Source organism: Anopheles coluzzii, chromosome 3 (assembly GCF_943734685.1).
Source record: "Anopheles coluzzii chromosome 3, AcolN3, whole genome shotgun sequence".
In the NCBI taxonomy this organism is placed as follows: Eukaryota; Metazoa; Arthropoda; class Insecta; order Diptera; family Culicidae; genus Anopheles; species Anopheles coluzzii.
In genome coordinates, this window is record NC_064671.1 from 28885614 (window position 1) to 29024938 (window position 139325).

The following is a 139325-nucleotide window of genomic DNA, read 5'->3' on the forward strand; positions in this document are numbered from 1 at the left end:
AAAGCTCATCAATGGCTCGCTGATTGCATTTATCGTACAATTTAATGCTCGAAATACTTTTTCCCTAATTATTGACACACTTTATGCGGGGGAGCTAGCATTTAGCTAGCGTTTTTGTTCCTCGCTCCCGGACCGTTTGCCCCCCTGCCTAATTGTCGTTAATTGCAAAGTTGAGCTTGAACAGATCGGTGCTATAGGGCAAAAACAAAGTTGTTCCTTGTTTTTAGCTAGATTATTCCACCATCCTCAAGCTTCAACAATAATTTAAAGTAGAATAAAAGTTTCAAAAAGTGGTTGCGCATGGTTAAGCGTAATTTTAATACCGCTGGTAGCTTCACTCCTGTCCAATGCCCGAGAAAGCGTAGGGAAATGTTTAAGCATGCAGCATTTATTAAGCAAAAACTTTGCACCTCATCATTCCACCCAGCGCTGCTACGGCGTACCGCTACAGCATACCTCCACCGTGCTGTAAAGATCGATGTTACACATGAGCGTAATAAATGTTTGCTACCGTTTCCCAGCCGTCGGCAGGATAGGATAGGGAATCATCTGCCCGCACACAGCCCAGTGCCGATGCATGTTTAATAACGTGAGATGATTGATTTCCTGCCGGTTCACCCCGAAGCCCAGGGAGTTGGTCGCCTCTGCCTTTAATCAATCCTGTGGTCATGCTTTTATCTCGCCCACCGGACGGAACTGGTGTGCAGACTACACCGGGAAGTGGCGCGCAAATATGGTTACAGTTTGTAGAAGAAATAAAGCAATTCGTTATTTGCCGGATATGGGTGAGGAAGTGCACTAACTGGTACGATTTTACGAAAGATGTTGTGTGATCAAATTTGCCATAAGTTATTTTGTTTATCAAAACGCCTAAATATATGCAAAATGTTATACAATATTGTTATACCATAAAAATACGTCATAAAAACGCCTAAATTTATGCAAGACCTATTACATGATTGCATTCTTATGTAATTTGCACGGTTTGCTTACAATTGTAAAAAAACCAATAAGGCATAGAAACTTTAAAAATTTGTGAATTTAAATGAAATAATTTTCACTTTATCATCTTTAACTAATTGACCTTACCATGAGCGTCAATATCTTATTATTTGCGATTATTTAACCGAAAACCATCTTCACCTTATCGCCAACATTTTGTCACCCACTGTACACTTGCAAGGCCGGCAAACCGTGCATTACCTATGCTCTTTCACCGGACTAAAATCTACTCAAAAACTGACTATCAATATTTTAATGCTATTAAATATGCAATGCCGGCTTCGTTCGTACCGCTCGACACCACGCACCGATCATGATCCTGCCATTGCTTCGCGTCTTACTTTTTTGAGCTTAACGCATTCCGCATCCCACCGTACCGGGCATTGCCTACCGAAACAAAACCGGGGCCGTGCGCCGGGTGAGTAATTTCATGGTTGCACGATTCGTACCATTTCGCCGCCCCGGCTTGCTAGGGCTTGCCGGCCAAGCTAATAACTCATTCAAAAACTCAATCAACCGTTCACGAGCGAACCAAGCCCAAAACCACGAATCGTTCCACAGTAGAGCGGGTTGTTATGGAAGTGTGTGTGTGTATGAGAGAGAGAAAGAGAGAAAGCAAGTGATGCTGTGGGGCAAGAAACATTCTTTTATGCAATTCAACAGCAACAACAGCAACCACCGAACATTCGTCCCTTGACCGTGGTGGTCAGGTTTGGTGAGCGCGAGTTGGTTGCAAATAAAAGTCTACCCCGAAGGAACTAACCGTGCCAGTTCGGGTGGAATGGCCAGCTTCGGTTGAGTTGGTTGAGCAACAACAACAAAAAAACCCAAAATACCCAACCGTTGCATTTTCATACATCACATTCATAGCATACCGTGAGCTTGGGTTACCGCCAACCTTGCCACTTCCAAACGCCCTTGACGCCGCCACCAACGCTCACCGATGGATGGCCCCTTTTCGGCAAACAATTCAGCATTTTTCGATCGCTTTTTTTTTACTATAGCTGTGTCACCCTGTGCCGTAACTTTGAATTGGCCATTCCATTCCCGTACAACCGAGCAGTGCTGCTAGTACGACCTACCACCTACAATAATTTTCATTCAGATATTGATCTGCAGCTCCCCAGCCCCACCAGTGGAACAGGGAAGTGGTAGGAAAGGATGAAAGCCTCAAACCCTGCACAGCATCCCTCGCACACATCCACCAACACATAGACACGTGCTCCCACACACAAACACTCATATACGCACGTACGGTCAGCACACGCACACTGGCAGCTTGATTCTGCACAATCTCAATGTGTATGCAATCCGCACTACACACTGCTACGGGTGTGCTCCGGGCAGCGGGACCAAAACCAGACCGTTTTATCGCTACCGTCCCATTCACTCCTGTCGGCGGGGGAGCCCCATTTTCCTGCTCGAGGTTTCCATTGTTCCCTCCTCGCCTCGAGTTCCATCGCGTCCCGTGTACTATGCAAAAGTGGGAAAGCAACGCCACATTGCAGAAAGAGACCACCAGTGGCGGAAAAGTTGCATCCTTGCCGTTCCTGCAGCCACTTTGCCAATGGTTCGTTCTCTATTGCTCGCTGTTTTGCTCTCTTTCTATTGCTTTTTTTCCATTTGCACTACCATCACTCACACTAACACAGCCAGCAACAGTTCGTGCAGCGCTCAACGCAACCATAACCCCCACCCCCCTCCCCCACCCTTGCAAGTCGCCCCATACGATAGGGAAATTTTCGACTTTCCTAAATTGTTCGCCCAGGAAGAATGCCCCCAGAATTTATGTGTCGTTTGTTTTCCATCTTTATTTGCAATGTTTTGCTTCCTTCAGCAGTGCAAGAGAGATGAGATGGAGCAAGTGAACGAGGGAGAGAGAGAGAGAGAGTGAGAGAGAAAGAGAGAGAGAGAGAGAGTGAGCGAGAGAGGTCTTTATCCGGTTATGAAAGCGGTAAACTTTCACACTACAATGGGGCTACTTAGGGGCCATTTGACTTTCTATTATTCTTTTCAAATTGTTCGCTTCACGCCTGGCTTGAATTGTGCTCGTGTAAGATGGAAATGGAACATGTCCCCAAACGGCAAGGAAATGACGTTGCCTGAGGTTTATCGTTCGTGCAGGCATTTTGGAGAAATTTTGTATCTGTGTTTGGTACTAAGGAGCAGAGTAAACATGATAAAACTAAATCAGAATCTTTGCCAAACCTGGATGAATTAAACATGAAAGAATATTTTTACATTCGTTCAACGATTAATGAATTGTGTTCCACAAATGTTTGAATCATTCGCCCAGCACATTTGGTGTTTCCTTTTTTTTTTTAAATAATTTGTACCTAACAAAAGGCAAACTGAAATGGAAACCCTGTATATAGTAGAAAGAAATATTGAAACATAATATTGCATACCTTTGGGCTACTTAATTATTAACTTAATTCTTGCATATCTTTAGGCGCTTAGTACAGCGTTTCAAGCCAGCAGATGAATATACAAAATATATTTAAAAAACTCAAGTATTTCCCAGTATTTGCTCCACTGCTCTTAGTGATAATGAATCAATAGAATGTAAACCTAATAATGCCATATTTGCGTACCTCTTCGATTCATTCAATCTTATCCCACCGCAATGAAACGCGTACGCCTCTGTATGCATCAATCAACAAACAACTAGCCAACCCCTATGCAGCATTTAAATGTGACTAATTTAATATCGATTATTCCATTCCGTTTGAGCAGCACCCTGAGCGCACACGTAGATTGACGTTTCCACAGCAGGCAGCGCACGATGCTGCCATCGTACCGATCAAAGCCAATATAAATCATTGCCAGCGGCAAATGCATGCAGCTCTTCACCGAGTGCAATGATATGAAATAATTTTGCACCTCATTCACTCCGGGTTTTAAATGCCGTCTCCTCGCTCCACATGCCTAGCGTACGTGATCTTTCGACACATTCCATTAGCCGGCTACCCGGAGGTGGCTGGTGAGCAGGAAGAATCGATACAATCTGGTATTTCCGGCATCCGGTGGGCATTATGATGGAATATGGTCCACGCGCGTGTTGCCTGCCTGTGCACTGTAGCACTGTCGATACGATGCTACTCCTTGATGACTGCTGCTGCTGCTGCTGCTACGGTTCTGATAAACGGGACGATCCTCATTCCGCACACATATCGTGCAAACACACACACACACAGGAGAGCTGTTCTTATGATTATTTATATAACTTCCCGCCTTCTCGCTCACTCGAACGCTGCGGCCGCTGGCCGAATGGTGTATCTTTTATTGATTTATAATCATGAGGTCTCGAAACGTGGCTGGCATGCCCATGCTGTGTGCATATAAATGAGTAATGTGATCTCCCGTATCACTGCAACCGTGTGCTGAGTAGGGGATCCAATTCCGTGTTTAGGGGGGGGGGGGGGGGGTGGTTTGCGCTTCGGTTTTATTTTCATATTGCTCTTTCAATACTATCACCACAGTGGTACGGGGTGAAATTTTCCAAAGCACTCGCCGGAACACGGATACCACACGATCCGCTTGCATTGAACTGTGGCTTTCTGGCGAAATATCATCTCATCGCTTGGCAGGAGCAAGCAAAACATTTCCCAAGAAAATGTCCACATCAAGCTCGTTCGGTCTGGTGCTGCACACTGGATATTATTTGCATGAATGTATGGTTCCCTTTTCTTGGGAAAATGGATCGAAAATCATCTAGCCAACTCCGTGCGATGCTTATTGCCACATACATCCTGCAAGCAGGCAGCAGAAACGGACACATACAGTCTCTGAAAACCGACTCGACATTCTGCTTTACCTTATTTGTGTGTGTTTGCTTCGTTCCGTTTTAACCATTAGCATAATATAAGCAACCTAGACGAGCAAGAAACATTTCTTCGAAGCATTTCAATTGTGTTTTGGCCTGTGGATGGTTGAAGCTGGGGCAAAATATGATATACCACGATCCTGATCAAAAGGATACTGCTTCAAAGGGATGACTCCGAGGGTTGGTACTCAATTCGCAAATCATTGCACCGTTGCTCGTTGCACTGGACCGAACAAACTGGACCACATTGGTTCTTTGAAAATGTAATATTGCTGCGCTTAATGAATGATACTGTTTCATTCCCTTATTCCACGAACCTTGGGTAAGAATGTCATAATGTTCCATTGTCGGGCTCAAAATGATGAATGAGGATTAATTAAACACACCTCAACAGTCATCTGTTAACACGTTTAATAGTGAATGCAACTTTAATTGCTTCCTGAGTGTGATTTTTGTGAGTGCCGCTCAAACATTTGAATCGCTTTACAGCTAAAAAGTTCATATCACAATAATGATCACCCATCGCAAACCCTTTCCCCCGCGATTGGAAAGCGTTTTTCAGCTGAATTGATAAATTATTTAATCACCAACCACAACACCATGGTGCAATAAATGTGTTGCGGCATCGCAAAACATATGATCAGGAGAAACCAAACAAAAAAAAACAAACACCAAGCTAACCAACGAACGGTGCATAAAATGCATTCAACGAAACAATCACCACAACACCTAAACCAACCGCCTACGCTGCCGGCATCCATTCATCAGGAGTCACCAGTTTTTGTGATCACCACACACACACACCGTCCTCGAACCAACAATAACATCAAACGTGGAAGGGTAGGGCCTTCCACGCGCACAAAACCATCAATTTGAAGGGAAAATGAACTTCAACTAGCGTCTATGCAACAGCATCCAATGAGTGCGAAAAAGTGAACGAGAGAGAGAGAGAGAGAGAGAGAGAGATAGAGAGAGGGAAAGAGAGAGAGACAAAAGAATAAAAAAATAATAGAATTGCGGGAACGGGAGCAGGGAACAAACAGACAAAAAAGTGAACGAAAGCATCGTAAATATTTTCACTGCCATCACCATAACTTTGCTCATCGAGTGTAATGAGATGGGGTGTGAGCTTATTTTTTATAAAGCCGTGCATAACTGGCCACAGCAAATGTGTAGCGCTAAAACCAAAACAACACCATCATCATCATCATCACCGTCAGCCGCTGCCGCGTTCAGCAACAACGGCGAGCAGCATTCTGGTGGTGATCGACATCCTTAGGGAGCGGGGTCCTGTGAGGGGTGAGGATGGGAGACGATGGGAACACCATCCCAAAAACTATATTTGTGCATCTCGCCGGCCACAGTCCCCGGGAATGGAAAGCCATTTTTGCCACGATGGAGCAGCCCAGTCCCTCACACGGGTGGCATTTTTACCATGGAGCAGCCCAGTAGCTCACAGCCCCCCCCCCCCTCCCACTGGCTGCGTACGTGAAATGGTTCAAAGTCGGTTTGCTATTTTTGCTTTCATGAGAACCAGAAACGCACACACACACACACACACACACACAGAGGCGGTCGGTACGCTTTCATCCCAAAACCGAACGTCCCGCTATTTCGGCGTACACCGGCGTGGAAAGTTATTCTTGCTGCATCAGCTTGATGAAACGAAATTTATGAATGTTTTTCTTTACCTTTACCCCCTTCGCTTACCCTGACTCCAGTTTTTTCCCTCCTTTGCCCCCTCCCCCCTCCTCCTCACCAGCTCAAACCACTCGTGCGGGATGGTTGGGAATTCCCCCTCGAAAGCGAACGTTGTGCAGTGCAAGTTGGCTAAATGTCCTTTCCTGTGTTCCACCCTCAACACCCGTTTTCTCCAAGCCCCACAGCCCAACTATCCACACACACACACACACACACACACTCACACACACACACACACACACAAAAGCCACCCGGTCGTTAGCGCATTGTCTAAATTCAGTGGCAAACTTTGCCGCCCGAGAATGTGCGCTGTATGTTTTATGTATTCGACAAATAAGCGCACCGTTGGAATGAACCGACAGGAGCGGGATTCGATCCCCGGGCAGGTCAACGGTTTTAACGTACCGAGAGGTTCGACGAGTTCGGTTGATTGTGGCGGCTGGTGTGCAACTGCACCATACCTGGCTGGTGGAAGGAGTGGCAAAATGAGTGCTTATGATGACAAATTTGCAAAATCGTTCTCGTGCAACAAAAAAAGCAGAATGAACTCGATGAAGAGTTTGTGCATTGCTGGGGGAACGGTATTTGGGTCAAACATTTTGTGCAGTTGTGGTTGTTTTGTTTTAGGCGAACAAAAGGGGCATCGTTGATCACTGTCGATGATGGCGATGATGAAGTGCCGAAATACTTTTGCCCAGTGTCTCCGGTGTGTGTTTGAACTGCAAAGTTTGGGTTTGCAGTTTTTTTTTGTAGATGTGGAAAATTGTTTGCGTTTACAGGGTTTTCCAGCAGTTTTCATAGCTGTGGGACACTTTATTGACTCTTTATTAGGTGAAATGAACTTAATGTTATAGGAATTACACTCTATAGCATCCTTGTAAGACAAATCCAATATGAATTTCTAGAAAGGGTGCCATAGAGTCCAATTTCCATCATATGAAGTTCACTTCACATAGGAAAGAGTCAAGGAAGTGTTCCGCAACTAAGGGATCCCCTGGAAAACACTGTAATTGACATATTTTAAAGTGCGTAAAAACATAGACCGTATCTTATTTATTGATTTTTTTTAGCTACAAGAACATTCAAAAAGTTTTGAAAACTTGCGAGAAAGATTAGATTCAATCTCTTATTTGAAAGCATTAAATGGAATAAATGTGCATTTATTTTATAAAAAACCTGTATTGTTTTCAGATCACACCAACCACCATTTCTCATCACACTCCAACCAAGAGGTCTGTTTTATGCGACACAAGCAACCAATCAAGCAGAAAAGGAAACACACGTTTCCGTGATTCTAGGCATTCGGCATCCATTCAATCATTAGTTCTCCGAAAAAAGGCCTCCAAATCAATGGTCGCTCGCTAGCACCGATTCTGTTACGCTCCGTCAGGCGTTACTCGTGCGCGTTCACCATTGCGTTGCTACACGAGGCGGCGCGTTTGATACAGCGCAATCCACAATTGCCACTCCCCGGGCCCCGACAACACTGAGCGGCCCCGTGTGCAGCGAGCCGGTAATGTACACACACCCGAAAGCTTCCACCCAGCCGCCTGGTCAGCTGTGGCAAACAGCGTATGCCAACCGGTTCGTCACAAGCGAACGCGCTTTGCATTGTTTTGCACTTTCCGGTACTCTGACGAGGGAGAGTTGGAAGGAGCATAATAAAGAGAAAAAAACGGAATTGCGAAAAAAGGAACCACTTCCCAGTCAGCTCGCACAGTTTTCGTGGGCTTTTTCGTGGGGAATGGAGATGCAGAACGTGCGCAAACCCGGCCAGGACGGCACGACGACGACAGGTGGCGAGAAAAAGTTGAAAGATAAAATACATCCGGACGGATTTGCATTTCATTTTTCGAAGCTCAGCGCGAAATGCTTGCACACTTGGATTATTCATGATTCGCGGAATTTCGCACCACCAGCAGCAGAGGCTGAAGGATTTCGGTCCCGGGCTTCAGTCGAATAATATATACGGCACGTACCGCTGAGCAGCACACACACACACACACACACACACACAACCACTCTTGGTGGTAACGGCGGCAAATAAAGAGAAGGGAAAACAGAGAAGAAAAAAAACAACTTGCACAAAAAAAAAAATATATTCAACCGAGCTGATTTCGTACCCTCGCGTTCGTTAGTTTAACAACAATTGCTGTTTTTGTTCCAAGAATTGTACCCAAACTGTTTCATTAAAGCTTTTGCAAACATTCAAATGCATGAAACAAGGGAAGTGAAGGGATACGGTATGAAAGGAAACACCAAGCCTGAAACAAGTGCAAAACCAGCGCTGCCCGATGAGCGATGAACGGTTCTGTCAGGTTTGCGCACTTTTTATTGGTTTGAGAGTGGCACAAAATAAAAAAACGCACGAACGAACGGGGCTCTCCCGTGACGTGACGTGGTTACGCAAACGTACGACACATTGTAAATTTTCCTGTTTTTCAAGCCCACGTCATAAACAAAAGGGCTGCCCGTAGCTGTAAATGTTGGAACAAATTTCTTCGAAAAATGGTTCAATGGGGAGCAAATGCTGTCAAAAGCTGAGTGAGATGGTGGTAAATTTATGATCGGCTCATTGGAAAAGAAAAGAAAAGATATTAAAGAAAAATATTAGTGTAAAAAGTGGATCAAATAACGATGGAGTTGGTTTCATGCTTTTATTCATTTTAATTATTTCTGTATATAGGGAAAAGCAATTTAAATTAAACATCATTGAACTTAATATTTAGACTCTCCACAACAGAAAATCTAAACCGATTAGTGGAGAATCATATTCAAGTAGAATAGCATAAAATCTCACATTAACGTCATTACTCCTGAGCTTTTATGTAGATCGTAAAACATAGCGCCTAAATGTATGCTTCAAAGACTATATTTTGCATAACTTTAGGCGCTCAGCTAAAACAAAAGTTGAATGTTTAATTTTGCTTCAATTTTTCGTTGGCAACTGATTCTTAATTCATAATGTTTTTCTTTGTAAAGTTAACATGAATCCTTACAATTTTTACGCCATCAATAAGAAGATCGCGTTAAATTTGATTACTTTTCCCTCCGCCATCCCAGCAGCTTTACAATTGTCCCCTGAACACGACAACATACTGTACTTTCGAATTGATTTTTCTTCATTATATTTTTAATGATTCTCCGCGCCCGCCATACATTTCCAGCCAAGAAAATATGCCCCCAGTCCGTGTCAATTTGAGGTGAAAAAAAGAGGAAAAGAGAAGGGGCATTGTGAAACCTTTCTAGCATAAAAGTATCCGTCCGTTATTTTCAATTGTCCATTCCATTCCATTCTTCTGCTTTAAATTACATTCTACTCATCGCTTTGAGTTGGAAAATTAATAAATTTCCCCCTCTTTCTCACTCTCTATTTGCCCTTTTCCTTCCCAGCCAACCAACCTGAAGCACCCAAGCACCCGTTCGCTTGGTTTCTGCTTTAGCTCAACTCTATCAAAAATAAATTCTTCAATTCAGCGCCAAGCATAAAACATACCGTTTAACATCTGTTTCCTATTTCCGAGCTGCCAGCAGCCCCCGGAGCGAGGACACAAAAAATGGAGTTCCAAAAACGAAAAATACCGATCCTTAAAAATATCTTTTCTACCTCACACCCACACACAAAAAAAAAAAAACTTGTGCAAAAGGGATTCGCTCCATTCGGGACTGCAGATTAAATCCGTAAGCTGGTAGTGTTGCTTGCTGCTGCAACTGGACGTGGGGAACAGGGAACGCCCGGTGGCGTGCAAACTGAAACTGAAATACAAATGGAACGAAAGCACCAACGCCTTTTCCCAATGGTGTGCGGGTGCGATGAGCAAAACTCGATGGCCACCCTTCCAAAACGACTAGGGCAAGGGAAAAAGCGCACCGGGAAAGCAGCAACGACACACACACACACACAAAACTGCGCCCAAACATAATGGGAAAAAATGAAAGCTTTCTTCTTGTTCATCCACCCATCCAGCACCACACACACACACTTTGCGCCACCTGGTTTTCCATTATTCTTTTGCTTTTTTCTTATCATCTCAGCCTCTCATTGCCCTTGCCACGAGGGAGAGGGATGAGTTGAAAATGGTTTTATATTGTGCACAAGATTCGTTTTTCCGTCTCAAGAAGAAAAAAAAACTCCTTCCATCACCCTCACGCTCACTGAACCACGGGCAGTTGGAGAAGAAGAAAAGTTAAATTGCTTTTCTTTTGGCGTTTCTGTGTGTTGGCCCGGGCCGGCTCGCTCGCCCCAAAAGCCCGGGCATCTTCACGGGCAATGGGTTGCTCTGAAGTTCATTGCGAAACGTGCGCCGAACTTTGCACCGAGCAGCGAAAACCGGGCACTGGGGGGATGTGGAAAGAGAAAACTGTAGAATGAGCAAGGGAAGCGGAAGAAGAAGAAAGAGAGAAAAACGCCCTCGCAAAGCAAGCTGCTGGGAAATAAAGGATCTAAGAAATGTTTGAAACGAAACAGTAAAACGACCCACCCGTGCCATATTTCTCACAATTCGTAGCGAATTGAGCATTCGCAACATACGCACACAGCGGGCATAGTGGCGAATGCTCCTCCTCGGCTCGGCTAGCCGCACCCGCACGTTCGTATCTTTGGGCCACTTTAAGGGCGACCATATATTCCACTCTTTTCTATCTGCTGTCAGCTTGCAGCTGGAAGATGTGAATAGTGTTCAACACCCTCAAGCTTGTCCCGCATGGCAAATGGTTAAAAAGATACGTCCCCGACCAAAAAAAAAGTGCACCCGATTAACCGATACCTACGAACGATGCCCGTATCTAGCGTCAGGGCCTTTAAACGAGCGGCAGAAGGATTCCACAATGTACGAAGATTGAATTTATTTCTTCGTATCAAATGGATTTTTCTTCGTTCTTTTTTCATTTTTTCGGAGCAATAAAACACACCATACAAGCCAATGTGATGGAAACCTTAAACGCATACTCCTGTTGAAATTCAAAAATAGCTACAGAAATGGAATAGGCCGCCTAAAACTAGGCTATGTATTACTTTTTTTTAAAGAAAACTTTATTTAAATATGAATATCAAATGCTAACAATCAAAAGCAGAACACATGTTCCCAAAACATTCAATAATGTTTAAAAAAATCCAGACATCAATTTCGCCGCATTACATTTAAGCTTTGTAAGCTCTTATTTTTTATTGCTAAATGAAGGAGGTTTATTCAATGATAATAATAGTATGAATACTTTCATAATTCCTGGTAACTATGCGTATATACAAAAAAAATAACAAAAAAATAAATAAATAGATTCATAAACAATTTAAAGTAAGCACTAACGCTGTTCTTGCTCGATATGCTTTGAGAGGCGCCTAAAGCTATGCAATTTGATGATTTATTATTACATTTAAGTAATTTTTGGTATGCAGGTATTTGCATTGCGTGAATGGTCTGAATATTTTAAAAACAAGCCTTAAACTTTATTCCTTTGACTAATCTGGTCAAATTTAAGATAAATTGTAATTATAAACGAAGATCACAATTAAGCACAACCTGAAGTAAGCCGTTCTCTTACGAGAACATTAAAAAAAGAACAACCTTAAGTTAAGTCATTTACGTTATTATTTATTTTTAGATGAATTTGGAATAGTTCAAAGTTTCCAATGTATTTCAAAGAAAACAGTTACATGTTCTTCATGTTTTACAATTATATTGTTTACGTAATTAGAGCTGTTTCAGTAGGTATCTTGTTAAAAAATCTATACAACTAAAAATTCTTTGTCCCTTTAAACAAAACGTTGCTAGTGAAAGAAAAGAACTGAAGCTCACATCTCCAAAACAAAACGAATGTATTTTTAAGCTAAACATATTGCCCTCCTTCCACCCGCTCAATGAACGATGCAGGTACTAAACTGAAGCCGTTGCTAACCCCCAACCAAAAAGCTCCATTCATCAACCGGCGTTAAAAACAGTGCCATCTGTACCGTGTGCAATCCATTAGTGTGCAAGCAAAACCAGCACAGCTCCCAACACGAATGCATCTAGCAGGACGAGGAAAAGTGCAACCAACACGCACAGTGCACGCATCGTGTTAAAGAACGGCTTCCGGGACGGGGAAGCTTCTTGAAGAATGTGGCACTGTTGCAGTGTAGCATTTGGGGAGTGGAACATTTATCTACCAACGGGAGCATTCGTACCTCGTACAGTCCATCGTACAGATGTTTGTACATAATCATAGTGAAAAGGGCTGCGTACCCACGACCGGCTAAAAGCCATCCTCCGACTGCGAGACTAATGGGTTGACCATTTGTTTTAAAGCCATCGGCAATTAATTTGCTGTAAATGATGCCGTTTCGAAGCACCGAGTTCACTTTCTTATTTGTGCTTGTAAACGTGGTCTGCATACGTTTTTTAATGTAGTGTTGCTTGAAAAACACTGACAAATAAAATGAAGTTCATTATTTTCGCACGCTGTAAACAAGCGGCTCTTAATGTAATTATAATACAATTTTCAATTTCCAAATGGCGCACACAAAAACCTGTGGAAAAAATGGAAACATTTTAAACTCTGTGTCCATTTCTGTCGAACCCTCCAGAAATATGCATCTACTTATGGATGCGCCATGGGCCAAAAAACAATCGAGAACCAAAAAATGCTGATTAAAACGGAATGCCTTGTAACGAATAAATCAACACCCGCAAGCACGCACCAGCCAACCATGCACAGCGTCCGAAAAAGTGCATTCATTCACGCTCGGTGAGCGCTATGCCGGTGCTGGTGCCACGCGTGCACAAAAATGAAAAATGGGAACACGTCCAGCATTTATCATTCAAACGGCGCAAACACGAGCCGTCTGCAAGGGGGAGAACTAGCGGCCTGAGTATTGTCCAGGTTTCGGGGACAAAAATACACGTACGCGTGAGCAGTTTACAAAATTCCCCTTTCCATTTTTTTTGCGACAACCGTAAGCCGACTTGCGTACACGCACACAAAAGAGGAATAAATTTTCCGCCCCGTTGACATGTCCGCTTTGGATGATGGAAGCTGGTGTGGGTTTTTTTTCTCATTTTGGGAAAATCGAATGTGAATAATTTCGCCACAGAAAATGCCACCAGCCAGCACACAAAAACATACATTTGGCCAATAAAATATGCTCCACCGACGACGCACCGCAAATCCTGCCCGGGGAACGTTCCGGGTTGCACTGGGCTATGATTTTAAGGGGCTTGATTTCCCGGGCTGGTCGTGGGAAGGCGTGAGCAGTTTAGATAGTGAAGCAGTGAGCAACCCTGTTTCCCGGAAGGGACTGCAAGTGTGGATGGAAAAGATGGAAAAGGCAACCCAAGTCCCAAATCTAATTTCGTCCCTTAAGCCATCACTGGGAGATAGTGACCACCAGGGTGCAGATAGAGTGAAGGAGAGAAAGAGAGAGAGAAAGAGAGAGATAGAGAGAGAGAGGCAAAGATAAAAGAAAGCAAACATCCGCCCAACAGTCCGACGCTGACGCACGATTTTCTCCATTGTGAAGGGCGACGACACTTCCCGACGGGAATGAGTGGGGAATGGTTGTCCTTGGCTTTCTGGTTTCGTCCCATGGACGATGCCTATTTTCGCTGACTTTGCGCTCCCGTGAGGGGAACGGACACCCAAAGGGACGGTATTTACGCCATTACGCTGTGCACGCGCATGAATAAAATGGTTCAAATCCAAACCCGAATGCAAATTTTTAAATAAATTTACCAAAAGTATAAACTGTGTGAGGGGAGGGCTCCGGCAGCATCCATGCTCGGTTTGTTCGGCCGGCAAAGCAAATCATGCCAAATTTTGATACCCAACTATGCCGATTTGTTTTGTCCTCTAACCCGTTGTGCGTTGTTTAGCATCCCTTTTCGGTAACGCACTGGATTGCGCAGAAGAACGAATGCAAATTAATGGATAAATGGGATGGTTTTGGGTTTTGAATGTGCTTCCGGCAGCAAAACGAAAGTATTTATTCAGCAAATAACCAATTCACAAAGAGCTAACAATCACAATCACTAAAACCTGTTAAAAATGAATTCGAGTTGGATCAACAGTTTAGAAGCAGGTATATTGAAAAACAGACATTAAAACCTTCTTGCAAAGCATGTTAATTGTTATAAAGCAGTTAATAAGTTTATTTAACATTATTAATGCTAGTAGCACAATTACACATAATTCTATGCACTAATAGTATACTACCAGGCGCATAAATTTTATAGCACATACGCAAATGTGCAGCAAGCGCCTAAATATAGGCAATAAAAAAATAGCAAAATTCATGCTATTGATACTAAGCAACCGGGTTTTGTCAAAGTTTTATATCCACACTCGAGTACTTTAGGGGTGTCTTGGTTACAAACAGAAAGTAAATCATCTATACATGCGTTACGCCAGGACTCCACAGAGCATAACACGGAGCGCAACATAAAAACTGACAGCTGCCAAACGCTTCAGAAAACGCTTCTATGCTGGTAACATATTTTGAATATCCTTAGTAGGCGGCTCATTGCTCGTAGAAAAGCTACCAACCTACTGCGATGACCGACAGTTAATGAAACGCTTTACTTCCTTTCCCAAGCGTTTTGTGAAGCGTTTGGCAGCTGTCAGTTGTTATGTTGCGCTCCTTGTTATGCTCTGTGGAGTCCTGGCGTTAAAGTAAATAAGCTACAGTTTTCTCAATTTGAACAGCGGCAAAAGATATGCAAAATTTAAGGTTTTTTTTATTGTTTTTATATGATATAAATTTATAGCAAATGTGTTCATGATCCGTTTTTGATATTCCCAATTGACATTTTCGAGTTCTAAAATCGGGATTTCGATCTATTTCCCTTAAACTGGCACTTTAAACTTCCCTTAAACTGCACCAGTTTAAGGGACTTTTAGAACAAGCCCTTTAAAATTGACTGTGAAGCGTATTTTTCGATGCTTTCATCTCTATAATTTGGTAAATTACGTTTTCAATTCTTATTACTGGTCGTATAGTTATTTTACACAAAAAAAACCATCGAATTTTCACTAAATAACGCCGTACAAAAAGTACCTTCTTTTTTGCCAAATATTAAAGCAAATTAATCTTAAACGAATTGGACGCCATCTTCATCCAGTTAAAGAAGGTCATTCGCACGCACAAACGAAATTTTAATACTTTTTACACGGTTTATCTCTCACACATCCACATATTTTGGTATCTCGAGCAACATTCGAGAAGATTATGGTAAAAAATTTAGAACAAATGTCACTTGAGTTTCTATCCTTATGTGTTATAAAAAAAACAACCTAAAATACCTTAAAAAACAGTGTCTTGCCCTTTCATTGCATTTTGTATCTTGACTACTTTAAAATATATATTAAATATTTTGAGATTTCAAGCAAACTATTAGATTAATACCGAAAGGGTCAAAATACATTTCAATAAAATTCTTTATTGCATATATTTAGGCGCAAAATAGATTCATTTCAGAACAGGAAACACAGTAAAAGTTGAAGATCTCACTTTATATCGCACTTTAATAGCTCACTCTGGTGGTATTGCTGGTGGTGATGGTGGCAGTCTTTCTTCACACCACTTTCCAACAGCCATCGGTCATTCATTTCGGAATACCAAGCAGCGTCCAGTGCACCGTCAGCATCATGTTTCAACCGATGTGCTGCATTCCCTCGGTGTGTTGCGCCGACCGGAGCGCCGAAACGAAACTCCCGTTTGGTTTCCTACACGGAACACCGTTACCACCAGTCAACCGTAGCATTTGTAGTTGCCAAGCGTCCAGCAGTGGGATTCTTCCGGCGCTATGGCGATTCTCTTGTTGTGCTTTGGTTTCCATTCTCTTCCACCTACCACCCCTGTCACTTGCCGTGTCAGGGATGTACCGCGACATCGGTTATTCTGATTGTCGACAGATAGGCCGACAGCGGTAGCACTAGCAACAGCAACATTTGCACGGAATGGTGATGCTTGTTCCATGCCCCTGGTTCCAAGCCTTGTGTCGTCTTGGACAACCAATTGCGACCGTCATTCAAACGGCATCAGGAAGAAATTTATGATCTACTCGAGAAATGCAGTGCCCGATGCAGTGGGTGAAAGCAAGCAACAAGAGCTAAAACACACACACACACAAAAAGGAAAGAACAACACAACAAGAGAAAACATACGAACCGGCAGCGAAGAAGAGATGCCACTGGGAAGCGGCTGCTGAGCTGGCACCATCCATTGGGACATTTCGGGATTCGACTTTATCGTCGACTGGTTTCCATTTCCGCCGTTATGGTCAGAAAGGGGCAAGGTGACGGTAGGAAATATGGGTGGCTGGAAAAAAACGAAGGAAAAACTATTTCTGAATCTGATTGTATGTAAATTTTTGCTGCTTTCACAGCAAGACTGAACGAAACTTCCTGTGCACTGCTGCTGGTACTGACACCGACACACACCGAACCCAAGCAGCGCAGGGATATGGTTCAAACCTCATCAAATGCACTTCCATGATCCTGAATCGTTCGTTCATCTCTCGAATTTGCTTCTTTTTGCTGATGCCAATCCTTTTGCGCCTCTCGAGCGGTGGACGAACTTTATCTTCCGCTTTTGCACCGAAGAACGCAAGAAAGGTGAGTGATTTTGTGTCTGATTGCAGCGCCAAGCTCAAGTTTGATATTTCCATTCGGATGAGCTTGTGAGTGATTGTGCAAGCTGTCACAGCTGCGAGCTGGGATTGGGCACTAGGAAATGGTGGAAGTGGCATAACATCATGCTCAATAGGTTGGTAGACAAGAGAGAAGGAGTTGAGTTGAGTCCATTCTTCACGCTTGCAGGAGATGTGCTGAAAGTTGTGAGTGAGTATGGAGTTTATGGCTTTTTCTGTCGTTGATGGTGCCTGTTTATGGCAGGGAGGAGTCGATCAGTTTTATAAGGCCATTATTACGGGTTTAAGAGCATTGGGATTGATTCATTGTAGTTATAGCTTAACTAAGGCCATTGCATCAAGCTCTTGAAGCTACCGCATATACTCTCGGACACGTCGATACGTTCTTTCAAAGCCCGTTGCACTACTTCACTTTCCATTTTGCCATCATTAATCGCTTATAGCATTCCCCACAATCTACCGGACGCTTTTTACCGAAATAAACGTTGACGATGTGCAATTAGAATCCAACCACCGTCAGCAAGCGCGCATTTTATCTCTAAATCGGGTGCCAGAACGATTACGATTACTCCCTACGCCAGGCTTCACATTCCCTGCCCTTTTGCTACACCTAATGACACATCTTTCTCTTTGGCAGCGTTGGCGCTGGGCTGTTGCTTAATTCGATAATCAAACTTCCCCATTCATTTCACACGTCGAACGCGATGGCATTCCACGCGATGGGCGATGCTGGGAGGGCCGAACGTGCACAAAGCACGCGCGCAACACGGTGCCTAATCGTATAAGCCTTTACGCCTGCCGTGCGCGTACCCACAAAAACCGATCGATAATCCTTTACCGGAGCAAGAAATCAGAGGAGAACCACCGAAACCCATCCCATTCCGACGGGGCAGGATGTGCATAATTTGGTAGCAAATGAGATGTAACGCGGGTAACGCGCGCTCCACCCGAGCTCGGCGCTACTGGTTTATGGTAATGGATGCATAATTGGGCTCGCAGGCGCTAAGCCAACTCGTACGAAACTGGCGGCGGCGGCGGCGGAGGTGAAGGCAATGTGAATAGGTTTGGGGGGATGATTTAGTAACGATGGGAGTTTTCTGTCAGATGCCGTTTTTATTGAGCAGGTTTAAAGGTAACATTTACAGGTATTAAATGTACACATATCTTTCTGCACTGACTAGACGCGTTGGCTCCAAAATGACTAAACGCGTTTAACTCTCACTGGCCTAAATTATCACGAGGCTTTTGTTTTTTTGAAATCTTTAGTACATCTGATCCTGTCTGATCGTGTTGGTAGTTACACCAAAGAAGAAGAAAAAGAGGAAGAAAAAGAGGAAGAAGAGGAAAAAGAGGAAGAAGAAGAAAGAGAGGAAGAAGAAGAAAAAGAAGAGAAAAAGTAGTTGTTTTTCATAGAAATGATCGATTATTATTAAAAAAAGTTTCAGCCAAGGGGTTTTCAATTCCAATTGTATTTTTCCCCTTAACTAAATTGTTCCTTAATTTAGCAATTGTTAGAAATCTATTAAGTCCATCCGGCCAAGATTGCCATTGAGATTTTTTTTTTTTTTTTTTTTTTTTATTAAGAATAGAATTCAATGAGGAGAGAACATAGTTTCGTACCCATTATCGCGTAAGATTTCAAACTGTTGTACTGTTGTGTTAATTTCATTAGTATAAATTTAAAAATGGAAATAAAAGAACTAACTAACTAACTATTAACACTAGAACCGCCGGACTTTTCAACCTTACTAAAACCGCCATATGGGACAATTTTGTCCCATTCGTTATGTGTACATATTTAGACATGTTTATTATTTCCTAAGGGTTTCATGTGGTAAAATAATTAATAAACTCCATAATTAGGTATAATAAATCTTTATAAGACGACGAACCAGTGCTACTAATAAAATTGCGCTAGAGTGTACGGTAGAATGCTTTTATGGACTAGCCGATTGAATATAGCGAAAACATAAGCACGTAGTAAGCAAGAGTAAAAGCACGTATGTAGTTAAATACTTTCGCGCACTTTTATTGTTCTATTCGTGTTGACATGCCTTGTCACAAAATGCGTACACGCCAGTGCTGCCAGACTTGCAGAAGCACACCCCTCACTTGTTGACAGCAGGCATCACAATTAAATTTGCTTATGGGACAAAAATGTCCCATATGGCGGTTCTAGGATAAAAATGATTTTTTTAAAGAACCATATGGAATACAATTATTTTTATTAGCGCATTCGAAAGATCGTTCAAAATAAATAAAAGTCAGAAAATTTCAATGGTTTGTTACGACGGCAAGCGGAATAACACACCTTTTTCGAGTGCGATGGGACAAAAAAGTCCCATCGGCGGTTCTAGTGTTAAACAAAGCATTTTCATGACTGCTAATAAAGTTTTTAAAGATTCTTGCCATTTTTTTAATTTTTCCATACTGCTTTGCAAAACTATAAAAAAAATCCATGGGAAAAAATCAAATGTACTAACTTTCGATTGAAGTAAAGTATTTAATGTTCGACAATAAAAATAGCTTCGATTCAAGCATAAAATCTAACATTTTTTATTTTATTTCACAATACCACTAATCAAACATCACATCAAACACTAATGTTACGAACTTATGATGATGACTTTTGTTAATAATTTACTAAAATTTAAATTCGTATTCCTCGCACCTTAACAGCACAGCTTTTTATCTGAAGTATGAAGCAAAGTATAAAGCAATCAGGTTTTTGTCGCCTGGGAACTGTGTAACTCAATTTACTCTAGCGCCATCTATTGGAAAATCAAGTCAAACTGCTCATCACGGTGGGAAATCTTATTCAAATTCAAATGGAAGCAAATTCATTGTGCTCAATTCGTTTTCTTTCTGTAATTATTCAATAAAAAAATCCTTTATTTTACGATAATTACGATAATTACTGTATGTATCATTTATTAATTGGTAATTTTTCGGCTTTTTTTTATTTTTAAATCTTTTACTCTTTTATAAGCCATATTCAATGCTGACCCACCAATTTTATACCAATTGGTATTTGAGTTAATTATTTCAATAAGAAAGTGAATAAAAGTGTGAACTTCTACAACCAATTTTGCAATATTCTCAGTACCATTGCATTAAACCATGACCCAAACTCACTCTTCCCCGTTACCCTGTTCCGAAAAGTCCATCACGCGGCTCAGAATGTCCTCGATCAGCTCGTTCGCCATCCGGGAAATCTCCTCCTCTTCCACCCCTTCCTCCATCACACCTTCCTCTCCCACCTCCTGCCCTTCGTAATCGAGGGCCGAAAAATCACTGCCCCCGATCTCCTCCTCCTCGTCCTCGGGCAACTCTTCCACCTCGTTCTCGGAGTAGGCCGCATCCACGACCGGCGGCTGCAGCACGGCCCGATCGATAATACCATCCAGCAACCCACTGACTACTCGGCGCTCCTCGGGCTGACGCTCCAAATCTTCCTTCAGCTGACCAGCATCCATATCCTCACGATCAGCCTTTTCTTTCTTCTCATCTTCCTCCTGCTCCTCCTCCTCCTTTCGGTTGTAAATCAGCTCATGCACATTGGCCAACATTGACCGTTGTTTGAACTTTACATTCTCCCGTGCCGCTCGCCGGAACAGCTCGGGCAGCAGCATCTCGTCCGCCAGTGCTCCCGCCACACCGCCGACAGCTTCCCGATGCCCTGCGGCCCCATCCCCGGCCATCATCAACAGCGAGCTGCCGTCACTGCGCCGATCCGCCTCCTCGTCGAACTTGCGCGCCATCTGCTGGATCCGCTCCCGCATCTCGTCCACATTGTCCGCCTGCTCGAGCAGTGCCGCCTCTAGGTAGAGGGCCATCTCATCGCCGCTCAGCTGCTGCTTCCGGTCCAGCATCGAGCCCGGCTCACTGTCCGCCTCCCGCCGATGACGCTCCCGTTCCGCGAGCAAGTAGAACGCCTGCGTGTTGCGCTCGTTCTGCAGCCGCGTCAGCTCCCGCTCGAGCGTACTCATCAGCGAGCTCATCTGTGCGTGCGTACTGCTCTCGATGAACGCGTCCAGCAGCTGCTCGTTCTTGAGAATTTGCAGATAACGCTCACGAACACTCCCGCCGGACGGCTCTCCACCGAACGATTGTAGGCCATCCGAGGGGAAAAACTCCTCCACAACGGGCAGCCGATGGGACGCGAGCAAATCATCCATCAGGTCGTGCTCGGTGGCGTAGTCACGGTGAATCATCTCCTGAGTCGCCCGGCCTTTGATAAGCTTCTGGAGCAGAACGGCCTGCTGGTAGAGGTTGTCGCTTTCTTTCTCGGGCGAAACGGCGACTGGAGACATGATGACACTTTCCGTGGGTGATGAAACGACGATCAGACATTGCGGGATTGCTCGCTCGCTGTCTTTGCGGTTGCGGAATTGCTGAAGGAAGGAATTGCTGGGTGAGTTCCGAGGACTTTACTCCGAGCGAAAAGTCTTACCTTTAGTGACTCGTACAGCTTGCGAAGGAAGTTGTCCGACCAGAAGCCTTTTTGGAGCTCGCGACAGACTTCCTTCGGCTTCCAGAGCTCCGGACGCTGATCCCGAGGGTTTACGAACTTCTGAGGAACAGTCGTCTTCTTGTCCAACTTTGCCAACCTAAGGACAAGATCAGATATTGAATAAATGAAGATCGCTCTCCCTAGAACTTCCAACTTCTTACCCCACTTCGATAAGATTCGGATCGTAATCGTACGACTGCTTCGTGTACTTCTTCCTCGCTCCGGCCAGCGCCTCCAGCGCAAGTGTCTCCATCGTGTCCTTCCCCCGGCTCTTCCCCCCGTACCGCACGCTCAGCTGATGCCGCTTGCGGTCCAACTTCCTCAGATTGCGCTCAAAGTTTGCCTCCAGCTTTTCCATCGCCCGGTTCCGGGCCTGATTGATGCGCCGCTTCGTGTTCTCCATCTTGCCCTCCGTCGCCTGATGGTTGTCCCGTTCGCGCTTCTCCATTATCTTGGCCACCAGCTGCAACCGCAGCATCTGGTACCGATCGATCTGCCGCTCCCGGGCGACCCACTCCTCCCACTCGAAGATCTGCAGCACCAGCTTCTGCTGGCGCCACTCGTCCAGCGAGTCGCAGCTGCCGAGCGCATACTCCCAGGTCCGCTTGCGCCTCGCCCGTTCCACTATCTCCACCTCGTTCACGCCCGGGAAGCGTGTGTGCTGCAGCATCTCCGCCACGTACACAATCTCCGCCCCCGGCATGGCACCGTCCTTCAGTACGGCCGTCGGCATCCAGGGTTGCGTTTGGGCGGACGATTCACGGTACTCCGTTTGGGAGGCTACCTCCCGAAAGCGAGCTGGTTGGGCCGCCCCCTCGTCATAGTCGTCTTCACACCCACAGTACTCCGGCTCCGCACCGGGCACGTAATCCGGGGCGTATCGAACATTGCAGCCCGACTCGCCCGCATTCGGATGGCAGAAAAACTTGGGCCGCTCCGAACCGAGCACTTTCGACGTGTCCGGATGGTGACCGTACCCACGAATCGGATCCACGCCCGGTTCCGGATAGTACGGCAGCGGATTGCGATGCATCACGTAGTGGTTGCGGGTAAGCCGGGGCAGCTCGCTGAACATCGACTGATACACGGGAAAGATACCGATCGGGGCCGACTTCGTGAGCGCCGCATGGTTCGCCCGGCAGACGTCCTTCCGGTCGGAGGCCACGTACAGCGGGTCGTAGATGTGATCGAAGGCACGGGACGGTCCCACGTTGTGGCTGCGGTACGTCATGCTAGTGCCACCACCTTTACCTGCACTTTATCAAGAATTGCAGAATGTAATTAACAAATTCCTACACCACAGCGCGTTGCTGTACGGGACGAATTCCGATGCACTACTACCGGATGCAAATGCGTACGGCTGATGGGTTGTTGTACTGTATTTCCACGACTAAATTTGATCGATAAATAAACAAAAATGCCTTTGGCCTTTGCCTTCGCCATAGCAACAGGATACTGGCACACCTTGATTAGCTTTGACGCGGACGGGAACAAGCAACACGTGCTTTGTTTGAAAATCAGCAACAGGTGGTTACTATGGTTATTTCTTTCAAATTTTATGGTTATGAGTAGTCGAGAGAAGTGAAAAAAATTAATCGACCAATCAGAACATTTGAACAAATAATTAAACAAAAATAAGTAATGAATTTATAAAACTGATAAAAACTGATATTAGAATGATCCGTGATGCTCAAAAAACAAATACAGTCTGAACTCACTGCTTGAACTTCGATTCCCTGCCAACTATTGAATATGTGCTTTTTAGTTGGCACATTTTACCATACAATTTATGAAAATTTTCCCGGCAGGCCATGAGATTTTTGTGAAATTTTCAAAAACCTGGTTTCCCATACAAACGCATGTTTTGTAATTGAACTGCCAGTCAACTATCGAACGAAAAAGCATGCCAATCAAAAAGCGTTCAACTATTGAATTCTGACTATATAACAAATATCGAAAATAGACATTTCATAAAACGGTAAAAATTCGCCTTGTTAACTGGAAACGTGTGTCATCATATCATATGCTAAGAATTTTAAAATAGTCTGTTGTTTTATGCATTTCAACAATATTTTATTTTACTATTTTTACTTATATAACAGTATTAGAGTTTTTTTTTAATTATTTGATTTTTTCCTTCCTCTGAGTGTTCAAAATAATGCAACTTAAAGTAAACATCCCAAATTTCATCCCATCATTTCTTACGTAAGATATTTCTTTTCAAATTAATCTTCCATTAGGTTTTTTTGGTACTTTTTTTCTTTTTAGTTAACTATGATAGAGCAGTCTTTTAAGAACCATTCTCTATTTACTCTTTAAAAAGATCAGCTCATAGCCTTGCTAACGAAGCTCTATCTTCGAGATTTTGATTCTTCATACAATGTACAATTGCACATACATACACTGCACGTGCGTTTCATCTGCCATCGATCGATGACGTAAGATCGCGAATGAAACCGCCCTCGCCACCCTTACGCGCAAAAAAATACCAGACAATCGGTCTTCCCTGACGAGAATAAAGCTCAACATTCGCTCTGATTATCTCACATGGAACGAGACGCCACATTATTCCCCCCAACGGAGTGCATTTTTCCATTGCTAACTGTACAGTCGCGGATGCCCGTCGATTTGAAGCGTTCCGTACACTATCAGACCCGGCCTGGCCCACTGTTGCTTCACTTTCTGTTCTGCAGCGAAAAATCCCTCGTTCTCATCTTGCAACCCCCGAGAGCGCTCTCAGTCGCCTTTCGCTATTGTGCGTGCAAAGAACCTTAGCCGCGTGTGTCCTCTTACTACTACCACCACTGTAGCAGCAGCAACAGCAGCAACAGCAGCATCAGCTATCAGCTCAGAACAGTTCGTTTGGATGCTCTGAAACTCATATCACAATCTGCTTTACAATCAAATCGGCAGTGATGAAAATAACAAAAGCCAACGCTCTACCACAACCGCAAACCAACGATGATAATCGTTACGAGCCTCGGTGAAGAAAGCGTGTGCACGAATGCTAACAGTTGGCAATTTTTGTGTTAACCTCTACTACGATGGTAGTACTGTGCGACAGTTTTGCTTTCCCCGGGTCTGGTCACAGTCGCGAACAGGCCGTGTTGCGAATCGGAAGTGCGTAAAGTATCAGTCCGCTGACAGTGCTGAGTGCAGTTGATAGTTGGTGTGTAAGGAATGTTGTGATTGTGCTGCTTCCCACGGGTGTCTTATTGTCCACGATCGTTGAGTAATGCACGCGCCAATTACCAGGCGCCAACGTTTGAAAGTGAACCATACGTGCGAGTGCCTCGGTAGAAAGTGACGATCAGAACATACTCTTTTAATCGGTCGCGTAGGTTTGATCGTTTACCCCACAAACTAGACCGTTTGTGCTCGTGATCGTGAGTATGGCAGAACCGTCCCACGGGTCCGCCCAAAACACCAACGACAGCTTGATCGCGATGAACGCTCAGGCGGAACCGGGCGTTACCGATCTGGTCGAGATGCGTCGGCTGGAACCGCTCGAGCTGGGCTACGCAGAGGACGGTACGGCCAGCGTATCGGAGGTGGACGGTCGGCGAAAGACACGGGCAAGTCAAACGCAAACGTACGACATCCACAAGGGAATTGCCGAAAGTGCCATGGACATATCGCTGCTGACGGCGAACGCGAACCAGCTGCGGCTGCTGATGACGTACAACGAGAAGTCGCACACGTACGTGGCCTGCATTGCGCTCGTTATAAGCTCGCTGGTGTTGCAGATTTTTGTGGCCAGTGGTGTTATCATTATAAAGGTTGGTGGTCTTTAAATTTAACGTTTTTTTGTGTTCTTTTTCAAAGAAAAAATTCATAAAGTCTTTCTTGTTTTGCTTCCAGAGCTATCCACGATCGAAGCCAAATCGTAGAATTCACAAGCTAAAAGTGTGCACCTCCATACTGGTGTCGATCATCACGGTCATAAACATTCTGGTGGCTTCGCTCGTCATCACGGATAAGTAGTTGACCCGCAGTCACTAAGAACATCCCCTTCCAACGCGTGGTTTAGCCGTTATAAACTGCTTATAAAACCAACACACCTGTAGCTGTAAGCGTATTTAGATGGCGTAACGCTTGACAAGCGTTACTCGCTTAATGTGATTCCAATCTCCAAACAGCTAGCTTTAAAGGAGCTGCTTGACTTCCAGTTTTTTGCGGATACGATTATCGTGCTCGACACGCAAACGTAGCAATCCATTGTATCTATGTACAAAGCCCCAGTTCAGTCTTGCACTACCTGCACTACTGCCCCGTGTGATCGATGTTCATTCCACCACCAGAACCGGCAGCGTAAAGATGACCAGCAACAGCACCACAATTTACCGAACCAAACCTACCGACGCTGCTGCCAATCAGCATCGTGTTGAAGTGGGCACCCCCATCGAGCACGGATCGTCCCGTTCGGCATCGGAGGAGCTAACGTACGATAGTGCCGGATCCGAGTACTATCTGGCCCTCAGCTACACCGGGTACGACTTCTTCCGATGTGTCGTCGAGATCGCGCTCAGTGTGTCCTTTCTGGCGGCAAACAGTAATCTGCTCCGGCTGCTGGTTAGCTTCAAGGAGACGGAATCGTTCATCGCCACCGAGGTGCTGGTGACGGTTTCGATCGTGCTGCAGATACTGGTGGCGATCTCCGTCATAACGATCACGGTAGGAGGGTGTATTACTTGGAAGTTTTAATACCATAACCATGATTGGCGTTATATCTTACAGCAGGTGAACGATCCGAGTCGATACGCAAAGATGAAAGCATTTGCCGTGACGGGTGCGATCATCATTTCGCTCGTCAATCTGCTGATACCGTTCATGATCAATGTGGAGCATTCGCGGATTGATTTCGAGGAGATCTATCGGAGCCTTGGTGAACGTGCAGGACAACAGTAGTTTTTAAGGCTTTAGAACATTAGTACTGGACATTATTTTAATAAAGCTATAAGCATTATTTTTGTTACTTTTTAAAACTTCTTTGTAAATTGATTATTAGCTTTACTTTATGCATCGTTCTTGTACCTTGTCCGAAAAGGGTTTGCACGCACTTCCATCCGGAAACGATGTACGGTTGGTAACGCATGGTTAAGCACCGACGAGGGTTAAAGAACATCACTAAGGGCTGTTCGGTGTGCATACAACCTTCACATTGCTTCTTGCAGCCGCTGCACTGCCCTTGACTTACAAGCTTATAATAGCGCTCGGATGGTAGGGTACGATTTTCAGACGCTCCTCGGCCACCGGCACGTTATCACCGGTTGCGCAGTACGCAACCAAGCTTTGCGCGAAACGGTAAACGCGATCGCTTCCTCCCGGGCTCATCATCATGACCAGACCCGAACCATCCCGCCGAAGTCCCGGGCGCTACAATAGACCGTCACCACCGGCCCACCAGCACGTCGAGCACGCTGACAATCGGGGCGTACGCATCTTTACCGGCAGCGAGAAACAGTCGAAAGTGTTCTGCAATCCGGTAATCTTCCACCAGGACGCTATCCGCGTCCAGCCGTACCAGGAGAACGATTGGGACAACAACGAAACGACACCGAACTACGAGGCGGATCGTGCCGTGAATGGGTCGGATCGGCGGGACCGGGACAACGGTGGTTACGATGTGCGACGCTCGGTGCTGGAGAATGCGCTCAACATCGCCTTCCTGGCGGCCAACTCCAATCAGCTGCGGCTGCTGGGCAGCTCCAACAGCGAGCGCCAGGAAACGGTCAGCTATCAAACTATCTTCGCGCTGCTGATAGTGTCGCTCATACTGCAACTACTGAACTGTGTCGCCATGCTGATGATGTCGGTTAGTATATCGCGATGGAAGGGAGGGCGAGGTTTCTTTTGAGTTACCAATGCTAAATTCCAACGTATCGTTGTTGTTTCGTTACAGACGTACACCAGTCAGCGTTGGCCGCTGCTACGAACCCTGGCCTGCTTGGTGGCGACGGTAATTGCGCTGCTGAATCTGGGCGTCGTAACGCTGCTGAATGTTTTGCTCGAAACTTAGCCAACTTTCCCACCACGGAGTGAGGCATGTGTAATTGCTGTGGTGCTTTGTTATCGTTTTTTGTTGATTTTTTTGTCATAAAATATACAATTTTCTTCAAAAAAGCATTGTAAAGCTGAAACATATTCCAATAAATATCATCGCAAATCTCAGAAATCGTGTTGTATGTGCTCAATATGTTTTTAATGAATAATATTCAATTAGGAAAAGTAAGATAAGATGATTCTTTCTCTACAAATCGTTATGAACCGTTCGGCATACGCCTGAACTGTAGTTACTAATTGCTTATTTCTTATTACGTTTTACTCAGCCGATCACTCCGGTGGTCTAATGATAATTCCCCCCGAAAGTTATTAAAACCGGATGTGGTTCGATTGTGGACTTATAATTCTTCTACTAAACTAAGATTGGCGTTTATCTCATCTCACATGATGCAAAAATAAATCTAATGAGCCTTGACCTTATTATAGACTATAGACCCACATGACCTCACGTGGTAGTTCGTTAGGTAAAGAGGAAACTCATCAAATAATTAAAAAAACAGTTAAAGGGTGTTTGCTCTTTTATTACATCGAAGTACCTGAAGATAATATTTGTTATTTGAATTGTCCTTCAGAACATATAATTTTGCACCTCTCAATAGCAGCCTTCAATGAACAATTATTTTACTGTCCAGACACAATTATCTTTTTATGTTCCGATTTAAATTACATCCCATGTAAGTCCTCCTTAAGGCTAAACTGACCTTCTCGCGATTAATATAGCATATCAAAAAAGCGTTTCACCTGACCAATCTCAGTTGCCCGCGACTTCCGAGTTCGATCGATACATACATTAATTCGATAGATCCCTGCTCGATACCCGTCCGGCAAGCGTTACCTTCCGAATCAGGTTATCATCGCACACCGACCACAGTGATCGTGCAGTTCGTTCCGAGGCAGCGTTCAGAAAGGATCGGAACGGATCAGCTTTGTAACGGTGAGGATCAGTAGTTATCTTTTTGTTTATATGGATGTAAAGTACAGTGCCCTTTTCCGGTTGATCAACGGTATTTGAAGCAAGTTATCTGACCGGACAGTGTTGGTTAAGAAAGTGTCTTGTTTACTTTACTGTCCCATATGTAGGCCACAGTCTCGGTACGATCCCATTTCTACTCAGTGCAATGAACGATCGTGAGCAAGAGAAGCGCCCTGCCGATCTACCCGTAGTGTACCGTCCAAACGCTGCGACACCCAATGGACACTACAGGAACAACATTACCCGCACGAACCCCCTGTTCGGTAGGAGCAAAAGTGAACTCGATATAGCGAGCGGACAATTCGAGCTAAATCCGGAAGGAGCTGACACTAACACGGATCCGTTGTCAGCGTTAATTGCACGCTCGTCCCGCAGCTCAACGGCAGCAGTTCCACCGACACCGCCACCCTTGCCCCCGAAACCAATTACCGTGACCGGTATCTATCAGACGGATAGTGGGCGCAGGGAGTCTACCATAACGCCTTCGTACGACATCTCCAAAAGCATCGCCGAAAGTGCTATGGACATTTCTTTGCTGACGGCCAATGCAAACCAGCTGCGGCTGCTCATTACCTACAACCAGGGCTCCAAGACGTACGTTGCGTGCATCACGTTCGTGATCATGTCGCTGGTACTGCAAATGATGGTCGCCATTACGATGATCGTAGTTTCGGTAGGTAGAATGAGGTTCTTTGTGTTGTATCTCGATAAACCATATTACTCTACTTTTCAATTTCAATCCTTCTTCAAAAGCTCACCAAACCCCAACGTGATGATCCGAAAAGGCAGCGCGTCAAGATCGTAACGTCGATCGGTGTAGCCATCATTACGATGATCAACATCCTTGTAGCATCGCTGGTTGTTGCGGAACAACCACCCAATGCTATCGTGGCCTCTTCCGGCAGCGTGGTCGGTCTGCTTACCAACGTGAACATAACGGATAGCGCTCTTGGTGGAACGTAGAACACCTGCACGGAAGAACAGTTATGACCTTGACATAGCTCTCCGATTTATAGTAATGCAGCTACTGCTTTTGTCTTTATTTTTCCATTTTTTTCGAACAAATATTTCTTTTACTATTCATAGAATAGTTTAAGTCATCAAGTCAAACTCGAATAATTGATAAATAAAAGAAAATAAAACTCTGCGTAAATCGTTAAAAAAATTGTTACATAAACGGTCGTTTCAAATCATCACACTGCGAACCTTACAAATGTCACTTTGCGCAACGGCTCCGCTGCTCCAGCTGTCAAACAGACGTTGTGCAAAAGAATCGCACGAAAAGAACAAACACAAGAACGAGCATTTCGTAAACATTCGACACACTTTCTGCGATTTCTCCAAATTAAGTGCAAGGTAGGTAAAGCACTGCTAAACATTCCTTATCAGTGGTGAATCGGGTTCGTTCTGTGATACAAAGTCGCTTCGCGTTCGGTTGTTTTTGTTGCGTCGCCCCGGCAAGAGCACCAACCACCCACCACCACCACCATTCGGCATGATGTAACACACAAACACATCAAGCTCGCTTCTTCCGGCAAACGCGGCGCAAGTGTCCCAAAGGCCGCATTCCTTTGCTCAACCTCATGCAATCTCCCTTGCAAAGGGAAGAAGAAACCCCCGCCGAGTAAGAGATCACTAATTCCGGTCCGGTCTGTTTCAGATTGCGACCCCCCTGGGCACGGTGTGTGTTTGTGTTGCCAGCGCGGGGAACTGAATGCAAACCAGGCGCTACCGGTACCGGTCCCTCCCACCCATCACGCTTTATTGAAACGATGGGTGAACCGATAGTACTCATCCTGTCGGCGGACGCCACCGTCCAGCCGGAAAGCATTGTCGAGCGGATCCGCAAGCACACAAACGGCCAGGACCGTATCACGCTCGGCGATGCGCCAGAATCGATCGGCTTCCCCTACCAGATACACACCAAGTATTACGATACGCAGGTGGTGCTGTGTGCGCACGGTTCCGCCGACCTGTCCACAGTGCCCAGTGCAATACTTAATCGCACGGAGGGCATGCTGATCTACTTCGATGCGAAGGATCGCACGTTTCTCGACCGGCTGCCGGCGTACGGGGCGTTCGTGCAGCAGCACGAGATCGAGTTTGGCATACTGCTCTGCTCGACGCTGCAGGAAAGCAGCGCGGACGGTGTGACGTACGCGGAGGCCAAGAGCCAGTGCACCGTGCTGGACGTGATAGAGCTCGAACCGAGCGCCGAGGACGAGGCGGAAGGAAGCGAGGAGGTGGCGGGGGCGGTGGAAGCGACCGGGGTGGACGAGCTGATACAGGCGATGCATAATTACATCTGGTCCAATGTGAACATACACCGGGGGAGCAGGAGCGCAGCGGTGCCGGATGGGGATGGGTCGGCTTTGTTGCCTTCCGCCAACCCGGGGAATGATGATGGCGCTGGTGGTGGTGGTGGTGGTGGTGGTGTTGGTGAAGAGGAAGACGATGATGGTCCGATAACGGAGGAGGAGGAACGGATAATCGAAGCCGAACTGAACGGGTTCGAGCGACTGCTGACGGAGGTGATGAACTTCCAGCCAAACACCAGCAACTGGACGCGCAACGAGCGGCTAATGTACGCGGAAGAGCTGGCGGAGATGTTTGACGAAATGTTCGAGGAGGACGACGGTGTCGGGCATCCTTAAAGAGGTTCCTTTTTCGCTTGAACCTTAGCTTAAGTGCGCATTCCGCGATACAAACGCGAGAACTCATCTGAAGTATTGTTTAAGGGTGTTTTACTTTTTTACTTCTGTTGGCATTTACTGTCCCTCCAACTATGAACTTTGTATGCTCCCTACATGTATCATTGCGTTGAATTGATCTATTTTTTACCAATCAACAGCTAGCGACTGTGTTACTATTGAAGAATAAATTCTTTTGAATCTGTATAATCAGGATAATCAGGGCAAACCTCACAAACATTCCGATCAAATAACATCCGATGGATTATTTTACATTCCAGTTCGGATCCTCCACACACACACACACACAATGCTGTTCAAGCACCTTTCCCGACTGCTCCCGGCCACTGGCATCCGGCTGTACGCAACGGCCGAGAAGAGTGCGCTCGCGACGCTGCGCAAAAAGACGGGCTACACCTTTGCCAACTGCAAGAAAGCGCTCGAACTGCACAACAACGATCTGGCGAAGGCCGAACAGTGGCTGAAGGAGCAGGCAACGGCCATGGGCTGGTCGAAGGCGACCAAGCTCGAGGGGCGCAATACGGCCCAAGGGCTGATCGGGGTGCTGGTGCAGCGAAATGTCGGCGCAATGGTGGAGGTCAACTGTGAGACAGACTTTGTGGCCCGCAACGCAAGCTTCCAGCGGTTTGTGCAGGTGGCGTCGGCCGCCTGTGTGCGGCACCTGGAGAAGGTCGAGTCCGACGCCAACCTGACCAAGGTGGGCCTGAACAGTGAGGCGCTGAAGCAGATCGTGCTGGACGATGGCAAATCGTTGGGCGACCATCTGGCGCTGATGATCGGTACGGTTGGGGAGAATGCGTCGCTCAACAGGGCGATCTGCTACAAAGTGCCAGACAGCATACAGTTGACGGGTAAGCTATGCGAGCAGAGTAAAACTTTAAATTATTTTCAATAAATAACCGTTTTCTGTACTCCTTTTTTTTGTTTTGCTAGGCTACGTACATCCCGCACCGAGCGAAGAAATCCCGCACGATGTCCCGCTGCTCGGCAAGTACGGCAGCCTGGTCGCATTTAAGTCGGAACATTCCACAGTGCAGGAGGGGGCGGACGGTGCCGAGCTAAGCCCGGCCCAGGTCGCACGCAAAGTGTGCCAACACATCGTGGGCATGAAGCCGGAACGTATCGGTGTGCCGGGCAAGGATGAACCGGCCGCCGATAAGGACGACGAAACGTGCCTGATCCATCAGGAGTATCTGGTCGATCCGGCCTACACGGTGGGCGAGGTGCTCGAGGCGAACCGGTTGCAGATTGTCGACTTTCAGCGGTTCGCTTGCGGTGAGAAGAGCCAGTCCGAGGAGCAAAACGTTCGTGCCGCGACGAACTAGGGAGCTGGGAAAGGGTTGGACCACGTGTGTAGCATAGTCACAAAAGAATAAAATCTCTCAAGGAAGAGATTCTGCACCGTTTCCATCTTAGAACTGAACGTCGGCTGTCTCGTGTTGCGTGTATCGATGACATAATTTCAGTTCCTCACCTTTTTGCGTTGTACCAACCACTGGGGTTAGGGACCGACCTTTCCAAATGTGCGCCGAGGTTGGCGCTACGTTTTGTAGAAACATGTGTTCTGTGTTGGTGCATTGTTAGACAGAGGGCAACTTAATTAACGTCCGTCGTTGTTAATTTGCAAACTTTTGAAACGGTAGCTTTAAATATTTGTCGAAACGGCAAAAAATCGCAAAAACACACCAGCTCTTTTACATGATAAAATACCCATTTTTTACCGACTAAGGCTCTTAGCGCTGTTAGTGTTTTTTTTCCTTCCCCCCAGATCTGTATAGAGTTTGAAGTGAAACAGAAAAATCAACCCGCTCTTTCCGCCCGTACGGTATGATGAATGGCCACCCGGGGGCCTTGCAAAATCCGCCCTTTTCCGCGGATAAACGTACGCAAATAACACACACACACACACACACACACACACACACACACACACACACACACACACACACACACACACACACACACACAGACCGGAGCCATGGTCCGGTAGGCACGCTGACGGGGTGGCTCTTAATAAACCCTCTTCGAGTGCCGCCGGGCATTTCTGCATATGGAATGTGATCAATGCATTTGCACACAGTGCGCGCCATGTTCGCCGAAGGGAAATGTTCCGGTGATACGGAAAGAAATGGAGGAGCGAGAGATGGAACAAAAAATGCGTTACACCGGCTAAAACCACTAAACGCGCTGCGGAACATACATAAATGGCCATCCAGCGAGGCGCGTAAATGTTTTAGGAGAAAAAGAAGCCGATTGATCGGGGGGAGCTGGTGAAAAGCCAGAACTAGATGGTCGGTTTTTTTTTTTCCCCTGCCGCGCATTTACTGATCGCAGCAAAACGGGAGAGGGTGGGTTGCGTATGTTGCGAATGATCTTTTTTTTATGTTGTTGAAGCATTTCTTTGAAACCCATCAACGGTTTCGCGAACTTCGATACACACCACGCTAATCATATTATCATGCAGTTAGTGTCCAGTCGGGCGTCGATCGTATCACGCGGGCTATTCGCGGGTGTGTGTGGTTCTGAATATAGTGGCAAAATCTTCATTTTCTTCGTTAGTGTTGTGAGTTTGAGACACACTAAACATTACAAAACAAAACAAATATACCGTTTGATCGATTTTTTGGTATGATCGATTCGATACGGTCTCGGATCTTGTTGATCAGTGTGTGGGTGATCTGCAAAAAAAAAAACGGGCGTTTTAGTTGACGGTTTGCCTTTGACCGAGTAAACACTGTTTTGCAACCTTTGCCGTGGGTACTTCATGGCAGAGAATAAAGATACTAACCAACACAAAAAGCTGTGTCCAATTAGTGATCGATGATCGTGTGACAGTTAGTAGATGCAGATCCAGTTATTGTGGTGAAGTAGTGGTGCAAACGATTTTGGGGGTTTTCGCGGGCGTTGTGTTCTATCCATTCTTTTCAGGTTGTTGTAGTACAGTAAACAAAACAAAAAAGTCAACATTTTGTCCCACGGCTAAGCTGCGAAGGGAAACGATGCGCTTTTCCGAATCAGGCACGGTCACCGTTCCTTCTACTGCTTTATTGTTCCACTGAGTGTCGTTTAGTGCACTCTCGCTCTGCCTCTCCGTGCCCTCTCTGGAAGGGGGAGAAGCCAAGCCCAGCGCTTTTAGGATGGGTAACACTAAAGAACGGCTTTCCACCACCACCCAGGGTACAATTACACCCCCCCCCCTCGCCCTTCCTTCGGTGGTGATGGACTGGAGAATTCATCCAACAATAACCCACGCCCTTCCAACCTACCCTCCAGCACAGTTGCCTTGAAGTTTGTGGGAGCGCGCTAGAACGGCGTTCCTCCCCTGGAGGCCCCGCGCGGTGTTGTGCGAGCACGTTGTGACGGGTCGGTTCGTGCGTGACAGTTTGCAGCCGATTAGTTGAAAGTGAAATTCGCTCCCCGACGGTCGACGATCGCGCGACGCTCGCAAGACTCGTGTGGGACAAGCTAAAACGAAAATTAGCTGCAGACTAGGGCGAGACCGTGTGTTTCCTGTGATTTCTCCCATCGATTAACGATCGTCTAATGATCGTTAGTGCTGATTGGTAATAAGGGGAGACAATTTTAATGTTTTGGCTGTTTGATTTTTCTGTTTGATTTGAAGTGTGTGTGATTTAGCTTCTCGGTGGCAGTTAAAGCGAAACTCCGGAAGTGTGGTTTTTGGGGGAAAAACTGCAACCCGCAGCGCGTGCGTGGATTATGTGACTGCAAGATCGTGAAGGTGAAAAATTGAAAAGTGAAACAAGAAGAAGAATTGATTGTGTCATTCGAGCCGGAAAATGATCAACACTAACCCGTTTTTGGTAAGTAGCGTAGTGGTGAGGTAAACGTTGATTTTTAAGTATATTTAAAATTACTTTCATATTTTAAGTTAAATTGAAGAATCCAGTTTACTTTCGAATCAGCTGTGTTTTGAGGCAACTTGTTAATATATTAATTTTCAACCTGTTTGAGAAAACGAGCTTAAAGCAAAGAGCACGTCAGCAGAGCCCCATTCGGTGCTTGCTGAACCATAAATTACCATTATTTAGACGACCATTCATCACCTCCCCACACTCCAGGCATTCCCAACCTCAGCGACTATACGCGTACTTTACAGCACCCAACTTCCGGTGACATCGTTATTCTACTTCCCCACTCACACACCCCGTTACTTTCATTTCATCCGCCATTCGGTTTCGAGCGGTAGAACAAACAAAAAATGGAAAAGCTCCAGCGAAGAGAATTTGCTTTTTGAAATAAACAAAAAACAGCCATGGAACCTCGAGAATTATCCCAAAACCATTGTGGTAACGTTGGGTGGGTTTTTGGACGGGGCTGTGAAAAATGCGTAATGGTAAATGTTACGTTCACTCGTATCGGATGGTTGGATGGATGGGAACCGAAAACTGTTGCCTCGGCCAGAACGATGGGTACAGAGCAACAGAACAGAGCAAAAAACGGCACCGCTAAGCTGGTGGTATAATAATAATCGGATCGACGGAGAATCGTTTGTGGTCTGTGACAAACAAAAAGTTGAATTAAAAGAAGGTTTGAATGGCCCGAACCGAGTCGGAATGAATGATTCATGTCGAATTGATTGTGGAATTGCGATGGCAAAATTGCAGCGTGTGTGTGCAGGCAAAGTGACTAAAAATATTTGCTTTTTAAATGAATATTTTGAAATGAGTGCAAAGTCTTGAAAAAAGGGACAATCCAAAAAGAGTTTATGCTAGACTGTGTAAATTTGTTTATTTTCATAATTAAATTGAGTTGTAGCTCATAACACCTGTACACTAATTATTGACCGAGAATAGCGACGATCCCATGATGCTGTGCCAGAGCTAGCGGCCTAACGCAACGAAGGTTGTCGATCGTAATCTAATCTGGACCCTGAACCTTCTTTCTTCTTTCATTCATGGCATTAAAATCGGATAAAATCGGAATCGAAATCGGAATCATCTTAAAATAAATAATTTGTAATTACTATGCATGAAAGGTTATTATTCAAAAGTAGTAGAAGTACAGAAAACAAAATACAATAATAACAAGAAATAATGTTCACGTACATTTTACAGGACTTAAACACATATATCTCTATCTATCGACTGCGCGCGCACACACCTATTTCACGAGAATCACAATGCTTGCACGTTGATCAATTTTACCCTCTGCCTTCGAATCATCTCTCTCTTCCTTTTATTTCCACTGCAAGCCTCGTTTTTCCATACATAATTGGAAAAAGTGGCATGGTGCTCTATTGCCACGCCGCGATACCTTTCAATCTTCTTTGACTCTCCTCCATTCACGTTGAATGCCAAATGTGTAATGCCAAACCCCTGGCGGGAAAATTCAGGCACGATCTTGTTCACGGCCCTTTACCGTGTGTACCCGCTTCCCGAAGCGATCTTCTTCTACGCGATCGACGCGGCATCGTTGCGCAAAAATTGTCGATCGAAGCTCATCCGCGCCTATTGCCTTTCCCTTAACAGCTAACGTTCTCGTTAGACGACGTGTTTGGCAAAGGCAAATTGTGAGGGCTGCTCTGCTATTTGGTGCTGCACGGCAAAGGAGGAAAAGCCATTCCGTGCCCTACCAGCGTGTCTGATGCTTTCGTGTACGAACTGCCCGCTTCCCAAGCGTTTGAAGGGTGTGTGGGGCGCATGTTTATCGTTGCAGTCACATCCAACAACGAGCGCTCCGTTGTGGCAGCAGCTAGACGGTTCTGTTGTACTGTTTGTGAGGCGTGCTATCTTCCCCTCCCAATTCAGTTGTGTATATACGAACCGGTGCCACGCTGGGAAAGGTCAAAGCCGCCAGTGCCCATGCCGTAACCATAATAAAAGTTTGGCGGGTGAAGGAATGTGTGCTATATTTACCCCTCGGCACGGTAAGAAACAACCAAACGCCTGGCTCCAAATCGCTCGCGATTATACGCGTCACTTCTTGCCCACATAAAGCGTGATGAAGCGTGAACCATCACCGGTGAATGAAGGTGTTGACAGGGCGCTCCAATCTCGAATCGAATCACCGACGTGTGTCGAACTTGTTTTTCTGTAATTTTTGGGACAGAAATAATGGCACGGAACATAACGAAGATGCCAGACGATGGGAAACTTCGTGAGCCAAGAAGTTCTTGTTCAAAAAATGATCTTCTCTGCAAAGGTAGAAAGAACATTCGGATTCTCTCAAAATCCAAACGATGCTTTCCGCACTGTAGCGGACACAGCGAAAAAAGGAAAAGCGCAGGAATAGGCGAGATGGAAAAGATTACAAATTTCTAACATAATGACCGTAGCGGGGGAAGGGTCATCGTCATCTTCTCGGAACTGCCATTAGACTGGGGAACTGCCGTTTCCTGCACTCCGTCTGCCAGCGTCGGGAACGATTCACACGATTCGTCATACTGGATAATTGGTGGAGAGTGAAGACGCGTCTCCATTCGTGTTGACCGGTGCTGAGTGCTACTGCTCCGGCTGCGGGATGGTTTGGCCTCTTGAAAGGTAAAACTTTACACCCAAATCGTTCGGGTTTTAATTTGGAAGCGTTGAGCAGTGTGGCTAATGGTAGTGATTACATTTCGAGCTGTACAATTTTTGGATATTAATTTTGGGAACTGCATTCTGGTTAGTCTGGTGGAGGCTTGTAGTTATGAAAAAGAGGGTTTAAAATAGTCTGAACGTTGTAAGGCTTTTTTATTCCAGGCAAAGGGGAAACTATTAAAAAAAAACAAATAATTCTTTGCTACAAAAAAACTAAAGACAAAGGTTGCAAACAAGAACATTTGATTAAAAATTTCATTTTAATTGATCAATATACTTGTCTGGAGAAATTGGAAATATTTTCTTTTACATGAATGAGATATCGTAATTATTAAGCAAAATCTGATAAAATAACGAGTATGGAAGTAATAAAAAATCTTGTCTTCTGGTGGTTTAAGTACCCTGAGATCAATGCGAAAAAGACGGACACTTTGTTGTAGGGAAAGGTGGATACCGAATTCACTTCCTGTTGAGGCACTTCACGAAATCCAATATCTTGCCACGACTTGGGCAACTTTAATCAATGTACAGAAGAGACATCGTATATGACATCCTTCAGGAATAGACGAGAGAATTTGTGGGATTACAAGTATCAAAGAGATGAATTTTGACAAGGTAGAAACAATGGCTTGGCCTGTTTTAAAAAGTCCCTTAAAAATGCTGGGGTCGCTTACTTTCCGCGGCGTAATTTTCTAAAGAGAAGTTCTAGACTGTTGTTTTGTAAGCTGTAGCAACGACCAATGGTAGTTTCCGATCCTTAGATTCTATAATCGAAATGCAATAGATTCTGAATTCTTCGATATGTTACAAGCGGCACTTACACGTCCTAAATTCACGGCTAAATGAACCGCCCTTGAAATTGGCCTACAATTGGTTTTTGTTCGTGAAAAGCGATGGAATTTGTTAAAATATTGTAAATATTGTCTTCAATTTTCAACATTTCTACAGGTGTCCATTTTACCCTTCATGGTCTCTATCTTTCTAATATTAAGTGTCCGTCTTACCCGCACATTTCAAAACTGCCCGAAAAACTAAAATTTTTATTTAAAGAAACAAAACATAAAAATCGATAAAAACTTAAAAGTTTCAACACATTTTCTGATAAAACATGAAAGTAAGATAAGGCGTGCACGGTTTCTTGGTCGTTGTATTAATATATCCCTAGATTTTTAACGTTTTCCTAAACGTGTTCGTCTTTACGTACCTTCCCCAATTTCTTTTTATGAATTATAATAATTAGTAATTTGATTAGAATAAATTCATTTTGTAGATATTAATTCTGTATAAATAGAAAGCTTTTTTCCTATGTTTGAAATCCGCTTTTGTCTATCCATTATGTCCATGCTATTATCTACAACTCGATAATGATAGAGAGCTAATAGCAATTCACTTTGATCATGCTTCCAACTTCTCCAAGCATCAATTGACACACCTAGCCCATTTTGCAACAATGTGTTCCTTTAGTTTTTCTTCAATCGTTACAATTACCTACTTTTATGCTCTCTACAATCACAGACACTCACACACACGATCCCCTGTCCAAGGGGTTGGTCCCTTTTATTTGTGTGCAATTCGCTCGATCATCACAGGAAAGCTTGCCAGAGCAAACGCACCATTCGATATGTACCTATTGTAAAAATGAATGGGGGGGGGAACAAACTAAATTTACCTCCCCTTGTGTCACATTCGCTACACTTTGCCAATGAAAAGGGGCAGGAAGGGGCCAAATGCTTTGAACTTTTCTTGCTTGCTAAACAAACACAAAGAATATCGCCCCTTTCCCTCCAGGGTTGCCCTTTATTCTTCTACTCCCCCTTTTATGAGGATGAATTATCTTATGCGGGCATGGGGCTGTTCTGTTTTTATTGTCCAATACATTTCCCTCCTTTGCTGAGCGAGAGCATGCGCTGGTAGGAAGTTGCGAAAGAAAGGCCCAACTTACAGGCGCGTGCAATCGACGATCACAAGACAAACATGCCGCAAAACGCTTGCTCTGTCTGTCCGTCTGTGTCTGTGTGTTGTATCCCCCCCCCGTACAATCTCCCTAACAAACGGCACCGTTGACACGGATCGTGCCCCTTTAACACCTCAAAGAAGGGCCCCCCATTTTACTCGGCCAAAAGGGCCGGAAAGTGCATCCGCACGCGCGCGCGCTCCGTATGTTTTCCGTTTTCATTTTCCAACCGCGCTCGCCAATGCGCTCGCGTGTGTCGCGTATAATTTATCGGTTCAATGAACTCTCAAGCACAAGAATGATCGACTGTGTAGCGCTCGCGCGTTGCTTTCTTTGCTGTTTCGCTTTGCTTCGTGTGGCGCTACTTCTGAGTCAACCCTTTCTTTCTTCGCCGTCACGAAGAATACGATCTTTCTTTCCGGCTGGAAAGGGATTTTCTTCCCTTAGCCACCCCGTATTCGTGTTACGGGCATTGTGTTTTCTGGTGCGTGAGTAGAGCATCAAACGCTCCCCTCCCCACTTCAAGCCCTTTGCGCGATCATGTCCTCCCCTTGCGCGTTCAGGGAACCGTAGCGGCAAGAACGTAATGACGCCGGTAATGGCGGGCCAGAACGGCGTTCGAAAAGCGATCAAATCGAATTATTTACGGTTCATTACTCAATCAATTTCGAAAACAGCTTCAATGGTAGATTAGCCCTCCGCATCCGCCACATACATCCGCAGCACGAGCAAGAACCTCCCCGTGTCTGGGTGATGGATGGGCAAAGAAAGGCTTTTCAATTCAACTTTCTGGCTTTCTGTCCCATGCGTAAGTCTTCATTCGAGATCGTGCTCGGAAACGAAACGGAATCGAAATCCGCCTGCAGATCGTGTCGTTTGGTTCAGGAATATGTATATCATGTTGTACATGTCGTTTGAGGGATCAATCAATAGATTAGTTGTAGGAGCTTTTACACGTACATGCTAAAGAAACAAGGAAACACAATTAGGAATTAGACCACGCTGTTGCGTGACACATCGTTTAGCACATGCTCGTGATTTGAGCTTAACAATGAAAAGAAGTTATGAAACAAATGGAAATATTCAAAAACAAGCGCCATGTTGGCTATTTTATAATACTTCTTCAATCGAATTGCTTAGTATTTAGTAGTCATTGTTAGTTTTTGTACTAATTAGCATGCTTATCAATTTTAAAAGCAATTATAATGCCTTTTTAATTAAATTTCCGTGTTTTGATTAATTTTGTTCTTTAAAATTATAAGTTGGTTTGAGAAAGAGCATCGTTCAATTTGAAAAACAGATGATTAATACCATTGCTTAACTTATAATAACTGCAACTCTGACAATATCAATAAATCTGAGCTCGTTTTGCCCAAAAGCCATTTACCTAAAGGGCCTTCACTTGGCCTTGGACTTGGCCAAACTGGATCGGAAAGCGTTCATTATATCGGAATGAAACCCTTATCAATGCTTTTCACTCGCCTCTGGCCTCATCTCGGCCTCGGTTACATCAAACGGATCATCTCATCAAGGCGCTATGACACAGCCCTGACCGTGACAAAGCGTGCACTAATACTGGCCAAAACTACCTCCGGCTGCGAACTCCTATGGGCCAGAACTGTCGGCCCCACAAACGGATGTGGCCGGAGGGGTTTATTTTTGCCACGCCGGAAATCTGCAGCACCCGAATGCAGCCCGTGGGAGCACCAAACAGCGAGCAGCGTAAACAAGGGAGGGAAACAAAACTGAAAGCCCCGACCTCGCATGCGGCATTTTTTTTTTCATTTCTCTTCATGGACCGTCGATTTCTTCCATCGGGGTCCGGCTCCGAGTACGGTGGGCCCGCACCGTACGGTTCATTCCAGCATCGTCGCTCGATGCGCAACGTTCGTCGCTTGCAGCAGCGCGCAAGTCGTTTGTTCGCGTTTTGTGCTCGCTGTTGTTGGGTTTTGTTTTTTGTTTTTTGTTTTTCCTGTTGTTTTTTTGCGGTTCGTTTTTCGCTCACTGTCTCCCGCGGGTTCTTTTCATTTCCTGCTTTGCAAAGCGCAAAACTGCAATTGGGACTAATTGGTTTGTGTCGTGCAGTGTCGTGTGGTGTAAGTGAAGAAAGAAAATCATCTTTCGCACAGTTGTGGAAGCATAGTTGTATTTTCTTCCCCCGTTCGGTGGAAACTTGGACGGAAAGTGAACAAGAAGCTTCGAAACGCACACACACACGCGGTGCATACGCGGTAGAAAAGTGGAAATGTTTTCTTGGAGCGATTAGTGAGCTAGTTTGTGATTTGTGTGATAGTTTCTTGGAGAAGATATTCTCTTCCCTTCCCTTGCGGTGGCAATTAGCCAGCGTGAACTCTGTGGCAAACTCGTCAACTTTATCGTGATAGTTAAAGCTTTAGGTTGATAAGCAGTGGGTGTGTGTGTGCAAAACGTTTGCGCAGGTTAATTGGGCAGAAAGAGCGCTTTGTTGTCTGCCCGTGAAGAACGTGTGAGAAACGCCAAGATGCAGATACTGGATATAAATCAGAAAGATTATGTACGTATTGTTGGGAGCTGTGTGTTGGGTGTGACTTTATCGCTGCTTTTTTAAGTGGAACGCATTAAAGCTCTTGCTTATCGCTCTTTTTTTAATGTTCGCTTTCGATGCAAGCAAATTGTTTGATAATCTAATCGTTGTAGGAGATTATAAGAATACATTGTCGGAGATTTAGATCCAATTAGTTTTGTTTCTCAAAACATACTTACATATCTAATTACTTCTTCATGTGTGTCCTTCCTTCCCAACTAACTTCCCTATGCTAATGATCAATAACTACCGCTGGTACACGATTCATGCAAGCCATTCCAACATCCATTCTTATTACGCATGTAAAACCAGCTCGTCAAAATTATGTAGCACCGATTGCACTAAGCTCAGGAACGGTGGCGAAACCACATTAATGTTGCTCTCGTTTTACCGCAAAGGGTTTTCCATCCGTCCAACGGCTAATCGACAACAGCAAAGCCCTTCCCTGCCCTGCATGGCGTGCTTTATCCCTGACCGGCAAACCGATTGAGCCGATTGCAATGTTGCACGTTTTACTGTTTCATTCCACTCCTTTCACTCCTTTCACTGCTTCCCTCCCTTTGTGGTCGTTTGTATTTTGACTTCCTTCTTTCTATTTTGTTTTTTGTATTTTTTGCCATCCGGACTCTTCCACCCACAGTAACGGAAAGCGGGTGGGCCAGAGCGCACTTAAGGGGCACTCGGAAAGAAGGAAGTCATAAAAATTTAATCCTAAAAGCAGTATCAGGCAGACAGGCCGCCACAGAACGGCGCTGTTCCATTTAAACGACAGCGGGCCTACATTATTTATGTGTTTGCTACGGAGTGGCTTAGCTAGCTGGGGGAATTTCTGGTGCGCCTGAAGGTCGGCCGTTTTCTTTTACCGGAACGAAATTGTTGCACACACTTTAATGCATATCTATTGTGTGCTGGTAGTTTAATGTTTTTTTTGTTGTTGAAGGGAACACATTTCTTTGGATTATAGCTGGCACAGGGTAATGGTTTTGTGTCTTTGTTTCTATCACAAAGAAATTGGCTAAGCAATTCAATTCATTTTATTTTTATTTTTTAGTTTTTATTTTCTACTTTTACTATTATAATCCGTTCTGTTGACAGAAAATGGATTATAATGGTGGCCTTCAATTTAAACAATATATTGTAGATACCAAAACTCCACAAGGTCATAACTAAGTGGAAGTGTTTGTGATGTACTTAAAGCACTGAAGAGATAAATAAAACAATGATAATGAAACAAAAAATTAATTCGGTAGAAAGCGTATTTTTGCACGTATTTTTATCCTTTTTCCATAAATAATTTACGATAAAACAGCTTTCGGACTGTAACATTTCGTAAGAAAAAATAAACGATCAGCCAGAAACCTTGCAATGATCGCTTAAAAGAACAAAAAAAATTTAAACTGCTTTAGTATTAATTTTAATTTAATTTTAATATATACTTTCCGTCTAATTTCTTCTTTTGTAACTATGAAATGATATTTTATCAATCAAAATCAAGCTGCAAGAGGAAAACGTTCGTTTCCTTTTTCTCATTAAAGTCTCCACGGTTCAGCTCCACGATCAATCTACCCGTCTAATTTGCGTCACTAAGATTTATCACTTCACAGGCGACGAACCCGACAAAAAGAAGCAACTTTATCTCAGAATGATCTATTGCTTTCCGAGCGTACTTTGCATTCAGCAAATTTGCCCTACCCCTTACTTTACGATGCCATAATTTCATCCCTCTCGCCGTATTTCAATCAGCTCCCATCCCATAGCGATCAACCGAGTCCCGCTATTTATCATCTTCTTATGCCTAGCGGGGAAGGTTAGGGATGTTCTTACGTGCTTTACAATATGGCAAAGGTGGACTGCAGAAAAGAAGCAACTCACGAAGGAAATGCAAACCTTTCAATTATCCGTCCGCCCTGGCTGTGCCATTGTGGCGATCAGGCACGAACGAACAGCCCCATTCCCCATGGCCGTGTTTGCTGGGAATGGCCGTTAAAGGTTAGAGCCGTTGTTTTGCTCAAATTGTCTGCATGAAACGATTTTTTGTTGTTTGTGAGCTAGAATAAGTCAATCAGTGATAAGAGCAAGAGCGATCGCAGTGGTGTGGCGAGTGTTGTCTCAAATAGTTGCAATTTTTTATGAAACTTTCCCAATTTTTCTCTACAAAATTGTACTTCAATTTCCCATTAGACTTGAGACATTTGAATATAATTTGCTTTCATTGGCTCTCTCTCGCTCTATCTCTGTGTCATCTTGTCAGGGTGAAACTGCAAATCCCAAAAAACGAGATCATCCAAACCTGCTAAACGATCGGCAAACACAGCGTAATAGGCAACCAAATAAATTTAATTAAAGCTTCCCAGCGCTTCCGGAAGGCGGCCGGGCACGCGTAACTAGACGCATCCATTTCCATTTGGAATGGCCAAAATTAATTAATTAATAATCCTCTCTTTCGCTTTCGCGCCTCTTCCCAGATATCCCTCCCCATAATCTACCGAACGATTTGCTAGAGCCTAACCTCGATTACGATAAGTTGACCATGGCTAAATATTGCTAGCAGAAAGTCTAAGGGGGAGGAAACATAACTACAATTCCGAGAAAAAAAAACTCCGCGCGTACACGGCAAGACTTTCTTTCCTATTAAGATGATCTTACTTCCGGCAAAACTGTATGTATATTTGCTTCATTTCGTTTCGCCTCATCGATGCATTTGGGTTGGTTTGTAAAATCCGACCGACAAATTGACGTTGATTTGGTTTCGCAAAGGGGGTTTTCCTCCCCTTAGGGTCGCTACTATAGCGTCGTTGCGAATTTAATAGTGCCGGTAGTTTTCCGGCTTCTCGCTCGGTGTGGCGAATGTGGCCGTAGCCAAAGGGGCAAGGCAATGGAAGAGGCAAAAAGAAGATGGGGATAAAAAAAACCGGATCATTTTACGATCGATCATAATTTCTGCGCACCATTTCAGCACCTTTCCTTTCGCTCGCTGGGTGATGACGGGCGCGTGCGCCTGGGGTTTTTTTGTTGTTGTTGTGTGTGCATCCAATCGGTGATGTTGCATGGCATAAACGCATTAAACGCAGCGTCAACGTTAGTCAACATGGCTTACTGACGCTTGCGTACACTAATGGGCACGAGAAGCGCTTCGCTGCGGTTGAATGTTATTCGCGCTAATGAGGAAGTGTGATAAGCCTGTGTGACACCTGATCGATTGCAGTTTGACATGCGCAGTGGTTGAGGGTCGTCAATTCGGAGACGACTTTATCAGTTGTTTATAAATTACAAATAGACTTACAAATTGCGCTGTAAAGCGTTGCAATGTATTTTATTTTATTTTTTAATGTGCTTAATGCTATATTTTATGTAAAATAAAATAGCTAACAGGAAATAGAAAAAAAACTGTAAAAAAGTAAAAATCAAGTAAAAACATATACTAATTTTCTTCTTCACTAATGTAAAGCTCTTCTTTGTTGTTACAGAAATTCTTGTAAATATGCGATTCGCTTTCCATTTTTTGTATTTTCATCGTTTGTGTTTGATCGTTTTCGTTGCTTCGAATTATATTAATGTTTTTATAGATTTTGTGTTTTTTTTTATTTTAATTTATTTATTTATTATTAAGTTAAGTTAAATATATTACCGTTTTTGGTATCTGACATTGCTGATTTTTTTATATCTTAAAAATTAATTAATTTAAAAAGTTGTTTTATCTTACTACTGTTTTTATTATTTTTAATTTGTTTATACTAATTTAATTTGTTTATTATAATTTGTTTTATTTTTAATTTGTGTTTATTATACATTAAACTTAATCAAGGGACAAAATATGGTTTAATAATCTACAGGTACTTATTTATAACTTTAAACAAGGGTTTTCTAAGTCAAGCTTCAATTCAACTCATACTTCACCTGTGAAATCCATATTATACCAAGCACGATCGACACTTTTGCATTGATGGCTTACTGCACTGCACCGACCGCTATGCATATCTCAATTCATCACGCCAATTGAAAGTGGAGAGCAGCGATGATCATAAAAAAAAGACAGACTCGTCATGACGATTTCTCGGTGCGGAAAATTGCACTTCTTTTATGGGCTTACCACCACCACTACCACCAGCAGCACACGGCATGAGAAATCGGCTGTAAAACAACGGAATAACCGTCACCGTCTTCCTCTCGCCTCCCCTATTCCCAAATCCTTCGGAAGTGGATACGGAACTCCTCCCCCCGGCAACTTCGATGCAGATCGAGTGCAGCAACCTGCCGCACACGACTGTGCATCGCTGCACTTTGCACCCGCTCATGCATGCAAATGCGAGCGATCGGGCAACCGAGCCAGCGGTCAATGGTCGGCCCTCCCGCCTCACGCCTGCATCACGCTCTTTCTAATGGTGGCAGTGCAGATGCTCTTTTCCTCCTCTGCATTTCTTTCTCCATTTTGCATACCCTACTTTGCATAATCTCGCACCTCCTTCCTCCTGTGTCCCAAGTGGCAAACGGTCTGAGTGATGGAAAAGCAAATGTTCGAAACATCGCAAAACCGTTCCGTTCTGCGTCAACACAGGCGCCCGTACGACTACGAGTGGGATTTAAATCATACCACAAGCGACGAACCTCGTGAATGCGTGTGCAATGATCAACAGCACCGGTCAACCTGCTCTGCTGGGGTGGAAATGACAGCCTCTCGTCAATTTTCCCTTCGGTAAACCACACACTGGTGGTTTTCACAGTTACATTTTCCCATGTTCACGAGAGAACCATAGCGAACGAAGCATAATGAACATGCTACATGTCTGCCTCCCCCTCCCCCCAATGAATATTAGCTTGCAACCGTCAACATCAAATACCGACGCAACGGCAGCAGCAGCAACAGGTGTAAATGCAGCATAATTACCACCAGCGAAGGTCGTTAAAACGCGTTTAAAAGAAAGGGGAAGGGTGGCCAATAGCAAGGCGAATCATTAATGTGTGTGCCACAAAGGGGGAAAAAACATGCCCCATCCATTAGTGGATCGCCTAAATAGTGAAGTTTGCTAAAAGATTAAGTTTCAAGTGGCAGGGTTTGTTTTTTGTTTATGTGCGTTTGAATGTGGTCCCTCTTCGCTTCCCTTTGTTTTCCTCTATCACTCTCAGCACGGTAAAGTACGAAAAAGATGTAATAATAGGCACCCGGCACATCTAATTAAACGCCCCGTAAGTATAAGGCTCTATCAACCGCACTCTCCCGCTCGGTGCACTGATCCATTCACATTAAACAAAGCTTTTAATGGTGGTATTCGAACGAAAGTGACCAATTTACATAAATTTTGGGCAGCTGTGAGCTGGGATGGGTTGGGCTTGGGGCTGGCTAAAACAAAACGGGCGCCAATAAAAGGAAGAAAAAAACCCATCAATCATCTTCGAATGGTACATTTTTGCTGGGAAATGGTGTAAATGGAGTGGAGGTGTAGAAATGGTGCTGCGTTTCGAGTAGAAGGAAAGCAGCAAGTTGCAAGTTTATTGAATTGCAGGGTTGTGGTTAAAGATGAATGCTTGGTGCTTTAATTGTATGGATATGGATTTTGATAGCTGTTTGACGAAGATTTTATAATTTTACTAATTAAATGTTAATATGGATTAGTAGCAGTAGCTTCATAATATTTCAATTGGATATCCAATATGCAAATATGCTCTAATTTCCTCATATGATCACATAAAGTTCTCCATAGTTAATTGATTTCAATTCACAAAAATCAATCAATTTAAATGCTAATCCGGAAATCATTGGAGCTCAGCAGAAGCCAACCAACCAATACGATCAAACCGTCATCATTTCGATAGTAGTATTCAGTTCAACAAAATCAACGAATGTTTTGTATTCAAGGAATTCTTTGGAGCTCAAAAGTCATCATTCTAAGATCCGCCCGCTGTACAATGTTGGTTTCTAGCTTAATTCTAGCGGCCCTTTGTTTGATCAAGACCTTGTAATGTACGACAAAATGATTTATTGACTCTCCGTTGCAACAATGTACATCGATCATGCAATGATGCAACCTCCCCAAAAGGGCTACTCTAAAACAATGCAAATCAGATATAGGCCATCCAATTGACTCCACCCTACAGCCCAATTTAATCATATTGACCAATGAATGGCACACGATCTTGCCTATGATCGACTACTTTACATGGAGTACGGTCATAGATTGAAATTCTACCAGAACACAATGCCTCCGATCGCAACACGCAACATCTCCACAAAGCTGTGGGTTTTCCCACAACAGCACAATTTCAACAAAACCCGCCCAAAGACACACCTTGCTTCATATTGAATGAAGATCACTGTTTTGCTCCCGCACAGTGCATTACCCGTAGAACCAGCGTCATAAACCGCCCGTGTTAAGCGTCTGGTGCCTCGTCAGTCATTAACCTCAAACATTGGTACATTGGGGTTTTGGGAGTCTCTTTTATGCGGGTACGTTGGAAATTGATGGATTGGTTGCTTTCGCAGCGGTGCGGTTCTAAAATGAGGTGGTGGTGGGAGACTGCCCGTTTTGTCGATCCGTTTTTTACCGGTTCGGTGTAGTGGGCCACCACCTCTAATGCCCGCGTAGGGGTAATATTTGGTGGTTGTGTCGTGCTCGCGCGATCTACGAAACAACAAAGTAGGCGTCGATTTTCCACTCCACCGAAGCGTAACATCATCATCATCGTTGTCGTTGTCTGCATGGTTACCACGTTGTGGCTTCTACCTTGATGTGATGAGTGATGTGTTCTTCTAGATAGAATATCCTCCAAACAGTTTCTGGTGTACAAACACCGTATATCTCGGCGTAGCAATTATAGCAATTTACGCTTTTGTCAACTGCAAACATCACTAACATTCCTCACCCTTAATGTCACTCCATGTAGGATCAGAAGCGTCCGGTGTACGAGGACATCAAGATTGATACCGCGTTCCGGAAGATTAGTCCCCGCTCGATCGGCTTCCACGTCTGGCGCATCCAGCAGGATCATGTGGAGACACTGCCAAAGGAACAGTACGGTACGTTCTACGACGAGTGTGCGTACGTCATCTATGCTGCGTCGCTTACGGGGACCACCTGCGATAAGAGCACTATTGTGAGTAGATCTTCGAAAAAGTCGAATGGCTGGTAGTATCTTACACAGTGATTATATCTTCTCAGAGCCGTGAAATCAAAACTCCTGGAGCGGCAATCGAGCGCAACATTCACTTCTGGCTTGGTGCTAACATTCCTGCGGAACGTTCCAAGTCTGCGGCGTACAAGATAATTGAGCTGGATCTACATCTCGACCACAAAACGACGCAGTTCCGGGAGTCGCAGGGTAACGAGGGCATACGCTTTCTGTCCTACTTCAAGGATGACGGTATCCTGTAAGTGGAGAGCACATTGAATATCCCAATGTATCTAATTTCTTACAAGATCTTTTTTGAACTCCCTCTCCTGAAGTGTCCATTCTGGTAGCGATGCATCTTCAACTCCAACCGACCCAAGGCTGTATCAAATTTCCGGGACAGCTCCACAACGCTGCGTCCAGCAGAAAACGATCAGCTGGCAGTGCTTCAACAGCGGTCAGGTAATGATCCTCCAGACGGCATCGATCGTGTTTGTGTGGATTGGTCGTTCGACCGGCTCGGTCGAGCGGATCTTTGGCATACGGATGGGCGAACGGCTGAAGCAACAGCACGCCATTGCCGAGCTGGCGATCGTGGACGATGGTTACGAGCAGTCGATGAGCATTGCCCGGAAGGAGGTCTGGAACGGGTATCTAAATCTGGCCAAACGCTTCGTTAAACCGATGCCCCTCACACCGACCGTTGCCGAGCGGCTGCTGAAGCTCTACCACTGTGACACAGTGAACGGTGTGTTCCGGGTGGAGTTGGTAAAGACGGGTGCGCTCGAGCAAGCGGATCTGTACGGGCGGGACAGTATCTACATCGTGGATTACTTCCCGCAAGCGATCTGGATCTGGATTGGGCGCAGCTCCCACAAACAGAACCGGGCAGAAGCGATGCGCCATGTGCGGGGGTACGTCATCAAGAAGGGTTACCCCGCGGGTACACCTGTGGCGCGCGTTATTGAAGGCCTTGAGCCGGCCGAGTTTGTGAGCCTCTTCCCGGCGTGGACCAGCGCCGACATTAACGGGAACACGGTGAAGGGGCTGTCGGAGAAGTTTGACGCACTGACGCTGATACAGCGCCCCCGGATGGCGGCCAAGATACAGCTGATGGATGATGGGTCGGGTGACATGACCGTGTACCAGATCGGCATCGATGAGGTGAAAGAGATCCCGAACAAGTACGCAAAAACGTTCTACTCGGGCAACTGTTACGCGGTGCACTACGAGGTCGCTTGCAGTACGGAGAACGCAAACGGTTCACTGCCAAACTCGATCCGTAATGTGGTCTATCTGTGGTGTGGATTGAATGCACCGCCCGAGCATCGTACGATTGGCGAAGCGTTCCTGGCCGAGATGTGCGAGCATCTGAAGAAGAACGTGGTACAGGTACGCATTGCGGAGGGCATGGAGCCGCCTCACTTTCTGCAGATCTTCAAGGGATCGCTGATCGTGCTGAATGCGCAAGATCCGAGCCTGGAGCAGGCGGGCGCTGTCGTCAACATACGCCAGTACCCCACGAGCTTCGTGCTGAAGGTGGTGGGGAATGCGACTTACACCTGCAAGGCGGTGCAGGTGTCGAGCAAGACGCTGTACTATCCGGAAGATTGCTACATCCTGAAGGCGCCGGACAATGAGGTGTGGATCTGGTGCGGCCAGTACTCGACGGGAGATTCGCGCGAGATGGCCAAGTCGATCGCGGGCCAGCTCGGGGAGTACAGTCTCGTGATGGAGGGCAATGAGACGGACGAGTTCTTCAACTCGGTGGGCGAGAAGTTCCTGAAGCAGCTGAAGAAGACGACCACGGCCGGTAATATTATAACGCCCGCGGTACAGACGAACGTGGCGCAGACGTGGGACCAGGCGGTGATTGGGCTGTACCGCTGTCAGTTGCTGGAGGATGGGAAGCCAACGTTGAGGCAGATCTTTGGCTTTTCGCAGCAGGATCTACGGCCGGACAGTATCTTCCTGCTGGATGCGGGCAGTATCGTGTATGTGTGGATTGGGGAGCAGACGTTGGTGGAAGAGCGGGCCCAGTGTTGGGAGCTGGCGAGGCAGCTGATCGCGACGCATCCGGTGCAGCGCGATACGGCAATGCCGATCGCTGCCGTGCGGCAGGGTGAGGAACCGATCACGTTCGTGGGCTTTTTTGACAGCTGGGACAGGAAGCGTTTTGAGGTAAGTGAAGCGTTTTGACAGTTACTAAGCGTGTATACTAATGGAAGTGTCATTTTTGCTTGCTCTACTTTGAAGTCGTGTGTGCTGTATGAAAATCTGCGAAGCGAAATCGAATATCCGAACGGTGTTGGAGCTGGTGGACGGCTGCCGGGTGCTCCCATTCCCGTGCCCCGCTCGTCCGTGCGAAGTGATGATGGGAGTGGTGATGATTTCGACCGATACCAAAAGTACCCGCTGGATATGCTCCGGGGCGATGCGGCCAATCTGCCGGCCAGTGTCAATCCGACGCGCAAGGAGATCCATCTGACGCACGACGACTTTGTGACGGTGTTCAGCATGACGTACCACGAGTTCGAGGAGCTGCCGAAGTGGAAGCAGGTGGAGCTGAAGAAGCAGAAGAAACTGTTTTGAGCCAGGTTGGGCTGTTAGGGGGGAAGTTGTTACTAGATGGATGCTATTAGTGTATTGCGTTTTTCGATTGCGATTGTAGTTTACGCACCAAAGCAAAGGTTGTTGCGCGATATGGTGCATTTTATTTATCCGTTATGTGGTTTAATATTTGTAATATTTTTAACCTGAAACCTTTTTTCCTTTTTTTTAATACATGAAAGCAAAATAAACGCTTACACTACACACGTTTTTATTTGAAAATAAACTGAATTAAAATCATCTGTATGCCTTTTTAACCTTACTCATTTCTTCACCTATTTGTGTTGATTGTCCTTTTTTTTTGTTCATTTATACTTTTCTGCTTTCGTTTGTTCTACTTTCTTTTTATCTTTTTTCTATATTTTCCAATTCTATGTATCCAATTTTTCTTTCTTCAATCTCTTAAAATATGGTTGAAATTCATGTTTGTACTTTCGTTTTTAATATTTTTTATTGTATTTTCACATTAATGCTACTTTTTATTGATCCTCTTTCCATCTTTAATTATTTTATTATTTATTCTTACTTACTGCTCCCATCAAATTTACTTTCGAACTAATCTTATTACCCCCTTGTTACCAAATGTAAAGTGTTCAAACGTTTAGTTTACTTATTTTCTGTTTCATTTCGCTTTTGTGTTGTTATATTTCAAACTGTGTTGTCTTTCTTTCTTATTTTCTTTAACTCTTTTCTGTCTTATTTCTTTCTTTAAATTTTTACAACACCGTCAAAGTTTACTTTCATACAAAAAGTGTATATACTTTTATTACCGTATATATATATCCGAGGGTTTTTTGCGCCTCTCATTGCTTACATTTCCGAACATTTTGCAGTAATGTATCTCGGATGGAGAAATAGGCTTACATAATTTTGGCTATTTGCTTACAGAAAATGTTCATTGCCTTGTCTTAAAGCTAGGTCGAGTAAATGCGGAACGGAACGATTTTCCGAAATCGATTCCGTTGGCTCCTTTCGTAAAACTAATAAAATAGCACATGTGCGCGTTGAATACGTTGGATATAGGGTAGCATTAGCATAGTTATAATAGTGGTAGAACTGATTACGATAACATATTGCGTGGAATATTTGGCTTTTACTACAAGATCGTCCCTCGTTTTTTGCCCTAACTACTTCCTTTGCTGCTCTCCATTGAACGTTTTTTCTTCGTCCTCTTTTCATTTCCCTCTGCTGCACGATATGGAAGATATGGAGGGAGAAAGTATCAAAAATTTAAACCTGTATTAAATTTGGATACTCGAAAATAAGTGGCATTAACTTTTTTTTTGGAAATTTGCCATACAAAATAAACCTTTGGTTTAACATTCTCTCTTGTGCCTCCTGCTGCTTAACTGTCGAAGCAAAAGTCGTAATTTTCCGGCTCCGGTGGAATGGCCGGTGGATCCTTGGAAATGTCCACCCCCTCCGTGTCGAGCAGCCGCAGCTTGATCTCCATCGACAGCAGCGTCTCGAAGTCTTCCTCCTGCTGCTTGCTCGTCATCGGCTGCCCGAGCAGCGCATTGATACCATCGGTCCAGTAGTTGAACGTGGCCTCGTCCGGCGCAATAAAGTCAAGCGTCGGCTGTTCGCTGCTCTCCGGCACGAGCGAAAACCCGAGCGGCGTAGACGCTTTCTTCGACCGCATCTCCTTCATGTGCGGGCACTCCTTGCCGACCAGCATCTGGCGGATGTCGATCACCGGCAGCTTGTTCGACAGCTCCTCCAGCGTCGGCACCGTCTTCTCGTCACAGTCGCCGTAGTGAATGACCTTGTGGTTGGGGGACAGCCGCACGTACCAGTACTTGTCCCGCTCGCGCTTGCCGCCCGAGTACTTGCAGAACCGTGTGCCCACGATCAAGTAGCCGAGCCGCTGCTCCTTAATAAGCGCTCTGATCTCGGGGGTAATTTTCTTCTTTAAGCTCACAATGGCCGATGCGGTCGATTCGCACTCCTCGCGCGACGTTCGCTCCTGCTGGCGCAGCGTCGTGATGGTGTTGTAGGTGAACGTGTGTATCTTCGCCTTGAAGTCCTCCAGGCTTGCCGGCCGCCCAACGATGCTGCGCACGATCTGTTCCCGCACCACCGAGAACACCTTCACAAAGTCCTCCGTCGTGGCGCGCATATCCTTCCACGTTTTGTTCAGCACCACGATGCAGATGCAGAAAAACTCCTCGAACGGGTGGTCGTGGGTGAAGAACATCGGGTAAAACTCCTGCCCCTGCTCGGAGGGCGACTCGCCGATCCGGAAGATGTCGCACAGCACCTTCACCAGCTCGATGCTGGTGCGCCCGAACGGGCACTCGTGCTCGTCCGCCCGGCAGCTGTTCTCGTGCACCACCTTCGTGTAGCTTTGCGTGTAGTTGCGCGCGAAGTAGATCATACAGTCGAGGGCGAGCGTGCCGGGCGGCGTCTCGAAAAAGTCCTGCGCCGGATTGATGTCACACTTGAAGCCGAGCTTTTTGTAGTGGCTCGAGTAGGAAGAACCGTGCTGCCGGCGGGCCGTCACGTCCGGCATCGGTTCGATCCCATCCGCCTCGAACGCTATCCGCCGCAGTTCCTGGATCTTTTCCTGCGCGTCCTGGTCCTGCACGTCCATTGCCGTCTTCATGCGTTGCTCCAGCAGACCCAGCGTAAGCGTTTGCAGCACGTACAGCTGGTGGGCCATCTCGGCGCCCATCGTCGGTGTGATGACGCTGTTGATCACGCTGCGGTACTGCTTCGAGCCGAGTGTCGCCGCCAGCATACGCCGCTTGCCGTCGTCCGCCTTAATGAAGAGCGCGTTCAGCAGCGCGATTGCGTTCTGCTGCACCTGCGTACGCGTTGCGTCGCGCAGCAGCTTCAGCAGCGTCTCGAGCGTAATTTCCTTCTCGACCAGCGCGTACTTGTTGCTGCTCTGCACAATGTTCTCCAGGATGGACAGGGCCGACTGGATGATTTCCGGCTTCGAGGACCCATTGATGAACGCCACGTTCCGCATGATGAACGACGGTTCCAGTATGTCCCACGAGATGGTACCGTGCTCCATCAGCTGCACGAACGAGCAGAGCGCCAGCTCGAGTATGCGCTCCTCGCACTGTCCGTCCTCGATCAGCGCAATGATTAGCCGCAGGCCCTGCTCCTTGATAAACTCGAGCGCAAACGTGTTGTCCGCGCTCAGCACCTGCAGCTCCTTCAGCTCGGCCACCTTCTCGTCCTCCGTTCCGCTGCGCAGCTTCTCCAGTATGTCGTTCGTCGTCTTCGAGGGCGAAAAGCGCAACTTCAGCACCGTCCCATTCTTCACCTCGTTCCGGTTCTTCTCCGTCACGTAGTTGATGCCGTCGAACTGCAGGGCGTAGCTTTCCGCGTCCGGTATGCCCCAGGAGCTGCACAGGTTCTGGATGATGGCACCGAGCGGTTGCCGCTGGTCGAACTCGATCAGCTGCGGGTACATCTGGGGCGTGTTGTCCACATACTCGACCGCAATCTTCACGATGTGGCTGTCCTTAATTGCTGGCATTTTGCTGTGTTTCGGTAACATCGAGCAACTCTCTGGCGGTCGTGTTTCCGGTGGGCACCACCCCGTTTTTTGTTGTTGCTTGCCTTACCTTGCCTCAGGAGGAGGGGGATTGTGTTGTAGCACCCCCTTAGCTACCTGGAAGACGTCTAACGAAAGCGGAAATCGTTATTAAATTGAACAATACGTTAGTGAAAGGAATAATTTACCTGAAAAGACGCTACAGAAAGGAAAAAGCAGTTAGTTTTTCAGCTTATCGATACGAGGCGAGAAATTGTTTCCCTTGAAGTCACTTTTTTAAGCCAATCAAGCTCTGCTAATCACAACAGCACACATAAGGACGTCAGTGGTCATTTTATTTGAATGTTGGTAAAACGATTGCGATATTTAAGATATTTTTCGATTTTGTAAAGGAGTTTGGCAACATTTATTTTAATTGATTTTTTTTTCCAAAATATTCTCTTTTCTGTATTTTAAAACTTTTTCGTAAATAATAATTCGTCAAAATTTCGATAATGCACACTGGAATTCCAACTGACGTTTTTTGGTCAAAAAATGGCACGAACATCATCTGACAGCAGCTGTCACCGTCGCTCATTGGACGCGAATAGAAAAAAAATTTGTAGAGCTTCGGCTTGCGGCACAATTCCCAATTGTTATTACCAGTGAAAAAAGGTTAAATCGATTCCACTTCGTCCTACTTTATCGGTTAAAGTGCATCAGAAAGTGTTTTCTCAGCAGCGAACGAGACACGCAAAACGGTAATTACGCTCAGCGTTTGTGTTTTTCACTTCGTGTCTCGCGCTATGGCCGCCCGGTGAAGGGGGTCATGCATTGTGCTAAGGGACAGAAAGAAGAAAAAAAGAAGCGCATCAACAACACTACCTGCCCTCCAAGGTGGCTTCTAAATTCGCTGCTTTGCTAAAGTGTTCCCCCTTTCCCCTTTTCAGCAATGCGCCGTAAAGCAAGTGGCGGTGTGAGCACACCGGAAAAATCAACCCCACGCCGTTCGACCCGCGGTCGGGTCCGTCGGTCGCCGTCGAAAAGTCCCGAACCGGAGCCGGACACGGACGAGTACGCCGCCACGACCAGTGCGCAGGATGAGGAGAAAAACAGTAGCTCCGAGGAGGAAACGACCAGCCGGAAGGGTGTTGGCCGGGGGCGCAGTGTACGCGGCCGCAGCACCCCTTCCCGGCGCAAGAAGGAAGAGACACCGCCGGCCCGCACCCGCCGGAACAGTCGGCGGGAGAAAGAGTCGCAGGAGAAGACGATTGTGGCGGAGCAGGTAGAGGAAAATGGTGCCGAAATGCAAACGGAGCAAACTGTTCAGCGCGAGGAGCAGAAGGAGAAGGAACAACCGCAAGAGGTGGTTGATTCCGGTGCGTCCGAAGAGGTGATGGAACCAATTCCGGAAGAAACGCCGGAAGAGCTGCATGAAACAGACGCTACCACGGCTGAACAGAATGTGGCCCCAGTCGAGCAAGACACCGGAAGCGAGACGGCGACGGTATCCGCACGCGTCGATGATAGAGCGCAGAAGGAAAGGAGCGAGCGAAGCCCTCCGGCCAGGCAGGATTCGGAGCCAGAGTCGAAGGCACCAGCGGCTGCCAGCGTAGAAAAGGTAAGTCATACAAATGGTGATGAGGAAGAGGAGGAAGAAGAAGAAGTGAAGGAAGCAAATAGAGACACCGAGAGACAGAAGACGGTGGAGCCGGAAGATGCACGAGATGATAGCAAACCGGTCGTTAACAATCGTTCTCGAACAAGGCAAGAAAGCGATTCCAACGAAAGTGCCCCGGAAGAAGAGCAAAGAGCAGAGGATGAGGAGGAGGAGGATGAAAAGATGGAGGAGAAAGCGGACTCAAGGCCGGCGAAAAAGGGCGAACGAGAGGTGCAACCGGAGGAACCGTCCGGTGGGGCGGAAGAATCGATGGATGCGGCCACCTCAGGCACGGAGGAGGAAGCGAAAGACGCTTCGTCGCGTCGCGACTCGCATGATGCTGTAGAGTCGAATCGCAAGCAGAGAAACGATTCCGAAACGGCACGCGATCGTCGCTCGCCCGCTAAAGCGAAACACGATTCGCCGCCCAGCAAAGAAGACGCGAACGAGGAGGAGCTGGAAGCGGGTGAAATAAAGGACACCGACCAGCAAGGTACGGCGGAACAGCAGCAGCAACAGCAGCAGTGCCCCAAGGAGGAGGGTGTGGCACTGGAGGCGCCAAAGATTCGCCCGCTGCAGCGCAAACGCCGCTGGCTGTCGTCGAAGAGTGCCGACGCCAAGCCGGCCGTCATTACCATCTCGACGGACTCGCTAAAGAACATCATTTCCGACGTGAAGCCCGTCCCGCTGGCGGACGTGAAGCTGGACTCGTCGTCCGAGCCGGAGGGTGCCGACGATGCGCCGAGCGCGGACGAGAACGAAAAGGACCGTGTCAAGCGCAAGGTGCGCGAGGTGAACGAACCGGTCACGCAGCACCAACCGCAGCAGCAGCCGCAGCAGCTCGCACCGTTGCCACAGCGACGCCGGCCATCGGCGGAGAAGGAAAACATCGCCACCGACGAGGCGGCGGACGGTGAGACGAACAATGGTGACGGAGCGGGGATGAAGCAGAAGCCGGTCGGCGAAAAGATTGCCCTCACGCGCAAGATCAGCATCGTGAGCGATGATGGTAGCACGGTCAGCACAAAGGCACCGGTCGTGCGGCCCCCCAGCCCGGCCAAGCATCTGACGAGCAATATTCTGTACATTACGAACCTGGTGCGCCCGTTCACGGTGCTGCAGCTGAAGGGGCTGCTGGCACGGACTGGCAAGATCGTGGAGAATGGGTTCTGGATCGACAAGATTAAATCCAAGTGCTACGTCAAGTACGAAACGGAAGAGTAAGTGTCGAATTGAAGTATTTAGTGAGGGATTTTTTTTAAAAATGTTGTTCCGTCCTTTTCTCTCCAAAAAATTGCAGCGAAGCTACGGAAACACGTCACGCACTGCACGGCATCCGTTGGCCAGTGTCGAACCCGAAATGTTTGGTGGTGGATTTCGGCAGCGAGGAGGCAATGGACAAGGCGATACTTTCCACACTGGAAGATGGTGCGCTTCGTGCGACGGTCGAGGGGGCGAAGGATGGGAAAGAGTTTGGCTGGTCGCGTGATGCAGTCAAAAAGGAGGAGGTAAGCATGGCCGGAAGATGGAATGGGTTTACGGCAAGTTGCCATACATTTTTGTCCTTAAGCTAGTGTTGTGCTTCATGAATCTTTTGTTGAGATTCATCCATATGAATCTTCGGTGATTAGTGATTCGAATCTCGAATCGTATTTGTAATGATTTATGACTCGTCAAAGATTAAAGAATATCCCAAGATTTATGAATTTCAGAAGATTAATGAATCTGTAAAGATTAATGAATTTTTAAATATTTATGAATCTATTGTGATTCATGAATCGTTAGAGATGAATGATTTTCAATATATTGAATAATCTGAAAATCTCAGAAGGTTTATGTATTTCATACTATTCATTAATCTCTTTAGATTTAAGATATTAAAGATATTCATGACTGCTTAGAGCTGTTATCAAGCATATCTAAACTATATAATTAATTTCATAGTGATCTTCAGAGCTTCGTGCATATTTGGAGATTCGTGAATCTTTGTGGATTCATAACTCTGGAGATTCATGAATATCAGAGTTTGATATTCTGATTCATTCATTAATTTCAAAGATTCATTCAACATGCATGAATCTGAATCAGATTCCCATCTCTACGTAGGTCATCATTTAAGGCATCAAAAGTTTTACTTTCTTTGTCATTTTTCTGTCTTCGGACTGGCCTTAATTCTTCTATTTGGCGTAACGTCCTACGCAGATATGTGGTTTATATATACAGGCTTGCGAGACTTAATTCATTACCTTACATGTTATTGAGTCGTTCGAGTTGACGACTGTACCACGGGAGAGCTCCGCTGGCATTAATTATTTACTGCAAATCAATTGCTTCCTTCCAATGCTTTAGAGCCTTGGCTACAACGACTGTAATGAAAAGAGAATAATTATTCTATTTTCGATTGTTTTTGTTTTACTACAGACGGTACGTCGCGTACGCGAGTGGGATCTCGGCAAGAAGGATGCGTTTGATCCGGAGCGGGACGTCAGAGGAGGGCGCGACGCGGCAGGACTGGCCGACAAGGACAAGCTGGGTGCCGATAGGGCCGGGCGTGAACGTGGGCGTGAGATGGAGGAGGAGCACCGTGACGGACGTGGAACCCGGCTCGACGGACCACCTGGTGACCGTAGTTTAGATCGCGGCAAACGTTCCGCGGAACGCGAGTTTGGACGAGAGAGACGGCGCAGCACCAGCGTATCACCAGGTAAGAAAGACGGGGGACATAAACGCAAGCATTTGATTGTTAATTAATACGATTTTATCGCTTCTTTTCTAGCGAGAAAGTTCAAGAAGAAGGAAAACGAACCACCGATCAGGCTGCTCGATGATTTGTTCCGAAAAACGAAAACCACGCCGTGCATATACTGGTTGCCGCTCACAACGGAACAGGTAAAGGGGCGGAAAATCGCCCTCAAACAGTGAAATCGAAATGGACTCACTCAATTAATACCTTTCACAGATCGCCATCAAGGAGGAGCAGCGGCGCAAGAACATGGCCGAACATTTGCGCCGCGTCGAGGAGCAGCGCAAGCAGGAGGAAGAGCGTGATCGCGAGCGGAAGCGCGAACGGGAGCGACGCGACCGCGAACGTGAGCGCGAGCGCGAGCGGGACCGCGAGCGCGAACGCGACCGCGAGCGCGATCGTGACCGCGATCGCCGTCGGTCGCGCTCCCGCGAACGCAGCCGCGACGATGGTGGCCGTCGCCGGCACAGATAAGAACTTTCCCACAGTCTCTAGCAGTCGCCGCCGCCGCGTGCTCCTTTTTCTTTCTTCTCTCGTTTCGAGACTTTTTGAGCACCACCAATAATAGTGAGGGAGGGGAAGGAAAAGAGCTCGAGGGGGAGGGGGCAAAACGTGGCGCCATGTTTGTGGGGCGCTTTGGTTTCTCGTTTTCGATGGTGGTACATCCTTCTAGAATGTAGAATATCTTGACTCCTTAGGAATATATTTCATATTCTTACGAACTGCATCGATAGAAGATCTTGAAGAATAATTCGATCAATCGCCACAAATCGGGGAGGGGAATGAATGCGAGAATGGGAAAGCCATGGAGGAGATGGAGAGTATAAGCACAATAAGTATGCCCTCTTCATCCCATCTGGCGCCACGAGTATGTATGTATATGAGCGTGTGTTTGTGGGTATGTGTGTATTTTGTGTGTAAGAGTTGCTAGTGTGGCATATCTTGTCTATCCTGTTGTGCATTCGGGGTTTCAACTTTTCTGACCTGAATGCGTGGAAAACAGGTTCGCAAATGTTAGGACCTTGATTGAAACACAAAATGATCTTTTAAAGCATTCAGTAAACACGAAACACGAACATTTCAGTTCATTGTATTAGTTTGTAGTCATATTTTAAGAATTCACACTATTGTACTACCCATTTTAAGGTGTGTGTATGTGTGTGTGTGTGGTATGATTAGCACTCCCGACATTCAGTCGAAGGCCATACCCGATGCCCCCAACCTGCTCTTTTCTATCTGTCTTCTCCTCCCCTTTGACGTTTGAACTCACTAGTACAGTAAGGACAGTCTTTTGGCATCTTTTGAATTTGAATATTTTTCCCCGCCCGTATCCAATAACCCAATATCCAATCGCTCCCTTGAAGCTTCGCGTCGTGCGATTTTGACAACTGCACAACAAACGGAAACGCGCTAAAGCGAAAGGGGTCAATCCATACAACACGAAAAGGGGTCATTACAAAATAATAACTGTAACTGTAGTAACACACCCGGGGTTTGATGCAGCTTACTAACTGATCGGATCATACGTAACCATGTGGCGATTGCAAATGATGATGATGATGATGATGCTACACAATATTTTAGAGATACAGACGCATACTTTCGTCTCAGCCATTGAAGAGGAACGCCGCACCGACAACGGGCGTAGCTTTGAGGTGGTAGAATTATGAGAAGAGAGTGATAGAGGAGGTGATAGAGAGCTAAAAGAGAGGAGCAAGGTTCACGCTGCTACAACCGACTTCTCCCCCACTTCATCTTGCTGCGTCAACCCGGACGCCACCAGTTTCCAGCTTCGTGGCGGGCGTGAGGATCAAATAGTGGTAGATATTAAACGGACCTTACCGTACAGCATCATATTAACGATTACATGTGTTTTCTGTGCTTGCATGATACGATCTTCGATCAGAACCGTCGGCCGAGGTACAAGGACATCTCTGGTTACCAGTGGTACTCTCTATTTTACCCATTTCTGCTGCACCATGTACTCCTGTGGAATTTCAGGAATTCAGGATGATCTACTACATTACAGATAAGGTCATGATTTATCAAACAACTACTGCTCTTCTCTGTATCTTATCTTCTTAATTGGTGAGCGTAAAGCGTGTTCTGGGAACCATAATTTTGCTCTCGGTTAGAAGGCTTAACGCGAAAGGACGCCAGAACCATCGACCAAATTCTACTCCCCAAAACGTTCCGTTTCCGTCGCATGAGATGCTCTCAGCCGTACGTCCTTAACATCTTTACCAAATAGATCAAACAAACAAAAAGAAATAAGATTATTTAGCTCGGTACCGGCCGGCTGGTTGGTTCTTTCCGGAAATGAATTAAACTATTAACGAACTGTAAAATAGCATGAAATACACTTTTTACTGTCAAAAGAAATTTTATTTCCTCTACCATCGGTCACGCTGAAAGAATTGAAAGGGCTGTGTTTTATTGAACTCCTCTTCTGACGAGACACATCAATCTGTGTGATCTCGTTGGGTTATACATAATTCAAAAAACTGCTTGCTAGCTGTTTTATTTATTCTTCTCTTTGTAATTAGCACATACTTTCTGTACTATTTTCCTATTAACTTTTGCTTCTTCCAACAGCCCATTTTTCCATTTTAAGTTCTAACGAAGTAACTCCTCGACGGGGGATTTATTTCTCTCGCCGGGGGAGTTGCACTAATTCGTTACAGATTCCTGTTGTATGCTCGCGTTAGTCTTGTAAGCTCTATGGTGTATAGTTGTGAAAACATTTTCAATGGCAGTAGTTACACTTCGGATGGCACTTGATCCCGTTCACCCCGCACCGACAGCCACCGGACGTATCACCTTTACCGGCCGGTCCCCAGCGATGGCCGCGCGTTACCCAGCAAATTTCCGTCTTGCACATCGAGCACTTGAGCCAATCGCAGCCCCATTTCTTCATTACTATCACCTGCGGGGAAGTATGGGGAAAGGGAGGATATAGATTCTTAGAGTTGGAGGCTTTCAATCCTTCAAAGTTACCTGACAGGTGGGACAATTCAGTGCTTCTCCCTTCTCGATCATCTCCTGCAGCATTGCTTTGGTGCGTCGCGCCTCTAAGTTAGTATCACAGTCACTGTTCATCCGGTCCTGGTACTGTTTGCAGTCGAGCCCGTCGTGAATAACCTGTGCGGTGATTAAATGGTGGAGTGTCGTTAGTGTTGGATAAACAAGAACTATCAAGGGAAGAACCTTCAGACAGGTTCACATTGTTGGGACATCTGTGGGATATCAATTGTTAGATGTCTGTGGCTTGTTTTAAGTAAGCGGTTAGGTCCAAAGAGCCAATAAGTTGCAACAGAGAGCCAAGGAGAGCAACCCTGACAAGGAACCTTCTGAGCTCTGAGTTCTTAGTATGAATTACCAAAAATTATGATAGTTCAGGATTTTTAAACTCTTAGGTTAATGTATCTTAAGATTCTTCAATTTCTAATTACTTGAGTCTTTAATTATTTAACACTTTTCAAAGATTGGTGATTCTGAAGACTGAAGAGACTTGATTCGTGATTCGATGACCTACCCGGCACGTCAAACAGTTGACAATCCGGCAGACGGGACACTTGAACTGGTTCACATTGTCCTCGTAGATGCACCAGCCGCGGCAGTTCGGCGTCCGGCAGTGGAACGTGTTGTCGATCGTGCTTTCCGCCTGCTGGATCGATTTGGCAAGATGCGCCTCGTACAGCTCCTTGCTGACAAGAGCCTTGATTTCGCGTTGCTGTCCAAAACCACAGGAAATGAAAGTCGGTTTAGAGTAATCGCAACTGTGAATGCTCCAAAAGCACCCCCTTATTACCTGTATAACACTTTCACAGCTGTAGACGGCGTCACTGTACGGGCAGCGTATTGCCGCATCCTCGCTGTACTGGATCGTGCTGATCAGGCACTGCTTGCAGAAGGAGTGCAGACAGTCCCGCAGCACGATGCCCTCGTACGGTTGAAAGGCACCGAAGCAGATCGGACACTCGAATGGTTCGATGTTCGCAATTAGATCCGCATTGTCCAGATTGACCAGCTCGGTGTAGTGGTTGGGCGTCACGTCCGACCCATCCTCGGGCAGGGCGAGCCCGTTGCGACCGAACCGGACGGCGGACGCCTTCTCGCCGGACGAACCCTTCAGCAGCACCGCCCGCACGATCGGGCTGGCCGTCGTGATCATGGGCCGTTCCGGTTTAACCATGCCGCTCGAGTTGGGATTGAAGTTATCGACGCCCCGGTACTGGCTGCGGGTAATGTTGGGACTGCGGTGCGTGGCCAGCGCTGTCATCACGATGCGGCTCTGTTCCGGCACCTGGATGTGCTCCGGTCGGATGAGATCGGTGGTGCGAGGCTTCGGAACGGGCGGGGAACATGTTGCCAGGGAAGGCGCTTGTGGCGGTACGAGCGTCGGCGGACCCTTACTCTCATCGTGCAGTATGTTGAAGATGTCGGACGATTTGCGATTGGACGAGATGCGATTCAGATCGTTCCGCGTCTCGATCGGTGGGACGCGCAGCTGCACGTGCATCGTCGGCTCTTTGGTCCTGCGTTCCGGCGCGAGCGGTGGCTGCTGATCGAGATAGCGGGTCAAATCTTCCGGCGTCACGGTGATCTGTTCGACGGGAGACGGAGGGCGGAGGTGGCTTGGTCGGGCCTCGGAACATGCCGCACACCCGGGACGATCGAGTGGGTTTATCAGGGTGCACATAGGGCAGGCCCATCCGGGCTCACTGGCGCTGGACGTATTCTCCACTGCGATTTCGCACTTTGGCACAGTAACAGCAGTTCTTGGTGCAGCTTTAGGGAGTGCTGTAGCACCTGGAAGGTAAAGATACCTCATTACACCAATTCCTTCTCTCTAACAGTTCCAACTTAGAGCAAACACTTACCGAGCACAGTTTCGTCGTTCTGTGTGTCCGAATGCTCACCGTCCGATTCGGACGATACGGACAGGAGCTTGATCTCGGCACTGCTAAAGTTTTGCTGCTTCAGCAGCGGTGGCTTAGGATCTTTGGCTGGTATGGCCGCCTGTACAATGTACACAAACAGCGTCCGATCGCTCGTCTGTATACCGTAATCGTAGAGTGTTCTAGCGTCATCGTCTAGCGGTTGATCGTCACAACGCCAGCGTTGCACCGCCACCGGTATTTGATACTCGTTGCACAGTTTGGCCTTCAGCTGAGCGAGGGTCGCGAAGGCAGCCAGCGTCATACGGATTGGTCCCTTGTGTGAAACCTTATCATCGATGTAAACGTTTAAACTGGAATGCAATGTGAAATAGAGCAAGTCGAATTAGACGATTCTTAGCAATTAGTGACTCATGAAAAGTCAAGTATATTGAAAGATCAATGAAGCTAGAAATTGATCTAATTTAGCGATCTCATAAGATTCGTAACATCGCTCACTTTATCTTATACATTTGGCATACTTTCTTGATTATTTATGCTTCAATATGTCTCAACAAAGAGTAAAAATAATAACGTATGACACTAAGCTTAATAGACTCCATAAACGTATGCAAGTTGTATAAGTTATGGCAATAAATCTTCCAATCCTGTAAATGATGCTTTATTAAATCTTCGGAATCTCAAAATATTATTCACAGATATTTACAGATTTTCTTTCAGTTGAACTACTTGCTTCAGTCTTTACGCCTTTATGTGCCTCAACAAAGAACAAGGCATCAACCGTAGACTTTATGCCTTAGAGATTCCAGAATGTATGCAAACTGTATAAGATAAGTTGAGTATGCTTCAGAATTATTGTAAGAAACTAAGAATTTACGAGTGTTTTGAAGATCGATAAATTCCCAACATCTAGACCTACTTTTGTTCAATCGGAATCATTGAAGATCTCAAGACTTTCCCACCAAAACGTCTATCAACACACCTACCTTATATCAGTCAAACTTCCCGACGACGAAGAGTTCGGTCTACCCGGGCTTTGCCGCGTCACCGACAGGGACACCTTCATCCTCGCCAGATCCATCGCCAACTCGGCTGCCCGATCGTGCGCTCCCTCGCCGATCGCTTGCTCCAGATTCCGCAGCAGCTTGTTCAGCGCCAGCGTACCCGTCTTCCCGATACTGTTCGGTGTGTGCAGTAACGTGCTGCGGAAACGGTCCACACCCTGCTGCGATCGTAACTGGACGGAGAGTTGCTTTAGTTTTTCATCCTGCTGCTGCTGCTGCTGCTTCTCCATCAACGACTTGCGGTGACGATCCTGCAACCGTGGGGATAGTGGAACACCCGACGGTCTTGGAATTGAACTGAGCGGCTGATCTTGGTGAGGCTGACGCGTTCCTGCCGCCTTTGCAAACTGCTGTTCGTCCATCGGTTCGACGTGCAGCGCCTGCACATCGTTCGTGAGCACCAGCTGGGAGGCAGCAGGTGGTGGTGGTGGCTGTTGATTGATCTCAACGACCGTGGCTGGAATTGTGCCCCGCAAGCTGTCCTGATTGATGATCTTACCCTCAGCATCGGACGTACGTCTTGGGAACGATGTCTTCCTGATTGCACCCGTGTTTGGCGAAGAAATGGGCGCTAGCTCTACAGTTGGCACCGCTGGAGTCTTCTGTTCTTTCCCAACACTATCCTCCGGTATTGCAGCCGCTGCCGCTGGTGATGTCGCTTTCCGTGCCATCAGCGGACTGCTCACCCTTCTCGCCGGCACGGGACTAAGGCTCTTCGTGCTGATCGGTATACCCGAGGTTAGTCCATTTTTGCGCTGCACCAGCGGTGAGTCACGCTTCAGACTGCTGCTGCTGCTATTGCTGGGAGGTTTCTGCACGACCGGGTACTGTTCCGCCAGCGCTTTCGCGTTCATCGCACGGATCATCTCGCGCAAGCGTTCCTTTTCCTTCTCGAGCGCTTCCAGATCTTGCTGCTCTTTGGTTTTGGGTGGCGGTGGTTGTTCCGGCTGTTGTTCCGGCTCCACCACTGCCCCAAAGCGGGCAATGCGAGCATTACGTATTTCTTCAATGTTAACACGATCCTTGGGAGAGTACGGCTTGCTGAGTGCTCCGTAAACGGGATCTTCCTTCTCGGTGGTCGGTTCCGGTGAGGCTAGTGGAGCCACTGGGCCGTTGCTGGAGTGACACTCTTTCAGCTTTTGATCATCAAACTTATTACTACCTCCATCGGTAACGGCAGTAACGGTAGCAGTAACTCCATTGTAGCCCTCAGGGATGGCATTAAAGTTCCGATACATTGGCCCTGACGCAGTAGCGCCCTCTGGATGAACGGTCCGGTTCATCAGACTCTTGACGCCCATTTTGGGTGATGCCATCGGTTTCGTTTGGCCGTAGCTTGGCTTTCGCTGTACAAGCGAGGCACGATCGTCACCGTTCACCATCAGTGTACCGTTGGTGGCTGGGACGGCTGTCTGAGGTTTTGGCAGGAAGTACTTCAACCCACGTTCCGCTTGCTTGTCGTTCACATCGACACCGTTTGTCTGCGCTTTCTTCACCTCGGGGATGGGACGTTTTAGCGGATGGTTCGGTCTTAGTGGTGGCTCTTCCAGGATGCTTAGCTTACTGTCGTACGGTTTGATGCGCTCGCACGCCTCACAGATGATGCGCCAGTTCGGGTTTTCCAGCGTGCAGTATGGACAGGTCCACAGGCCTAGTAGGTTCTTGTCGCTGCCCGTTTTTGCGAGGCCATTTGTAGCAGTTGTTGGTGTTTGTGTTGGCGTCATAGTTGGCGCTTGTGTTGGCGTCGTTGTTGTCGTCGGGTTCGCGGTCTGTTGCTGCGAACTACCATTCACAATCGATTGTGTTGGAGCCGGTTTCTCACTAATCCTGGTCACGGCAGCAACGGAAGGTTGTGTTGTTGTCGGCGGAGACGCTTTAGCCGAATCTACGCCAAAATAATCCTTCCTCGCGGCAAACGAACTGCACGCCGCTACCTTACCCGCCACCGGGACGCTCGTTGCCTCAAACTTTGATATGAGCTCTTTGGTCGATTTCTGCTTGTCGGTCGGTGCCTCTAGCGACTGTGTGCCACCGTACCCGTTGTGCACGATCTCGGCCGCCTCCCGATCAAGCTCACTAATGCTCGGTATGCCAATGGCCGACCGACGCTTCTCGGCGTCCCGCTCACGCCTCTTGGTATCATCCGACTTTTCCGTAATCTTCGCAAACAAGTTAAACTTTCCCACACCACTACCACTGGTAAGGGAAGAGGATGGACTTCCAGCGGATGAGTTCGTACCACCTGCTTCTGGATGTAGCAGCGAGTTCCGACAGTATCCAACTTCTGGTAGATCATCAGCTACACTCTCTTTGGCGCTCTTTCGCTTCTCGATCGTTTTGAGCACAATATCGCGTTTAAAGGGCAACGAGCTTTCCTGATGTCGCATCCCAGATATTGGCCGCTTGTACCATGGTCTTGGAGAGATCGGTGATGTCGGTGGCACAGGTTGTGCCGGTTGGTTCTGTGCGTTTGAAGAAGACTTGGCGCTTGCCATCGCTTCAGCGTACAGGTAGTCGTGGATTGGAGATCGTGTCCCATTCGCTCGATTGAACCGTTCCTCCATCTTCATCACATCGCAACGATCATCGTTTGTGGGAGTGGGTGGCGTTTCGGGTGCTTTCACCTGTGCCTGCACCTTGCGGATGTTGTCGATGAGCTGCTGCTTCTGCTCCTCGGTAAGTCCACCGGGTGGAGCCCGTTCCTCGGCGATGTTGGGCAGTGGAGAAAGCGGTCTTATGTACGGTAGAGGCATGATGAGCGTTGGCTCCTGTATTCGAGTGCTCTCCTCCTTGACGCTTAGTGATATGGGTCGTCCCTCGATGATGGCTTTAATTTCACGATCCTCAAGCAGGCTCGTGCTGGAGGACGCTTCGTTCAGAGTGGATTGGGTAGTCGCCGTCGGTGATACTGCTGGTGGTGCTGGAGCGGGTCGTTTTTTGCGCGTTAGTGTCGAACCGGGCGAGAGTGTCCTGTAGGTGCCCGGTGTGCTGGAGCGTGTAAGAGTGCTGATTGAGGAAGACGCCGTTTCGGAACGGTCCAGCGATAGTGGCGGCGGTGGTGGTGCACGTCTCTTGCCCTTCACGTGCACGTACGCACCGGCTCGGCGATCCTTGGAGCTATCACTGACCGTACGTCGATGGCGTCGGGCGGTGGTTGGATCACCCGGGAGCTGCTGAAACTCTCCACCTGGGTTGGCAGGAGTGCTTTCCCGGTGACCTCCACTCGGCAGACTCAGCTCGGTGTACACCGTCCGCTGGCTGGTCCGCGTGAGTGTAGCTCCGTCCGCCCTTGCCGGACTGTCGCGCAGACTAGCGAACAGGCGGTACTTCTTGCGCAGCGTCAGCTCGTACTTGCGATCAAGCTCGCGGGCTCGCTCCTGCTCCGTACACCGGCGCTTGTAGCTATCCGTGTACGGACCGGGCTGTATCGTACGCCGACTGGCCGCTGGATTTGCGAGTGCCGCTTCGTAAAAGTTCGGCGCAACAAACGCAAACCCGTTCGTCGCAATGCTCAGGATGCTGTCGCAGCTCGAACTTTTCGAAAGATTGTTACAATCGATCACTGGCCCAGGGCTGGGCGAAGAGCTGTGCGTACCGTTGCTGGTGGCCGACTGGCTGGCGGTGTCACCCCCAGTTGACGGTGTGTTCGATGCTTTGCTGCTCGTGCTGTCGATCGTGCGCCGACTCGCAATCGTACCACTTCCGGCGGTGCTTACGTCGGCGGAGGTGGCGCTCGCTGAAGGCGTTCGTCCGCTCGAGCCTACACGTCCAGGGGAACCGTCCAACTGTCGACTGCGACGGTCGTGCAGTTCCGGTGCGACTGCTGAACCGCTGGCGCTGCGTGCGAGCGCACGTGACTCATCCCGGCGGAACCAGCGGAAGAATGACTGAAAGCCACCGCCACCGCTGCCGCTGCCTGCCGTCTCGGAACAGCGGGAGTCGGGCACATTTTTGGACTAAAAATAAATTAGGCAGCGAGGCACAGAAAGAGAGCAGAGGGAAGAAGGTGAAATTAGAGAAAAGTAAAGTGGCTGAGTGTGTGTGTGTGTGTGTGTGATTGTTTGTTCGGTGGTGTTGGATTGTAGCAAAACGAGCTCGGAAAATGTGGAAGCGATACAAAGAAAATCACATCGTGTGGAATGTGGATGGATTGTCTAAATGAGGGTCTACGATAAAGCATCGATTAGAGGTAGCATGAAATGGAGTATGAAAATTTTAGGTTCCTTGGCTCAGTTTGTATCTCTTTATGGCTAATAGTACAATAATGAATTGAACTCCATAGACGCATGTTATGAGACGCATGAAAGCATGTTAAGACAATTTATTTTAATAGAAGCGTATAGTTCTTCATTGGGAAATGAGTTATCTTTCGTTTAATGTATAAAACATCTTATTGTATCGTGTTTTTGAGTAACCCTACGTCAAAATCTAATAATTCTAGTTGGTTATCATGTTCTGTCTGTTTGGTCCTAAGACACACGGCTCACCTGGTGTATGCAGAGTCGGAGATACAGTCCTTTTGAAATTTAACTGTTTTTGGAGCAGATTGTTTAGGATTTTTCCACATAAATTTTAGGGGAAATTAATCATCATCAATCACATTTTTACAAATATTTGAGTTGTGGTGACAATAAACCGTATATTTGATGTAAGCTCCACTCTCTCCACTGCCTATAGAGTCTTTTTGCGAGTTATGCAGTTAATACATTCCCAAGAAATTAGCCTAACTTGAATAACTTTGTAGGTCAAACATTACCATCACACATTTAAGTGGATTTAGATATTTAATAAATTATTGAACTTGAAGAAAACTTGCATATTTTCTCTAAATTATTTTTTTAAAATCTCAGTAAAAAAAACAACTTATGTAGGCAATGTAGGCCAAGAAAGGTTAAATTTGGAAAATCGTGTACCTCAGAAATTGAGAACCGCGTTACTTGGGAGTACAGTGTAATACAGTGTAAGCAACTTAAATTAATATATTTTATGCATTGAATGATACATAATGGCCTTCTTCTGCTGATAAATACAATTAGTGGTTAAATTAGTCTGTTCTTTTATCTTTTATATCCCTATCTTGTCGTGTTGTTTATGTGATAATTATTGGGTAATGATAAAAATGACCATTAAGACAAATTATCTTGATATGAAACTCATCGCTTAATTGTAAATTAAACATGTAAATTTCAACATGTATATATGAATAACTATAACCAAACACCAAATTGTCATTTACACATTCTCGCGACCTCTATTCGCACCTTAATAGTGGGCAACCTTTTCCTAAGGTGGAAAACGAGCACTTCCGTACCAAGAGTGTGTAATGAGGGAGGTAATGGAAATGATTTGTAACGCATTTGTTTGCTGTAAATAATTGCCTCTTACCTGCACCGACGGTTTTGACTTTGACTTGGGCGTTCTGCCGGCGTCTTCAGCCCTTCTGTTCCGGTTCCCGTTGCCGCTGCTGCTGCTGCTCCCACCGGCGTACGCGTTCACAAGCACTTTGGCACCACCATTGGATTGGCGGTTCATATTACACGCGAATCCGTCGTTCTGTCGAGTTATCCCCCCTTCGACGAATCAAGGAGGTGCATTATTCTATTAAGCCACGCACACTTGAGACGGTTGCGCCGTTCGCGCTAGTCTGCGGGATTCTGCGCGATAAACACACGCGCGATTGCGTCAATTTGGGTTGTTTGTGGTGCTGCCTTCAATCAAACCTCGAGTGCGTTTGTCCCTTTCGGTAGCGGTCTATATCAACAGAAGGGAGAAGATCGTACAAAATGCATCAATTGGAGTCTTCTGGTGGCGACGAACCTAACGGCAGCAGCATGTGTGATAAAGATTTCGACTAATAACCGACAACCTTCGTTAACCTTTCGGGAAAACGGTGTGGACGTCTCGTGGGAAACATGTCGTAGCAAGCAAGCACAAAACAAAAGCACAACGCACGTGTGCTAAATTTAAAATCCTCCAGATCGCTTACTTATGAGTAATCTGTGCGTCTCTTATGCGCCAAGTGATCAAATGGGCGGAAAATACGCCACGATCTTTGCTTCGTTCGCTGCAAACCCGACCCGGAGTTCGATGTACTGGCTGCGCTGCGCGCACCCAGACAGTGATTTATGACCCAACAGAACCGGGCGGACAGAACGAACGACTCCAGCGTCCAAAAGCCCGGATCTCAGGTCGGCCGGTCGCATCGATCGTTATGTCGGATGCATAAGATCTCATATCCTGAATCATCAGCACGAATCATCGTCATGATCAGTGCACGACAGGCGTATGAGAGAATCCGGCTCAGCTTATGCACGTCGTGGCCCAATACTAGAGCTCGCCGTAAAAAAAAGATACGCTGGCGCATACCACAAGCATCGTATAACGCATCTCTGCACATACCGCGCATACGCATCGTTCCGAAAACGACGAACAGTTCCAATGCGGCAGTGGGAGCGAACAGGAAAAATACATTCGTGACACATTGCATTTGCGGGGTGTGCCAGCGTGCCTGCGTATGGCTCAGGCATGGGAAAAACTCGGCGACGGTGCAATGAGTCGTAAAAAGAACCCATCTCCCTTCCCTTTTGCTTTCCCACACCATCGCAAACGGTGGGACAGTCGGTTTCGAATGACTTTGGACGCGCGCGCGGACGGTGAAGGCACAAACGAACGACGAGCAAACGAGGCGACAATGTTTAATTATAAATTACCAAATGCAGGGATTTTTGCTTATGCTGCAATGTTGGTGAGGTTTTTGGTGACTTTTTCGCTCCTTTTCTTTTTCGCTGCTTCTGGGAGGGAGGTTGTTGCAGCGAGTGGGGCAATTTGTTTTGAGGTTTGCTTCCACATTCGTGCCTTGGCTGCACTTCTTGAAATTTGACGAAATATGGTTCAGTTAAGGTGGAATAATGCTTTTGATGTGGTTTGTGTTTTCTTTATACACTGAATTTCACAATTTAACACTGTTTAGTTTTTGCAAATGTAACAGATTGAGTTTCCGTTTGTAGAAATAATCAGTAACAGTTGATCAAACGCTAAACAGTACAGATACAGTTTTATACTTAATTGGGGTAGAATCAATGAAGGCAGTGGTCGGCAAAGTAAACATTTTGACATTCTTCAATTTTATGTGCATAAGTCTAAAACTGTATGACATGAAGAGAACAATTTCATAGCATTTCTTCATGTTTTAACTACAGAAAGCAATATTTTGGGAGACATTAAGTTTCGTTATGCCAATGAATTGTACTTCTTGCAAGCATCAAAATGCTTAAGCTGGCAGTGAAAGCAAAGGCATTTTCACAATTTATATAAGGCAACTAATTTGTCCAAGAAAAAATCGAATAGCATAAATACTTGTGCAGTGATTCGATTCTATTCAATGCAATTCGATTGTAGCTTTTCAAATGAAGGAAATCTGTTTTATTGGAATATTTTTTAGTGTAGAGTTCAAAAGCCTTTTTAATGATGGCAAGTAGCTAAATGATGTGAAGTTTAACATTTGTCTTTTCCTATTCTCTTGGCCACCATTCTGTGTTGTGTTACAGTTTGAAGCTTCTTAATTTCGCTTACATTTACTAACAGGAATGGATTGCAATAGCTACCATAACCGGTAATATTAAATGAAATAAAATGTGCGCCAACCCCTAGCTTAGACCATCCCGAAAGCTTCACCTGATTTATTTACTCTATCAAGCGTGCGATTATAATATGTGTGCGTACACAAACCTGCCGCGCCCTTCATCGATCAATCGATCATTTTGGGATGGACAAACAAATAATCGGCTATTTGCATTAGAATTTCAACTTCAATCTACAGATCGTCCACAACACGATCGGCATGAAATTGGGTGTAATTGCCAGCCAGAAAAATCGAACACTTGTTCGGCCTTGTTCGGAGCAGACGCGTCTTATAACACCATTCTGCTCGTTCCAAAAGTAGCCCATGTCCATGGGCAACAAGATCTAAACAACGTCCAGTACTTCATCCCCAGTAAAATCCCCACGAAAGCCGACCCCATTTGCTGCCCATTGTAGCTTAGTGCCGTTGCAAAACATACGTAAATAGATACCACCGTAAACCGCCAAGGTTCGCATAAACCTCTGGCCACTCGAAACACGAAACTGGTCGAATTTGGAGCAACCGACGTGCAATGGGATGAATTGCAGCTGTGTTGCTACTACTGCTGCACAAATTGCACACGAGATCGAACCGCCTGATCCGATTGCTTTAAAATAGTTTCGAAATGAACATTTCCCAATCGGCCGGTGCAAACATTTTGCTGCAAACGTTTCTAATGGGCTTCTAAGGCCAAACACAGTGTCGACATTCCGCCTGCCGGATGCAGACCGAAAGATATAAATAATATCTCCCCTTTCTCAGCTAAGGGTAAGTCGCGCGGACTGGTCGAAGCAACACGATCACCTGGTTGAGCCGAGTGGGAGGAAGAGGCGTTAGAACAAGCCAAAACTAATTATCCAGCACAATTGGATCCACATGGTTGATTGCCCAACCAGGGCGCTCCGTGGGTTGGTGGTTTTCTAATGGATCCGTAACTCAACGCAAGTACATTGAAATACGCTGACAGTGGTGTACACGTGAGTCCACAGTCTACCCGTATATCCCGTATTACACTACACCTTCGCGTAAAGTCCAGCCCCTCAGGTGTGATTGAAAACTTGTCTCCCGTCAGCCGAAGCAGCTTGTTAGTAGGGAACGTCCGACCACTGCACGTGGTCCATGTTCGAGTGGCAATTAAAGTCAGTTCACAGCACACCAATCCCACCAAACCACGGTTAATCGGCATCGGATGCATTAGGCCGAGAAGGGGACCGAGAATGTAAAGTGAACGCCATAAACCCAAACTGCACACGGCCAACGCTTTGAAGGGGAGGAAGGTCATTGCATGCGTTGACAGTTTCACGTTCCATTTCCTGGTATTTTGAAGGGAATCTTCTGGGACTATTGAGAGACTTTAGAGTGTTGTAGTTAAGAGTGGTATAGAATAATGCTAGTGTTGGGTTTCATGAATCTTTCGTTGAGATTCATTCATATGAATCTTTAGTGATGAGTGATTCGAATTTTGATTCATGAATCTCTAAACATTCACGAATCTTCAAAGATTCCTGAATCTTCAAAGAATCAAGAAGCTCTGAATATTCACGAATCTCTTAAGATTCCTGGATCTTCAAAGAATCAAGAATCTTTACATATTCATGAATCTCTTACGATTCATGAATTTAAATGATACATCCATTAAAATTCATACATCTTCAAGGATTCACAATTCATGATTCATGGCATGATGTACATTGTTACGCCAAGAAGAATAATAATAAAAAGCTCAAGCTTTATGTATATGTCGACATATGTATCCTACGGAGGCGATCTCGTGGTACAGTTGTCAACTCGTACGATTTAATAATATACCCGTCATTGGGTTCAAGCCCCGAATGGATCGTGCCATACCTCAATCACTGACAGCCAAGTCCACAAGTGGTTGACCACAGAGGTCTTGTCCGACAACGGTTGTTGAGCCAAAAGAAGAAGAAGAAGATGTATTCCTTGAGATTCATGAATCTCTCTACAGTCGTTAATCTTTCGTGAGATAAGAATCTATTGCAATTCATGAATCTTTGCAAACGAGATTCAGATTTATTGAATCATTCCTAAGATTTAAATAGATTCTTGAATCTGAATCAGATTTACCCAACAATACTTAAAACGATCGATAAACTTGCTTAAAATGGAAGAATTTTGCAGACTTCTGCTGAAGAGACAGAATTACCGAAAATCTTCAAGTAATTGCCGGCTATTTGCCTACCAATGCCACACATGTTTATGTGTATTTCGTCTTAATTGTGTTTGAAACGATCGCATCGCTAAAAAACCGCATCTTATGCAGATCGTTCAACTTGTTTGCCCAAATGCCCGCAACAGCCTCTTTTAGGTTAATAGCCGTGAAGAGTAAACAACGGACAGCTTCTTCCTATACGGGATCTGCTTCTCCGTTCCACAAGATTTGATCCCGCACACAGAAAGTGAGAAAGACATAGTGAGAGCGAGCGAGTTCAACATGATCTGTTGATCTACATGATCGTTCGGCCTCCACCGTGTCTCGCTGGGGCTTCAGACAGCTCAAACAAGCAATTACTCAAGCAGGAGAGGCGTGACGGCGCGACCAGCTACGCGAGCTTCCGTTCAATATTAATATAATTTGATGTCATCACACCGCTGCTGCTGCTACTACTACCCCCGGGGTCGGCACATCCACTGTCTTTCTGCTGGAAAACTGTGGGTTTGTGAGGGATGGAAATTTGCTCGCCAGTTGTTGCATATCCGGTGTTTGCGTGCGACACCGAGAGAAAGGAAAGGTCTCCGAATGCGGTCGTTGTATGCTGCCGGGTTTTGAATAAATTGCACTAAATTACCAGGCACACACATACGTTCGCTCGCTGGAGCTGTCGGCCCGCGGGGGGCGGAAGACACACGAGAAAGTGCTCGATCGTGCTCGTGGCTAACAAGACTGATTTGACTGTAGCATCGAGCGAGATGAAGGAAAGATGCATTTAAAAATAATCTGTTGCAAACGCAGCCAAGTCATGGCGCCATAAATGCCCCTCCACACCACACTTCACTGCGTCAAAAACCTACGGTAAAAGTACGTGAAAAATGTGACTTTGAAAGCAACCATTCACACGAACGAACACAAAACACTGCGCGACACGACGCGTACGCTAATGAACAGATGAGTAAGCCGCTATTTATCACTTACACTTACACTGTACACAGAACGCAGCAAAGAAGGCTTAAAGGGCCGCGAAATGATTCAAATCGCGTCACCGCCTGATCTTGACCGCGTGCGCTCGAACGGTGGTGTTCAATGGTGCGGCTTCGGTGGCTTTGATATTTAATCCTGAATTCACTTTCACGCTTGATTCATGGGGCACTGGGACGGCCAACATCATGAGTGCTCGCGCGTAAATAAACGTACCAGTAGCACCGAACTTCTGAACCGTCGGAGGAGATGAGTTCAGTCGACAAAGAGTTGCAGAACACACACGCACTGTCACTTGAACCCGGGAGGGGACAAATCAACACACTATTTGCAGATCGCCTCCTTGACGGAAGCGATTTAGCAGATGGAAAGACGGCGATGAGATGGGATTACAAGCATCTTTTGTTTATTGCAACTCTTTTGCTGCTACTGTCACTACGCACACACATACAGCATGGGGAAAAACGATCGAGTAAGCGTTACTTTGTCGTCGTGAAGAGATTTTCCTGTCGTTCGCGCGTCTGTTTCACACGCACGACACTTTTGACGCACAAACACTCCGCTATTTTCACTTCACACTGAGATTGGGATTTTCCCGTTTTTCACTGACACTGACACGAACGAAAATACAAAGCTAACGGGCCATTGCACAGCCGTCCGTGCTGCCTCCCGGGACAGCCAGCACGATGTGTGCGTCTCTCTCTCTCTCTATTCACCTTGGTCGTTTTTCGCAGAATATTCACATTTTCAGACACATTCTTTCCACTTTTAATAACACAAAAAATAGGATATTTCAGATTGAACACTTTCTTTAAACAGTTATTCACACGACTAGTCCACTAATACACTTTTAGCAACAGTCTGATGAACGAAAAAAAAGGATTGTAACGAAAGAGGCCTTTGCCATTCCCTCAAACGGGAAAGGACCGTTTCGACGGGCGCGTGGTCGAATCGCGACTAGTAGCCGGCCGCAACAGACGAGCGTTTGAGTGAGTCCCTTTCTGTGAGATTGCGAAGCGGCGGACGGCTTTTTGGCAGCGGAAAACTTATAAATACTCTTACACCGGCGAACCCGAACCTCGGGTGGAAAATCGTCTCGCTTTCGGGTGCGTCTGTCGCGCTCAGGGGTGAGGGAATGAAGGAAAAAACGTTTGCCACAAATTAGGACGAATCGTTTGCAGTAGAGAAGGAAGGGGAGAGAGAGAGCAAATGGATGTTGAATAGTGAATGAGACAGTGCTGCGGGCTGCGGTAAACCAAATCCGACCGCGGCACCGTCAACGTGCACGACTTGATCGTTTCTTGTTGGATCGTTTGGCTGTTGGGTCTCGGTTGGAATAGTTTCCATCCCAGTGGGCCGCACGCGTTCTGTTTATACTTGATGCGTGTGGTGCGAGGGAAAGCACAACCAGAAAGCAAGCAAGAAGGAAACCCAACTCCGGCAAGCGCACGGGAGTACGATCATCATCGTGCGGGTTCAACAGTTTTCGCAACTGTTTCTGACCGGACGTTTGCGCGTCATTGCGTATTCAATCATTCCCCTTCAAAACAAAAAAAAAAACAAAAAACCTTTTCCAACCGACCGGGTGGGGTACCGTGTCGATGGATGTGCTGCAACGTGGTGCGGTTGAGGTAGGTACGAAAATCGAAACTCCATCGTCAGCTCCATTTTTGCGGTCAGCTCGATCGAATTGGGAGGTTTTGTTAAAAGCGAAAAACGATTCCTCTCTTGTACGTTGAAAATGGACGTCATTTGGGAGAGGAATTGGTTTCATGTTTCATGTGCATGATATACATTTCAAAGCACTCGAACGTTGACCTCATTCATTGCGATTGAAATGATCTAATAAGCCCTAATTAGTAAATCACATCATCATCAAGAGTCACCAAGGAATGCTCCAATACCCCCATCCAATCTCCCAACGACAGTGTACCCTTTTGTTTACTCTATTTCTCTTCTTGCTGCTCTCTTGTTGTATTAGATCTTGTGAACATCTCGTCCGAAATCCCAACCATCTCGACACAACTAAAACGTGACTGTTTATGTTTGCGGAACGAAGCGGCACACTCGTGAACGTCTTTAGTAAGTAGTAAACTCATGCTCACACACCGTCACAGCAACAGCTTTATCGTCGTGTGGTAGAAGCTGTAAGAGTGACTGCCATTGTACAGTGCACGGGACGCATCGACGCGATCGTTTCGTTTCGCAAATTGGTGACCATTAATAACAATAAAGGTAATGAATTTCATCACCCTCACGAAAGCAGCTCCTTGGCTGCTAGCCGTTTCCTCCCACGGCGTCTGTCTTCCCTCGGTTTCGAAGGAATCACCCCCACGAGTGGGTCACGATGTGTAGGAGTTTAAGTAATGATCTTTATTTTTGTGGCGCTGCACTCGCCCCGTTGCGTGTGTATATTCTATTTTCCCGATCTCAAAACGACGGAAGTAGGCGTAGGAGTTTTGTTGCATAAAAAATCGTTACTTTTCCCCAGAAATTTCGCAGAATTTGCAACTATCTCTTCACTTGTCTCCCACTCTTGCCTAACCGATGAGGATGTCTATCATCGGTTGATGCCGGCTGGCACTTGCGAGACTTTTTAGTGGCGGCGAAATTCGCATTTTCGTTGGCTGCCAAACTGTGATCGGCGGCGGCGATGGTGGTAGAACGGCTCTAACTCCGGCTCCGCATGGACGGAGAAATGTTTCGGGACAAAAATAGCAGTAGGAAATTCCGTTGGGTGGATTGATAAATTTGTTGAAAAAATTGATGATTGATCGTTTAATATTTACTGTTTTTTTCAAAATTAAATTTGAAAATAAATATTATCCATTTTTATAGAACTCGCCTCTAACCTACAAAGTTGGCGTATAATTATGGCATATTTATTCCTGTCTTTCTTGTTCAGAGTTTTTAGCACCTTGAATACGTGTTTTCATTGTACTGTTTTCGTCAGATGGGGGAAAGTGTCTTTATATTGATATATTCAAACAATTTGAATCACATTGCATTGAAATACTGAAAAATGATCATGAGAAGATCATCCTTACCTTACACTAATGAAACGTTAATTGCACCTTCAATAATAGTATCCAATGAGTTAGTGGACGAAATTTGACACCTTTATCAGTTGAACTCTAACCATGATGGCCAAAAAAGTGAAACAACTTCGTCCAGAAGCGTGTGCGATCAAAGAACGACACCTTCTAGCGTCTTAAACGGACTTCGTGCGGCACTTTGTGGACGTCGTATAAGACCATTCCGGCATCTATAACATTTTGGCACTATCAGACAACCACCAGAGCATATCAAAAAAGGCCTATTTCCGAATGGTCGACGACCCTTATCGACGAAAAGCTCCTAATTATGATGAAAATGAAAACCGAGGAAAATTCGTTTCATCGCAGCATTCGCTTGGCCAGGAGGTCGATGCAACCAGTCAAACAGTGAAATATTACCTGGAAAACATGCTACAAACATATCAGGAAGCAGAAATCGCTTCCACTGGCTTCACAGTGGCAAGCAATGACGCCAAAACTTAGTGCGATCGTTTTAGGCGAATTTTGGCGGCTTTTCCATATTACACCCAAGTCTGCACACCAGACTAACATTCACCAGCTGCATCCCAACGAACTTTTCTGGACTAAAATGATGCAAAAGTTCTTTTCCGTCTATTCTGTCACAAAAACCGAGGAGAAATTGATATGAATTGAAGGTAAATGTTAAAAAAAACATGTGTAGGCTTGACTTCGTCTACCAAATTCCGAACAACTGACGGAAGGGTGCTTGCAAGGTCATAAATTTATTTTTGCAATTAAGCTTAAATAATTACCTTTCAAAGGACGTAATTATTGTAGAAATAAATTATCTTTTATAGATTTATTTTTCTACAACCAGTCGAAAAAAGTCCTTTTTGAATTCTAACGTTATTTATTATACACTCATTCACGATTAATGAAAAAAAAAAATTAATTGCACTCTCCTTTGCACAGAATCCTTTAGTTGACTTCGACATTGACATCCATTGGATCCCAATTTTGACTCCGAAAATGGACTATTAAATTCACTTAATTATCAAATTGCATCCATTTAACATCTTCACCCGAACCTTTTTGTCGGATTTTTGTTCAACAATTAAATAATTGAATTTCCTTCCGAAAATGCCTTGTTGAACCATCAACTCCATCACAGATGAAACCAGCGACGAATGCCACATTTCAGCACGAACATCTTCTGCAAGACTGCTAACTTTCTAACCCACCCAATAGACGCGATTGGCTTTGCACCCCTCTTTCCACGCCGCGCTTGTTTATGAAGGTGCAAACAAGTGCGCTACCCTTTAACCTCTCGCACCAAAACCGATTGTGCGTAGATAGTTTTTTCTGTTTTGTTTTGCGCTTCAACCGTAACTGTGTTACTCCCCAGCGCAAGAATGGCGATGGATTGCGATGGTCAGTGGAGTCAGTCGGAAACGTAATCAATGAAAAAAAAAAAACACGGCTTACGTTAGTGCGCTTGCGGGGCCAAAGCGGGGACATATGGTCAATTAACGGTTTGCGGCATCGAAGTAGAAGAAGGAGAAGAAGCAAAAAAAAAAATACGAAAATAAAACGAACGAAAAAACATTGATCCCGCCCGATCGTATGGGACGGGGCCGGGGAGCATCGCCATGGTCTGTTTAATGTGTGTTTTCGTTTGTGTTTCTTTATGTGTTTCTACTCAAGGCAACACACGAGAACGGGAGCAGATACTTAAAACACAGACACACACAAACCATTGATCGTAAGCGCCGATCGTAAAAGACCATGCGTCGCCATGTGCCGAAAAATGAAACCCTTGTTCGACATTTTGGGAAATCCGCCGACTGTTGCATGCCACAATTCCACAATCCCCCTTGAAAACAGTACTGCCAATAGCAAGTCCGCAAGGCGTATGATTAATCGGCTCAATTAATCTATCTGTCAAAGGGGTGGAAAATGGCAACGCAATCGAAGGGAAATGTCGCACCACGCCACCAGCGGCGATCAGAATATTGGGAAAAATGTTTAAAAAAAAAGTTTGGTGCGTGAGATGTCCAACCGCTCATTTCCTGCGCTGATAGTTTCAGAAAGTTTAAAAATAAACTGCAGAAAAGTGGGAGCGCGACATCACACCAAACTATTCGACCACATGGTGTGTGGGACCACAGAGTGACCATTTCGCTTACAGCAAGGCGCGATGGCGATCGGCAATATCCCAAACACAACACCACACTCACAGGCAAGCGATGGGATGGGATCGCTTACGCCGTCCATGTGTTGGATCGGCTCACTAATTGTCCGTAACGGACCAGGACGGGCTGCGGCGATGCTAGGGTACGAGCGCGATTCCAATTACCGCTCAATTGCGCACCCCTGTTGGCGTGTGTCGATCGGTGTCAAATGGCGCACAATCGAACCCGTTTCAAAGAAGCCCCACGATTGCCATCGATTCTCCAAACACGCGCGTGTGTGTGTGTGTGTGCTCCAAATGGGTAGAAAGGTTGCACACCGCACTACGAAAAACCTCTTTAGATTTTCGCCAATTTTTTCCCCAAAGTTGTTCACTCATCGCGGGACTTTGCGGGTGGTCACTGTAAATTGTAAACAGTTCGTTAAAACGATGCCGGCGATGTGCAAAAAAAAACAAAAAAGAAACCGAAGAAAAGAACCGAGACCCCACTAAGAATATAAATTTAGCTATCGAGAGCCGGCCACCCAGCGGAACGCTGCTTGATGAGATGCGCTATCGCACGCGGTGATCACTAGCTTTTGGGGTTGTTGTTTCACTGTTCGTTTTAATTTTGCTGCTAAACATCACCATCCAGTATTGAACTATCACCTACCATGCCACACACACACACACACACACACACGCGATCGCACGAACTACACAAAGCGCGTTTATTTTGCGGGACGCACCGTTCCGCAACCCGGCACAAGAAGACGACGGGCCCGGGGCCAGATCCGCAACCGTTGGATGCTGCAGCCAAACTACTGTTGGCGCCTGCGAGAGAGCGCAACTTGGCTGCGTTCGCTCGTGTGCGCGCCCTCCTCGGCTGTCGTGCGTATACGCGCGGATCGCATCGGAGACGATCGGTTTTCGCGATCGTGAGGGGTTTCTTTTCTTTTTTCACTGTTTGCTTCATTACCTCACAGTGCTCTCCATTGCGCCGCTCCCTCCGATTCCTAACCACGTGCTTCCGTGCTGTTTCGCTGCTCGCGATCGTTCCGCATTGCACTGGGCGGCGTATCGGCTGGGCGTAAGTCAGTGAGATTGTGCACTGGAATCGGGAGTGAATGGAGGGGCAAGTTGTTGTGGTTGCTTTGTGCGGTTTGGATGGGGTGCGAGCAAAAGTTCATTTCTAGTTTACGGGGAATAAATAAAATAAATATAAAAAATTAAATAAACAAATAAAATAAAATAAAAAACAAATAAGAAAAATAATGAAAAAAGAAAGAAATAATGTAAAATTGATAAAACATTTAAATGAATGTTATAAAAATAATTAAATAAAATAAATCATAAAAAACGATTAAATAATCGTGTTTATTGTATACACATTTATTGGTGCTTCAGGTCATAGCTATGGATTTTAATATTTAAACTTTTTTTTTCTTAATTTTTAGAAACAATTAACAAACTAAGCAAATTGATTTGCTTCAACTTTGTGGTGTTTAATTTCTAACGTGCTGTGTCCTACAATTAATGACATGGATTGTCGCCGTACCTTCCTTTGATAATGTGTGTAAATAAGTTGTGCTTGTACTGTTTTACAAAGTTGTAGTTGCTTAATTCGTATACTGTATACATATTTTTGTTTTGAAATATCGTTTTCATCCAGATTTTACCTCATTAAACATATAATAATATAATAAAGAAACACTTTGCACAATACGGAATAAAAATTCGCTTCCCAAGAGCCCTGTATCGCCCCTACTGCTCAGCCAGCGGCGCTTGGTCTGTGCGACAGTGTACACATTCGTTCCCCCCGAGCGCTGTGGCTGTTCAAGCGAGCACAGGGGTGTTCAGCATGCGCTATTTAAGATTCTCGTAATTGAATGCAATAAAATCGAAATTCTATCTGAAATTTGTGAAGAAAATAAGCATTGAAATGGCATATTAATTGAAATAAAAAGCTTATATGAGTACCACTTTTCATATATTTTTAAAACTTTTATTAATACTTTGAACAAAAATAAATAATGAATCGCATAATGTACCCTATTAATCTATGCATAGCTGATTCAGATCAGAATGTGCCAAGGCTGGGATAGTATTCAAACAAAAATATGTTCTGAATCTTCTATTATACAATTTAACTATTATAGAATAACTTTAGACCTTCTATTTAAACGGCAACATTGCATATGGACTTATAAAAACTAGATCGGTTTTTACTAAACCTTTCGCCAGCTTATACATAAATCACTCATTTTATTTCAACTCAGATTAAGTCCAATTAAGCATTTCATGAAGAATGTTTATATCAACCTGAAGCTCTCTGATACAAATTTTAGTGTGCAATTTTCAAATAAAAACAATCTGCAAAACGGAACAATGTATCATGACTCCCGTAGACGCCGAAGAATATTTACATCCCACAGCAACACTGGACCCTCTTGTACGCTTAATTGTTGTGAGAATGCATTTGCATAAGCTTGCGTTGCTTCTGCTGCGAGCCAAAGGTATCTTTCGAGGATATTCACTCGCTCGCTCTTCCTCCGCTATGTAACGTTTGTGCTGTAGCGAAGCCTGTCTGCACGGAAGGTACAGCCATTGGCAACGATTCAAACGAAAACGGTGGTAGCCCGGTATCGTTCACCATCTAGCCTGTGCATCTGGTCACGGCACACAAGGTGTGTACGGTGATTGTTGTGCTGCAGCAGCTGCCGAGGACCGTCTCACAAGGGGGTAATTAGTATGCTATGTAGCAAATGTTGGGCTTTGTGGCGCAATCAGCCGTTTGCCGTGCGGTCAAGAGTAACCAATGCTTACGGCTGGTGTGGATCTCGGAGGTCATGGTCAAGTACAGCACAGCCGACTGCTGGGGGAGTTTAAAATGCTTAATATTGAGTAAAAACCAATGCTGACCTTACTACAGGGTTATTAAAACCGAGTTCTCTTTACTTTGAAGCAGATGATTGTTAAGGTGAAGTGTGAGTCTTTAAACATTTGCGGGCTACATATAAGTGTCTACCGAAGGCAGTACAGCTTTATACTGAATGCTAACTGCCCTTTAAATTAAACATTCTACGATCGTTCGCTTGGTAGGTGTTTGTGGCATCACACGCCGTACAGTCGGTATCATAAGCATGTCGGGTTGGTTTAAGCTGCCGCGACACAACGATGTGTTATTATTACATGTCCTAAAACCTACGAAGAATACAAAAACCCCTTCTTCGCACGGGAATAGTTTCGGGATGATAAAGGAATCCATTTTGCACGTTCCTTGGCTGGAACGTATGCTCCCGGGTTGACCAACATTGCGCCACCGTACACTGCTTGGTGGTACTTTTCCTGTTTTTTTGTCGTTGTTGTTTGTTAGCAGTGAAATTCTTTCACTGCCATAGACGACACGATTGTTGTGGCATGAAATGAACATGACACTGTTGTCTACCACTTTGTTTGCATAAAACTAGTGCGCCACCTTCGCAGGCTAGCCTCGCTTCCCCGCGCTCGAGAGGGTGCTCGAAGCCATAACCAGGAACGCCAGCAAAGGGAAACCAAATTGTAGCGTGTTAGATGTGCTTTTGCTTCCTTTCTGCCTTGTCTCCTTTAGTGTTTGTTTTCTTGCTGCCGTTGCCGTTGCCGTATGTAGTGTGCACATGTACAAACGAATGTACAAACTCTTGGGAAGAAAACAGCCGAGCAAGAGCGGGGAGGCAATGAAATAAATGGCGGAACACTAAATAGTCGCGCATACAATTTGCAACAAACGGTGTAAGCTTTAAGTGGCAGGCATGGGGGCAGGTGTAATGTGATAGCGAAAATGGGATGACAGCGGATGGCAGAATCAAATTATTACTGTGACTGTGCTGCACAGTTTGTGGTTGAACATTTGTAAAGGGAAACAATAGTAATAATTTTGATTGGATAACAGATGTCAACAAAATTGTTTAGAATGGTTTATAAATGAAATTGTTTATGCTTAACAAACGGACAGAAATGTGTTTTTGTTTGGTTTTTAGTTTACCTTATCTCATGAAGAGCTGGGCGCCTCCTTTGCCGTGTTCATTTGTCTACTCTCCACTAGATGGCAGTAGCAGCAGCGAAAGGGGATGTTTTAGTGCAAGCAAATGTTTTATTTATTTATTCGCTACTGCTTCTAGCTGCATTGAAGTATTACAGTTTGTTGCTTAGCGCTTCTCAGAAGTCTATTATTTTTATGTTTTTCTTGGATTATTAGTATATATCCGTTCCAACATTCATGAAAAATAAGGGACTGTACATCCTGTACTGTTTTATTTATAAAACGTTAAAAAAATTGGATCAAAATATCACTATTTCCAAATTGGATTCCGGGGAATGAACCAATCCAAAGTGTAAACATTGCACATTGCGTTGGTTTAGTTTGCTCGCTGGAAATACAACTGTAACCTAGTTTTGTTGTTGCTACGCAAACCGCAACACACATGTCGAGAAGTTTGCGCGTCTGGGTTAACAAAAAAAGGCGATTGTTTGCGCTAAATGTGTGCAGCTAGCTATGGTTTCAGCTAAATTTGTGAGCATTTGAAAGGTATTGTAGTTGTTAAAGGTAAATATTTTCCCTAACCATTAGGAAGTGTTGAATATTGAGTGGATACAATTCAACTCATCGTTTGGGTATCGTTTACACTTCACATTTCTGCACAAGCACAATGCACTGCACCAAAAACCACCCTCCCATGCGCCTTCAAATGATCCAATCTCGTTGGGCCGCTAATACGCTTACTTGCAAACATATCATTTACAGCTAGTGACAAGCAATCAGCCTTCCGGTTGGCAGGCTCAAAAGCCCCCCTGCGCCGTACATTGGTAGTACACGTGTGTTAATGCGGTGCATCCATTTCTCGAATCGTCCGCCCACCGCAGTTGCTCGTGCATTGTTATTAAACTCACAAAACGTCTGCGTGTGCGGTGTGTCTAGAACGCGATGGCACGGAAAGCCTCCCAGCCACGGCCAGTGTGTGGAAAAAGTGACCGCAAAATTACAATCTCCCGCTGTATCTAGCTGGGAGAGAGAGAGAGAAGGAGCGGCTATCTACCGAAATGGTAGAACATGCACGAATGCTTGCTGGCAACCGCTGGCTGGTATTGTTGCATTCGCCATTTTAACTATTATGCGGCGGCTGTGCGGGTGTACAAAATCATATCAGCACCCTGCTCGGCCGTGGGCCGTGAAAGGTCGGTTTGCTTGGCCACACAATGTTCGCTAGTTGTTCGGTGCAATGGTTGACGCCACAAATGAAGCCACCGGTTGTGCAGCAATGGGTTGCGATAGCGATAATCATCGTTCCCATCGTTGGTGCTGCCAGTGCTGCCGCTGGAAGAGCGGGATGAGAATTAGTTTTGGGAAATAATATGGTAGCGGTTGTTATACACTGTAATTGTTCGCGTGGCTTCACAAGCGGTAGGCTGGGAAACGGTAAATTTAGCACTGAAGTAAGAATATAATGAAGGTTTGCACTATTTCCTAAACAGATGGTAGGAATAAATTGGTATGATTATGTATTATCCTCCCTCAGTGTAGTTACCGCTTAAAGGTATGCAACATACTAGATTGTAGCCACTTTTAGAAGTAGTATTACTAAAATTAAAGCTAATAAGATAGAACTGTGTAGCAAATTTTGCATACTTTTAGGCGTATGTGTCACACAAACTGTTGTATGCACGTAACATACGGGTTGTATTATGCGCCTAAAAGTATGCAAAAGCTTTATTATCAACTACTATAGTTCACAGTGTGAGATACGCGATTTATGCGTTTCCGAAGCATCCACGTAAATCAAAATTCACGTGTTTAGGCAAAATATAGGTGCTTAAATGGTATTTGTTGAATACATTTTATAATTTTATAATTATAAATAACTGATTTAATACAATTTGTTTAGAACATTTTGATATTTCTGTTTTTAAAGCGATTTGAAAATGTTAATGAAAAAGCAATTTATTTTGAAAAAAAAAAACAATGGGGCCTTTTCTGTTTTAAGTTCGTAGGCTGAAATGTCAGCCTGTCAGCTGTTTGCATTGTATAGCAGTTTTCGAGCAGCTTTCTAAGTGAGTATAATATACAGGTGGGCTTATCCCAAGGTGTATAAATTTAGAAGGCTGATTTTTATCGCTTCTGCTTCTGAATGAAGATTTTAATCGTGTTTTGTGTATTCGTCAAGCCTCCTGAAAGCTTGTTTGAACAAAAGTTTTCACCCATCCTGTCAAAAATTAATATTCAAATTTGGCTATAAAAACATTCTATTAGATCATCTGAACTACATACAATTTGATTCTGGATTCCGTCACTAGATCTCTTTAATGCACCTTGGGATAAATGTAAAAAGACCCGTGTTTTCGAGCAGGTACTCGAATCTATTTCTAGCTTTGAGGCTAGAATAATCTAGACTGAAAATTGCAGGCTAGTTTCTTGTGTGGTTTTGTATGGAGTGTTTACATGATTTTAGCCTCCAACTGTCAAACTCCATACAAAAAACAGACTAGAATCGTGAAGGCCCCCAATAATAGATTCTTAATGCATATTCACTAGGTCACTAGTGAACGATTGTTTAAATGCTCATTGCAAACTGTAATTTTCTATAGAGCCATTTTTATAGAACAATCACAGCTTTGCCATCCTTTCTTTGTAAACAGCAAAAGCTTTTCGCTTCATTTGTTCTTAAAAAATGTGCGGTTCATTTACGGTAGGTCGATTTTGTTCCAAAAAAGACATCATACGGTTAGTGTTCAGGGATGAATGCTGCATACAAACGGACCGTGTTCGGGGTATCTCTCTTGATGGCCAAAGTTTGGATTCGCACAGGTGCACACACACATACACATACAGCCGGTTCAGCCCGGCACCGCAGACTAGTGGGATGTAAAATATTTCGAGATTTATGTAGTTCCACCGGCCAACGGTGAGCTTTTTTTCTTTGTGTGCAGCATGCCTTGCTCCTTCCTTGCTCAACGTAAAAGCCGAGTCGACCGATCTTACGCCATATTTCACTCATATCCTGCCGCTTGTACTAGCGCCACGACACGGGCCAATGGGTGTGGGTACACGAACCCATTGCTGATAGTGCTCGGTTTGGCTCGTTTGGCGATGCATCTTGCCCGGCACCGACATTCCAGTGCTGGCAGGTAGGTATTAAATCAGCCCGGTTACCCATGCTCATGACCGTCATGGGTGAGCAGCAAGGTGGAGGCCAGGTTGCAGTGTGAACCTATGCCCACATGCTTCACACAAGCTACCAGAGTTCGAGATCACGCCAGTCAAGTAGTGATACCACTAACGTGTATTTCAAATGATACATAACGAAAAAGAGATGGAGAGAAAGAGAGATAGAGAGACAGAGAGAGACAGTATGATACAGTGAATAATGTTAGTTCGGCGGTTCGTCAACATAGATGAAACGGTTAGCACGAAAAAAAAGTGCAACACTTTTCTCATTAATCGCATTGTATCTACCGAAACGGATGGAATCGGGACGAAGAAGCTTGAGTGATATATGCATACATTCACGAGCGTCGCTAAAAAACACTGCCCGGGCCGAACCGTATCGGGTGCATCATCCGTTACAGGTGTTGAGTATTTGATGAATATTTCAAATACATCCCTTTGCACAACGCTTTATTATGCTTCATAATGCATGGAGATAAACGAGGTTTCGAAGGTATCGTCGTGACATGCTGCTGTGGTGAGCACTGGGTGAGCGTATAAATTATCGCCAAGATCGCTGTGGCGTGGCAGGCACAAGCACGCTGAGGAACGTCAATTTAGGGCAGACAAATCAAGCACAAAGAAGCGTTTGTACGCTTTATTATGCATCTTAATAGATTTAGCGGACTGGTGCACTTGGATCCACTTGGATACAAAGCGAATTGCATACTTTGTGGCGTATGGAAGTGGCTTGAGCGCCGTGTGGTTTGCATACTTTCAGGCAACTTTTTTATTCTTTTAGGGTGTAAAATGCTCGTTTTTAATCTACTTACATGTAAAATAATCCGCTCATCAATAAAGTACTATTTTGTTCATCGAAACATTTGAGCGAAAAAAACAATGAGGCAAAACAAAAAATGCAAGCCGATTAAACATTGCAAACGTAATGAAATGAGAATCGGTGCGCTTGCTTTTCAGTTTGCACGCTGCAGGCTGCATTATTCTGATTTCAATTGTTACGTGGAATGCTACTTTCCGGAAGCCTGAACACATTTGTTGCTTTATTTTTTTCCGTACATTCCGTTATTAAAAGTGAGCGATGGGCTTTGCGTATTAATTCAATTCATTCTCCCGGTGCAAAGAAAGCCACCAACAGTTCTTTAAAACCATTACTCAAACCACGGTTACCGCTGGTGTGGCAGCTTCCAGCTGACTACATGCCATTCAATCGTGCGTGCGTGCGTGCGTACGTGCGCAATCATTTGTACTGCCGGAGTGTGATACATGATCATTGTTTTTGCTTTCGTGCTGCAGCAACGGTGAGAATAAAAATGATGCCGTAAAACTTCCACTTCGGCTCAAAACTGGCGTCGAAATTTATGAGTCGACTGCGGTGTGCGGGTAGGAGTATAAATTTGGTGGACAAATTTGTTGAAGCATGTTGCCAATCGCACCGGCATCGAACGCGTAAGGAATGGGACGGTCAGCTGATCATCAATTTATCACTGCGTGCCGTGCGGCATTGCCATTGAGCCCGCCCGCTGATTGAGTTATGTTACAGGAAGGTTCGCTTTCATAACGGACGATAGAATTCGATTTCTAGCGGCTGTGGTTTGGAGAGAATTGATTTGTTGCGAGTTTTTTTTTCATCCTACTGTAGCTTTGGTTTCTACATGTGGCTGTGGCTTTATTGAAACGGTGGTTTTTTATCGCTTGAGCTTTGAAGCTGTTTGTAAGTAGCATTAACACGTTTAGTGTTTGATACTGAATTTAATTGATTGCAGTATTAAAATAATGAAAGGGCAGACGCTTTTCCTCCGACAAACGCCTACACAACTTCCGTTTGGATAGTTCATTGAAACGGTGGTTTAAACTTCTCCCGTCGGGCTGGCATGTACGCTTCTTTTCGGCACCGGAAATTGCCCGAGTCAAACACAATCAAGCTGTCAAAACTGCTCGTTCTGTTGACATATCCTCTTAGTCACGATTAATTCAATAACGCGCGTATCAAAAACACCCCGCAGGTATTGGACGCTCGGAGGGCCAAACTGGTGGAACAACCTGTTTCCTGTCCTCTCGGAATGACTAATTGATTTTGTTTCATGTTCGTTCCAGGCACCGTTCCATGGGTTCGGCGGACTTTACTTTCTTCCACCCGGCGGGTAGAGCGGTACCTGGAAGGCAGTTGCTATAGCGTTAATGATTTCATCGAGCGTTGTGAGTGTGCTTAGCGTGTAATAAAGTTAATATCCGACCGGACGCTTTCGCACTTTGCTGGGGGCGGAGGACAAGTCGATGAAATTTACTGTTTATGCGAAATCAATCAGTGGGTAAATCAATTACATAATGTGATCGTTTTAATGGCATAAATGCATTGCGTTGATATTAAGCTTCTATGTAAGCTCAATTTAATAGGAGAATGTCACAGCTATTGCAAATGTGAACCATTTAATGATAATAGTAGGGAAAGTGGATAATCGCCTGAAGGAAATTTTGCTTCGATACTTGCGACCACGACTTTTACAACCAACATTTTTGCGACCAAGAATATTGTGACCATGAATTTTGCGATTTAAAATTTTGTGACGAACCATTTTGCAGCCAAGAATGCAGATTTTTTGCAACAATCGCAGAAGTTGTTGCGACAATTGCAGAGGTTTATGCGACAATCGCAGAAGTTGTTGCGATAATCTCAGAAGTTGTAGCGACAATCGCAGAGATTTATGCGACAATCGCAGAATTTTAAGCTACAATCGTAGAAGTTGTTACGACAATCGCAGAAGTTTTTCCGACAATCGCAAAAGTCACAAAAGATTTTGCGACAATCGCAAAAGTCACAAAAGTATTTGCGACAATCACAAAAGTCGCAAAAGTTTTTGCGACAATCGCAAAAGTCACAAAAGTTTTTGCGACAATCGCAAAAGTCACAAAAGTTTTTGCGACAATCACAAAAGTCGCAAAAGTTGTTGCGACAATCGCAAAAGTCGCAAAAGTTTTTGCGACAATCGCAAAAGTCACAAAAGTTTTTGCGACAATCGCAAAAGTCGCAGAAAATTTTGCGACAATCGCAAAAGTCGCAGAAGTTTTTGCGACAATCGCAAAATTCTCAGAATTTTGTGCGACAATCGCAGAAGTTTTTGCGACAATCGCAAAAGTCACAAAAGTTTTTGCGACAATCGCAAAAGTCGCAGAAGTTTTTGCGACAATCGCAAAAGTCGCAAAAGGTTTTGCGACAATCGCAAAAGTCGCAGAAGTTTTTGCGACAATCGCAGAAGTTTTTGCGACAATCGCAGAAGTTTTTGCGACAATCGCAAAAGTCGCAGAAGTTTTTGCGACAATCGCAAAAGTTTTTGCGACAATCGCAAAAGTTTTTGCGACAATCGCAAAAGTCGCAAAAGTTTTTGCGACAATCGCAAAAGTCGCAAAAGTTTTTGCGACAATCGCAGAAGTTTTTGCGACAATCGCAAAAGTCGCAGAAGTATTTGCGACAATCGCAGAAGTTTTTGCGACAATCACAGAAGTTTTTGCGACAATCGCAAAAGTCGCAGAAGTTTTTGCGACAATCGCAAAAGTCGCAGAAGTTTTTGCGACAATCGCAAAAGTCGCAAAAGTTTTTGCGACAATCGCAAAAGTCGCAAAAGTTTTTGCGACAGTCGCAAAAGTCGCACAAGTTTTTGCGACAATCGCAGAAGTTTTTGCGACAATCGCAAAAGTCGCAAAAGTTTTTGCGACAATCGCAAAAGTCGCAAAAGTTTTTGCGACAGTCGCAAAAGTCGCACAAGTTTTTGCGACAATCGCAGAAGTTTTTGCGACAATCGCAAAAGTCGCAAAAGTTTTTGCGACAATCGCAAAAGTCGCAAAAGTTTTTGCGACAATCGCAGAAGTTTTTGCGACAATCACAGAAGTTTTTGCGACAATCGCAGAAGTTTTTGCGACAATCGCAAAAGTCGCAAAAGTTTTTGCGACACTCGCAAAAGTCGCAAAAGTTTTTGCGACAATCGCAGAAGTTTTTGCGACAATCGCAAAAGTCGCAACAGTTTTTGCGACAATCGCAGAAGTTTTTGCGACAATCGCAAAAGTCGCAAAAGTTTTTGCGACAATCGCAAAAGTCGCAAAAGTTTTTGCGACAATCGCAAAAGTCGCAAAAGTTTTTGCGACAATCGCAGTAGTTTTTGCGACAATCGCAAAAGTCGCAAAAGTTTTTGCGACAATCGCAAAAGTCGCAAAAGTTTTTGCGACAATCGCAAAAGTCGCAGAAGTTTTTGCGACAATCGCAAAAGTCGCAGAAGTTTTTGCGACAATCGCAAAAGTTTTTGCGACAGTCGCAAAAGTCGCAAAAGTTTTTGCGACAATCGCAGAAGTTTTTGCGACAATCGCAAAAGTCGCAGAAGTTTTTGCGACAATCGCAGAAGTTTTTGCGACAATCGTAGAAGTCGCACAAGTTTTTGCGACAATCGCAAAAGTCACAGAAGTTTTTGCGACAATCGCAAAAGTCGCAAAAGTTTTTGCGACAATCGCAAAAGTCGCAAAAGTTTTTGCGACAATCGCAAAAGTTTTTGCGACAATCGCAAAAGTCGCAAAAGTTTTTGCGATAATCGCAAAAGTCGCAGAAGTTTTTGCGACAATCGCAAAAGTCGCAAAAGTTTTTGCGACAATCGCAAAAGTCGCAGAAGTTTTTGCGACAATCGCAGAAGTTTTTGCGACAATCGCAAAAGTTTTTGCGACAATCGCAAAAGTCGCAAAAGTTTTTGCGACAATCGAAAAAGTCGCAGAAGTTTTTGCGACAATCGCAAAAGTCGCAGAAGCTTTTGCGACAATTGCAAAAGTCGCAAAAGTTTTTGCGACAATCGAAAAAGTCGCAAAAGTTTTTGCGACAATCGCAGAAGGTTTTGCGACAATCGCAAAAGTCGCAGAAGTTTTTGCGACAATCGCAAAAGTCGCAAAAGTTTTTGCGACAATCGAAAAAGTCGCAAAAGTTTTTGCGACAATCGCAAAAGTCGCAGAAGTTTTTGCGACAATCGCAAAAGTCGCAAAAGTTTTTGCGACAATCGCAAAAGTCGCAGAAGTTTTTGCGACAATCGCAAAAGTCGCAGAAGTTTTTGCGACAATCGCAAAAGTCGCAAAAGGTTTTGCGACAATCGCAAAAGTCGCAGAAGTTTTTGCGACAATCGCAGAAGTTTTTGCGACAATCGCAAAAGTCGCAAAAGTTTTTGCGACAATCGCAAAAGTCGCAGAAGTTTTTGCGACAATCGCAAAAGTCGCAGAAGTTTTTGCGACAATCGCAAAAGTCGCAGAAGCTTTTGCGACAATTGCAAAAGTCGCAGAAGTTTTTGCGACAATCGCAAAAGTCGCAAAAGTTTTTGCGACAATCGCAAAAGTCGCAGAAGTTTTTGCGACAATCGCAGAAGTTTTTTCAACAATCGCAAAAGTCGCAAAAGTTTTTGCGACAATCGCAAAAGTCGCAAAAGTTTTTGCGACAATCGCAAAAGTCGCAAAAGTTTTTGCGACAATCGCAAAAGTTTTTGCGACAATCGCAAAAGTCGCAAAAGTTTTTGCGACAATCGCAAAAGTCGCAGAAGTTTTTGCGACAATCGCAAAAGTCGCAAAAGTTTTTGCGACAATCGCAGAAGTTTTTGCGACAATCGCAGAAGTTTTTGCGACAATCGCAAAAGTTTTTGCGACAATCGCAAAAGTCGCAAAAGTTTTTGCGACAATCGAAAAAGTCGCAGAAGTTTTTGCGACAATCGCAAAAGTCGCAACAGTTTTTGCGACAATCGCAAAAGTCGCAAAAGTTTTTGCGACAATCGCAAAAGTCGCAAAAGTTTTTGGACAATCGCAGAAGTTTTTGCGACAATCGCAAAAGTCGCAGAAGTTTTTGCGACAATCGCAGAAGTTTTTGCGACAATCGCAAAAGTTTTTGCGACAATCGCAAAAGTCGCAAAAGTTTTTGCGACAATCGCAAGAGTCGCAAAAGTTTTGGACAATCGCAGAAGTTTTTGCGACAATCGCAAAAGTCGCAAAAGTTTTTGCGACAATCGCAAAAGTCGCAAATTTTTTTGCGACAATCGCAAAAGTTTTTGCGACAATCGCAAAAGTTTTTGCGACAATTGCAAAAGTCGCAAAAGTTTTTGCGACAATCGAAAAAGTCGCAAAAGTTTTTGCGACAATCGCAGAAGGTTTTGCGACAATCGCAAAAGTCGCAGAAGTTTTTGCGACAATCGCAAAAGTCGCAAAAGTTTTTGCGACAATCGAAAAAGTTGCAAAAGTTTTTGCGACAATCGCAAAAGTCGCAGAAGTTTTTGCGACAATCGCAAAAGTCGCAAAAGTTTTTGCGACAATCGCAAAAGTCGCAAAAGTTTTTGGACAATCGCAAAAGTCGCAAAAGTTTTTGCGACAATCGCAGAAGTTTTTGCGACAATCGCAAAAGTCGCAAAAGTTTTTGCGACAATCGCAAAAGTCGCAGAAGTTTTTGCGACAATCGCAAAAGTCGCAAAAGTTTTTGCGACAATCTCAAAAGTAGCAAAAGTTTTTGCGACAATCGCAAAAGTCGCAAAAGTTTTTGCGACAATCGCAAAAGTCGCAGAAGTTTTTGCGACAATCGCAGAAGTTGCAAAAGTTTTTTTGACAATCACAAAAGTCGCAAAAGTTTTTGCGACAATCGCAAAAATCGCAGAAGTTTTTGCGACAATCGCAGAAGTTTTTGCGACAATCGAAAAAGTCGCAAAAGTTTTTGCGACAATCTCAAAAGTCGCAAAAGTTTTTGCGACAATCGCAAAAGTCGCAAAAGTTTTTGCGACAATCGCAGAAGTTTTTGCGACAATCGAAAAAGTCGCAAAAGTTTTTGCGACAATCGCAAAAGTTTTTGCGACAATCGCAAAAGTTTTTGGACAATCGCAAAAGTTTTTGCGACAATCGCAAAAGTCGCAAAACTTTTTGCGACAATCGCAAAAGTCGCAAAAGTTTTTGCGACAATCGCAGAAGTTTTTGCGACAATCGCAGAAGTTTTTGCGACAATCGCAAAAGTTTTTGCGACAATCGCAAAAGTCGCAGAAGTTTTTGCGACAATCGCAGAAGTTTTTGCGACAATCGCAAAAAACGCAACAGTTTTTGCGACAATTGCAAAAGTCTTAAAATTTTTTGCGACAATCGAAAAAGTCGCAAAAGTTTTTGCGACAAACGCAGAAGGTTTTGCGACAATCGCAAAAGTCGCAGAAGTTTTTGCGACAATCGCAAAAGTCGCAAAAGTTTTTGCGACCATTGAAAAAGTCGCAAAAGTTTTTGCGACAATCGCAAAAGTCGCAGAAGTTTTTGCGACAATCGCAGAAGTTTTTGCGACAATCGCAGAAGTTTTTGCGACAATCACAGAAGTTTTTGCGACAATCGCAAAAGTCGCAAAAGTTTTTGCGACAATCGAAAAAGTCGCAGAAGTTTTTGCGACAATTGCCGAAGTTTTTGCGACAATCGCAAAAGTCGCAAAAGTTTTTGCAACAATCGAAAAAGACGCAAAAGCTTTTGCGACAATCGCAAAAGTCGCAGAAGTTTTTGCGACAATCGAAAAAGTCGCAGAAGTTTTTGCGACAATCGCAAAAGTCGCAGAAGTTTTTGCGACAATCGCAAAAGTCGCAAAAGTTTTTGCGATAATCGCAAAAGTCGCAAAAGTTTTTGCGACAATCGCAAAAGTCGCAAAAGTTTTTGCGACAATCGCAAAAGTCGCAAAAGTTTTTGCGATAATCGCAAAAGTCGCAAAAGTTTTTGCGACAATTGCAAAAGTCGCAAAAGTTTTTGTGACAATCGCAAAAGTTTTTGCGACAATCGAAAAAGTTGCAAAAGTTTTTGCGACAATCGCAAAAGTTTTTGCGACAATCGCAAAAGTCGCAGAAGTTTTTGCGACAATCGCAGAAGTTTTTGCGACAATCGAAAAAGTCGTAAAGGTTTTTGCGACAATCGCAAAAGTCGCAGAAGTTTTTGCGACAATCGCAAAAGTCGCAGAAGTTTTTGCGACAATCGCAAAAGTCGCAAAAGTTTTTGCGATAATCGCAAAAGTCGCAAAAGTTTTTGCGACAATCGCAAAAGTCGCAAAAGTTTTTGCGACAATCGCAGAAGTTTTTGCGACAATCGCAAAAGTCGCAGAAGTTTTTGCGACAATCGCAAAAGTCGCAAAAAATTTTGCGACAATCGCAAAAGTCGCAAAAGTTTTTGCGACAATCGCAAAAGTCGCAAAAGTTTTTGCGAGAATCGCAAAAGTCGCAAAAGTTTTTGCGACAATCGCAAAAGTCGCAAAAGTTTTTGCGACAATCGCAAAAGTCGCAAAAGTTTTTGCGACAATCGCAAAAGTTTTTGCGACAATCGCAAAAGTCGCAAAAGTTTTTGCGACAATCGCAAAAGTCGCAGAAGTTTTTGCGACAATCGCAAAAGTCGCAGAAGTTTTTGCGACAATCGTAAAAGTCGCAAAAGTTTTTGCGATAATCGAAAAAGTCGCAAAAGTTTTTGCGACAATCGCAAAAGTCGCAAAAGTTTTTGCGACAATCGAAAAAGTCGCAGAAGTTTTTGCGACAATCGCAGAAGTTTTTGCGACAATCGCAAAAGTCGCAAAAGTTTTTGGGACAATCGAAAAAGTCGCAGAAGTTTTTGCGACAATCGCAAAAGTCGCAAAAGTTTTTGCGACAATCGCAAAAGTCGCAAAAGTTTTTGCGACAATCGCAAAAGTCGCAAAAGTTTTTGCGATAATCGCAAAAGTCGCAAAAGTTTTTGCGACAATTGCAAAAGTCGCAAAAGTTTTTGCGACAATCGCAAAAGTTTTTGCGACAATCGAAAAAGTCGCAAAAGTTTTTGCGACAATCGCAAAAGTCGCAAAAGTTTTTGGACAATCGCAGAAGTTTTTGAGACAATCGCAAAAGTCGCAGAAGTTTTTGTGACAAACGCAAAAGTCGCAAAAGTTTTTGCGACAATCGCAAAAGTCGCAAAAGTTTTTGCGACAATCGCAAAAGTCGCAAAAGTTTTTGCGAGAATCGCAAAAGTCGCAAAAGTTTTTGCGACAATCGCAAAAGTCGCAAAAGTTTTTGCGACAATCGCAAAAGTCGCAAAAGTTTTTGCGACAATCGCAAAAGTTTTTGCGACAATCGCAAAAGTCGCAAAAGTTTTTGCGACAATCGCAAAAGTCGCAGAAGTTTTTGCGACAATCGCAAAAGTCGCAGAAGTTTTTGCGACAATCGTAAAAGTCGCAAAAGTTTTTGCGATAATCGAAAAAGTCGCAAAAGTTTTTGCGACAATCGCAAAAGTCGCAAAAGTTTTTGCGACAATCGAAAAAGTCGCAGAAGTTTTTGCGACAATCGCAGAAGTTTTTGCGACAATCGCAAAAGTCGCAAAAGTTTTTGGGACAATCGAAAAAGTCGCAGAAGTTTTTGCGACAATCGCAAAAGTCGCAGAAGTTTTTGCGACAATCGTAAAAGTCGCAAAAGTTTTTGCGATAATCGAAAAAGTCGCAAAAGTTTTTGCGACAATCGCAAAAGTCGCAAAAGTTTTTGCGACAATCGCAAAAGTTTTTGCGACAATCGCAAAAGTTTTTGCGACAATCGCAAAAGTCGCAAAAGTTTTTGCGACAATCGCAAAAGTCGCAAAAGTTTTTGCGACAATCGCAGAAGTTTTTGCGACAATCGCAAAAGTTTTTGCGACAATCGCAAAAGTCGCAGAAGTTTTTGCGACAATCGCAGAAGTTTTTGCGACAATCGCAAAAGTTTTTGCGACAATCGCAAAAGTCGCAGAAGTTTTTGCGACAATCGCAGAAGTTTTTGCGACAATCGCAAAAAACGCAACAGTTTTTGCGACAATTGCAAAAGTCTTAAAATTTTTTGCGACAATCGAAAAAGTCGCAAAAGTTTTTGCGACAATCGCAGAAGGTTTTGCGACAATCGCAAAAGTCGCAGAAGTTTTTGCGACAATCGCAAAAGTCGCAAAAGTTTTTGCGACCATTGAAAAAGTCGCAAAAGTTTTTGCGACAATCGCAAAAGTCGCAGAAGTTTTTGCGACAATCGTAAAAGTCGCAAAAGTTTTTGCGATAATCGAAAAAGTCGCAAAAGTTTTTGCGACAATCGCAAAAGTCGCAAAAGTTTTTGCGACAATCGAAAAAGTCGCAGAAGTTTTTGCGACAATCGCAGAAGTTTTTGCGACAATCGCAAAAGTCGCAAAAGTTTTTGGGACAATCGAAAAAGTCGCAGAAGTTTTTGCGACAATCGCAAAAGTCGCAGAAGTTTTTGCGACAATCGTAAAAGTCGCAGAAGTTTTTGCGACAATCGTAAAAGTCGCAAAAGTTTTTGCGATAATCGAAAAAGTCGCAAAAGTTTTTGCGACAATTGCAAAAGTCGCAAAAGTTTTTGCGACAATCGCAAAAGTTTTTGCGACAATCGAAAAAGTCGCAAAAGTTTTTGCGACAATCGCAAAAGTCGCAAAAGTTTTTGGACAATCGCAGAAGTTTTTGCGACAATCGCAAAAGTCGCAAAAGTTTTTGCGACAATCGCAAAAGTCGCAAAAGTTTTTGCGACAATCGCAAAAGTTTTTGCGACAATCGCAAAAGTCGCAAAAGTTTTTGCGACAATCGCAAAAGTCGCAGAAGTTTTTGCGACAATCGCAAAAGTCGCAAAAGTTTTTGCGACAATCGTAAAAGTCGCAAAAGTTTTTGCGATAATCGAAAAAGTCGCAAAAGTTTTTGCGACAATCGCAAAAGTCGCAAAAGTTTTTGCGACAATCGAAAAAGTCGCAGAAGTTTTTGCGACAATCGCAGAAGTTTTTGCGACAATCGCAAAAGTCGCAAAAGTTTTTGGGACAATCGAAAAAGTCGCAGAAGTTTTTGCGACAATCGCAAAAGTCGCAGAAGTTTTTGCGACAATCGTAAAAGTCGCAGAAGTTTTTGCGACAATCGTAAAAGTCGCAAAAGTTTTTGCGATAATCGAAAAAGTCGCAAAAGTTTTTGCGACAATCGAAAAAGTCGCAAAAGTTTTTGCGAGAATCGCAAAAGTCGCAAAAGTTTTTGCGACAATCGCAGAAGTTTTTGCGACAATCGCAAAAGTCGCAGAAGTTTTTGTGACAATCGCAAAAGTCGCAAAAGTTTTTGCGACAATCGCAGAAGTTTTTGCGACAATCGCAAAAGTCGCAAAAGTTTTTGCGACAATCGCAAAAGTCACAGAAGTTTTTGCGACAATCGCAAAAGTTTTTGCGACAATCGCAAAAGTCGCAGAAGTTTTTGTGACAATCGCAAAAGTCGCAAAAGTTTTTGCGACAATCGCAAAAGTCGCAAAAGTTTTTGCGACAATCGCAAAAGTCGCAAAAGTTTTTGCGACAATCGCAAAAGTCGCAAAAGTTTTTGCGACAATCGCAGAAGTTTTTGCGACAATCGCAAAAGTCGCAAAAGTTTTTGCGACAATCGCAAAAGTCACAGAAGTTTTTGCGACAATCGCAGAAGTTTTTGTGACAATCGCAAAAGTCGCAAAAGTTTTTGCGACAATCGCAAAAGTCGCAAAAGTTTTTGCGACAATCGCAGAAGTTTTTGCGACAATCGCAAAAGTCGCAAAAGTTTTTGCGACAATCGCAAAAGTCGCAAAAGTTTTTGCGACAATCGCAAAAGTCGCAAAAGTTTTTGCGACAATCGCAGAAGTTTTTGCGACAATCGCAAAAGTCGCAAAAGTTTTTGCGACAATCGCAAAAGTCGCAAAAGTTTTTGCGACAATCGCAGAAGTTTTTGCGACAATCGCAAAAGTCGCAAAAGTTTTTGCGACAATCGCAAAAGTCACAGAAGTTTTTGCGACAATCGCAAAAGTTTTTGCGACAATCGCAAAAGTCGCAGAAGTTTTTGTGACAATCGCAAAAGTCGCAAAAGTTTTTGCGACAATCGCAAAAGTCGCAAAAGTTTTTGCGACAATCGCAAAAGTCGCAAAAGTTTTTGCGACAATCGCAAAAGTCGCAAAAGTTTTTGCGACAATCGCAGAAGTTTTTGCGACAATCGCAAAAGTCGCAAAAGTTTTTGCGACAATCGCAAAAGTCACAGAAGTTTTTGCGACAATCGCAAAAGTTTTTGCGACAATCGCAAAAGTCGCAAAAGTTTTTGCGACAATCGCAAAAGTCGCAAAAGTTTTTGCGACAATCGCAAAAGTCGCAGAAGTTTTTGCGACAATCGCAGAAGTTGCAAAAGTTTTTGCGACAATCGCAAAAGTCGCAAAAGTTTTTGCGACAATCGCAGAAGTTTTTGCGACAATCTCAAAAGTCGCAGAAGTTTTTGCGACAATCGCAAAAGTTTTTGCGACAATCGCAAAAGTCGCAAAAGTTTTTGCGACAATCGCAAAAGTCGCAAAAGTTTTTGCGACAATCGCAAAAGTCGCAAAAGTTTTTGCGACAATCGCAAAAGTCGCAAAAGTTTTTGCGACAATCTCAAAAGTCGCAAAAGTTTTTGCGACAATCTCAAAAGTCGCAAAAGTTTTTGCGACAATCGCAAAAGTCGCAAAAGTTTTTGCGACAATCGCAAAAGTCGCAAAAGTTTTTGCGACAATCGCAAAAGTCGCAGAAGTTTTTGCGACAATCGCAGAAGTTGCAAAAGTTTTTGCGACAATCGCAAAAGTCGCAAAAGTTTTTGCGACAATCGCAGAAGTTTTTGCGACAATCTCAAAAGTCGCAAAAGTTTTTGCGACAATCGCAAAAGTTTTTGCGACAATCGCAAAAGTCGCAAAAGTTTTTGCGACAATCTCAAAAGTCGCAAAAGTTTTTGCGACAATCGCAAAAGTTTTTGCGACAATCGCAAAAGTCGCAGAAGTTTTTGTGACAATCGCAAAAGTCGCAAAAGTTTTTGCGACAATCGCAAAAGTCGCAAAAGTTTTTGCGACAATCGCAAAAGTCGCAAAAGTTTTTGCGACAATCGCAAAAGTCGCAAAAGTTTTTGCGACAATCGCAGAAGTTTTTGCGACAATCGCAAAAGTCGCAAAAGTTTTTGCGACAATCGCAAAAGTCACAGAAGTTTTTGCGACAATCGCAAAAGTTTTTGCGACAATCGCAAAAGTCGCAAAAGTTTTTGCGACAATCGCAAAAGTCGCAAAAGTTTTTGCGACAATCGCAAAAGTCGCAGAAGTTTTTGCGACAATCGCAGAAGTTGCAAAAGTTTTTGCGACAATCGCAAAAGTCGCAAAAGTTTTTGCGACAATCGCAGAAGTTTTTGCGACAATCTCAAAAGTCGCAGAAGTTTTTGCGACAATCGCAAAAGTTTTTGCGACAATCGCAAAAGTCGCAAAAGTTTTTGCGACAATCGCAAAAGTCGCAAAAGTTTTTGCGACAATCGCAAAAGTCGCAAAAGTTTTTGCGACAATCGCAAAAGTCGCAAAAGTTTTTGCGACAATCTCAAAAGTCGCAAAAGTTTTTGCGACAATCTCAAAAGTCGCAAAAGTTTTTGCGACAATCGCAAAAGTCGCAAAAGTTTTTGCGACAATCGCAAAAGTCGCAAAAGTTTTTGCGACAATCGCAAAAGTCGCAGAAGTTTTTGCGACAATCGCAGAAGTTGCAAAAGTTTTTGCGACAATCGAAAAAGTCGCAGAAGTTTTTGCGACAATCGCAGAAGTTTTTGCGACAATCGCAAAAGTCGCAAAAGTTTTTGGGACAATCGAAAAAGTCGCAGAAGTTTTTGCGACAATCGCAAAAGTCGCAAAAGTTTTTGCGACAATCGCAAAAGTCGCAAAAGTTTTTGCGACAATCGCAAAAGTCGCAAAAGTTTTTGCGATAATCGCAAAAGTCGCAAAAGTTTTTGCGACAATTGCAAAAGTCGCAAAAGTTTTTGCGACAATCGCAAAAGTTTTTGCGACAATCGAAAAAGTCGCAAAAGTTTTTGCGACAATCGCAAAAGTCGCAAAAGTTTTTGGACAATCGCAGAAGTTTTTGCGACAATCGCAAAAGTCGCAGAAGTTTTTGTGACAAACGCAAAAGTCGCAAAAGTTTTTGCGACAATCGCAAAAGTCGCAAAAGTTTTTGCGACAATCGCAAAAGTCGCAAAAGTTTTTGCGAGAATCGCAAAAGTCGCAAAAGTTTTTGCGACAATCGCAAAAGTCGCAAAAGTTTTTGCGACAATCGCAAAAGTCGCAAAAGTTTTTGCGACAATCGCAAAAGTTTTTGCGACAATCGCAAAAGTCGCAAAAGTTTTTGCGACAATCGCAAAAGTCGCAGAAGTTTTTGCGACAATCGCAAAAGTCGCAGAAGTTTTTGCGACAATCGTAAAAGTCGCAAAAGTTTTTGCGATAATCGAAAAAGTCGCAAAAGTTTTTGCGACAATCGCAAAAGTCGCAAAAGTTTTTGCGACAATCGAAAAAGTCGCAGAAGTTTTTGCGACAATCGCAGAAGTTTTTGCGACAATCGCAAAAGTCGCAAAAGTTTTTGGGACAATCGAAAAAGTCGCAGAAGTTTTTGCGACAATCGCAAAAGTCGCAAAAGTTTTTGCGACAATCGCAAAAGTCGCAAAAGTTTTTGCGACAATCGCAAAAGTCGCAAAAGTTTTTGCGATAATCGCAAAAGTCGCAAAAGTTTTTGCGACAATTGCAAAAGTCGCAAAAGTTTTTGCGACAATCGCAAAAGTTTTTGCGACAATCGAAAAAGTCGCAAAAGTTTTTGCGACAATCGCAAAAGTCGCAAAAGTTTTTGCGACAATCGCAGAAGTTTTTGCGACAATCGCAAAAGTCGCAGAAGTTTTTGTGACAAACGCAAAAGTCGCAAAAGTTTTTGCGACAATCGCAAAAGTCGCAAAAGTTTTTGCGACAATCGCAAAAGTCGCAAAAGTTTTTGCGAGAATCGCAAAAGTCGCAAAAGTTTTTGCGACAATCGCAAAAGTCGCAAAAGTTTTTGCGACAATCGCAAAAGTCGCAAAAGTTTTTGCGACAATCGCAAAAGTTTTTGCGACAATCGCAAAAGTCGCAAAAGTTTTTGCGACAATCGCAAAAGTCGCAGAAGTTTTTGCGACAATCGCAAAAGTCGCAGAAGTTTTTGCGACAATCGTAAAAGTCGCAAAAGTTTTTGCGATAATCGAAAAAGTCGCAAAAGTTTTTGCGACAATCGCAAAAGTCGCAAAAGTTTTTGCGACAATCGAAAAAGTCGCAGAAGTTTTTGCGACAATCGCAGAAGTTTTTGCGACAATCGCAAAAGTCGCAAAAGTTTTTGGGACAATCGAAAAAGTCGCAGAAGTTTTTGCGACAATCGCAAAAGTCGCAGAAGTTTTTGCGACAATCGTAAAAGTCGCAAAAGTTTTTGCGATAATCGAAAAAGTCGCAAAAGTTTTTGCGACAATCGCAAAAGTCGCAAAAGTTTTTGCGACAATCGCAAAAGTTTTTGCGACAATCGCAAAAGTTTTTGCGACAATCGCAAAAGTCGCAGAAGTTTTTGCGACAATCGCAGAAGTTTTTGCGACAATCGCAAAAGTTTTTGCGACAATCGCAAAAGTCGCAGAAGTTTTTGCGACAATCGCAGAAGTTTTTGCGACAATCGCAAAAAACGCAACAGTTTTTGCGACAATTGCAAAAGTCTTAAAATTTTTTGCGACAATCGAAAAAGTCGCAAAAGTTTTTGCGACAATCGCAGAAGGTTTTGCGACAATCGCAAAAGTCGCAGAAGTTTTTGCGACAATCGCAAAAGTCGCAAAAGTTTTTGCGACCATTGAAAAAGTCGCAAAAGTTTTTGCGACAATCGCAAAAAACGCAACAGTTTTTGCGACAATTGCAAAAGTCTTAAAATTTTTTGCGACAATCGAAAAAGTCGCAAAAGTTTTTGCGACAATCGCAGAAGGTTTTGCGACAATCGCAAAAGTCGCAGAAGTTTTTGCGACAATCGCAAAAGTCGCAAAAGTTTTTGCGACCATTGAAAAAGTCGCAAAAGTTTTTGCGACAATCGCAAAAGTCGCAGAAGTTTTTGCGACAATCGTAAAAGTCGCAAAAGTTTTTGCGATAATCGAAAAAGTCGCAAAAGTTTTTGCGACAATCGCAAAAGTCGCAAAAGTTTTTGCGACAATCGAAAAAGTCGCAGAAGTTTTTGCGACAATCGCAGAAGTTTTTGCGACAATCGCAAAAGTCGCAAAAGTTTTTGGGACAATCGAAAAAGTCGCAGAAGTTTTTGCGACAATCGCAAAAGTCGCAGAAGTTTTTGCGACAATCGTAAAAGTCGCAGAAGTTTTTGCGACAATCGTAAAAGTCGCAAAAGTTTTTGCGATAATCGAAAAAGTCGCAAAAGTTTTTGCGACAATTGCAAAAGTCGCAAAAGTTTTTGCGACAATCGCAAAAGTTTTTGCGACAATCGAAAAAGTCGCAAAAGTTTTTGCGACAATCGCAAAAGTCGCAAAAGTTTTTGGACAATCGCAGAAGTTTTTGCGACAATCGCAAAAGTCGCAAAAGTTTTTGCGACAATCGCAAAAGTCGCAAAAGTTTTTGCGACAATCGCAAAAGTTTTTGCGACAATCGCAAAAGTCGCAAAAGTTTTTGCGACAATCGCAAAAGTCGCAAAAGTTTTTGCGACAATCGTAAAAGTCGCAAAAGTTTTTGCGATAATCGAAAAAGTCGCAAAAGTTTTTGCGACAATCGCAAAAGTCGCAAAAGTTTTTGCGACAATCGAAAAAGTCGCAGAAGTTTTTGGTACAATCGCAGAAGTTTTTGCGACAATCGCAAAAGTCGCAAAAGTTTTTGGGACAATCGAAAAAGTCGCAGAAGTTTTTGCGACAATCGCAAAAGTCGCAGAAGTTTTTGCGACAATCGTAAAAGTCGCAGAAGTTTTTGCGACAATCGTAAAAGTCGCAAAAGTTTTTGCGATAATCGAAAAAGTCGCAAAAGTTTTTGCGACAATCGAAAAAGTCGCAAAAGTTTTTGCGAGAATCGCAAAAGTCGCAAAAGTTTTTGCGACAATCGCAGAAGTTTTTGCGACAATCGCAAAAGTCGCAGAAGTTTTTGTGACAATCGCAAAAGTCGCAAAAGTTTTTGCGACAATCGCAGAAGTTTTTGCGACAATCGCAAAAGTCGCAAAAGTTTTTGCGACAATCGCAAAAGTCACAGAAGTTTTTGCGACAATCGCAAAAGTTTTTGCGACAATCGCAAAAGTCGCAGAAGTTTTTGTGACAATCGCAAAAGTCGCAAAAGTTTTTGCGACAATCGCAAAAGTCGCAAAAGTTTTTGCGACAATCGCAAAAGTCGCAAAAGTTTTTGCGACAATCGCAAAAGTCGCAAAAGTTTTTGCGACAATCGCAGAAGTTTTTGCGACAATCGCAAAAGTCGCAAAAGTTTTTGCGACAATCGCAAAAGTCACAGAAGTTTTTGCGACAATCGCAGAAGTTTTTGTGACAATCGCAAAAGTCGCAAAAGTTTTTGCGACAATCGCAAAAGTCGCAAAAGTTTTTGCGACAATCGCAGAAGTTTTTGCGACAATCGCAAAAGTCGCAAAAGTTTTTGCGACAATCGCAAAAGTCGCAAAAGTTTTTGCGACAATCGCAAAAGTCGCAAAAGTTTTTGCGACAATCGCAGAAGTTTTTGCGACAATCGCAAAAGTCGCAAAAGTTTTTGCGACAATCGCAAAAGTCGCAAAAGTTTTTGCGACAATCGCAGAAGTTTTTGCGACAATCGCAAAAGTCGCAAAAGTTTTTGCGACAATCGCAAAAGTCACAGAAGTTTTTGCGACAATCGCAAAAGTTTTTGCGACAATCGCAAAAGTCGCAGAAGTTTTTGTGACAATCGCAAAAGTCGCAAAAGTTTTTGCGACAATCGCAAAAGTCGCAAAAGTTTTTGCGACAATCGCAAAAGTCGCAAAAGTTTTTGCGACAATCGCAAAAGTCGCAAAAGTTTTTGCGACAATCGCAGAAGTTTTTGCGACAATCGCAAAAGTCGCAAAAGTTTTTGCGACAATCGCAAAAGTCACAGAAGTTTTTGCGACAATCGCAAAAGTTTTTGCGACAATCGCAAAAGTCGCAAAAGTTTTTGCGACAATCGCAAAAGTCGCAAAAGTTTTTGCGACAATCGCAAAAGTCGCAGAAGTTTTTGCGACAATCGCAGAAGTTGCAAAAGTTTTTGCGACAATCGCAAAAGTCGCAAAAGTTTTTGCGACAATCGCAGAAGTTTTTGCGACAATCTCAAAAGTCGCAGAAGTTTTTGCGACAATCGCAAAAGTTTTTGCGACAATCGCAAAAGTCGCAAAAGTTTTTGCGACAATCGCAAAAGTCGCAAAAGTTTTTGCGACAATCGCAAAAGTCGCAAAAGTTTTTGCGACAATCGCAAAAGTCGCAAAAGTTTTTGCGACAATCTCAAAAGTCGCAAAAGTTTTTGCGACAATCTCAAAAGTCGCAAAAGTTTTTGCGACAATCGCAAAAGTCGCAAAAGTTTTTGCGACAATCGCAAAAGTCGCAAAAGTTTTTGCGACAATCGCAAAAGTCGCAGAAGTTTTTGCGACAATCGCAGAAGTTGCAAAAGTTTTTGCGACAATCGCAAAAGTCGCAAAAGTTTTTGCGACAATCGCAGAAGTTTTTGCGACAATCGCAAAAGTCGCAAAAGTTTTTGCGACAATCGCAAAAGTTTTTGCGACAATCGCAAAAGTCGCAAAAGTTTTTGCGACAATCGCAAAAGTCGCAAAAGTTTTTGCGACAATCGCAAAAGTCGCAAAAGTTTTTGCGACAATCGCAAAAGTCGCAAAAGTTTTTGCGACAATCGCAGAAGTTTTTGCGACAATTGCAAAAGTCGCAAAAGTTTTTGCGACAATCGCAAGAGTCGCAAAAGTTTTTGCGACAATCGCAGAAGTTTTTGCGACAATCGCAAAAGTCGCAAAAGTTTTTGCGACAATCGCAAAAGTCGCAGAAGTTTTTGCGACAATCGCAGAAGTTTTTGCGACAATCGCAAAAGTCGCAGAAGTTTTTGTGACAATCGCAAAAGTCGCAAAAGTTTTTGCGACAATCGAAAAAGTCGCAAAAGTTTTTGCGACAATCGCAGAAGTTTTAGCCCAAGTTTTTGCCCCGCAAAAGTTTTTGCGACAATCGCAAAAGTCGCAGAAGTTTTTGCGACAATCGCAAAAGTCGCAAAAGTTTTTGCGACAATCGAAAAAGTCGCAAAAGTCGCAGAAGTTTTTGCGACAATCGCAAAAGTCGCAAAAGTTTTTGCGACAATCGCAAAAGTCGCAGAAGTTTTTGCGACAATCACAGAAGTTTTTGCGACAATCGCAAAAGTCGCAAAAGTTTTTGTGACAATCGCAAAAGTCGCAAAAGTTTTTGCGACAATCGCAGAAGTTTTTGCGACAATCGAAAAAGTCGCAAAAGTTTTTGCGACAATCGCAAAAGTTTTTGCGACAATCGTAGAAGTCGCAAAAGTTTTTGCGACAATCACAAAAGTCGCAAAAGTTTTTGCGACAATCGCAAAAGTCGCAGAAGTTTTTGCGACAATCACAGAAGTTTTTGCGACAATCGCAAAAGTCGCAGAAGTTTTTGCGACAATCACAGAAGTTTTTGCGACAATCGCAAAAGTCGCAAAAGTTTTTGCGACAATCGCAGAAGTTTTTGCGACAATCGCAAAAGTCGCAAAAGTTTTTGCGACAATCGCAAAAGTCGCAAAAGTTTTTGCGACAATTGCAAAAGTCGCAAAAGTTTTTGCGACAATCGCAGAAGTTTTTGCGACAATCGCAAAAGTTTTTGCGACAATCGCAAAAGTCGCAAAAGTTTTTGCGACAATCGCAAAAGTCGCAAAAGTTTTTGCGACAATCGCAAAAGTCGCAAAAGTTTTTGCGACAATCGCAAAAGTCGCAGAAGTTTTTGCGACAATCGCAGAAGTTGCAAAAGTTTTTGCAACAATCGCAAAAGTCGCAAAAGTTTTTGCGACAATCGCAGAAGTTTTTGCGACAATCTCAAAAGTCGCAAAAGTTTTTGCGACAATCGCAAAAGTTTTTGCGACAATCGCAAAAGTCGCAAAAGTTTTTGCGACAATTGCAAAAGTCGCAAAAGTTTTTGCGACAATCGCAAAAGTCGCAAAAGTTTTTGCGACAATCGCAAAAGTCGCAAAAGTTTTTGCGACAATCTCAAAAGTCGCAAAAGTTTTTGCGACAATCGCAAAAGTTTTTGCGACAATCGCAAAAGTCGCAAAAGTTTTTGCGACAATCGCAAAAGTCGCAAAAGTTTTTGCGACAATCGCAAAAGTCGCAGAAGTTTTTGCGACAATCGCAGAAGTTGCAAAAGTTTTTGCGACAATCGCAGAAGTTTTTGCGACAATCTCAAAAGTCGCAAAAGTTTTTGCGACAATCGCAAAAGTTTTTGCGACAATCGCAAAAGTCGCAAAAGTTTTTGCGACAATCGCAAAAGTCGCAAAAGTTTTTGCGACAATCGCAGAAGTTTTTGCGACAATTGCAAAAGTCGCAAAAGTTTTTGCGACAATCGGAAGAGTCGCAAAAGTTTTTGCGACAATCGCAGAAGTTTTTGCGACAATCGCAAAAGTCGCAAAAGTTTTTGCGACAATCGCAAAAGTCACAGAAGTTTTTGCGACAATCGCAGAAGTTTTTGCGACAATCGCAAAAGTCGCAGAAGTTTTTGTGACAATCGCAAAAGTCGCAAAAGTTTTTGCGACAATCGAAAAAGTCGCAAAAGTTTTTGCGACAATCGCAGAAGTTTTAGCCCAAGTTTTTGCCCCGCAAAAGTTTTTGCGACAATCGCAGAAGTTTTTTCGACAATCGAAAAAGTCGCAAAAGTTTTTGCGACAATCGCAGAAGTTTTTTCGACAATCGAAAAAGTCGCAAAAGTTTTTGCGACAATCACAAAAGTCGCAAAAGTTTTTGCGACAATCGCAAAAGTCGCAGAAGTTTTTGCGACAATCACAGAAGTTTTTGCGACAATCGCAAAAGTCGCAAAAGTTTTTGCGACAATCGCAGAAGTTTTTGCGACAATCGCAAAAGTCGCAAAAGTTTTTGCGACAATCGCAAAAGTCGCAAAAGTTTTTGCGACAATTGCAAAAGTCGCAAAAGTTTTTGCGACAATCGCAAAAGTCGCAAAAGTTTTTACGACAATCGCAAAAGTCGCAAAAGTTTTTACGACAATCGCAAAAGTCGCAAAAGTTTTTGCGACAATCGCAGAAGTTTTTGCGACAATCGCAAAAGTCGCAAAAGTTTTTGCGACAATCGCAAAAGTTTTTGCGACAATCGCTAAAGTTTTTGCGAAAATCGTAGAAGTCGCAAAAGTTTTTGCGACAATCGTAAAAGTCGCAAAAGTTTATGTAACAATCGCAAAAGTCGCAGAAGTTTTTGCGACAATCGCAGAAGTTTTTGCGACAATCGCAAAAGTCGCAAAAGTTTTTGCAACAGTCGCAAAAGTTTTTGCGACAATCGCAAAAGTCGCAAAAGTTTTTTCGACAATCGCAGAAGTTTTTGCGACAGTCGCAAAAGTTTTTGCGACAATCGCAAAAGTCACAGAAGTTTTTTCGCCAATCGCAGAAGTTTTTGCGACAATCGCAAAAGTCGCAAAAGTTTTTGCGACAATCGCAAAAGTCGCAAAAGTTTTTGCGACAATCGCAAAAGTCGCAAAAGTTTTTGCGACAATCGCAGAAGTTTTTGCGACAATCGCAAAAGTCGCAAAAGTTTTTGCGACAATCGCAAAAGTCACAGAAGTTTTTGCGACAATCGCAAAAGTTTTTGCGACAATCGCAAAAGTCGCAGAAGTTTTTGTGACAATCGCAAAAGTCGCAAAAGTTTTTGCGACAATCGCAAAAGTCGCAAAAGTTTTTGCGACAATCGCAAAAGTCGCAAAAGTTTTTGCGACAATCGCAAAAGTCGCAAAAGTTTTTGCGACAATCGCAGAAGTTTTTGCGTTAATCGGAGAAGTTTTTGCGACAATCGCAGAAGTTTTTGCGACAATCGCAAAAGTCGCAAAAGTTTTTGCGACAATCGAAAAAGTCGCAAAAGTCGCAGAAGGTTTTTGCGACAATCGCAAAAGTCGCAGAAGTTTTTGGGACAATCGCAAAAGTCGCAAAAGTTTTTGCGACAATTGCAAAAGTCGCAAAAGTTTTTGCGACAATCGCAAAAGTCGCAGAAGTTTTTGCGACAATCGCAAAAGTCGCAAAAGTTTTTGCGACAATCGCAAAAGTCGCAAAAGTTTTTGCGACAATCGCAAAAGTCGCAAAAGTTTTTGCGACAATCGCAGAAGTTTTTGCGACAATCGCAAAAGTCGCAAAAGTTTTTGCGACAATCGCAAAAGTCGCAAAAGTTTTTGCGACAATCGCAAAAGTCACAGAAGTTTTTGCGACAATCGCAAAAGTTTTTGCGACAATTGCAAAAGTCGCAAAAGTTTTTGCGACAATCGCAAAAGTCGCAAAAGTTTTTGCGACAATCGAAAAAGTCGCAAAAGTCGCAGAAGTTTTTGCGACAATCGCAAAAGTCGCAGAAGTTTTTGGGACAATCGCAAAAGTCGCAAAAGTTTTTGCGACAATCGCAAAAGTCGCAAAAGTTTTTGCGACAATCGCAAAAGTCGCAAAAGTTTTTGCGACAATCGCAAAAGTCGCAGAAGTTTTTTCGACAATCGCAGAAGTTTTTGCGACAATCGCAAAAGTCGCAAAAGTTTTTGCGACAATCGCAAAAGTCACAGAAGTTTTTGCGACAATCGCAAAAGTCGCAAAAGTTTTTGCGACAATCGCAGAAGTTTTTGCGACAATCGCAAAAGTCGCAAAAGTTTTTGCGACAATCGCAAAAGTCGCAAAAGTTTTTTCGACAATCGCAGAAGTTTTTGCGACAGTCGCAAAAGTTTTTGCGACAATCGCAAAAGTCGCAGAAGTTTTTTCGACAATCGCAAAAGTTTTTGCGACAATCGCAAAAGTCGCAAAAGCTTTTGCGACAATCGCAAAAGTCGCAGAAGTTTTTGTGACAATTGCAAAAGTCGCAAAAGTTTTTGCGACAATCGCAAAAGTCGCAAAAGTTTTTGCGACAATCGCAGAAGTTTTTGCGACAATCGAAAAAGTCGCAAAAGTTTTTGCGACAATCGCAAAAGTCGCAAAAGTTTTTACGACAATCGCAAAAGTCGCAAAAGTTTTTGCGACAATCGCAAAAGTCGCAAAAGTTTTTGCGACAATCGCAAAAGTCGCAGAAGTTTTTGCGACAATCGCAGAAGTTGCAAAAGTTTTTGCGACAATCGCAAAAGTCGCAAAAGGTTTTGCGACAATCTCAAAAGTCGCAAAAGTTTTTGCGACAATCGCAAAAGTCGCAGAAGTTTTTGCGACAATCGCAGAAGTTTTTGCGACAATCGAAAAAGTCGCAAAAGTTTTTGCGACAATCGCAGAAGTTTTTGCGACAATTGCAAAAGTCGCAAAAGTTTTTGCGACAATCGCAAAAGTCGCAAAAGTTTTTGTGACAATCGCAGAAGTTTTTGCGACAATCGCAAAAGTCGCAAAAGTTTTTGCGACAATCGCAAAAGTCGCAGAAGTTTTTGCGACAATCGCAGAAGTTTTTGCGACAATCGCAAAAGTCGCAAAAGTTTTTGCGACAATCGCAGAAGTTTTTGCGACAATCGCAAAAGTCGCAAAAGTTTTTGCGACAATCGCAAAAGTCGCAGAAGTTTTTGCGACAATCGCAGAAGTTTTTGCGACAATCGCAAAAGTCGCAAAAGTTTTTGCGACAATCGCAAAAGTCACAGAAGTTTTGGCGACAATCGCAAAAGTCGCAAAAGTTTTTGCGACAATCGCAAAAGTCACAAAAGTTTTTCTGACAATCACAAAAGTCGCAAAAGTTTTTGCGACAATCGCAAAAGTCGCAGAAGTTTTTGCGACAATCACAGAAGTTTTTGCGACAATCGCAAAAGTCGCAAAAGTTTTTGCGACAATCGCAAAAGTCGCAAAAGTTTTTGCGACAATCGCAAAAGTCGCAAAAGGTTTTGCGACAATCTCAAAAGTCGCAAAAGTTTTTGCGACAATCGCAAAAGTTTTTGCGACAATCGAAAAAGTCGCAAAAGTTTTTGCGACAATCGCAGAAGTTTTTGCGACAATTGCAAAAGTCGCAAAAGTTTTTGCGACAATCGCAAAAGTCGCAAAAGTTTTTGCGACAATCGCAGAAGTTTTTGCGACAATCGCAAAAGTCGCAAAAGTTTTTGCGACAATCGCAAAAGTCACAGAAGTTTTTGCGACAATCGCAGAAGTTTTTGCGACAATCGCAAAAGTCGCAGAAGTTTTTGTGACAATCGCAAAAGTCGCAAAAGTTTTTGCGACAATCGAAAAAGTCGCAAAAGTTTTTGCGACAATCGCAAAAGTCGCAAAAGTTTTTGCGACAATCTCAAAAGTCGCAAAAGTTTTTGCGACAATCGCAAAAGTCGCAAAAGTTTTTGCGACAATCTCAAAAGTCGCAAAAGTTTTTGCGACAATCGCAAAAGTCGCAAAAGTTTTTGCGACAATCGAAAAAGTCGCAAAAGTTTTTGCGACAATCGCAAAAGTCGCAAAAGTTTTTGTGACAATCGCAAAAGTCGCAAAAGTTTTTGCGACAATCGCAGAAGTTTTTGCGACAATCGCAAAAGTCGCAAAAATTTTTGCGACAATCGAAAAAGTCGCAGAAGTTTTTGCGACAATCGCAAAAGTTTTTGCGACAATCGCAAAAGTCGCAGAAGTTTTTGCGACAATCGCAAAAGTTTTTGCGACAATCGCAAAAGTCGCAGAAGTTTTTGCGACAATCGCAAAAGTTTTTGCGACAATCGCAAAAGTCGCAGAAGTTTTTGCGACAATCGCAAAAGTCGCAAAAGTTTTTGCGACAATCGAAAAAGTTGCAAAAGTTTTTGCGACAATCGAAAAAGTTGCAAAAGTTTTTGCGACAATCGCAAAAGTCGCAAAAGTTTTTGCGACAATTGCAAAAGTCGCAAAAGTTTTTGCGACAATCGCAAAAGTCGCAGAAGTTTTTGCGACAATCGAAAAAGTCGCAAAAGTTTTTGCGATAATCGCAAAAGTCGCAAAAGTTTTTGCGACAATTGCAAAAGTCGCAAAAGTTTTTGCGACAATCGCAAAAGTTTTTGCGACAATCGCAAAAGTCGCAGAAGTTTTTGGGACAATCGAAAAAGTCGCAAAAGTTTTTGCGACAATCGCAAAAGTCGCAGAAGTTTTTGCGACAATCGCAAAAGTTTTTGCGACAATCGCAAAAGTCGCAAAAGTTTTTGCGACAATCGCAAAAGTCGCAAAAGTTTTTGCGACAATCGAAAAAGTTGCAAAAGTTTTTGCGACAATCGCAAAAGTCGCAAAAGTTTTTGCGACAATCGCAAAAGTCGCAGAAGTTTTTGCGACAATCGAAAAAGTCGCAAAAGTTTTTGCGACAATCGCAAAAGTCGCAAAAGTTTTTGCGACAATCGCAAAAGTCGCAAAAGTTTTTGCGACAATCGCAGAAGTTTTTGCGACAATTGCAAAAGTCGCAAAAGTTTTTGCGACAATCGGAAGAGTCGCAAAAGTTTTTGCGACAATCGCAGAAGTTTTTGCGACAATCCCAAAAGTCGCAAAAGTTTTTGCGACAATCGAAAAAGTCACAGAAGTTTTTGCGACAATCGCAGAAGTTTTTGCGACAATCGCAAAAGTCGCAGAAGTTTTTGTGACAATCGCAAAAGTCGCAAAAGTTTTTGCGACAATCGAAAAAGTCGCAAAAGTTTTTGCGACAATCGCAGAAGTTTTAGCCCAAGTTTTTGCCCCGCAAAAGTTTTTGCGACAATCGCAGAAGTTTTTTCGACAATCGAAAAAGTCGCAAAAGTTTTTGCGACAATCGCAGAAGTTTTTTCGACAATCGAAAAAGTCGCAAAAGTTTTTGCGACAATCACAAAAGTCGCAAAAGTTTTTGCGACAATCGCAAAAGTCGCAAAAGTTTTTGCGACAATCACAGAAGTTTTTGCGACAATCGCAAAAGTCGCAAAAGTTTTTGCGACAATCGCAGAAGTTTTTGCGACAATCGCAAAAGTCGCAAAAGTTTTTGCGACAATCGCAAAAGTCGCAAAAGTTTTTGCGACAATTGCAAAAGTCGCAAAAGTTTTTGCGACAATCGCAAAAGTCGCAAAAGTTTTTACGACAATCGCAAAAGTCGCAAAAGTTTTTACGACAATCGCAAAAGTCGCAAAAGTTTTTGCGACAATCGCAGAAGTTTTTGCGACAATCGCAAAAGTCGCAAAAGTTTTTGCGACAATCGCAAAAGTTTTTGCGACAATCGCTAAAGTTTTTGCGAAAATCGTAGAAGTCGCAAAAGTTTTTGCGACAATCGTAAAAGTCGCAAAAGTTTATGTAACAATCGCAAAAGTCGCAGAAGTTTTTGCGACAATCGCAGAAGTTTTTGCGACAATCGCAAAAGTCGCAAAAGTTTTTGCAACAGTCGCAAAAGTTTTTGCGACAATCGCAAAAGTCGCAAAAGTTTTTTCGACAATCGCAGAAGTTTTTGCGACAGTCGCAAAAGTTTTTGCGACAATCGCAAAAGTCACAGAAGTTTTTTCGCCAATCGCAGAAGTTTTTGCGACAATCGCAAAAGTCGCAAAAGTTTTTGCGACAATCGCAAAAGTCGCAAAAGTTTTTGCGACAATCGCAAAAGTCGCAAAAGTTTTTGCGACAATCGCAGAAGTTTTTGCGACAATCGCAAAAGTCGCAAAAGTTTTTGCGACAATCGCAAAAGTCACAGAAGTTTTTGCGACAATCGCAAAAGTTTTTGCGACAATCGCAAAAGTCGCAGAAGTTTTTGTGACAATCGCAAAAGTCGCAAAAGTTTTTGCGACAATCGCAAAAGTCGCAAAAGTTTTTGCGACAATCGCAAAAGTCGCAAAAGTTTTTGCGACAATCGCAAAAGTCGCAAAAGTTTTTGCGACAATCGCAAAAGTCGCAAAAGTTTTTGCGACAATCGCAGAAGTTTTTGCGTTAATCGGAGAAGTTTTTGCGACAATCGCAGAAGTTTTTGCGACAATCGCAAAAGTCGCAAAAGTTTTTGCGACAATCGAAAAAGTCGCAAAAGTCGCAGAAGGTTTTTGCGACAATCGCAAAAGTCGCAGAAGTTTTTGGGACAATCGCAAAAGTCGCAAAAGTTTTTGCGACAATTGCAAAAGTCGCAAAAGTTTTTGCGACAATCGCAAAAGTCGCAGAAGTTTTTGCGACAATCGCAAAAGTCGCAAAAGTTTTTGCGACAATCGCAAAAGTCGCAAAAGTTTTTGCGACAATCGCAAAAGTCGCAAAAGTTTTTGCGACAATCGCAGAAGTTTTTGCGACAATCGCAAAAGTCGCAAAAGTTTTTGCGACAATCGCAAAAGTCGCAAAAGTTTTTGCGACAATCGCAAAAGTCACAGAAGTTTTTGCGACAATCGCAAAAGTTTTTGCGACAATCGCAAAAGTCGCAAAAGTTTTTGCGACAATCGCAAAAGTCGCAGAAGTTTTTGGGACAATCGCAAAAGTCGCAAAAGTTTTTGCGACAATCGCAAAAGTCGCAAAAGTTTTTGCGACAATCGCAAAAGTCGCAAAAGTTTTTGCGACAATCGCAAAAGTCGCAGAAGTTTTTTCGACAATCGCAGAAGTTTTTGCGACAATCGCAAAAGTCGCAAAAGTTTTTGCGACAATCGCAAAAGTCACAGAAGTTTTTGCGACAATCGCAAAAGTCGCAAAAGTTTTTGCGACAATCGCAGAAGTTTTTGCGACAATCGCAAAAGTCGCAAAAGTTTTTGCGACAATCGCAAAAGTCGCAAAAGTTTTTTCGACAATCGCAGAAGTTTTTGCGACAGTCGCAAAAGTTTTTGCGACAATCGCAAAAGTCGCAGAAGTTTTTTCGACAATCGCAAAAGTTTTTGCGACAATCGCAAAAGTCGCAAAAGCTTTTGCGACAATCGCAAAAGTCGCAGAAGTTTTTGTGACAATTGCAAAAGTCGCAAAAGTTTTTGCGACAATCGCAAAAGTCGCAAAAGTTTTTGCGACAATCGCAGAAGTTTTTGCGACAATCGAAAAAGTCGCAAAAGTTTTTGCGACAATCGCAAAAGTCGCAAAAGTTTTTGCGACAATCGCAAAAGTCGCAAAAGTTTTTGCGACAATCGCAAAAGTCGCAAAAGTTTTTGCGACAATCGCAAAAGTCGCAGAAGTTTTTGCGACAATCGCAGAAGTTGCAAAAGTTTTTGCGACAATCGCAAAAGTCGCAAAAGGTTTTGCGACAATCTCAAAAGTCGCAAAAGTTTTTGCGACAATCGCAAAAGTCGCAGAAGTTTTTGCGACAATCGCAGAAGTTTTTGCGACAATCGAAAAAGTCGCAAAAGTTTTTGCGACAATCGCAGAAGTTTTTGCGACAATTGCAAAAGTCGCAAAAGTTTTTGCGACAATCGCAAAAGTCGCAAAAGTTTTTGCGACAATCGCAGAAGTTTTTGCGACAATCGCAAAAGTCGCAAAAGTTTTTGCGACAATCGCAAAAGTCGCAGAAGTTTTTGCGACAATCGCAGAAGTTTTTGCGACAATCGCAAAAGTCGCAAAAGTTTTTGCGACAATCGCAGAAGTTTTTGCGACAATCGCAAAAGTCGCAAAAGTTTTTGCGACAATCGCAAAAGTCGCAGAAGTTTTTGCGACAATCGCAGAAGTTTTTGCGACAATCGCAAAAGTCGCAAAAGTTTTTGCGACAATCGCAAAAGTCACAGAAGTTTTGGCGACAATCGCAAAAGTCGCAAAAGTTTTTGCGACAATCGCAAAAGTCACAAAAGTTTTTTTGACAATCACAAAAGTCGCAAAAGTTTTTGCGACAATCGCAAAAGTCGCAGAAGTTTTTGCGACAATCACAGAAGTTTTTGCGACAATCGCAAAAGTCGCAAAAGTTTTTGCGACAATCGCAAAAGTCGCAAAAGGTTTTGCGACAATCTCAAAAGTCGCAAAAGTTTTTGCGACAATCGCAAAAGTTTTTGCGACAATCGAAAAAGTCGCAAAAGTTTTTGCGACAATCGCAGAAGTTTTTGCGACAATTGCAAAAGTCGCAAAAGTTTTTGCGACAATCGCAAAAGTCGCAAAAGTTTTTGCGACAATCGCAGAAGTTTTTGCGACAATCGCAAAAGTCGCAAAAGTTTTTGCGACAATCGCAAAAGTAACAGAAGTTTTTGCGACAATCGCAGAAGTTTTTGCGACAATCGCAAAAGTCGCAGAAGTTTTTGTGACAATCGCAAAAGTCGCAAAAGTTTTTGCGACAATCGAAAAAGTCGCAAAAGTTTTTGCGACAATCGCAAAAGTCGCAAAAGTTTTTGCGACAATCTCAAAAGTCGCAAAAGTTTTTGCGACAATCGCAAAAGTCGCAAAAGTTTTTGCGACAATCTCAAAAGTCGCAAAAGTTTTTGCGACAATCGCAAAAGTCGCAAAAGTTTTTGCGACAATCGAAAAAGTCGCAAAAGTTTTTGCGACAATCGCAAAAGTCGCAAAAGTTTTTGTGACAATCGCAAAAGTCGCAAAAGTTTTTGCGACAATCGCAGAAGTTTTTGCGACAATCGCAAAAGTCGCAAAAATTTTTGCGACAATCGAAAAAGTCGCAGAAGTTTTTGCGACAATCGCAAAAGTTTTTGCGACAATCGCAAAAGTCGCAGAAGTTTTTGCGACAATCGCAAAAGTTTTTGCGACAATCGCAAAAGTCGCAGAAGTTTTTGCGACAATCGCAAAAGTTTTTGCGACAATCGCAAAAGTCGCAGAAGTTTTTGCGACAATCGCAAAAGTCGCAAAAGTTTTTGCGACAATCGAAAAAGTTGCAAAAGTTTTTGCGACAATCGAAAAAGTTGCAAAAGTTTTTGCGACAATCGCAAAAGTCGCAAAAGTTTTTGCGACAATTGCAAAAGTCGCAAAAGTTTTTGCGACAATCGCAAAAGTCGCAAAAGTTTTTGCGACAATCGAAAAAGTCGCAAAAGTTTTTGCGATAATCGCAAAAGTCGCAAAAGTTTTTGCGACAATTGCAAAAGTCGCAAAAGTTTTTGCGACAATCGCAGAAGTTTTTGCGACAATCGCAAAAGTCGCAAAAGTTTTTGCGACAATCGCAAAAGTCGCAGAAGTTTTTGCGACAATCGCAAAAGTCGCAGAAGTTTTTGCGACAATCGTAAAAGTCGCAAAAGTTTTTGCGACAATCGCAAAAGTCGCAAAAGTTTTTGCGACAATCGCAAAAGTCGCAGAAGTTTTTGGGACAATCGAAAAAGTCGCAAAAGTTTTTGCGACAATCGCAAAAGTCGCAGAAGTTTTTGCGACAATCGCAAAAGTTTTTGCGACAATCGCAAAAGTTTTTGCGACAATCGCAAAAGTCGCAAAAGTTTTTGCGACAATCGCAAAAGTCGCAAAAGTTTTTGCGACAATCGAAAAAGTCGCAAAAGTTTTTGCGACAATCGCAAAAGTCGCAAAAGTTTTTGCGACAATCGCAAAAGTCGCAGAAGTTTTTGCGACAATCGCAAAAGTTTTTGCGACAATCGCAAAAGTCGCAGAAGTTTTTGCGACAATCGCAAAAGTTTTTGCGACAATCGCAAAAGTCGCAAAAGTTTTTGCGACAATCGCAATAGTCGCAGAAGTTTTTGCGACAATCGCAAAAGTCGCAAAAGTTTTTGCGACAATCGAAAAAGTTGCAAAAGTTTTTGCGACCATCGCAAAAGTTTTTGCGACAATCGCAAAAGTCGCAAAAGTTTTTGCGACAATCGCAAAAGTCGCAGAAGTTTTTGCGACAATCGCAAAAGTTTTTGCGACAATCGCAAAAGTCGCAAAAGTTTTTGCGACAATCGCAAAAGTCGCAAAAGTTTTTGCGACAATCGCAAAAGTCGCAAAAGTTTTTGCGACAATCGAAAAAGTTGCAAAAGTTTCTGCGACCATCGCAAAAGTTTTTGCGACAATTGCAAAAGTCGCAAAAGTTTTTGCGACAATCGCAAAAGTCGCAGAAGTTTTTGCGACAATCGCAAAAGTCGCAAAAGTTTTTGCGACAATCGAAAAAGTTGCAAAAGTTTTTGCGACCATCGCAAAAGTTTTTGCGACAATCGCAAAAGTCGCAAAAGTTTTTGCGACAATCGCAAAAGTCGCAAAAGTTTTTGCGACAATCGCAAAAGTCGCAAAAGTTTTTGCGACAATCGAAAAAGTTGCAAAAGTTTTTGCGACAATCGCAAAAGTCGCAGAAGTTTTTGCGACAATCGCAAAAGTTTTTGCGACAATCGCAAAAGTCGCAAAAGTTTTTGCGACAATCGCAAAAGTCGCAAAAGTTTTTGCGACAATCGCAAAAGTCGCAGAAGTTTTTGCGACAATCGCAGAAGTTTTTGCGACAATCGCAAAAGTCGCAAAAGTTTTTGCGACAATCGCAAAAGTCGCAGAAGTTTTTGCGACAATCGCAAAAGTCGCAAAAGTTTTTGCGACAATCGCAAAAGTCGCAGAAGTTTTTGCGACAATCGAAAAAGTCGCAAAAGTTTTTGCGACATTCGCAAAAGTCGCAAAAGTTTTTGCGACAATCGCAAAAGTCGCAGAAGTTTTTGCGACAATCGCAAAAGTCGCAGAAGTTTTTGCGACAATTGCAAAAGTTTTTGCGACAATCGCAAAAGTCGCAGAAGTTTTTGCGACAATCGCAAAAGTTTTTGCGACAATCGCAAAAGTCGCAGAAGTTTTTGCGACAATCGCAAAAGTCGCAAAAGTTTTTGCGACAATCGAAAAAGTTGCAAAAGTTTTTGCGACCATCGCAAAAGTTTTTGCGACAATCGCAAAAGTCGCAAAAGTTTTTGCGACAATCGCAGAAGTCGCAGAAGTTTTTGCGACAATCGCAAAAGTCGCAGAAGTTTTTGCGACAATCGCAAAAGTCGCAAAAGTTTTTGCGACAATCAAAAAAGTCGCAAAAGTTTTTGCGACAATCGAAAAAGTCGCAGAAGTTTTTGCGACAATCGCAAAAGTCGCAAAAGTTTTTGCGACAATCGAAAAAGTCGCAGAAGTTTTTGCGACAATCGCAAAAGTCGCAAAAGTTTTTGCGACAATCGTAAAAGTCGCAAAAGTTTTTGCGACAATCGAAAAAGTCGCAAAAGTTTTTGCGACAATCGCAAAAGTCGCAAAAGTTTTTGCGACAATCGAAAAAGTCGCAGAAGTTTTTGCGACAATCGCAGAAGTTTTTGCGACAATCGCAAAAGTCGCAAAAGTTTTTGCGACAATCGCAAAAGTCGCAGAAGTTTTTGCGACAATCGCAAAAGTCGCAAAAGTTTTTGCGACAATCGCAAAAGTCGCAGAAGTTTTTGCGACAATCGAAAAAGTCGCAAAAGTTTTTGCGACATTCGCAAAAGTCGCAAAAGTTTTTGCGACAATCGCAAAAGTCGCAGAAGTTTTTGCGACAATCGCAAAAGTCGCAGAAGTTTTTGCGATAATCGCAAAAGTCGCAGAAGTTTTTGCGACAATCGCAAAAGTCGCAGAAGTTTTTGCGACAATCGCAAAAGTCGCAAAAGTTTTTGCGACAATCGAAAAAGTTGCAAAAGTTTTTGCGACCATCGCAAAAGTTTTTGCGACAATCGCAAAAGTCGCAAAAGTTTTTGCGACAATCGCAGAAGTCGCAGAAGTTTTTGCGACAATCGCAAAAGTCGCAGAAGTTTTTGCGACAATCGCAAAAGTCGCAAAAGTTTTTGCGACAATCAAAAAAGTCGCAAAAGTTTTTGCGACAATCGAAAAAGTCGCAGAAGTTTTTGCGACAATCGCAAAAGTCGCAGAAGTTTTTGCGACAATCGCAAAAGTCGCAAAAGTTTTTGCGATATTCGCAAAAGTCGCAAAAGTTTTTGCGACAATCGCAAAAGTCGCAAAAATTTTTGCGACAATCGAAAAAGTCGCAAAAGTTTTTGCGATAATCGCAAAAGTCGCAAAAGTTTTTGCGACAATTGCAAAAGTCGCAAAAGTTTTTGCGACAATCGCAAAAGTCGCAGAAGTTTTTGCGACAATCGCAAAAGTCGCAGAAGTTTTTGCGACAATCGCAGAAGTTTTTGCGACAATCGAAAAAGTCGCAAAAGTTTTTGCGACAATCGCAAAAGTCGCAAAAGTTTTTGCGACAATCGAAAAAGTCGCAAAAGTTTTTGCGATAATCGCAAAAGTCGCAGAAGTTTTTGCGACAATCGCAAAAGTCGTAAAAGTTTTTGCGATAATCGCAAAAGTCGCAGAAGTTTTTGCGACAATCGCAAAAGTCGCAAAAGTTTTTGCGACAATCGAAAAAGTCGCAGAAGTTTTTGCGACAATCGCAAAAGTCGCAAAAGTTTTTGCGACAATCGCAGAAGTCGCAAAAATTTTTGCGATAATCGAAAAAGTCGCAAAAGTTTTTGCGACAATCGCAAAAGTCGCAAAAGTTTTTGCGACATTCGCAGAAGCTTTTGCGACAATCGCAAAAGTCGCAGAAGTTTTTGCGACAATTGCAAAAGTCGCAGAAGTTTTTGCGACAATCGCAAAAGTCGCAAAAGTTTTTGTGACAATCGCAGAAGTTTTTGGGACAATCGCAAAAGTCGCAGAAGTTTTTGCGACAATCGCAAAAGTAGCAAAAGTTTTTGCGACAATCGCAAAAGTCGCAAAAGTTTTTGCGACAATCGAAAAAGTCGCAAAAGTTTGTGCGACAATCGCAAAAGTCGCAAAAGTTTTTGCAACAATTGCGACTTTTGCGAATATCGCAAAAACTTTTGCGACGAAAAAGTTTTTGCGACAATCGCAAAAGTCGCAAAAGTTTTTGCGACATTCGCAGAAGCTTTTGCGACAATCGCAAAAGTCGCAGAAGTTTTTGCGACAATTGCAAAAGTCGCAGAAGTTTTTGCGACAATCGCAAAAGTCGCAAAAGTTTTTGTGACAATCGCAGAAGTTTTTGGGACAATCGCAAAAGTCGCAGAAGTTTTTGCGACAATCGCAAAAGTCGCAAAAGTTTTTGCGACAATCGCAAAAGTCGCAAAAGTTTTTGCGACAATCGAAAAAGTCACAAAAGTTTGTGCGACAATCGCAAAAGTCGCAAAAGTTTTTGCAACAATCGCAAAAGTCGCAAAAGTTTTTGCGACAATCGCAGAAGTTTTTGCGACAATCGAAAAAGTCGCAAAAGTTTTTGCGACAATCGCAAAAGTTTTTGCGATAATCGAAAAAGTCGCAAAAGTTTTTGCGACAATCGCAAAAGTCGCAAAAGTTTTTGCGACAATTGCAAAAGTCGCAAAAGTTTTTGCGACAATCGAAAAAGTCGCAAAAGTTTTTGCGACTATCGAAAAAGTCGCAAAAGTTTTTGCGACAATCGCAAAAGTCGCAATAGTTTTTGCGACAATCGCAAAAGTCGCAAAAGTTTTTGCGATAATCGCAAAAGTCGCAAAAGTTTTTGCGACAATTGCATAAGTCGCAAAAGTTTTTGCGATAATCGCAAAAGTCGCAAAAGTTTTTGCGACAATCGCAAAAGTCGCAGAAGTTTTTGCGACAATCGCAGAAGTTTTTGCGACAATCGCAAAAGTCGCAAAAGTTTTTGCGACAATCGCAAAAGTCGCAGAAGTTTTTGCGACAATCGAAAAAGTCGCAAAAGTTTTTGCGACAATCGCAGAAGTTTTTGCGACAATCGAAAAAGTCGCAAAAGTTTTTGCGACAATCGCAAAAGTCGCAGAAGTTTTTGCGACAATCGAAAAAGTCGCAAAAGTTTTTGCGACAATCGCAAAAGTTTTTGCGACAATCGCAAAAGTCGCAGAAGTTTTTGCGACAATCGCAAAAGTCGCAAAAGTTTTTGCGACAATCGAAAAAGTCGCAGAAGTTTTTGCGACAATCGCAAAAGTCGCAGAAGTTTTTGCGACAATCGCAGAAGTCGCAAAAGTTTTTGCAATAATCGAAAAAGTCGCAAAAGTTTTTGCGACAATCGCAAAAGTCGCAAAAGTTTTTGCGACAATCGCAGAAGCTTTTGCGACAATCGCAAAAGTCGCAGAAGTTTTTGCGACAATCGCAAAATTTTTTGCGACAATCGAAAAAGTCGCAAAAGTTTTTGCGACAATCGCAAAAGTCGCAGAAGTTTTTGCGACAATCGCAAAAGTCGCAAAAGTTTTTGCGATATTCGCAAAAGTCGCAAAAGTTTTTGCGACAATCGCAAAAGTCGCAAAAGTTTTTGCGACAATCGAAAAAGTCGCAAAAGTTTTTGCGATAATCGCAAAAGTCGCAAAAGTTTTTGCGACAATTGCAAAAGTCGCAGAAGTTTTTTGCGACAATCGCAAAAGTCGCAGAAGTTTTTGCGACAATCGCAGAAGTTTTTGCGACAATCGAAAAAGTCGCAAAAGTTTTTGCGACAATCGCAAAAGTCGCAAAAGTTTTTGCGACAATCGCAGAAGTCGCAAAAGTTTTTGCGATAATCGCAAAAGTCGCAGAAGTTTTTGCGACAATCGCAAAAGTCGCAAAAGTTTTTGCGACAATCGAAAAAGTCGCAGAAGTTTTTGCGACAATCGCAGAAGTCGCAAAAGTTTTTGCGATAATCGCAAAAGTCGCAGAAGTTTTTGCGACAATCGCAAAAATCGCAAAAGTTTTTGCGATAATCGCAAAAGTCGCAGAAGTTTTTGCGACAATCGCAAAAGTCGCAAAAGTTTTTGCGACAATCGCAAAAGTCGCAAAAGTTTTTGCGACAATCGAAAAAGTCGCAAAAGTTTGTGCGACAATCGCAAAAGTCGCAAAAGTTTTTGCAACAATCGCAAAAGTCGCAAAAGTTTTTGCGACAATCGCAGAAGTTTTTGCGACAATCGAAAAAGTCGCAAAAGTTTTTGCGACAATCGCAAAAGTTTTTGCGACAATCGCAAAAGTCGCAAAAGTTTTTGAGACAATCGAAAAAGTCGCAGAAGTTTTTGCGACAATCGCAAAAGTCGCAAAAGTTTTTGCGACAATCGCAGAAGTCGCAAAAGTTTTTGCGATAATCGAAAAAGTCGCAAAAGTTTTTGCGACAATCGCAAAAGTCGCAAAAGTTTTTGCGACAATCGCAGAAGCTTTTGCGACAATCGCAAAAGTCGCAGAAGTTTTTGCGACAATCGCAAAATTTTTTGCGACAATCGCAAAAGTCGCAAAAGTTTTTGCGATATTCGCAAAAGTCGCAAAAGTTTTTGCGACAATCGCAGAAGTCGCAAAAGTTTTTGCGATAATCGCAAAAGTCGCAGAAGTTTTTGCGACAATCGCAAAAGTCGCAGAAGTTTTTGCGACAATCGCAAAAGTCGCAAAAGTTTTTGCGATATTCGCAAAAGTCGCAAAAGTTTTTGCGACAATCGCAAAAGTTGCAAAAGTTTTTGCGACAATCGAAAAAGTCGCAAAAGTTTTTGCGATAATCGCAAAAGTCGCAAAAGTTTTTGCGACAATTGCAAAAGTCGCAAAAGTTTTTGCGACAATCGCAAAAGTCGCAGAAGTTTTTGCGACAATCGCAGAAGTTTTTGCGACAATCGAAAAAGTCGCAAAAGTTTTTGCGACAATCGCAAAAGTCGCAAAAGTTTTTGCGACAATCGCAGAAGTCGCAAAAGTTTTTGCGATAATCGCAAAAGTCGCAGAAGTTTTTGCGACAATCGCAAAAGTCGCAAAAGTTTTTGCGACAATCGAAAAAGTCGCAGAAGTTTTTGCGACAATCGCAAAAGTCGCAAAAGTTTTTGCGACAATCGAAAAAGTCGCAAAAGTTTTTGCGATAATCGCAAAAGTCGTAAAAGTTTTTGCGACAATTGCAAAAGTCGCAAAAGTTTTTGCGACAATCGCAAAAGTCGCAGAAGTTTTTGCGACAATCGCAAAAGTCGCAGAAGTTTTTGCGACAATCGCAGAAGTTTTTGCGACAATCGAAAAAGTCGCAAAAGTTTTTGCGACAATCGCAAAAGTCGCAAAAGTTTTTGCGACAATCGCAGAAGTCGCAAAAGTTTTTGCGATAATCGCAAAAGTCGCAGAAGTTTTTGCGACAATCGCAAAAGTCGCAAAAGTTTTTGCGACAATCGAAAAAGTCGCAGAAGTTTTTGCGACAATCGCAAAAGTCGCAAAAGTTTTTGCGACAATCGAAAAAGTCGCAGAAGTTTTTGCGACAATCGCAAAAGTCGCAAAAGTTTTTGCGACAATCGCAGAAGTCGCAAAAGTTTTTGCGATAATCGAAAAAGTCGCAAAAGTTTTTGCGACAATCGCAAAAGTCGCAAAAGTTTTTGCGACAATCGAAAAAGTCGCAAAAGTTTTTGCGACAATCGAAAAAGTCGCAAAAGTTTTTGCGACAATCGAAAAAGTCGCAAAAGTTTTTGCGACAATCGCAAAAGTCGCAGAAGTTTTTGCGACAATCGCAAAAGTCGCAGAAGTTTTTGCGATAATCGCAAAAGTCGCAGAAGTTTTTGCGACAATTGAAAAAGTCGCAGAAGTTTTTGCGACAATCGCAAAAGTCGCAGAAGTTTTTGCGACAATCGCAAAAGTCGCAAAAGTTTTTGCGACAATCGCAAAAGTCGCAAAAGTTTTTGCGACAATCGAAAAAGTCGCAAAAGTTTTTGCGACAATCGAAAAAGTCGCAAAAGTTTTTGCGACAATCGCAAAAGTCGCAGAAGTTTTTGCGACAATCGCAAAAGTCGCAAAAGTTTTTGCGATATTTGCAAAAGTCGCAAAAGTTTTTGCGACAATCGCAAAAGTCGCAAAAGTTTTTGCGACAATCGAAAAAGTCGCAAAAGTTTTTGCGACAATCGCAAAAGTCGCAGAAGTTTTTGCGACAATCGCAAAAGTCGCAAAAGTTTTTGCGATAATCGCAAAAGTCGCAGAAGTTTTTGCGACAATCGCAAAAGTCGCAAAAGTTTTTGCGACAATCGAAAAAGTCGCAGAAGTTTTTGCGACAATCGCAAAAGTCGCAAAAGTTTTTGCGACAATTGCAAAAGTCGCAAAAGTTTTTGCGACAATTGAAAAAGTCGCAATAGTTTTTGCGACAATCGCAAAAGTCGCAAAAGTTTTTGCGACAATCGCAAAAGTCGCAAAAGTTTTTGCGACAATCGAAAAAGTCGCAGAAGTTTTTGCGACAATCGCAGAAGTTTTTGCGACAATCGAAAAAGTCGCAAAAGTTTTTGCGACAATCGCAAAAGTGTTTGCGACAATCGCAAAAGTCGCAGAAGTTTTTGCGACAATTGCAAAAGTCGCAGAAGTTTTTGCGACAATCGCAAAAGTCGCAGAAGGTTTTGCGACAATCGAAAAAGTCGCAGAAGTTTTTGCGACAATCGCAGAAGTTTTTGCGACAATCGAAAAAGTCGCAAAAGTTTTTGCGACAATCGCAAAAGTCGCAGAAGTTTTTGCGACAATCGAAAAAGTCGCAAAAGTTTTTGCGACAATCGCAAAAGTTTTTGCGACAATCGCAAAAGTTTTTGCGACAATCGCAAAAGTCGCAGAAGTTTTTGCGACAATCGCAAAAGTCGCAAAAGTTTTTGCGACAATCGAAAAAGTCGCAGAAGTTTTTGCGACAATCGCAAAAGTCGCAGAAGTTTTTGCGACAATCGCAGAAGTCGCAAAAGTTTTTGCAATAATCGAAAAAGTCGCAAAAGTTTTTGCGACAATCGCAAAAGTCGCAAAAGTTTTTGCGACAATCGCAGAAGCTTTTGCGACAATCGCAAAAGTCGCAGAAGTTTTTGCGACAATCGCAAAATTTTTTGCGACAATCGAAAAAGTCGCAAAAGTTTTTGCGACAATCGCAAAAGTCGCAGAAGTTTTTGCGACAATCGCAAAAGTCGCAAAAGTTTTTGCGATATTCGCAAAAGTCGCAAAAGTTTTTGCGACAATCGCAAAAGTCGCAAAAGTTTTTGCGACAATCGAAAAAGTCGCAAAAGTTTTTGCGATAATCGCAAAAGTCGCAAAAGTTTTTGCGACAATTGCAAAAGTCGCAGAAGTTTTTTGCGACAATCGCAAAAGTCGCAGAAGTTTTTGCGACAATCGCAGAAGTTTTTGCGACAATCGAAAAAGTCGCAAAAGTTTTTGCGACAATCGCAAAAGTCGCAAAAGTTTTTGCGACAATCGCAGAAGTCGCAAAAGTTTTTGCGATAATCGCAAAAGTCGCAGAAGTTTTTGCGACAATCGCAAAAGTCGCAAAAGTTTTTGCGACAATCGAAAAAGTCGCAGAAGTTTTTGCGACAATCGCAGAAGTCGCAAAAGTTTTTGCGATAATCGCAAAAGTCGCAGAAGTTTTTGCGACAATCGCAAAAATCGCAAAAGTTTTTGCGATAATCGCAAAAGTCGCAGAAGTTTTTGCGACAATCGCAAAAGTCGCAAAAGTTTTTGCGACAATCGCAAAAGTCGCAAAAGTTTTTGCGACAATCGAAAAAGTCGCAAAAGTTTGTGCGACAATCGCAAAAGTCGCAAAAGTTTTTGCAACAATCGCAAAAGTCGCAAAAGTTTTTGCGACAATCGCAGAAGTTTTTGCGACAATCGAAAAAGTCGCAAAAGTTTTTGCGACAATCGCAAAAGTCGCAAAAGTTTTTGAGACAATCGAAAAAGTCGCAGAAGTTTTTGCGACAATCGCAAAAGTCGCAAAAGTTTTTGCGACAATCGCAGAAGTCGCAAAAGTTTTTGCGATAATCGAAAAAGTCGCAAAAGTTTTTGCGACAATCGCAAAAGTCGCAAAAGTTTTTGCGACAATCGCAGAAGCTTTTGCGACAATCGCAAAAGTCGCAGAAGTTTTTGCGACAATCGCAAAATTTTTTGCGACAATCGCAAAAGTCGCAAAAGTTTTTGCGATATTCGCAAAAGTCGCAAAAGTTTTTGCGACAATCGCAGAAGTCGCAAAAGTTTTTGCGATAATCGCAAAAGTCGCAGAAGTTTTTGCGACAATCGCAAAAGTCGCAGAAGTTTTTGCGACAATCGCAAAAGTCGCAAAAGTTTTTGCGATATTCGCAAAAGTCGCAAAAGTTTTTGCGACAATCGCAAAAGTTGCAAAAGTTTTTGCGACAATCGAAAAAGTCGCAAAAGTTTTTGCGATAATCGCAAAAGTCGCAAAAGTTTTTGCGACAATTGCAAAAGTCGCAAAAGTTTTTGCGACAATCGCAAAAGTCGCAGAAGTTTTTGCGACAATCGCAGAAGTTTTTGCGACAATCGAAAAAGTCGCAAAAGTTTTTGCGACAATCGCAAAAGTCGCAAAAGTTTTTGCGACAATCGCAGAAGTCGCAAAAGTTTTTGCGATAATCGCAAAAGTCGCAGAAGTTTTTGCGACAATCGCAAAAGTCGCAAAAGTTTTTGCGACAATCGAAAAAGTCGCAGAAGTTTTTGCGACAATCGCAAAAGTCGCAAAAGTTTTTGCGACAATCGAAAAAGTCGCAAAAGTTTTTGCGATAATCGCAAAAGTCGTAAAAGTTTTTGCGACAATTGCAAAAGTCGCAAAAGTTTTTGCGACAATCGCAAAAGTCGCAGAAGTTTTTGCGACAATCGCAAAAGTCGCAGAAGTTTTTGCGACAATCGCAGAAGTTTTTGCGACAATCGAAAAAGTCGCAAAAGTTTTTGCGACAATCGCAAAAGTCGCAAAAGTTTTTGCGACAATCGCAGAAGTCGCAAAAGTTTTTGCGATAATCGCAAAAGTCGCAGAAGTTTTTGCGACAATCGCAAAAGTCGCAAAAGTTTTTGCGACAATCGAAAAAGTCGCAGAAGTTTTTGCGACAATCGCAAAAGTCGCAAAAGTTTTTGCGACAATCGAAAAAGTCGCAGAAGTTTTTGCGACAATCGCAAAAGTCGCAAAAGTTTTTGCGACAATCGCAGAAGTCGCAAAAGTTTTTGCGATAATCGAAAAAGTCGCAAAAGTTTTTGCGACAATCGCAAAAGTCGCAAAAGTTTTTGCGACAATCGAAAAAGTCGCAAAAGTTTTTGCGACAATCGAAAAAGTCGCAGAAGTTTTTGCGACAATCGCAAAAGTCGCAGAAGTTTTTGCGACAATCGCAAAAGTCGCAAAAGTTTTTGCGACAATCGCAAAAGTCGCAAAAGTTTTTGCGACAATCGAAAAAGTCGCAAAAGTTTTTGCGACAATCGAAAAAGTCGCAAAAGTTTTTGCGACAATCGCAAAAGTCGCAGAAGTTTTTGCGACAATCGCAAAAGTCGCAAAAGTTTTTGCGATATTTGCAAAAGTCGCAAAAGTTTTTGCGACAATCGCAAAAGTCGCAAAAGTTTTTGCGACAATCGCAAAAGTCGCAAAAGTTTTTGCGATATTTGCAAAAGTCGCAAAAGTTTTTGCGATAATCGCAAAAGTCGCAGAAGTTTTTGCGACAATCGCAAAAGTCGCAAAAGTTTTTGCGATATTTGCAAAAGTCGCAAAAGTTTTTGCGACAATCGCAAAAGTCGCAAAAGTTTTTGCGACAATCGAAAAAGTCGCAAAAGTTTTTGCGACAATCGCAAAAGTCGCAAAAGTTTTTGCGACAATCGAAAAAGTCGCAGAAGTTTTTGCGACAATCGAAAAAGTCGCAATAGTTTTTGCGACAATCGAAAAAGTCGCAAAAGTTTTTGCGACAATCGCAAAAGTCGCAGAAGTTTTTGCGACAATCGCAAAAGTCGCAGAAGTTTTTGCGATAATCGCAAAAGTCGCAGAAGTTTTTGCGACAATTGAAAAAGTCGCAGAAGTTTTTGCGACAATCGCAAAAGTCGCAGAAGTTTTTGCGACAATCGCAAAAGTCGCAAAAGTTTTTGCGACAATCGCAAAAGTCGCAAAAGTTTTTGCGACAATCGAAAAAGTCGCAAAAGTTTTTGCGACAATCGAAAAAGTCGCAAAAGTTTTTGCGACAATCGCAAAAGTCGCAGAAGTTTTTGCGACAATCGCAAAAGTCGCAAAAGTTTTTGCGATATTTGCAAAAGTCGCAAAAGTTTTTGCGACAATCGCAAAAGTCGCAAAAGTTTTTGCGACAATCGAAAAAGTCGCAAAAGTTTTTGCGACAATCGCAAAAGTCGCAGAAGTTTTTGCGACAATCGCAAAAGTCGCAAAAGTTTTTGCGATAATCGCAAAAGTCGCAGAAGTTTTTGCGACAATCGCAAAAGTCGCAAAAGTTTTTGCGACAATCGAAAAAGTCGCAGAAGTTTTTGCGACAATCGCAAAAGTCGCAAAAGTTTTTGCGACAATTGCAAAAGTCGCAAAAGTTTTTGCGACAATCGAAAAAGTCGCAAAAGTTTTTGCGACAATCGAAAAAGTCGCAGAAGTTTTTGCGACAATTGCAAAAGTCGCAGAAGTTTTTGCGACAATCGCAAAAGTCGCAGAAGGTTTTGCGACAATCGAAAAAGTCGCAGAAGTTTTTGCGACAATCGCAAAAGTCGCAAAAGTTTTTGTGACAATCAAAAAGTCGCAAAAGTTTTTGCGATAATCGAAAAAGTCGCAAAAGTTTTTGCGACAATCGCAAAAGTCGCAAAAGTTTTTGCGACAATCGCAAAAGTCGCAAAAGTTTTTGCGATAATCGCAAAAGTCGCAAAAGTTTTTGCAACAAACGCAAAAGTCGCAGAAGTTTTTGCGACAATCGCAAAAGTCGCAAAAGTTTTTGCGACAATCGCAAAAGTCGCAAAAGTTTTTGCAACAATCGCAAAAGTCGCAAAAGTTTTTGTGATAATCGCAAAAGTCGCAAAAGTTTTTGCGACAATTGCATAAGTCGCAAAAGTTTTTGCGACAATCGCAGAAGTTTTTGCGACAATCGAAAAAGTCGCAAAAGTTTTTGCGACAATCGCAAAAGTTTTTGCGACAATCGCAAAAGTCGCAGAAGTTTTTGCGACAATTGCAAAAGTCGCAGAAGTTTTTGCGACAATCGCAAAAGTCGCAGAAGGTTTTGCGACAATCGAAAAAGTCGCAAAAGTTTTTGCGATAATCGCAAAAGTCGCAAAAGTTTTTGCGACAATTGCAAAAGTCGCAAAAGTTTTTGCGACAATCGCAGAAGTTTTTGGGACAATCGCAAAAGTCGCAAAAGTTTTTGCGACAATCGCAAAAGTCGCAAAAGTTTTTGCGACAATCGCAGAAGTTTTTGGGACAATCGCAAAAGTCGCAAAAGTTTTTGCGACAATCGCAAAAGTCGCAAAAGTTTTTGCGACAATCGCAAAAGTCGCAGAAGTTTTTGCGACAATCGCAGAAGTTTTTGCGACAATCGCAAAAGTCGCAAAAGTTTTTGCGACAATCGAAAAAGTCGCAGAAGTTTTTGCGACAATCGCAAAAGTCGCAGAAGTTTTTGCGACAATCGTAAAAGTCGCAAAAGTTTTTGCGATAATCGCAAAAGTCGCAAAAGTTTTTGCGATAATCGCAAAAGTCGCAAAAGTTTTTGCGAAAATCGCAGAAGTTTTTGCGACAATCGCAGAAGTTTTTGCGACAATCGCAAAAGTCGCAAAAGTTTTTGCGACAATCGCAAAAGTCGCAAAAGTTTTTGTGACAATTGCAAAAGTCGTAAAAGTTTTTGCGACAATCGCAAAAGTCGCAAAAGTTTTTGCGACAATCGCAAAAGTCGCAGAAGTTTTTGCGACAATTGCAAAAGTCGCAAAAGTTTTTGCGACAATCGCAAAAGTCGCAAAAGTTTTTCGAAAAAGTCGCAAAAGTTTTTGCGACAATCGCAAAAGTCGCAGAAGTTTTTGCGACAATCGTAAAAGTCGCAAAAGTTTTTGCGATAATCGAAAAAGTCGCAAAAGTTTTTGCGACAATCGCAAAAGTCGCAAAAGTTTTTGCGACAATCGAAAAAGTCGCAGAAGTTTTTGCGACAATCGCAAAAGTCGCAGAAGTTTTTGCGACAATCGCAAAAATCGCAAAAGTTTTTGCGATAATCGCAAAAGTCGCAAAAGTTTTTGCGACAATCGCAAAAGTCGCAGAAGTTTTTGCGACAATCGCAAAAGTCGCAGAAGTTTTTGCGACAATCGCAAAAGTCGCAAAAGTTTTTGCAATAATCGCAAAAGTCACAAAAGTTTGCGACAATCGCAAAAGTCGCAAAAGTTTTTGCGACAATCGAAAAAGTCGCAGAAGTTTTTGCGACAATCGCAAAAATCGCAAAAGTTTTTGCGATAATCGAAAAAGTCGCAAAAGTTTTTGCGACAATCGCAAAAGTCGCAAAAGTTTTTGCGACAATCGCAAAAATCGCAAAAGTTTTTGCGATAATCGCAAAAGTCGCAAAAGTTTTTGCGACAATCGCAAAAGTCGCAGAAGTTTTTGCGACAATCGCAAAAGTCGCAGAAGTTTTTGCGACAATCGCAAAAGTCGCAAAAGTTTTTGCGATAATCGAAAAAGTCGCAAAAGTTTTTGCGACAATCGCAAAAGTCGCAAAAGTTTTTGCGACAATCGAAAAAGTCGCAGAAGTTTTTGCGACAATCGCAAAAGTCGCAGAAGTTTTTGCGACAATCGCAAAAGTCTTAAAAGTTTTTGCGACAATTGCAAAAGTCGCAAAAGTTTTTGCGACAATCGCAGAAGTTTTTGGGACAATCGCAAAAGTCGCAAAAGTTTTTGCGACAATCGCAAAAGTCGCAAAAGTTTTTGCGACAATCGCAAAAGTCGCAAAAGTTTTTGCGACAATCGCAAAAGTCGCAGAAGTTTTTGCGACAATCGTAAAAGTCGCAAAAGTTTTTGCGATAATCGAAAAAGTCGCAGAAGTTTTTGCGACAATCGCAGAAGTTTTTGCGACAATCGCAAAAGTCGCAAAAGTTTTTGCGACAATCGAAAAAGTCGCAGAAGTTTTTGCGACAATCGCAAAAGTCGCAGAAGTTTTTGCGACAATCGCAAAAATCGCAAAAGTTTTTGCGATAATCGCAAAAGTCGCAGAAGTTTTTGCGACAATCGCAAAAATCGCAAAAGTTTTTGCGATAATCGAAAAAGTCGCAAAAGTTTTTGCGACAATCGCAAAAGTCGCAAAAGTTTTTGCGACAATCGAAAAAGTCGCAGAAGTTTTTGCGACAATCGCAAAAGTCGCAGAAGTTTTTGCGACAATCGCAAAAGTCGCAGAAGTTTTTGCGACAATCGCAAAAGTCGCAGAAGTTTTTGCGACAATTGCAAAAGTCGCAAAAGTTTTTGCGACAATCGCAGAAGTTTTTGGGACAATCGCAAAAGTCGCAAAAGTTTTTGCGACAATCGCAAAAGTCGCAAAAGTTTTTGCGACAATCGCAAAAGTCGCAAAAGTTTTTGCGACAATCGCAAAAGTCGCAGAAGTTTTTGCGACAATCGTAAAAGTCGCAAAAGTTTTTGCGATAATCGAAAAAGTCGCAAAAGTTTTTGCGACAATCGCAAAAGTCGCAAAAGTTTTTGCGACAATCGAAAAAGTCGCAGAAGTTTTTGCGACAATCGCAAAAGTCGCAGAAGTTTTTGCGACAATCGCAAAAATCGCAAAAGTTTTTGCGATAATCGCAAAAGTCGCAAAAGTTTTTGCGACAATCGCAAAAGTCGCAGAAGTTTTTGCGACAATCGCAAAAGTCGCAGAAGTTTTTGCGACAATCGCAAAAGTCGCAAAAGTTTTTGCGATAATCGCAAAAGTCGCAAAAGTTTGCGACAATCGCAAAAGTCGCAAAAGTTTTTGCGACAATCGAAAAAGTCGCAGAAGTTTTTGCGACAATCGCAAAAATCGCAAAAGTTTTTGCGATAATCGAAAAAGTCGCAAAAGTTTTTGCGACAATCGCAAAAGTCGCAAAAGTTTTTGCGACAATCGAAAAAGTCGCAGAAGTTTTTGCGACAATCGCAAAAGTCGCAGAAGTTTTTGCGACAATCGCAAAAATCGCAAAAGTTTTTGCGATAATCGCAAAAGTCGCAGAAGTTTTTGCGACAATCGCAAAAATCGCAAAAGTTTTTGCGATAATCGAAAAAGTCGCAAAAGTTTTTGCGACAATCGCAAAAGTCGCAAAAGTTTTTGCGACAATCGAAAAAGTCGCAGAAGTTTTTGCGACAATCGCAAAAGTCGCAGAAGTTTTTGCGACAATCGCAAAAGTCTTAAAAGTTTTTGCGACAATTGCAAAAGTCGCAAAAGTTTTTGCGACAATCGCAGAAGTTTTTGGGACAATCGCAAAAGTCGCAAAAGTTTTTGCGACAATCGCAAAAGTCGCAAAAGTTTTTGCGACAATCGCAAAAGTCGCAAAAGTTTTTGCGACAATCGCAAAAGTCGCAGAAGTTTTTGCGACAATCGTAAAAGTCGCAAAAGTTTTTGCGATAATCGAAAAAGTCGCAGAAGTTTTTGCGACAATCGCAGAAGTTTTTGCGACAATCGCAAAAGTCGCAAAAGTTTTTGCGACAATCGAAAAAGTCGCAGAAGTTTTTGCGACAATCGCAAAAGTCGCAGAAGTTTTTGCGACAATCGCAAAAATCGCAAAAGTTTTTGCGATAATCGCAAAAGTCGCAGAAGTTTTTGCGACAATCGCAAAAATCGCAAAAGTTTTTGCGATAATCGAAAAAGTCGCAAAAGTTTTTGCGACAATCGCAAAAGTCGCAAAAGTTTTTGCGACAATCGAAAAAGTCGCAGAAGTTTTTGCGACAATCGAAAAAGTCGCAGAAGTTTTTGCGACAATCGCAAAAGTCGCAGAAGTTTTTGCGACAATCGCAAAAGTCTTAAAAGTTTTTGCGACAATTGCAAAAGTCGCAAAAGTTTTTGCGACAATCGCAGAAGTTTTTGGGACAATCGCAAAAGTCGCAAAAGTTTTTGCGACAATCGCAAAAGTCGCAAAAGTTTTTGCGACAATCGAAAAAGTCGCAAAAGTTTTTGCGACAATCGCAAAAGTCGCAGAAGTTTTTGCGACAATCGTAAAAGTCGCAAAAGTTTTTGCGATAATCGAAAAAGTCGCAAAAGTTTTTGCGACAATCGCAAAAGTCGCAAAAGTTTTTGCGACAATCGAAAAAGTCGCAGAAGTTTTTGCGACAATCGCAAAAGTCGCAGAAGTTTTTGCGACAATCGCAAAAATGGCAAAAGTTTTTGCGATAATCGCAAAAGTCGCAAAAGTTTTTGCGACAATCGCAAAAGTCGCAGAAGTTTTTGCGACAATCGCAAAAGTCGCAGAAGTTTTTGCGACAATCGCAAAAGTCGCAAAAGTTTTTGCGATAATCGCAAAAGTCGCAAAAGTTTGCGACAATCGCAAAAGTCGCAAAAGTTTTTGCGACAATCGAAAAAGTCGCAGAAGTTTTTGCGACAATCGCAGAAGTTTTTGCGACAATCGCAAAAGTCGCAGAAGTTTTTGCGACAATCGCAAAAGTCGCAAAAGTTTTTGCGATAATCGCAAAAGTCGCAAAAGTTTGCGACAATCGCAAAAGTCGCAAAAGTTTTTGCGACAATCGAAAAAGTCGCAGAAGTTTTTGCGACAATCGCAAAAATCGCAAAAGTTTTTGCGATAATCGAAAAAGTCGCAAAAGTTTTTGCGACAATCGCAAAAGTCGCAAAAGTTTTTGCGACAATCGAAAAAGTCGCAGAAGTTTTTGCGACAATCGCAAAAGTCGCAGAAGTTTTTGCGACAATCGCAAAAATCGCAAAAGTTTTTGCGATAATCGCAAAAGTCGCAGAAGTTTTTGCGACAATCGCAAAAATCGCAAAAGTTTTTGCGATAATCGAAAAAGTCGCAAAAGTTTTTGCGACAATCGCAAAAGTCGCAAAAGTTTTTGCGACAATCGAAAAAGTCGCAGAAGTTTTTGCGACAATCGCAAAAGTCGCAGAAGTTTTTGCGACAATCGCAAAAGTCTTAAAAGTTTTTGCGACAATTGCAAAAGTCGCAAAAGTTTTTGCGACAATCGCAGAAGTTTTTGGGACAATCGCAAAAGTCGCAAAAGTTTTTGCGACAATCGCAAAAGTCGCAAAAGTTTTTGCGACAATCGCAAAAGTCGCAAAAGTTTTTGCGACAATCGCAAAAGTCGCAGAAGTTTTTGCGACAATCGTAAAAGTCGCAAAAGTTTTTGCGATAATCGAAAAAGTCGCAGAAGTTTTTGCGACAATCGCAGAAGTTTTTGCGACAATCGCAAAAGTCGCAAAAGTTTTTGCGACAATCGAAAAAGTCGCAGAAGTTTTTGCGACAATCGCAAAAGTCGCAGAAGTTTTTGCGACAATCGCAAAAATCGCAAAAGTTTTTGCGATAATCGAAAAAGTCGCAAAAGTTTTTGCGACAATCGCAAAAGTCGCAAAAGTTTTTGCGACAATCGAAAAAGTCGCAGAAGTTTTTGCGACAATCGAAAAAGTCGCAGAAGTTTTTGCGACAATCGCAAAAGTCGCAAAAGTTTTTGCGACAATCGCAAAAGTCGCAAAAGTTTTTGCGACAATCGAAAAAGTCGCAAAAGTTTTTGCGACAATCGCAAAAGTCGCAAAAGTTTTTGCGACAATCGCAGAAGTTTTTGGGACACTCGCAAAAGTCGCAAAAGTTTTTGCGACAATCGCAAAAGTCGCAAAAGTTTTTGCGACAATCGCAAAAGTCGCAAAAGTTTTTGCGACAATCGCAAAAGTCGCAAAAGTTTTTGCGACAATCGCAAAAGTCGCAAAAGTTTTTGCGACAATCGCAAAAGTCGCAGAAGTTTTTGCGACAATCGCAGAAGTTTTTGCGACAATCGAAAAAGTCGCAAAAGTTTTTGCGACAATCGCAAAAGTCGCAAAAGTTTTTGCGACAATCGCAAAAGTCGCAAAAGTTTTTGCGACAATCGCAAAAGTCGCAAAAGTTTTTGCGACAATCTCAAAAGTCGCAAAAGTTTTTGCGACAATCGCAGAAGTTTTTGCGACAATCGAAAAAGTCGCAAAAGTTTTTGCGACAATCGCAAAAGTCGCAAAAGTTTTTGCGACAATCGCAAAAGTCGCAGAAGTTTTTGCGACAATCGCAAAAGTCGCAAAATTTTTGCGATAATCGCAAAAGTCGCAAAAGTTTTTGCGACAATCGCAAAAGTTTTTGCGACAATCGAAAAAGTCGCAAAAGTTTTTGCGACAATCGCAAAAGTTTTTGCGACAATCGCAAAAGTCGCAAAAGTTTTTGCGACAATCGCAGAAGTTTTTGGGACAATCGCAAAAGTCGCAAAAGTTTTCGCGACAATCGCAAAAGTCGCAAAAGTTTTTGCGACAATCGCAAAAGTCGCAAAAGTTTTTGCGACAATCGAAAAAGTCGCAGAAGTTTTTGCGACAATCGCAGAAGTTTTTGCGACAATCGCAAAAGTCGCAGAAGTTTTTGCGACAATCGCAAAAGTTGCACAAGTTTTTGCGACAATCGAAAAAGTCGCAAAAGTTTTTGCGATAATCGCAAAAGTCGCAAAAGTTTTTGCGACAATCGCAAAAGTCGCAGAAGTTTTTGCGACAATCGCAGAAGTTTTTGCGACAATCGCAAAAGTCGCAGATGTTTTTGCGACAATCGCAGAAGTTTTTGCGACAATCGAAAAAGTCGCAAAAGTTTTTGCGACAATCGCAAAAGTCGCAGAAGTTTTTGCGACAATCGCAAAAGTTGCACAAGTTTTTGCGACAATCGAAAAAGTCGCAAAAGTTTTTGCGATAATCGCAAAAGTCGCAAAAGTTTTTGCGACAATCGCAAAAGTCGCAAAAGTTTTTGCGACAATCGCAGAAGTTTTTGGGACAATCGCAAAAGTCGCAAAAGTTTTTGCGACAATCGCAAAAGTCGCAAAAGTTTTTGCGACAATCGCAAAAGTCGCAGAAGTTTTTGCGACAATCGCAGAAGTTTTTGCGACAATCGAAAAAGTCGCAGAAGTTTTTGCGACAATCGCAAAAGTCGCAGAAGTTTTTGCGACAATCGTAAAAGTCGCAAAAGTTTTTGCGATAATCGCAAAAGTCGCAAAAGTTTTTGCGATAATCGCAAAAGTCGCAAAAGTTTTTGCGAAAATCGCAGAAGTTTTTGCGACAATCGCAGAAGTTTTTGCGACAATCGCAAAAGTCGCAAAAGTTTTTGCGACAATCGCAAAAGTCGCAAAAGTTTTTGCGATAATCGAAAAAGTCGCAAAAGTTTTTGCGACAATCGCAGAAGTTTTTGGGACAATCGCAAAAGTCGCAAAAGTTTTTGCGACAATCGCAAAAGTCGCAAAAGTTTTTGCGACAATCGCAAAAGTCGCAAAAGTTTTTGCGACAATCGCAAAAGTCGCAGAAGTTTTTGCGACAATCGTAAAAGTCGCAAAAGTTTTTGCGATAATCGAAAAAGTCGCAAAAGTTTTTGCGACAATCGCAAAAGTCGCAAAAGTTTTTGCGACAATCGAAAAAGTCGCAGAAGTTTTTGCGACAATCGCAAAATCCGCAAAAGTTTTTGCGATAATCGCAAAAGTCGCAAAAGTTTTTGCGATAATCGCAAAAGTCGCAAAAGTTTTTGCGAAAATCGCAGAAGTTTTTGCGACAATCGCAGAAGTTTTTGCGACAATCG

General features: G+C 43.6%; 9 protein-coding genes across 14 annotated transcripts; 6 read left to right on the forward strand and 3 right to left on the reverse strand.

Moving 5' to 3' along the window:
- Positions 1-20056: 20056 nt before the first annotated feature.
- LOC120959672 (cilia- and flagella-associated protein 91-like) lies at positions 20057-23150 on the reverse strand. Its single transcript, XM_049609521.1, has 3 exons — positions 21826-23150; positions 21605-21761; positions 20057-21545 (listed from the first exon to the last, which is right to left on the reverse strand). Exons 1-3 carry the CDS (start codon positions 22893-22895, stop codon positions 20283-20285), a joined length of 2490 nt encoding a protein of 829 aa, XP_049465478.1. The 5' UTR covers positions 22896-23150; the 3' UTR covers positions 20057-20282.
- Positions 23151-25002: 1852 nt separating this feature from the next.
- LOC120959289 (ninjurin-B-like) lies at positions 25003-25648 on the forward strand. The gene is made up of 2 exons (XM_040382577.2): positions 25003-25443; positions 25526-25648. Exons 1-2 carry the CDS (start codon positions 25057-25059, stop codon positions 25646-25648), a joined length of 510 nt encoding a protein of 169 aa, XP_040238511.2. The 5' UTR covers positions 25003-25056.
- A 333-nt stretch (positions 25649-25981) lies between these two features.
- On the forward strand, positions 25982-26622 carry LOC120959290 (uncharacterized). 2 transcript variants are annotated; one of them, XM_040382578.2, is made up of 2 exons: positions 25982-26338; positions 26402-26622. In XM_040382578.2, exons 1-2 carry the CDS (start codon positions 25982-25984, stop codon positions 26570-26572), a joined length of 528 nt encoding a protein of 175 aa, XP_040238512.2. In that variant the 3' UTR covers positions 26573-26622. The 2 variants fall into 2 exon arrangements, with proteins under 2 accessions (XP_040238512.2, XP_040238513.2); XM_040382579.2 differs by having other exon boundaries at positions 26405-26622.
- Positions 26623-26726: 104 nt separating this feature from the next.
- LOC120958890 (uncharacterized) lies at positions 26727-29718 on the forward strand. The gene is made up of 4 exons (XM_040381958.2): positions 26727-27479; positions 27567-27682; positions 28842-29373; positions 29454-29718. Exons 1-4 carry the CDS (start codon positions 27003-27005, stop codon positions 29661-29663), a joined length of 1335 nt encoding a protein of 444 aa, XP_040237892.2. The 5' UTR covers positions 26727-27002; the 3' UTR covers positions 29664-29718.
- A 242-nt stretch (positions 29719-29960) lies between these two features.
- Positions 29961-32834, forward strand: LOC120955550 (elongation factor Ts, mitochondrial). 2 transcript variants are annotated; one of them, XM_040376523.2, is made up of 3 exons: positions 29961-30056; positions 31672-32262; positions 32345-32834. In XM_040376523.2, the coding sequence occupies exons 2-3, from the start codon at positions 31701-31703 to the stop codon at positions 32734-32736; spliced, it is 954 nt and encodes a 317-aa protein (XP_040232457.1). In that variant the 5' UTR covers positions 29961-30056; positions 31672-31700; the 3' UTR covers positions 32737-32834. The 2 variants fall into 2 exon arrangements, with proteins under 2 accessions (XP_040232457.1, XP_040232458.2); XM_040376524.2 differs by lacking the exons at positions 31672-32262; positions 32345-32834 and adding an exon at positions 30361-31609.
- A 2182-nt stretch (positions 32835-35016) lies between these two features.
- Positions 35017-52421, forward strand: LOC120955548 (villin-like protein quail). Of its 2 annotated transcripts, none has more exons than XM_040376520.2 (5): positions 35017-35232; positions 49347-49556; positions 49622-49830; positions 49907-51752; positions 51828-52421. In XM_040376520.2, the coding sequence occupies exons 1-5, from the start codon at positions 35209-35211 to the stop codon at positions 52161-52163; spliced, it is 2625 nt and encodes an 874-aa protein (XP_040232454.2). In that variant the 5' UTR covers positions 35017-35208; the 3' UTR covers positions 52164-52421. The 2 variants fall into 2 exon arrangements, with proteins under 2 accessions (XP_040232454.2, XP_040232453.2); XM_040376519.2 differs by lacking the exon at positions 35017-35232 and adding an exon at positions 41751-42437.
- A 493-nt stretch (positions 52422-52914) lies between these two features.
- LOC120955549 (engulfment and cell motility protein 1) lies at positions 52915-56005 on the reverse strand. 2 transcript variants are annotated; one of them, XM_040376522.2, is made up of 2 exons: positions 55881-56005; positions 52915-55809 (listed from the first exon to the last, which is right to left on the reverse strand). In XM_040376522.2, the coding sequence occupies exon 2, from the start codon at positions 55693-55695 to the stop codon at positions 53527-53529; it is 2169 nt and encodes a 722-aa protein (XP_040232456.2). In that variant the 5' UTR covers positions 55696-55809; positions 55881-56005; the 3' UTR covers positions 52915-53526. The 2 variants fall into 2 exon arrangements, with proteins under 2 accessions (XP_040232456.2, XP_040232455.2); XM_040376521.2 differs by having other exon boundaries at positions 52915-55820; positions 55881-56003.
- A 244-nt stretch (positions 56006-56249) lies between these two features.
- Positions 56250-62456, forward strand: LOC120960186 (apoptotic chromatin condensation inducer in the nucleus). Its single transcript, XM_040384210.2, has 7 exons — positions 56250-56432; positions 56622-58551; positions 58632-58839; positions 59753-60035; positions 60108-60220; positions 60291-61894; positions 61981-62456. Exons 2-6 carry the CDS (start codon positions 56624-56626, stop codon positions 60546-60548), a joined length of 2790 nt encoding a protein of 929 aa, XP_040240144.2. The 5' UTR covers positions 56250-56432; positions 56622-56623; the 3' UTR covers positions 60549-61894; positions 61981-62456.
- Positions 62457-62486: 30 nt separating this feature from the next.
- LOC120960185 (uncharacterized) lies at positions 62487-82837 on the reverse strand. Of its 2 annotated transcripts, none has more exons than XM_040384209.2 (8): positions 82678-82837; positions 71425-71790; positions 65962-69995; positions 64958-65328; positions 63886-64886; positions 63610-63807; positions 63072-63215; positions 62487-63000 (listed from the first exon to the last, which is right to left on the reverse strand). In XM_040384209.2, exons 2-8 carry the CDS (start codon positions 71569-71571, stop codon positions 62821-62823), a joined length of 6075 nt encoding a protein of 2024 aa, XP_040240143.2. In that variant the 5' UTR covers positions 71572-71790; positions 82678-82837; the 3' UTR covers positions 62487-62820. The 2 variants fall into 2 exon arrangements, with proteins under 2 accessions (XP_040240143.2, XP_040240142.2); XM_040384208.2 differs by lacking the exon at positions 82678-82837 and adding an exon at positions 76821-77936.
- Positions 82838-139325: the final 56488 nt, after the last annotated feature.

Bases quoted from the DNA above. Each gene is read 5' to 3' on its own strand.
- LOC120959672 (XM_049609521.1), bottom strand. From the start codon at position 22,895: ATGACGTACCGCAGCCACAACGTGGGACCGTCCCGTGCCTTCGATCAC. The intron at 21,762-21,825 runs GTAAGAAGTTGG...TCTTGTCCTTAG, and splicing joins CCGAATCTTATCGAAGTGGG to GTTGGCAAAGTTGGACAAGA. The intron at 21,546-21,604 runs GTAAGACTTTTC...TCCTTCCTTCAG, and splicing joins AGCTGTACGAGTCACTAAAG to CAATTCCGCAACCGCAAAGA.
- LOC120959289 (XM_040382577.2), top strand. From the start codon at position 25,057: ATGGCAGAACCGTCCCACGGGTCCGCCCAAAACACCAACGACAGCTTG. The intron at 25,444-25,525 runs GTTGGTGGTCTT...TTTTGCTTCCAG, and splicing joins GTGGTGTTATCATTATAAAG to AGCTATCCACGATCGAAGCC.
- LOC120959290 (XM_040382578.2), top strand. From the start codon at position 25,982: ATGACCAGCAACAGCACCACAATTTACCGAACCAAACCTACCGACGCT. The intron at 26,339-26,401 runs GTAGGAGGGTGT...TATATCTTACAG, and splicing joins TCTCCGTCATAACGATCACG to CAGGTGAACGATCCGAGTCG.
- LOC120958890 (XM_040381958.2), top strand. From the start codon at position 27,003: ATGACCAGACCCGAACCATCCCGCCGAAGTCCCGGGCGCTACAATAGA. The intron at 27,480-27,566 runs GTTAGTATATCG...GTTTCGTTACAG, and splicing joins TCGCCATGCTGATGATGTCG to ACGTACACCAGTCAGCGTTG. The intron at 29,374-29,453 runs GTAGGTAGAATG...CTTCTTCAAAAG, and splicing joins TTACGATGATCGTAGTTTCG to CTCACCAAACCCCAACGTGA.
- LOC120955550 (XM_040376523.2), top strand. From the start codon at position 31,701: ATGCTGTTCAAGCACCTTTCCCGACTGCTCCCGGCCACTGGCATCCGG. The intron at 32,263-32,344 runs GTAAGCTATGCG...TTGTTTTGCTAG, and splicing joins AGACAGCATACAGTTGACGG to GCTACGTACATCCCGCACCG.
- LOC120955548 (XM_040376519.2), top strand. From the start codon at position 42,405: ATGCAGATACTGGATATAAATCAGAAAGATTAT. The intron at 49,557-49,621 runs GTGAGTAGATCT...ATATCTTCTCAG, and splicing joins CCTGCGATAAGAGCACTATT to AGCCGTGAAATCAAAACTCC. The intron at 51,753-51,827 runs GTAAGTGAAGCG...TCTACTTTGAAG, and splicing joins GGGACAGGAAGCGTTTTGAG to TCGTGTGTGCTGTATGAAAA.
- LOC120955549 (XM_040376522.2), bottom strand. From the start codon at position 55,695: ATGTTACCGAAACACAGCAAAATGCCAGCAATTAAGGACAGCCACATC.
- LOC120960186 (XM_040384210.2), top strand. From the start codon at position 56,624: ATGCGCCGTAAAGCAAGTGGCGGTGTGAGCACACCGGAAAAATCAACC. The intron at 58,552-58,631 runs GTAAGTGTCGAA...AAAAAATTGCAG, and splicing joins GTCAAGTACGAAACGGAAGA to CGAAGCTACGGAAACACGTC. The intron at 60,036-60,107 runs GTAAGAAAGACG...CTTCTTTTCTAG, and splicing joins CAGCACCAGCGTATCACCAG to CGAGAAAGTTCAAGAAGAAG.
- LOC120960185 (XM_040384209.2), bottom strand. From the start codon at position 71,571: ATGAACCGCCAATCCAATGGTGGTGCCAAAGTGCTTGTGAACGCGTAC. The intron at 65,329-65,961 runs GTAGGTGTGTTG...ATTGCATTCCAG, and splicing joins GGAAGTTTGACTGATATAAG to TTTAAACGTTTACATCGATG. The intron at 63,001-63,071 runs GTAACTTTGAAG...ACTTCCCCGCAG, and splicing joins TGAATTGTCCCACCTGTCAG to GTGATAGTAATGAAGAAATG.